This window comes from Moschus berezovskii, chromosome 15 (assembly GCF_049115385.1).
Source record: "Moschus berezovskii isolate FMDL1 chromosome 15, NW_MosBer_1.0, whole genome shotgun sequence".
Taxonomy (NCBI): Eukaryota; Metazoa; Chordata; class Mammalia; order Artiodactyla; family Moschidae; genus Moschus; species Moschus berezovskii.
This window is the reverse complement of record NC_142474.1, coordinates 33,596,482-33,740,660: the sequence shown is the minus strand read 5'-3', so window position 1 is coordinate 33,740,660 and position 144,179 is coordinate 33,596,482. Positions and strand designations below refer to the sequence as shown.

At 39.5% G+C, this 144,179-nt stretch overlaps 1 protein-coding gene and 1 long non-coding RNA gene across 2 annotated transcripts; one reads left to right on the top strand and one right to left on the bottom strand.

The window, feature by feature from the left end:
* Positions 1–64,913: 64,913 nt before the first annotated feature.
* HAO1 (hydroxyacid oxidase 1) lies at positions 64,914–125,244 on the bottom strand. The gene is made up of 8 exons (XM_055424985.1): positions 125,108–125,244; positions 116,218–116,369; positions 96,069–96,324; positions 84,228–84,403; positions 76,405–76,496; positions 68,320–68,478; positions 68,138–68,207; positions 64,914–65,024 (listed from the first exon to the last, which is right to left on the bottom strand). The coding sequence occupies exons 1-8, from the start codon at positions 125,242–125,244 to the stop codon at positions 64,954–64,956; spliced, it is 1,113 nt and encodes a 370-aa protein (XP_055280960.1). The 3' UTR covers positions 64,914–64,953.
* Positions 93,489–107,733, top strand: LOC148775412 (uncharacterized). Its single transcript, XR_016039230.1, has 4 exons — positions 93,489–93,680; positions 102,023–102,136; positions 105,969–106,111; positions 107,688–107,733. It is a non-coding gene; the product is annotated as an uncharacterized LOC148775412 (long non-coding RNA).
* Positions 125,245–144,179: the final 18,935 nt, after the last annotated feature.

Genomic DNA, 144,179 nt, shown 5'->3' with positions numbered 1-144,179 from the left:
AGCCCACAATGCTCCCCCGTCCCTGGGATTCTCCAGGCAAGAACACTGGAGTGGCTTGCCATTGTCTTCTCCGGGCTCATAGCTTAGGTAAACTTAATAAATAGTTTGATCTGAACATAATCGTTGATAGTCAGTAGTCATAATATTCATCATCATCATTCAGTTCAGTTCAGTTCAGTCACTCAGTGGTGTCAGACTCTCTGCGACCCCATTAATCACAGCACGCCAGGCCTCCCTGTCCATCACCAACTCCCGGAGTTCACTCAAACTCATGTCCACAGAGTCGGTGATGCCATCCAGCCATCTCATTCTCTGTCGTCCCGTCTCCTCCCACCCCCAATTCCTCGCAGCATCACACTCTTTTCCAGTGAGTCAACTCGTCGCATGAGGTGGCCAAAGTATTGGAGCTTCAGCTTTAGCAGCAGTCCTTCCAATGAACACACAGGACTAACCTCCTTTAGAATGGACTGGTTGGATCTCCTTGCAGTCCAAGGGACTCTCAAGAGTCTTCTCCAACACCACAGTTCAAAAGCATCAATTCTTCGGCGATCAGCTTTCTTCACAGTCCAACTCTCACATCCATACATGACCACAGGAAAAACCATAGCCTTGACTAGATGGACCTTGGTTGGCAAAGTAATGTCTCTGCTTTTTAATATGCTATCTAGGTTGGTCATAACTTCCCTTCCAAGGAGTAAGTGTCTCTTAATTTCTTGGCTGCAATCAGCATCTGCAGTGATTTTGGAGCCCAAAAGAAAAAGTCTGACACTGTTTCCCCATCTATTTCCCATGAAGTGATGGGACCAGATGCCATGATCTTCGTTTTCTGAATGTTGAGCTTCAAGCCAAACTCTTCACTCTCCTCTTTCACTTTCATCAAGAGGCCTTTGAGTTCCTCTTCACTTTCTGCGATAAGGGTGGTGTCATCTGTATATCTGTGGTTATTGATATTTCTCCCAGCAATCTTGATTCCAACTTGTGCTTCTTCCAGCCCAGCGTTCCTCATGATGTACTCTGCATATAAGTTAAATAAGCAGGGTGACAATATACAACCTTGGCGTACTCCTTTTCCTATTTGGAACCAGTCTGTTGTTCCATGTCCAGTTCTAACTGTTGCTTCCTGACTTGCATACAGGTTTCTCAAGAGACAGGTCAGGTGGTCTGGCATTCCCATCTCTTTCAGAATGTTCCACAGTTTATTGTGATCCCCACAGTCAAAGGCTTTGGCATAGTCAATGAAGCAGAAATAGATGGTTTTCTGGAACTCTCTTGCTTTCTCCATGATCCAGCGGATGTTGGCAATTTGATCTCTGGTGCCTCTGCCTTTTCTAAAACCTGCTTGAACATCTGGAAGTTCATGGTTCACATATCGCTGAAGCCTGGCTTGGAGAATTTTGAGCATGACTTTACTAGCTTGTGAGATGAGTGCAATTGTGCAGTACTTTGAGCACTCTTTGACATTGCCTTTCTTTGGGATTGGAATGAAGACTGACCTTTTCCAGTCCGGTGGCCACTGCTGAGTTTTCCAAATTTGCTGGCATATTGAGTGCAGCACTTTCACAGCATCATCTTTCAGGATTTGAAATATCTCAACTGGAATTCCATCACCTCCACTAGCTTTGTTCGGAGTGATGCTTTCTAAGGCCCACTTGACTTCACATTCCAAGATGTCTGGTTCCAGGTGAGTGATCATGCCATTGTGATTGTCTTCGTTGTGAAGATCTTTTTTGTACAATTCTTTTGTGTATTCTTGCCACCTCTTCTTAATATCTTCTGCTTCTGTTAGGTCCATACCATTTCTGTCTTTTATTGAGCCCATCTTTGCATGAAATGTTCCCTTGATATCTCTAATTTTCTTGAAAAGATCTCGTTTTTACTATTCTGTTGTTTTCCTCTATTTCTTTGCATTAATCGCTGCGGAAGGCTTTCTTATCTCTCCTTGCTATTCTTTGGAACTCTGCATTCAGATGCTTATATCTTTCCTTTGCTCCTTTGCTTTTCCCTTCTCTTCTTTTCCCACTATTTGTAAGGCCTCCTCAGAAAGCCATTTTGCTTTTTTGCATTTCTTTTCCATGGGGATGGTCTTGGTCCCTGTCTCCTCCACAATGTCACGAACCTCCGTCCAGAGTTCATCAGGCACTCTATCTATCAGATCTAGTCCCTTAAATCTATTTCTTACTTCCACTGTATAATCTGTGAGCAGGAATCCCTTAGAAAAAATGGAGTGGCCATCATGGTCAACAAAAGAGTCCGAAATGCAGTACTTGGATGCAATCTCAAAAATGACAAAATGATCTCTGTTTGTTTCCAAGGCAAACCATTCAATATTACAGTAATCCAAGTCTATGCCCCAACCAGTAAAGCTGAAGAAGCCAAAGTTGAACAGTTCTATGAAGACCTACAAGACCTTTTAGAACTAACACCCAAAAAAGATGTCCTTTTCATTATAGGGGACTGGAATGCAAAAGTAGGAAGTCAAGAAACACCTGGAGTAACAGGCAAATTTGGCCTTGGAGCACGGAATGAAGCAGGGCAAAGGCTAACAGAGTTTTGCCAAGAGAACGCACTGGTCATAGCAAACACCCTCTTCCAACAACACAAGAGAAGACTCTACACATGGACATCACCAGATGGTCAACACTGAAATCAGATTGATTACATTCTTTGCCAAAGATGGAGAAGCTGTATACAGTTAGCAAAAACAAGACCAGGAGCTGACTGTGGCTCAGAACATGAACTCCTTATTGCCAAATTCAGACTTAAATTGAAGAAAGTAGGGCAACCCACTAGACCATTCAGGTATGACGTAAATCAAATCCCTTATGATTAAATCATCATCATTACACTATCATAAATAAAGAAAAGCAAAATCTCTAGATATTAAAAACTATAAATAGAGTGCAAGGACTTACATTGCTTGGAAATCTTGAGCATGCAATGTAGTGTGCAGTCACCTAATAAGATTCAGCAAAAGAAATAAGACAGCTGTTGGTGGGGCCAGTACTTTTCTGGAAAGCAGTTCAGCAGACATGATGCAGAAAATTATCTTTGACAAATATAACAAAATCCCCTTCAAATTCCAATATAAACTCCTGCATTGTCACAGAGCCTGAAATCAATCACATCTTGAATGTAAACAGTCCCTTATGATCTGCTTCTTTGTGGTCTGTCATCATTTAATCCAAGAGACACATATTTAGGGGTTAATGGGTGAAGGAATCATATTAACCGAATATACCACAGATAAACTGTTTCCTCAGTCAGTCAGTCAGTTCAGTCACTCAGTCGTGTCCGACTCTTTGCAACCCCAGGAATGCCAGGCCTCCCTGTCCATCACCAACTCCCGGAGTTCACTCAAACTCATGTCCACAGAGTCGGTGATGCCATCCAGCCACCTCATTCTCTGTCGTCCTCTTCTCCTCCCACCCCCAATCCCTCCCAGCATCAGAGTCTTTTCCACTGAGTCAACTCGTCGCGTGAGGTGGCCAAAGTATTGCAGTTTCAGCTTTATTGCAGTTCCTTGCAATGAACACCCAGGATTGATCTCCTTTAGAATGGACTGGTTGGATCTCCTTGCAGTCCAAGGGACTCTCAAGAGTCTTTTCCAACACCACAGTTCAAAAGCATCAATTTTTCGGCACTAAGCTTTCTTCACAGTCCAACCCTTGCATTCATACATGACCACTGGAAAAACCATAGCCTTGACTAGACGGACCTTTGTTGGCAAAGTAATGTCCCTGCTTTTTAATATGCTGTCTAGGTTGGTCATAACTTTCCTTCCAAGGAGTAAGCTGGGAGAAATATCAGTAACCTCAGATATGCAGATGACATCACCCTTATGGCAGAAAGTGAAGAGGAACTAAAGAGCCTCTTGATGAAAGTGAAAGAGGAGAGTGAAATAGTTGGCTTAAAGCTCAACATTCAGAAAACTAAGATCATGGCATCTGGTCCCATCACTTCATGGCAAATAGATGGGGAAACAGTGGAAACAGTGTCAGACTTTATTTTTGGGGGCTCCAAAATCACTGCAGATGGTGATTGCAGCCATGAAATTAAAAGATGCTTACTCCTTGAAAGGAAAGTTATGACCAACTGTTTCCTACACGTTCTCAATTCACAACATACAAACTAAGGCACAAAACTTTTGCTGTCTCTATATTCTTCCCAGAAACTATATAGAGATCTCTGTCAATGTGCTAGCCACAATTTAAAATTAAATAAAACTTAAAATTCAGTCCCTCTGTTGCACAAGTCTGAAATCAAGTGCTCAGTAGCCCACTGTAGCATATTGAACAGTGCACGTCTAGAATATTTAGATAATTGCTGAATGTTCTATTCAACAATGCTGATCTGTATATCAAATGCTGTCTTGCTACTTGTTATGACCTAGTGAAAGCTAAGACTTTAATTATATCACTATTTTGCCACATACTTTGTACTTTTGCCACTTAAAAAGTAGTTTAATTAAGTAGAATCAAATGTAACTTGTTGCTAAAATATTTAACTCTATTTATCATCTGTAAATATGCCCTCAAACTGATTGCTTTACTGGGTAGCCAAGGTTTGGATGATCCCTGCTGTATTAATTATTTGTTGCTGTATAATAAATTATCCAAAATTAGCAGCCTAAGAACAATCATCAATAGTTATCTTTCATGGTTTCCATACACCAGGACTTGGGGTGCAAACAAACTGGTCAGTTCTGACTCAGGGTCTCCCATGACCATTGCAGTCAAATATCAGTGGGGCTGCAGTAATCTGAAGACTCATTGTGCTGAGTGATCCATTTCTAAGACAACTCACTCAAATACCTGGTAAGTTGGTTCATCTCCACTGGGACCTCTTTAGTATCCTCACAACATGGAAGCTGACTTTTGATAGAGCTCAGGGATTCAAGATACTGAAGCAAAGGCTGTAATATCTTTTATGACCCAATCTTGAATGTCTCACATCATCACTTCTACTATATTCTGTTGGTAACAGAAGTTAGCCTTGAGTGATTCAATGTGAGAAGGGACCACATAAGAGAATGAATATTAAGAGACAAAGATCAGTAGGGACCATCTTAGAGGATGACTACCACAATCAGATGTGAGAGTTGGACTGTGAAGAAAGCTGATCGCCGAAGAATCGATGCTTTTGAACTGTGGTGTTGGAGAAGACTCTTGAGAGTCCCTTATACTGCAAGGAGATCCAACCAGTCCATTCTAAAGGAGATCAATCCTGGATGTTCATTGGAGGGACTGATGCTAAAGCTGAAACTGCAATACTTTGGCCACCTCATGCGACGAGTTGACTCACTGGAAAAGACTCCGATGCTGGGAAAGGTTGGGGGCGGGAGGAGAAGGGGACGATGGAGAATGAGATGGCTGGATGGCATCACCGACTCTGTGGACATGAGTTTGAGTGTACTCTGGGAGTTGTTGATGGACAGGGAGGCCTGGCGTGCTGTGATTCATGAGGTCACGGAGAGTCGGACACTACTGAGCGACTGAACTGAACTGAACCACACTCAGCCAGTGTTTTTTCTTGCTAGATGCAACCGGTTTAGAAGAGAAAGCAGAGAACAGACTTTACCAAGAGGAATTTAGTCACACTGTTCCAGACCCTGAGCATAGATCGACCCAGAGTGGTCTCCAAAGGAAATTTCATGTCTCATTTGCTTCTTGAGCGTTCTTCCAGTATTCAAGATGGTGAAACTTTTCCTACCTACTAGCTTTCCCCACACAAAACGTATTTAACACAAGTGAAAGAAACTTTATAAACTTAGACCTTTAGTGGTTCTGAACCTTAGTCACAAAATAAAATGATGTGGAAATTTTTGAAGGAAAGAAAGAAAGGAGGAGAGGGGGTAAGGAAAGAAAGAGAAGAAAAAAATAAAGAAAGAAATTGATACCTAGGTCCCACCAGAGATTCTAATGTTATTGGTGTGGGTGCAGCCCAGAAAGCAGACATTTTAGCAAAAGTTGAAAACCACTAAATAGAGAAAGATCCTTCCGGATGTTTTCTCCCATGACCTCTTTCCTTCCTTAATCTCTCCATCCTGCTCTCACAACCATTATTTTAAAACTCTGGCTCCTTGTTTCTCAACCCAATCCCTGAAAAGAACCCATCACTTCTCACAAAAATTGAGGGAATGTCTTAGTCCCTTTCAGGGTTTGCTTAGTGCCACTGAACCCAAGATGTCAGCCATTACAAACCTCTAAAAGGTAGTAGGGAGCTCTAGTCTCAGGACCATGGGATAAAGAAGAATATGTGAATCCACTTCAAGCTCTTGACTGTAGAGGGCTGCCATTAATTTCCTCATTAATTACCAAAGATGCAAGCACACATTTTCAAAGGGAAAATTAATACCAGAAACAACACAGCCTAATCTAACATAAGAAAACAAGTTCCTCCTATGAACATGAGTTTAATCATATCATCAAACTCTGTAATGTTTACCTCCACAGGTATTTACAGAAAAAGGAGGGAAAAAAAGCAATTCTGTATGTCAGCAATTCTCAGAATTTAGCATGCATATGAATCACCTGGGGATCTTGTTATGCAAGATCTTGTTATGTAAATGCAATTCTGAATTTATGGTGGGGACTCAGATTTTGTACTTCTAACAAGCTCCTTGCAGATGTGACTGTTGCCAGTTTACAGCAACACATTGAGTATCAAGTATATAGATACTATTAAAAAATAAGAATAATAACTGCAAAGCATTTTTGTTCTCTTCACTTTGATCTCACATTTCTTTGAAGAACTGAAATAATTTTACCACACTCCTATTTTTATTGGCCTAGTCTATAATATTCTATTATTAATAATAGAATAACAAAAGTCTATGTTATATATATAATAATTTTATTATTCTTATACTTTCAATTCCATCTGCTTTTGTTATAGAAAAAAGTCTTCTAAACAACTTTGTGTAAGAAGAGTATAGATCATTTTATGAAGGAAAAACTGATAAGAAACAAATTTGTATCATACAAAACTTATTCTGTTTTCATATTCTATATTCATCACTATATTTACTGTTGCCATTGCTCATACCAACCCCAAGTACTTTCTCTGTACCCTTTTAAAAGGAGGAAAAGTCCCACAAAATATAATTAAATCTCCTTTACAACCCAGACTAAATATTGCACATATATGTGTTCTCTTAGAATTGTTATCATAAAACACTCAGGACATAAGACTTACAATACCAAAATGACTCATGCCCAGTGGTATTGTGGTTACATGTTAGTCAGAAGTACGTTGAGCTGAGAGGTTTTTTTTTTATTCTATTAGCCAATATATTATGCAGGTCTCATTATATTAATCAGTATATTCAGGGGGAAAATATACTTATTGAAGACATAGTATCTCTTAACGTTGGAGGAAAAAAAAATTTCTGTAGTCTAATTATCTATGGTCACTTACAGGAATTATATTCATTGTTCTTTTATCTCTTTGAAGTACCCTACGATAAATGAACCCTTGGCCATTCCAGTGTGTTATCTTCAATTATAAAAACTGATTAAAAGATCTTCACCTTCTATAAAATAATGCCAGTTCAAGGTAAAAATTACTAACACACTTTGAATAGTCATTTCCTGGTTAATAGCAAGAGAGCAAGTAAGATTATGATTTTCTTTCATCTTTAATAATTGTAGGCAAAATATCCATCATAAAAAGAAAGAATAAAATACTGAAAACAATTCAAAGACACAGAATATGTCCTTGTAATCCTGGCTGCACACTATAATCAAAATTAAGCTAAATTTTAAACATCATACTTTAATCACAAAACTCTTTTAACTGTGTAAAAAGCACTAACTAAACATGACTCAAGATCAAATGAATTTTGCATTGAATTCTGAATTAAAGCTGTATTATTTTAGCCTTATCCCAACTTATTTCCAGTGAATGTTTCTTTGATTGATTCATATTTGACCACTAAGCAAAAATTTACCCCCAAATTGCTATAGAAGTATTTTGTACACATTGTATCATTTTGGAACAAGAAAATGAAAGACTATTTCTTTGAATCCATGGTCTCAGCCAGTCTAATTATACAATATTTCTGACTTCTGCCCAGAATGAATAAATGTAGGAGATGACATTGCCACTTAGAAGCGTAGTATTCACAGGAGCCAACTCCTTCAGAGGAGTCATCCTCACCACAATCTTTACCTTGGAAACTACATCTGAAGTGGCTAGATCAATCCTTTCAAGCAGCATTTGTTCAAATCTTAGTCTAACTCCATAGTAACCACAGGAATGTTTATTTTGTTACTAACTTTCATAATGAACATAAAGAACTTTGGGCATAAACATTTGGCAGCAATAATAAAATTGCCTAACTCTGGTGAGTGTTGTTCCATCGGTTCCTGGGAGACCATGGTAAAATATAAAGACCAAGTAACTATGGCCTTGATTAGACGCCATCACTAAACTATGCTTTAATCGCATCATTTTCATTTGCTTAGAATAGGGAAGATGTGGTTTCCTGTCTTGCTTCATCATTTGATCAATTGTTTGAATAACCATCAGTCTATCAGTTTGTTTATTATAAAATAAGAAATGATGTATTAAGATATCTCTGAAGTACCTTTCATCAATAACAATATAAATTATTAGACTAATTCTACTTTGTAAGTAAAAGAAGTTGAATAAAAACACCAAAGATTCTTGGAAAATTTCAGCCACTAATTCTAAATCACTATTTGAGTGCCTGGCTACCCACACCAGACAAAGGAATATATTACAGCCTACAAAAATGGCAGACTAATAGTAAGTCATCAAATATTCACCCAAAAGTCACTAGAAATAAAGCGCTAAGTGAAGCTGTTTACTATTGGTGCCTCATTGAAAACTAACCTTGAGGCAAGTGAGTCTTCCCTGTAACTGGGAATATAATTAAAGTGAAGCCCTCAGGGAATGGTCAAAGCAGAGATATGCAGAGTCTTAAAGAGGTAGAATAGCCCTCCATCTGGATAGTAACCAGATAGACAGCGTTAGCATACTTGAAAAAGACTTATTGTGTGAACAGCATGAATGGGCCCTTAGAAGTTCAAAGATACAACCTTGAGAACCTAGAGAATTGTCTTTAGGACAGTTCAGATCTACAGCATCCTTTAAGAAAGGTCCTCAAGAGATAAACAAGGACCTACCGGATAGCACGGGGAACTATTCAATATCTTATAATAACCTATAATGGAAAAGAATCTGAAAAAGAATAAATATGTACATATACATGAACACATATGTACATATGTATAATATATATATACTGAATCACTTTCTTGTACCTCTGAAACTAACACAACATTGTAAATCAACTGTACTTCAACAAAAAAAGGCATACATATAAAACTAGTAGTGTTTGTTCTACTTTCTTTTTATTTATTTATGTTAATTGGAGGATAATTTATCAATATTGTGATGGTTTTTGCCATATATTAATATGAATCAGCCATGGCATATATCTGTTCCCTCCATCCTGTCCCCTGCTCCTTCTTCCCTCCCCAACCCATCCCTCCAGGTTGTCACAGAGCAACAGCTTTAGATTCTTTGCATCATACATCAAATTCCCACTGGCTATCTATTTTACATATGGTAATATATATGTTTCAATGTTATTTTCTCAAATCATCTCACCCTCACTTTCTCCCACTGAGTCCAAAAGCCTGCTCTTTATGTCTGTGTCCCCTTTGCTTCCCTGCATGTAGGGTTGTCAGTACTATCTTTATAGATTCCATATATATGTGTTAACATATGATAGTTGTCTTTTTCTTTCTGACTTTCACTCTGCATAATAGGCTCTAGGTTCATCTACCTCATTAGAACTGACTCAGATGTGCTCCTTTTTGTAGTTGAGTAATATTCCATTGTGAATATATACCACAACTGCTTTATCCACTCATCTGTCTATAGACATGTCCTAGCTATTGTAAATAGTGCTACAGTGAACACTGGGGTACATGTATCTTTTCACTTCTGGTTTTCTCAGGGTATATGCACAGTAGTGGGATTTCTGGGTCACATCATGGCATCTGGTCCCATCACTTCATGGGAAATAGATGGAAAAACTGTGGAAACAGTGTCAGACTTTATTTTGGCGGGCTCCAAAATCACTGCAGATCCTGATTGCAGCCATGAAATTAAAAGATGCTTACTCCTTGGAAGGAAAGTTATGACCAACCTTGAGAGTATATTAAAAAGCAGAGACATTACTTTGCCAACCAAAGTTCGTCTAGTCAAGGCTATGGTTTTTCCAGTGGTCATGTATGGATGTGAGAGTTGGACTGTGAAGAAAGCTGATCGCCGAAGAATTGATGCTTTTGAACTGTGGTGTTGGAGAAGACTCTTGAGAGTCCCTTGGACTGCAAGGAGATCCAACCAGTCCATTCTAAAGGAGATCAGTCCTGGGTGTTCATTGGAAGGACTGCTGCTAAAGGTGAAACTCCAATACTTTGGCCACCTCATGCGACGAGCTGACTCACTGGAAAAGACTCTGATGCTGGGAAGGATTGGGGGCAGGAGGAGAAGAGGACGACAGAGAATGAGATGGCTGGATGGCATCGCCGCTTGATGGACATGAGTTTGGGTGAACTCCAGATTTGGAGATGGACAGGGAGGCCTGGCGTGCTGTGATTCATGGGGTCGCAGAGAGTCGGACACGACTGAGCGACTGAACTGAACTGAACTGAACTTACTTGTTAAAAAAGAGAATTCTTCAAGAATAGAAGGGCTACAACTCTCAGGCTACCAGCATTTAGTTCTTTAAACTACTTCCTCTTTCACCATAGCCATTCCCACTAAACTACCTTTTGACTTCCCACATAACTGTCATTGTCAGACATGAAAAATTTGGCTTCACTCCAGAATAAAGGTAATATGTTTTTCTGACTGGGATTTAAATCTCCTGCTATATTGATAAATCTCACTTTCTGAGCTTTTCAGAACATTGGCAGGAGGAGGGGACACTTATAATACATTCCTTAGGTCAATGACAGACTCTCCCAAGAAACATCACATACCATAACCAGGTTTCTCTCCACTCAGACTTTAATATATTGATCCTTTCTCTCTGCCTTCTTATTCTTATCCTCTTCCTTCCTCTCCAATAAAGGTAATGGATGGACATGGGTCTGAGTTTTAAGAATGATTAGGATTAGACAGAGGTTAGAAGAAGGGATTTCAAAGAGAGAATTAAATCAGGCTGGAGGATTAAGTCGACCAGTCCAGCCAGTTTAAAGAGGAGCAGCAATGCCAGGTAAGATGAGACTAGAAACTGAAGCTGAATCCGAAAGCTTTCCAAAGGGCATTAAGGCATCTGGCCCTATGGAGTTGATTGTGAGAGTTTTCAGGGTTTCTTCAATGACAGTAACATAAATAAAAGTTGAATTGTGCACGCTATTGTGGAAGGTAGTGCATGCTATATACAATCATACACAAAGTAGTTACACTGTAAATTATGTTTAACAGAAAAGTGTATAGTTTGGTATAGTTTTAACTGCAAAGGTCACACATTTCTCTTTATTACATGGACGTGCGACACCTGGAGGGAAATGAGTAATGTTTACTCACAAAGAGACAGCTGGGGGAGGTGTGGTGGTGTAGACATGCCACAAGTAATGGAAAGAGGAGGGAAAAGAAAGAATGGAGATGTCTCTTAATCCATCCCCTATCTTTCCTCAGGATAGAGTTCATCTCCCAAATGACCAGCGAGCCAACCCTGGCAGCCATTCAGCCAGAGAATATTCAGGAAGCTACTGGAAACAAGCGTCTGGGTTCCATGTTATTCCCAAGGAATGTCTGTTGTCTTCCCCTGACACCTCCCTCTATGAGGAATGGAAACTAGGGTGACACACAGCAAGAAGAGACAACTGGAAACACCAGCTGAATCATACCTTCTGGTAGAGACTTTTCTGTTATCATGAAACCTGAGAGATGTTTAAAAATAATTCCAGCTTCCTAAAGTAGCTTTTTTTTTTTTTTTTAACAGGAAGATACAATAGCCTCAGAATTCCTGATCAGGGAGAAATGTGTCTGTGAGAGAGAAAGAGAGGAGGAAGCTTGTGTGAATGTGTGTGTGTGTGTGTGTGTGTGTATTCAAAGCAGAGAATGAACACACAGTCACCTCACTTTCCGGCATGATGGCTTCTCCTGAGTTGAATGTTCGGCAATGCAATTTGGCACTGGAGCCTTCTTCTGAGTTGAGGCTCCCTCCCTCTCTTTTTGCTTCAGCTCAGTGTTTTGCTTGAATCTGAATCATAAGCTCCTTAAGCTGGCAGGAAGCGGATAGTCGGGCTGGCAGCTTCTTCTCCCCCAAACAGAGGGAGTGTCTTGGCTGACACCTAAGCAACCTTTTCCATCCCAGACTCAGTAATAGAACCAATGAACATTAGCAGAACAGAAGGCTGGGCTACCCTCACAGAGAAATAGAAAAGAGGAAGTATTCTGGAGAAATCCATCAGCTCAAGCCATAGATTAAAACAGGAATAGTTTATGGAATTACCTCAGTCACTTACCAAACCTTTAGAATATTTTGTTTATCCCCTCAAGCTGGTCTATGGAGACTCTCTAACCAAGCCCTCACCCAACCCCACTGATCTTTCTCCATCAAGTCCCTCTGATTGACTCTTCTGCTAGCAATAGCCATCCTTTCTTCTGTTTTTCCTAAACGACATCTAAGCTCATGGAGTCAGGATTGGTCCTCACTGATGGAGAAGGCAGTAAGCTGAATCTGAAGGAATCAAGGAAAGGCCACTTTCCTGCCTAAATTACTGGAATTCCCTCTTTACTCTGTGAGGAAGAGTACAATGGGATCAGAGAAAGAAGAAACATGAAGACAGTACCAGTCATCATTGACACCTCTGGCTGCAATCTGTCATCAAATTAGCTCCAGGAGGGATCAAGGTCATGAGCAGAGGGAATCAGATTAGGGGAAAGCAGAAAAATCAGAAAGAAAAGTTTGGAGTAAGAAGGTTGCTACAATGTGGGTGACCCTGTGTTGGAGTTCAGAAGAAGAGAGGATGGGGGTCTGAACACCTGGATGGAAAGAACCTGCCAAAGAGCTCCAGGGTGTTGAAAAGTAATGGCAGAATGTTGGAAACAATGCTTCCCACCTTTACAGCTTTTCCTTCAATCATCCTGGTGACTTCAGTTTAGGACTGAGCCATGGCAGTTTCTCTACATGCAGACCCAACAGAAAGAGTCTGTCATGCCCCACAGAGTTCCAACATTCTATATGTCACTCTCCCAATTCCCTCCACGTCCCTCAGAACCTCCCACTATCACTTGTCTTTCTCTGGCTTCCATCCACCTCATCTTCAGCCTCCTCAAACCCCACTTCTGACATGTGGCAAGACTGCCAGACCCAGGCCCTTGGCCCTTCCCTACCCAATGTTCCTGTTCTTCCTGTCTGCACCATTGCCTGATGCCTTCTGATTGCTCATACCACAGCTCCAAGCGCAGCTGTCAATCATGTGCTTGACCTCCAGAAGGCAGTCTTCGACCATCCAATTTAAGGAGAGCAAAAACAAAACAGAACAAAAAAGAAAAAGTATCCCTAAAATATTTGAAATAGATTCTGCTTGCAAAGTTAGAACTGGTGAATGCTGAGTGTGTAAAATATCTCCCACTATCCTAGAGAGAACTTTGCAAAGCAGCTGTATTTCCTATATTAGAAATATATGCAATTTTGTTATGAATTGAGCTCTTTCTTTTCACAGACACTAGCTCTTTGTTTATTTCAGATATGAGTAGCTACACAGCTGCTCGTCAGCTCAATATTTGCAGCATATTAGTTATGAGAGATAACATTGAATTATTAATATAAATAATGTGCTAATACTGCCCCACCTGTATGTATAAAGGGTCTTGGAAAATAGCCTCCATACCTAGTAGAAAATGACTTTCAGGATCAAATTTTCCTAGAAGAGGGCACACTCATGACCACCAAACTCAAGTAAGTTCATTTTTCCCTCTCCAGGGGTTCTGATGAGATGTACCCTTCAGTATTTCTCTGTGTGTCCATTCTGAACATCTGAAAGTCAACCTTTCTGCAGACAGATCTTACCCTAGAGAAACACACCAAACAAAAGAATCCATGGTTCATTATTTGAGCATTACATACCTTAGCTGACAGCTTTGGTTTAGGAATCTAAAGGGGTGGAACCTATCCTTCATGCCGCAAACAATAAGAAAATCTGGTAGGAAATAGAAAATACTGCAAAAAAAACTCATTAGATCAAAGAGTTGAGGAAAGACCCACCTGATGAACTACGACTTAGAGATGAGATAGGTGAGATCCGCCTTGAGACTCTAAATTATAATTCTGCCTCTGAGAGGGGTCACCTAAAACAGAATGACATATTTTCTAAAGTCCCATAATTATGGGAACTGTAATATAGTTCCAATCAAACCATGAGGACTCAATGTCTGCTGAAGTCCTATTATACACTGTTCCATGTTATCTCTCTGAATTCAGACTGAGAGAACAGTGAAATGGACAGTTCATGCAAAAATAAGAACTCTCAAATAATCTGAATTCTTTATTTGCACTTTTAAAAATTCACTAAAGAGGACAGTCTCCAGAAATATTTTAGAAAAATAATTTGTTTTCTGCTCTCATCCATTGACTAAAGTAGAGACGACCACCAAAGCACTTTCTTCAAAAGAGCAAAAGTGTATTCCCCTCTAAACCTCCAGACATTCATTCCCTCTTTCCTACTTCACCACTTCATCACGTTAATATGATAGCTGATTGCCTTTTGCTAATCCTTTCCCTTCTCCTCTCCGCATTCAAGTCCTGGTCTTCTTGCCATGCACTGGTCCTCATCACAAATACCAGGACTCATCAGACCCTCCTCATTCAGCAGAACTGAAGGCACCAGAGGCCTGTTCAGCACACAGTGGCTGTAAGAGACTGAACATGACTTAGCTGCCAGTGAGTCTCTATCTAACCATCTCACTCCGCTGCTGCCTTCTTCTCCTTTTGCATTCAATCTTGACATAATGGCTTATTGTGTGCTCTTAGGTAGAAATTAGATGAAGCACATGTAGTACATGCCAAAGGATCTTCGGAGTAGAAATCCTAAATGCTGACGAATTACTGTGAAAAGTTGTACATTGAAGCAGACTATACAACATTTGATGAAAATTAATGCACTAGAGCTATATGCATCAGTGTGTGTGATTCTCATGCATATATATTCCTTTCCCCTCCAGCAGTCTGTCTTTTTAACACCTTGGTCTCCCCAGACTTTCTGCTCTGACTCCACTAGTCGTATCATCCACTGAGCTCTTCCTGGGTTCTGCCTCCATGCTTCTCTCGAGACAGTAAACTGGGTCAGTCACAGGTCTCCCCACACTCATTTTCTGTCTCTCAGGTATCACTGTCCTACACTGCCAGATGACTAATGTCTTAAAAATTCATCTTTTCATTTATTTCATCTGTTGTTCCTATTACTAAAGATCCACAGCTTCAAACTCATAATGCCCCTTCTGCCACTAAAACCAGATCTCAAAAAGGTCCAACACACTTCATTATGCTTTGTACTTTTACACTATACAACCCCTCCCTGGGTATTTTAGGTTCCCTAGGATGGCTATTGATACTGTTCATGGGGTTCTCAAGGCAAATATACTGAAGTGGTTGGCCATTCCCTTTTCCAGTGGACCACATTCGGCTGTGGTCCATGTGATCAGATCGACTAGTTTTCTGTGATTATGATTTCAGTGTGTCTGCACTCTGATGCCCCTTCACAATACCTACCGTCTTATTTGGGTTTCTCTTACCTTGGTCGTGGGATATCTCTTCACAGCTGCTCCAGCAAAGTGCAGCCGCAGCACCTTACCTTGGACAAGGGGTATCTCCTCAAGGCCACCCCTCCTGACCTTGAACGTGGAGTAGCTCCTCTCGGCCCTCCTGCGCCTGCGCAGCCACCGCCTCTTAGACATGGGGTAGCTCCTCTCGGCCGCCGCCCCTGGCCTCAGGCGTGGGGTAGCTCCTCTCGGCCACGCTTCTGCGAGGTTCCACCGCCGCCATAGCCGGCGGCTCTCGCGTCTGCGCTGCCAGAGGCGGCAGCAAGAGAGTTCCAGAAAACCATCTATTTCTGCTTCATTGACTATGCCAAAGCCTTTGACTGTGTGGATCACAATAATCTGTGGAAAATAATGAAAGAGATGGGAATATCAGACCACCTGACCTGCCTCTTGAGAAACCTGTATGCAGGTCAGGAAGCAACAGTCAGAACTGGACATAGAACAACAGACTGGTTCCAAATAGGAAAAGGAGTATGACAAGTTGTATATTGTCACCCTGCTTATTTAACTTATATGCAGAGTACATCATGAGGAACGCTGGGCTGGAAGAAGCACAAGCTGGAATCAAGATTGCTGGGAGAAATATCGATAACCTCAGATATGCAGATGACACCACCCTTATGGCAGAAAGTGAAGAGGAACTCAAAAGCCTCTTGATGAAAGTGAAAGAGGAGAGTGAAAAGGTTGGCTTGAAGCTCAACATTCAGAAAACAAAGATCATGGCATCTGGTCCCATCCCTTCATGGGAAATAGATGGAAAAACTGTGGAAACAGTGTCAGACTTTATTTTTGGGGGGCTCCAAAATCACTGCAGATGCTGATTGCAGCCAGGAAATTAAAAGAGGCTTACTCCTTGGAAGGAAAGTTATGACCAACCTAGATAGCATATTAAAAAGCAGAGACATTACTTTGCCAACCAAGGTCCGTCTAGTCAAGGCTATGGTTTTTCCTGTGGTCATGTATGGATGTGAGAGTTGGACTGTGAAGAAAGCTGTGAAGAATTGATGCTTTTGAACTGTGGTGCTGGAGAAGACTCTTGAGAGTCCCTTGGACTGCAAGGAGATCCAACCAGTCCATTCTAAAGGAGATCAATCCTGGGTGTTCATTGGAAGGACTGTTGCTAAAGCTGAAACTGCAATACTTTGGCCACCTCATGCGACGAGCTGACTCACTGGAAAAGACTCTGATGCTGGGAAGGATTGGAGGCAGGAGGAGACAGGGATGACAGAGAATGAGATGGCTGGATGGCATAACCGACTCAATGGACATGAGTTTGGGTGAACTCCGGGAGTTGGTGATGGACAGGGAGGCCTAGCGTGCTATTATTCATGGGGTCGCAAAGAGTCGGGCTCGACTGAGCAACTGAACTGAACTGAGGATGGCTATAACAAATGATCATTAACATGAAACCTTAAAAGAACAGAAATTTATTCCCTCACAGTTCTGGAAGCTAGAATTTCAAAATAAAGATGTCAATTTGTAATTATCTTGAGAGCAAAAATAGAGTCACATTTAACCCACAGTACCGAGCTTTGTACTTTTCTTCTAAAATAAACTCTATGGTGTTTACGTAAAGTTTAATTTAATTATAATGGCCAAGAGGATTCTCTACAAAGATAATTTTTGGTATTAGTTTTTAATGTAGGGATTCTCAAAAATAGTTCCAGGTATGCAGTGTATCCATAAGTGACACTAGGTTCAGAAACAAATATTTTTTCCACTGTGCATAAGTTACTAAAATGCCAAACTGGAAAGATTTCATTATTTTATATGACACAGAGAAACAAACAAAAGAAATGGTTTGTATTAAAACTATCCTCTAATGCTAACATAGTTATCAGTTATAAACTACACCTCTGACTTCATAGCGAACTAAAATGTGAATGATAGTTGTCTTAGAATCAAATACACACAGTGTGGGTTTGTGATTTATATGTGAGTAAATGTAAACATACTTATGTTCACATGATGTTTCAGAAATTCTTCATGGTTTTGGTCTTGCAAGTTACTATTTAACTAGTCCAGAAAATTTCCTCAACTACCTACACTTTGAGGTTTGCCCATTTCCTAATTTTTCTGCCCCCATGCATCCAGCCACATTACAGCTCACTTGCTTAATGTAGTTTGACCAATCAGATTTGAAATTTAAACAGTAGTATCAGAGGCTGAGAATCTCTGTAGCTAAGTCAAATTAGCAGGCAATCCTCTGACATATGGCACTGGGATGTCTTGTAACTTTCCTCTAGTATACTCCTTCCAAAAATTTAGGGGTTTAATCCTGCTTCAGTTCTGCAAAATACCCCAGCATCCTTCCAGTAAACTTTTTTTTTATGGCTTAAGTCAGCTATAGTTCATTTCTGTGGCCTGAAACCAAAAGAACATTAACTAATGAAATGCCCTAAGAACATTTTGGGAAAGATATACAAGAAATTAACACTAACTACCTCTGAGAAATGAATGGGAGCATGGATCCTGAAGGTGCAGAGGGGAACTTCCATCATCACATTGTGACACTGTACAATCGAATGTTGTGTCATTCTGCTTTGCTTTAGTTGGATTGGGGATATTAATTTTTGCACCATGAGCATGTGTTACTTGCAGACTTTTTTCCAGCTAGATTTCTTTTTCCTTTTCTTTTCTTTTCTCCTTTTGTAATTGTAATATGAAAATAAATGATACAAGAGCTTTCTCATTTTTCATGGCTTTATCCCTATCTTTTTTAAAAAATTTATTTATTTTAATTGGAGGCTAATTACTTTACAGTATTGTATTGGTTTTGCCATACGTTGACATGAATCTGCCCCGGGTGTACATGTGTTCCCCATCTTGAACCTCCCTCCCACATCCCTCCCCATCCTATCCCTCTGGTTCATCCCAGTACACCAGCCCCGAGCATCCTGTATCATGCATCGAATGTGGACTGGCGATTCATTTCACTTATGATAATATACATGTTTCAATGCCATTCTCCCAAATCATCCCACCATCACCCTCTCCCAGAGTCCAAAAGACTATTCTATACATCTGTATCTCTTTTGCTGTCTCGTATACAGGGTTATCATTACCCCTCACTTCAGGGATGTACAAACTCAGCCCAGGATGGTTATTACCCAGTCAATCACAGCAATCGGAACCAGGAGTTTAGGGAATTCCCTGGTGGTCCAGTGGCTAAGACTCTGAACTTTCACTGCAGGGGGCCCAGGTTTGATCACTGGTGGAGGAACTAAGATCCCACATGCCTTAGCCATAAATAAATAAAGAAATAAAAGAACCAAGAGCTTATTGTTTCAGACTTACCCAGAGTTATTCTTGTTATACAGTGAATAATGATTTTGTTTTTGGATGTGGTCAATATTAATTGATCAAGCATCTTTCTGTTAAGCTGCTTTAATTTCTTTCCTTCTACTTAGTACTCCAAACTGACTCAGTTTGAGATTCTTTCTGATTAATAATCTCTTTTGAAATGAACATCAAGATCAGCTGGGTTGGTTATTGATCATTTCACACTTGAATGTGAATTGTCTTAAACAGATTTAATTTATCCAGACATTTGGATAAAATCACCTTTACTGAATTCACTGGGAGTTCTGGTGGGACTGTGATGAATTTAGAATATTGGAGGCTACACAAGGTGCCTCTTCTCACTCCCTCCTCCATCTTTACCCACTACTATTGCTTTTTAAAAAATTAATATTGTCAGAGAAATCTCACCCCCTAGAGAGGAAATCAGCATGAGTCAAGGCAAATGGACCAAATTAGCCATCTGAGGAAATAAGCAGTCCTGGGAAATGATCTGTAAATGCCTGTCAATGGGAGCAAAGGGATTCTAGTCCTAAGAGGTGAGGAGAGGGGAACAGGTAGGAAGGCCAGAGGTCCCCAAGCAGCAGGAGGAAATAAATTGCAAGTGGCAGACTTTTTTTTTTCCCTTCTCTGTTGACAAAACCAGTTCTGCCTAAGTCTACCTTTTTTTTTTTCCTTTCTCAAAACTTGGGTTGATAATGACTCAATAAACCAGCATTCATGTCAATTGTTTTATGGCCAGGGATGACACACTTTGTGCCATCCTATCTCAAAAATGCATATTGTGAGAGAGCAGCCTGGTGAAACCCCTCAGCTTGAAGTGTTTCTTTTATCTGATGAGAAACTTGCTAACAGACATAAAATGTCTTGCTAAAAACTGGCAAGGGGGAACTCTTTCTGTCCCCTTTTGATGTTTATGTCAGAAACTTTCCCTATCTCTATTATACTTTAATAAAACGTTGCTACACAAAAAGCTCCAAGTAGTCAAGCCTTGTCTCTGACCCCAGATCAGAATCCTCTCCTCCGGAGGTCATGAATCCTGACATAACACATGGCTCGCAGCGGCAACCTTTCAGAGGGATCAGGAAACCTAGACTGGCATGTGATAATTACAAAGCAGAAAACAGCATCACATTTTCCCTTGCTTAGGGTGATGTCATGGTGTCAGGGTAGTTGATTGAAAAATAAGAATCAGAGAGTAGGAATGTGTCAGTGTTTGTCTAGAATTGCCTTGAAAATCAAACACTTCCCAACCTCACTGATTGTTCAGGAGCATCACAGTACATTTTACAGGGAGCAGGTGTTTCCTAGAGTGCTTACCTGCAGCACATGGGGCACAGAAAGAGAGAAGAAGGAGGGAGGAAAATGTGCAGCCAGAGGTAGGGAGATAGAAAGGATCAGAGGTAAATAGTGGCAGAAAAAAGTATGTCAGGCAACGGTCTTTTCCAAAACCAATGAGCCCAATTTGTCTGCCCAAATCCTTAAAATGTTTAGGGGCTGGGGGCCGGTGGTAGAGTTCTGATCCTCTGCCCCCAGGTCCTTGTCACAACATTTTTTTAAATTTATTTTTAATAAAATAAATTGCAGGATAATTACTCCATAATACTGTGTTGGCTTCTATCATACATCAACATGATGCAGGCATAAGTATACATATGCCCCCACCCTCTTGAACTTCCTCCCATCTCCAACACCATCCCACTCCTCTAGGTTGTCATGGAGCACTAGTTTTGAGCTCCCTGCATCATACAGCAAGTTCCCACTGTCTATCTGTTTTACATATGGTAATATATATGTTTTCTTGCTACTCTCTCAATTCATCCCACCCTCTCCTTCTCCCACTGTGTCCACAAGTCTGCTCATTATGTCTAAGTCTCCTTTGTTGCCCTGCAAAAAGGTTTGCCTGTACCATCTTTATAGATTCCATATGTATGTATTAATATGTGATATTTGTTTTTCTCTTTCCGCTTTCTTCACTCTGTATAATAGGCTCTAGGTTCATCCACCTTAATAGAACTGATTCAAATGTGTTCTTTATGGTTGAGTAGTACTTCATTGTATATATACACCACGTCTTCCTTATCCATTCATCTGGCAGTGGACATCTAAGTTGTTTCCATGTCCTAGTGACTGTAAATAGTGCTGCAATGAACACTGGGGTACCTGTGTTTTTTTCAATTATGGTTTATTAAGGGTATATGCCCAGTAGTGCAATTGTTGGGTCATATGTTAGTTCTAGTCCTAGTTTTTTAAAGAATCCCCAAAATGTTCTCCACAGTGGATGATTCAGTTTACATTCCCACCAACAGTACAAGAGGGTTCCTTTTTCTCTACACCTTCTCCAACATTTATTGTTTGTAGATTTTTTGATGATGGCCATTCTGACTGACGTGAAGTGTTACCTCATTGTAGTTTTGATTGGCATTTTTCTAATAATGAGAGATGTTGAGCATCTTTTCATGTGTTTGTTAACCATCTGTATGTCTTTGGAGAAATGTCTGTTTCAGTCTTCTGCCCATATTTTGTTTGGGCTATTTTTTTCCGTGATGTTGAGCTGTGTGAGCTGCTTATACATTCTGGAGAATAATCCTTTGCAGTTGTTTTGCTTGCAATTATTTTCTCCCATTCTGAGAGTTGCCTTTTCACCTTGTTTATTATTTCCTTTGCTGTGCAAAAGTTTTCAAGTTTAATTAAGTCCCATTTGTTTGTTTTTATTTCCAAAGCTCTAGGAGGTGGGTCAAAGAGGATCTTGCTGTCATTTATGTCTAAGTGTGTACTGCTTATGTTTTTCTCTAAGAGCTTTACAATTTCTGGCCTTATATTTAAGTCTTTAATCCATTTTGAGTTTATTTTTGTGTATGATGTTAGGAAGTGTTTTAATTTCATTCTTGTACGTGTGGCTGTCCAGTTTTCCCAGGACCACTTATTGAAGAGGCTGTCCTCTCTCCATTGTATATTCTTGCCTCTTTTGCTAAAGATAAACCCATAGGTATGTGATTATCTCTGGGATTTCTATCTTGTTCCATTGGTCTCTATTTTTGTTTTGTGCCAGTAACATACTATCTTAATGACTGTAGCTTTATAGTATAGTCTGTTGTCAGGAAAGTTGATTTGTCCTCCAGCTCCATTTTTCTTTCCTCAGACTGCATTCACTATTCTGGGTCTTTTGTGTTTCCATACAAATTGTGGATTTTTTTGTTCTAGTTCTGTAAAAAATACCATTGATAATTTGAGGGAGATTGCATAGAATCTGTAGATTACTTTGGGTAGTATAGTTAATTTTCACATTATTGATTCTTCCAATCCAAGAAGATGGTATATGTGTCCATCTGTTTATGTCATCTATGATTTCTTTCATCAGTGTCATAGTTTTCTGCATACAGGTCTCTTGTCTCAGTACATTTATTCCTAGATATTTTATTATTTTTGTTGCAGTGTTAAATGGGATTATTTCCTTGACTTCTCTTTCTGATTTTTCATTGTTAGTGTATAGAAATTTAAGTGATTAATTTTATATCCTTGACTACACTACATTCATTGATTAGCTTTAGTAACTTTCTGGTGGCATCTTTAGGGTTTTCTATGCAGAGTATTAAGTCATCTGCAAACAGAGAGAGTTTTACTTCTTCTTTTCCAATCTGGATTATTTTTTCTCTGTCATGGCTAGGACTACCAAAACTATATTGAATAATAGTGGCAGGAGTGGGCACCCTTGTCTTGCTCTAATCTTAAAGGAAATGCTTTCTGGTTTTTACCATTGAGAATAATATTTGCTCTGGGTTTGTCATATATGGCCTTTATTATGTTGAGGCATGTTCCTTCTATGCCTACTTTCTGGAGAGGTTTTATCATAAATGGATCCTGAATTTTGTTGAAAGATGATCATATGGTTTTTATCTTTCTGTTTGTTGATATAGTGGATCACATTGATTGATTTGCATATATTGATGAATTCTTGCATTCCTGGGATAAATCCCACTCTATCATGGTTCGGTTCAGTTCAGTTGCTCAGTCGTGTTCAACTCTTTGTGACCCCATGGACAGCAGCATGCCAGGCTTCCCTGTCCATCACCAACTCCCAGAGACTACTCAAACTCATGTCCATTGAGTTAGTGATGCCATCCAACTATCTCATCCTCTGTCGTCCCTTTCTTCTCCTGCCTTCCATCTTTCCCAGCATCAGGGTCAGGTGGCCAAAGTATTGGAATTTCAGTTTCAGCATCAGTCTTTCCAATGAATATTCAGGACTGATGTCCTTTAGGATGGACTGGTTGGATCTCCATGCTGTCCAAGGGATTCTCAAGAGTCTTCTTCAACACCACAGTTCAAAAGCATCATGGTACATGTCCCTTTTAATGTGTTGTTGGATCCTGTTTACTAAAATTTTGTTGAGAATTTTTGCATCTATGTTCATTGGTCTGTAATTTTCTTTTCTGTGGTATCTTTGTCTAGCTAGTATTAGTGGTATCTTTGTCTACTAAGGTTCTTTTGGAGAAGGGAAAGGCTGCCCACTCCAGTATTCTGGCCTGGAGAATTCCATGGACTATACAGTCCAAGGGGTCGCAAAGAGTCAGGCACGACTGAGTGACTTTCAATTCACTTCACTTCACTTCATTTGTCTACTATTAGGGTGATGGTGGCCTCATAGAATGAATTTGAGAATTTTCTTTTCTTAGCAATTTTCTGGGAGAGTTTAAGCAGGATAGGTTTTAGCTCTTCTCTAAACTTTGGTCGAAGTCACCTGGGAGGCCATCTGGCCCTCAACTTTTGTTTGTTGGAAGATTTGTTATCACAGTTTCAATTTCATTGCTTGTGATTGGTCTTTTCATGCTTTATATTTCTTCCTGGTTCAGAAAATATATGTTTTAAAGATTACACTCTATAGGAGTACTGTAAATTTGTAGAAAATGATAAGCAATATGAATAATCCCTGCCCATAGAAGCACAAATGGCTTATATAAGTCCCCTCATAATAGTTTATTTTGCTTATATAAGCAAAATTCTCATGTGGACATGTTTTAACATCTTACTTGTTCCCTCATTTATTGAGTAAAATAAAATCTTTCATGTGCACTCATTTTATATTTGTATGACTCGTGATTTTACCTTTTTGAAAGTATGCTTTGACACTATCACTGAATATTTTTAATATGTCTGCATATAAACTACCAAACAATGTCTGTTGTTTGTTTTGTTGCTAGTTGCTTTGTCGCTAAGTTGTATCTGACTCTTTTGCAACCCCATGCACTGTAGCCTAGCAGGCGCTTCCATCCATGGGATTTCCCATATAAGAATACTGGAGTGGGTTGCCATTTCCTTCTCCAGGGGATCTTCCTGACCAGAGATTGAGCCAGCATCTACTACACTGGCATGTGGACTCTCTACCACTGAGCTACCAGGGAAGACCAGTATAGGTTGAATGTTAACAGAATATAGACAATGTTTCTATTGAATTGCTTAATATAATAGTTGTGAGGCAATATGAAAGTGAAATGACTATATCTGGTAAAATAATAACACCAAATGAAAACATCTACAGAACAATATGATAGAGCCCTTTATTTTTTTTAATTTATTTATTTTAACTGGAGGTTAATTACTTTACAATATTGTATTGGTTTTGCCATACATTGACATGAATCCGCCCCAGTTGTACATGTGTTCCCCATCTTGAACCCCCCTCCCACCTCCCTCCCCATCCCATCCCTCTGGTTCATCCCAGTGCACCAGCCACGAACATCCTGTATCATGCATTGAACCTGGACTGGCAATTTGTTTCACGTATGATAATATACATGTTTCAATGCCATTCTCCCAAATCATCCTGCCCTCACGATAGAGCCCTTTAAACAGATGGTTGCCTGGTATACATACATATTAATATATACATGTGCATATACATATGTTAAAAGGTCATCAATTCATTGTAGCTAATATGCTTTCCATATGGTAATTCTCAGTTTTTAGGTTTCTGCATCAGAAGTATGTATCACACTCTATTAAACATGTGGTCATAAGGGCACAATGTTAACTGTGTTGCTTAATCATTATTATTCACCCTTGCCTGTTATTTGTTTTTCCATCTTTCTCTCTAACTAAAGCATATGTATCATTCCCCCCAGACAAGGGGCCACTTATTCAAGTGGAAATAAGAGCATTTCTCTATAAATGCAGCTGAGAAGATCACATTAAGCAAAATTCCAAAGCTAATGGCCCACTGTGCTTAGTAACTCAGTCATATCAGACTTTTGTGATCCCCATAGACTGTAGCCTGCCAGGCTCTTCTGTCCATGGGCTTCTCCAGGCAAAAATACTAGAGTGGTTTGCCATTTCCTTCTCCAGGGGATGTCTCCAACCCAGGAATTGAACGTGGATCTCGTGCATTGCAGGCAGATTCTTTACTGACTGAGCTACAAGGCCATTAGTCACAATGGCCCATTAGTCACAGTCAAGTGATGATCCACCAAAATGACTGACCAGGTAACTCGGTCAACTAGCTCAAGAGGATAGTTTACCAAACCAAGAAAATATTTTACTGGATCATCAAGGAGGCTTGACTCACCCCTTCCCAGAACACATATCCAGAAGATGTGTGCATTTGGTAGTGCTGACCACATCATTCCCTAAAATGAGAAGAGGTCTCGCTTTCCCAAAAGCAAGTACCCCAGCATCAGCCTCCATCTACAAGCATAAGATGTGGTACCAGGAGCCTTGCAGTGTGAATTTCTCATGGAAATATGCACACCTGAATGGAACACAAGGAGTACACCCTCTTCCTAGGATTGAAGTTCAGATTTCTTTTAAGAAAATGTTATTACAATGTCACCAGTCTACTTCTCATGTCTAAAAATAAAGCATCACATCACTTCTTAAGATACATATTACATATGATTAGAACTTTATTCTTTTTTTCCCATCTCTTAGCTGGCATTCCTCAGGAGCAGAAAAAAAGAAAAAAACAAAGGCATTTTCCACACAAAAGTCCACATTGAAGTATGTTTAAGTGTCAGATTAAAACTAACAAAAGACAGGAAACAGGGAGTGAAGACCTTACTCAGTCCTGAACTCACCCTATTGTGCCTAGGTCCCAGGGGTCAGGAAAGAGCGAGGAGGTTCAGAATTAGCTGCTTCTGTTTCCTTTCACTGCTGAGATATTAAACTTCAAAAAATATTAAGTGGACAAGAAATCCCCAAGTGCCCATAATCCGCTGTGTCTATCTCTAGCATTGAAAGGCCTGTTTCAACCTTATACCTTTTCAAAATTAGAAAAACATCTGTCCCCATTGGTAAATCCCCTTTCCTGCATATCTGTTTTCTGACTGTCCCAAGTACTTTCCCTTTCACTAAATAAATAAATAAGAAAAAGAAAAGATGCCAGGAGAAGGGATAGACAGCATTTCTTATCAGATAATGACCACAACTTATTTATTTTTAGTTTTCTTACATTGGAAATCAATTTTCTAATCTAGAATGACCTCCAATGCCAGGTATGGTTCTGATTTTTCCTGGTATACAACCTATAGTAGTGATTTTAAAATGTCTTCAGTTTAACTGTGGGCAATAGGGTTGTATCATCTCCTCCACAAAAATAGAACTGTCACATCTTTGCCTGAAGTTCTCTCAGTGCTGGAATAGACACTATTCATTTATTTAGAACTGGAAATGCATTTTATGTTTTGTATGATGATAAAGCATAATTAGCCTTCTATGGTTCCTAATTCTGCTGAAGAGATTGAGGAGATATTCATACATGCACAAGCACACATGTAACAACATCTCAGGGTACTGAGACTCTTCTTCTTGAGTGCTCATCATGCTTCTTAAAACAGATATTCCAGCAGATCTGTCTCTCCAGGGATGAGAAACAGGGCTCACATTGGTGCAAATTTCTCAGGAGAATTTGCAGAGCAAGTCTGCCCCTGCCACCCAAGAAGACCCAGGACCGATTTTCCTTTCCCACCACTTCTATCAATTGGTCTTTTTTTCAGTCCCCAGAATAAGTGAGCAAATTGCCAATCTTCCTTGACCCAAGGATCCCAAAGCCTTTCTTTACATCTTAGAATAGGAATGATGTAATATAGGGGTAAAATGGCTCACATCAGAGTAATCATAAAATTTACATAAGAAATATACTGGAGCCCTGCCTCCCTCTGTGGGGTCAGAGTTTAAAATTGTCCCTGCTTGCTGGTTAACACCTGCCACCTCTCTCTCCACACCTTTCATTTTCACTAAAATCTTACAAGTAGGAAGCACAAGCGTTGAGGAAGATGCCATGCATTTAGTCCCTCAAAGAAATAGATCGGGAATTTCAGATCAGGATAAAGGCCACAAAAAGAAAACAGTTAATGGTACAGAGTATTATCATGTAGTTTACCATCCAAGCTGGTTCATTTTTGAGAGTGAAAGGGGGCAGGACAAATGCTAAACTGAACTGAGCAGTGAGACATGAGGCAGAAAATGGGACAATCCATGGCAAAGGTGGATGGAGGTATCCTTAAAGGAAAAGTGACAAATGTGTCTGTAATTATTTTCAGACCTTCACACTCAGAGAAGCAGTGAGGAATCAGAGGGGCTTATGCTAGACAATGCCTGGCTGAGCTGAGCTTTATAAACACCTGCAGAGTTCTTAGGCAGGATGGATTCAAGGAGTCCCAAAGAAACAGGTAGATATTTATGTTACGGCTCTAAACTCTGAGAAGTAGTGGAAGCTTAAATTGGCTGATATCAATGGGGTAAATGTGAGACATGACTGATATAAAATGAAGAGACTTCTGCAACTTATTTGATGTGGGAAATCTCACATAGGGTAAATCAGAGGTGATTTTTCTGAGTAACAGAGTGATGCCATTAGCAGTATTTAGGAAAAACACTAAGGCCAAAAGGTTAAGCAACACTCTCAAGTTCATCAGCTAATAACAATATGGCCTCAGGTCCACCCTCCAGTAAAGAGATTACTGTAAAATGATAAGAACCAAAAGGAGATTGCAGTGAAAACCATGAGATCACAGAAACTGCCTGTTTTTGCAAGTTGTGGTAAGACCCTGGACTACAAATCTGAAGATGTGCCATTGAGTCCTGCTCAATCAATCTTTAGATTATTTCCTTGGCAAATTCCTTTTTTCTGGGCTGGACTCTTGGAAGCATCTGGAGGCACTGGCAGGCCAGCTGTTCTGAGAAGGCCTCAGCTAGGACAGCTGTCCTCTGCTTCATTTTATCTTCCACCCTCTACCTGGCTAGTCCAGACTGTTGCAGATGAGAGAAGCAGAGTTTTGAGAGACAGTGGAAACCCAGGTCTCTACCACATTCTGTTGACCAAAATGAGTCACCAGGTCAGATCTAATACAAAGAGGAAAACTGGAGCCATTACTGCACCAAATCTATCAACCAACCAAACACAGATGAGGTTTAAGGGTTGGGATTGTGAGATTGTTTACAACTCCTATATAAGAAGCCACCCCTGAATTTATTTTTAACTAAACATTTGCTCTGTTTAATTCACAGAGCTGTTGAAAGAACCTGTTTTTTCTGATTCAACAGTAAACTAAAGGTGAAGCTTCGGCAGGGGGCGGGGCACAAAGAAACAAATATTTTACTACAAACTGAATTGCTACTTGTATAATTAGATCTTTGGGTATACCCTTACAGGGCAAGATTTATATCCATCTCTGGGGACTTTGGAAGGAGAGAAGGAAGGAAATCAATTGACAGAGGGCTTCAGATCCCAATCAGTGTTTGTTTGAAAGTTAACACAGAGCAGCCTTTATCCTGGCCACCCAATAAAGTCTACTTATCATATCTTGGGAGCTTGTGCCACTTCAGGAATCTGGTTGGGAGAGAACATCTCTTTACCTGGGAAGGAAAGCTTCCCACCTGATCAATATGGGACCTGCTAGAACTTTCTTAAGCAAAGTATCCCCACCTAGAACTTGTGAGGTGATGTTTTATAAAGGAACATTCTTGATCTTGATCAAGTCAGAACTAGATAGCACTGTGTCTGCAGTCTCAAAAAAAAAAAAAAAAAACACAACACTCTAGCCCTGATATGTGATCTGTCAGAGACTGGCTAGTTGCTCATCAAAGAGTTTCCTCTTTCTGGGCACACAGCCAAACTACATCCCCTGACACCCTATATCTAGGTGGGGATGTGGGACTGCCTCTTGCCAGTGGAATGTGAAGGGAAGACATCCCTTTTGGTTGACTGTGGGGATCAGCAAACTGTAGCTTACTGGCCAAATTTGGCTGGCCACCTGTCTTTGGAACTCAGCCACCTCCATTCATTTACACATTGTCTGTAGCTGCTTTCGCATTGTAACAGCAAAACTGAGTAGAGTAACAGGGAATATGTATGGCTCAGCAGGTAAAGAATCTGCCTGCAATGCGGGAGACCTGGGTTCAATCCCTGGGTTGGGAAGATCCCCTGGAGAAGGGAAAGGCTACCCACTCCAGTATTCTGGCCTGGAGAATTCCATGGACTGTATAGCCCATGGGGTCTCAAAGAGTCGGACACGACTGAGTGACTTTCACTTTCACAGAACTTAAAATATGTACTGTATCAGTCCCTTTACAGAAAAAAGACGCCAACCTTGGTTTAAAGCATCTTAAAGTTGAGTACCTGTTCCATTCTCTTTTCTGCTTCTCTGCTATCTAGAAGATGTCTGTACAGTTTGAAGTCATGACTGTTCTTTGCAGAAACCATGAAAAAATGTGAGTCCTTGAATGACTGCATGGAACTGAGGCATATGTCCCGACAACCGGCCCACCCATACTCCTTTAAGACTCACATTGGACTTTGAGATGGATAAAAAATAAAATGTTGGTATGTGAAAGCTCTGTAACCTGGGACTTATTTGTCACAGAAGTAAACACAACTTACCTTAGATGATAAAAATGGGAAAAGCAGTACAATCAAAATATTATAAATGTGAGTAACTGCAGCACTTAAGAGTCAGTACATTGGTCCAAGGCCTATATCAAAGCTTGGAAGAGAAAGAAGTGGTTACCATTTCCCCTGAGACTAAGATGAGATGAATTGGCAGAAAACCCTTGGAGACCAATTCTAGCACCAATCTTAAGGTCTTCCTCATGTATATGACTTGAGGAAAATCAGAGGTTCAAGCCCCTATGACTAGCTCTCTGTTAGCTTATCGCTAATGCCTGCCTGATTTTTTAATTATTATTAAAGGGTGACTTATATTGCAATGCAAACATTCCAGACAAGAGTATATCCAACAACATAAGTTACTCCATAGTAAGAAGGACATTATTATACCCTTTTAAAAAGAAACTAGGTAAACAAGTCAGAAGTATATTTTTATGATCTCAGAGACAATTAGAATCCTGGACACCTAGAAAAGAGAGCTATAAAAAGAAACATAGGTGCTCCATGGAAAATGTAAGCTGAATAACTGTGCCCCCTTTGCTGAGTAAGGTGCAGTTCTGGACTCTGATATAATCTAAACAGGTATTCAGTTCAGTTCAGTTCAGTCCCTCAGTCATGTCCGACTCTTTGTGACCCCATGAACCGCAGCACGCCAGGCCTCCCTGTCTATCACTAACTCCCGGAGTGCACCCAAACCCATGTCCATTGTGTAGGTGATGCCATCCAACTATCTCATCCTCCCTCGTCCCCTTCTCCTCCTGCCCCCAATCTCTCCCAGCATCAAGATCTTTTCAAATGAGTCAGCTCTTCGTATCAGGTGGCCAAAGTATTGGAGTTTCATCTTCAACATTAGCCCTTCCGATGAACACCCAGGACTGATCTCCTTTAGGATGGACTGGTGGGATCTCCTTACAGTCCAAGGGACTCTCAAGAGTCTTCTCCAACACCACAGTTCAAAAGCATCAATTCTTCGGCAATCAGCTTTCTTCACAGTCCAACTCTCACATCCATACATGACCACTAGAAAAACCATACCCTTGACTAGATGGACCTTTGTTGACAAAGTAATGTCTCTGCTTTTTAACATGCTGTCCAGGCTGGTCATAACTTTCCTTCCAAGGAGTAAGCATCTTTTAATTTCATGGCTGCAATCATCATCTGCAATGATTTTGGAGCCCAGAAAAATAAAGTCAGCCATTGTTTCCACTGTTTACCCATCTATTTGCCATAAAGTGATGGAACTGGATGCCATGATCTTAGTTTTCTGAATGTTGAGTTTTAAGCCAACTTTTTCACTCCCCTCTTTCACTTTCATCAAGAAGCTCTTTAGTTCCTCTTCACTTTCTGCCATAAGGGTGGTGTCATCTGCATATCTGAGGTTATTGATATTTCTCCCAGTAATCTTGATTCCAGCTTGTGCTTCCTCCAGCCCAGCGTTTCTCCTGATGTACTCTGCATATAAGTTAAATAAGCAGGGTGACAATATACAGCCTTGATGTACTCCTTTTCCTTATAAATTACCTTGAATTCAGAGGCCAAGCTGTATTCTGTCCACAGCATCCCTGTCCTTCATCTGCCTTGTCACTTCTTTTTCACCAGAAGTCACTTCCTCTGGCAATTCTTCCCTGTACATGCCACACATGTCCTATTTTTTTTTTTTTTTGGTCTTCTTCAATCTCTGCAATTAATAGGTGCCTCAGGAAAGCATTAATTATACTACAAGTATCATTTTACACACCCATCTCTCCTACAAGATGTTGAACTGGGGCCACTCCCTGGTGTAATTTCTGAAACATAGAATGTGCTTAATTTATATTTCATTCTCTAGAATTGTGGGTTTCCAAATCTATTAAAGAATTAAAAATCACTTGGGGAATATATAAAAATATGGATTCTGAGACCTACTGAATCAAAGTATCCAGAAGTAAGACTATGAGACAGTATTTTTCACAAGATGATTGTAGGGCACTGATTTCCATGCTCCAGTCCTTCTAATCAGGAAATCTTCCAATCCTAGGAATCTAGTTGAGCTGTAGCACTTTCCTTTGGTGGTTCTGCCAGGTCCTCAGACCATGGAAGTGGTTTGGGGAACAGCATTCATTTCTTTAGTCAGTTATTGAGGGTCCCCTATGTGCCTAGGTTTTGAGGAAAACATAGAGAATAGAATGGATAAGAATCCTGCCCTCATGGAGTTTATATTCTAGGAAAATAAAGGGTGATGAAAAGCAGAATGAATATATACAGATTATAATATGTTTGTAATATGCTGGAAAAAATAAACCAGGGAAAGAATAGGAAGTGCTTATGAAACAGGTCTGGAACCTGCGACTCTTTGCTTAAGTGCTGTATTGCTTATATCTGGACACACCTCTCCTTGAGCAACAAAATACAAAGAAACTATATGGGATTAAAAATAACTATCTGCATGGACAGTTAGGGCAAAAGGACAAAAAGGTACAAAAGATCAAAATACACAATGGAATAGTACTCAGTCATAAAAAGGAACAGATTTGAGTCAGTTCTAATGAGGTGGATGAACCTAGAACCTATTATACAGAGTAAAGTGAGTCAGATAGAGAAAGATAAATACCATATTCTAACACATATATACGGAATCTAGAAAAATGGTACTGAAGAATTTATTTACAGGGCAACAATGGAGAAACAGACATAGAGAACAGACTTATGGACGTGGGAGAGGGGAGAAGAGGGTGAGATGTATGGAGAGAGTAACATGGAAACTTACATTACCATATGTAAAAGAGATAGCCAACGGGAATTTGCTGTATGTCTCAGGAAACTCAAACAGGGGCTCTGTATCAACATAGAGGGGTGGGATGGGGAGAGAGATGGGAGGGAGTTTCAAAAGGGAGGGGATATATGTACACCTATGACTGATTAACGTTGAGGTTTCCCAGAAAACAGCAAAACTCTGTAAAACAATTATCCATCTATAAAAAATTAATTAATTAAAAAAACAAAAACTCAATTGCCATTTCTGAAGAATCTGAAGTAAAAGCAGAGTACTGCACGTGCCCTCTGCACCACCTAAAGGGTGGGCAAACAACCTAAGCCACCCCTCTGACCTGACACCAGAACACACTTTTACCCTGACCCCATGTAAGCTTGCCCCCCACTCAGGGAGGGAGCAAGCAAGAGAAACTGTTGTTCATTTTCACTCATCCTTCATGTAGTAAGTGCCCCAATAAAGCCTTGTCTGGATTTCTTGTTTGGCCTCTGATCAAATTCTATTTATTAAGGAGGCCAAGAACCCTGGCTGGTAACAATTAGAGAGTGCTATTTTAAAGAACATTACCAGGGAAGCCCACAGTGAGAAGGTTACACTTAGTAAAGGTGTGAAGGATAAGAGATCAAGAATGACTCTTGGAGAGGAGGTTTCAAGGACAAGAGAAAGTGAACAGATACCAAGGCATGAACATTCCTGGCAAGTGTGAGAAACAAGGAGGAGGTAGTGAGCAAAAGGGTAAGTAAAACAAAACAGGGTCCCAGGGGTTAGAGGTTAGTGCCACATCTCTCTGCAGGTCATTGTAAGGTGTTTGCCCCTCCTCCATGGGTGATGGGAGCCATTGGGGAGTTCTGGGCAAAGGTCAAATTTGCTTTTTAACAGCCCAACTATGGCTGCTATGCTGAGATCACACTGAAGTGGGCACAAGGGTTGAAACAGGGAAACCTGTTAAAAACTGATGTCCTAATTCACACAAGAGATGATGGTGAGTCACACCAGGGTTTATGTAGCAAGGAAGGTGATGAGATGAAATCAGATGCTGAACATACTTTAAAGGTAGAATCAACAGGTTTTGTTTGCAGATCAGGTATAGAGTAACAAAGAGAGAATCAAGAGAAATCCCAATGTTTGAGAGCTGAGAACTGAAAAGATGACAAGCGAGTCACTAAAAGAGAAGGTAGAAAATTAAGCAGATGGGGGATGGATAGCAGATGCTCAGTTTTGGATCTGTTAAGATGAAACACCCAAATGGAGATGTAAATGAGGTTAAAGGTCATCATTAACCAATGCATTTCTTCCTCACCTATCTCTCTGGCTTGGACCTCCAATGCCCTAATCCAAATCTCTATTTTCTAAGAAAAGGGATAATTTCAGATGTTGGTAAAATTGTTTTGTGAAACCATAAAGTACTATAAAGTGTAAGTTATAAACTACAAGTACTATAAACCGTAAGTTTTATATGTGGAAGCCCTAGGAAAATGCCATCAATTCCAAAAAGGACCTTTTAATTGGCCTTTGGAAAAGTAGACTTTAGGAAACATGCAAGAGTCCATACCCCTCATGGTTTTGGGGTCAGAGAAGTACAAGTTGGGTTATTTGCAAGCAAATATAGTGCCTTTTCTGGAAACCTTCACAGTTTGCTAAACTTTTGGAAAATTAAACACCCACCATTAAATCATAACCAAAGGAGACATGAAGTAGTGACTGACCATGCACTCCCACCTATTGTGGCCTGAGAAGTAAAAGCATTATGTCCAGCTAGAGGAAATATGATTTCGATTGAGAATATCTGAAACCCATGGATTTCCTTTCTAAAGAAACCATAGTTCATTCTTTCAATCCATCTCCCACTTGCATTCCATCTTGCAACCACCAGCTCTGCCCCTGCTCCCACCCGTCAAATCTTGGTAGAAACAGCTGTCACCACAAAAGTCATAGCTGGGCCAAGGCAGCCAGCTGGCTCTGTGATTCACAAACAAATTAACCTTGGGATTTTATTTTGAGCAAAGGGGCTTCCTATCCTATGTTCTTAGTGGCCATCCATATTTTTGCTCTTGGATAAATAAACACCAACTCAAATGTCACACAGACTGAGCCATATTGTGGGTTTTCAGGGCCACTACTCACTACTGCTTTTTTAAAAATATTCTTAATCAAAGTTTTTATCTCCTGACTTTTCCAGTGACCACTTCAAATGATCTGACCCATACCTGGGGTTTCATTTCTCAAAGGGGAGGAGTGTGAACATCGTTGTTCCATTAACAATTTAACAAATCATTTCTCAAAGTGAAGGCACAGAGTTAACAGATGACATAATGTGATATTTACAAGTTTTGGGAAATCAGCAATTGTATATGTTGCAGCACAGCACCATCTACTGACCATTAAAGGGAAAGAACATAGGAGTGAGAAAGACAGGAAAAGGCAGGGCCCAGAAAGGAGGTGAGAAAGAAGAGAAGGCTAGAGAGGAAGAGGAAAAGAGAAAGAAAGGATGGAGGAGGGAAAGGAAGGGAAAAGAAGGGAAGTTAAATTTAAGAAAAGGGCTTTGGATTTTCACTCATGCAAATCTTCATGCCATACATACAGAAACTGACCACAGAGGTTTCGTTTCTATTCATCAAGGATGTAGAAGAATTTCAAGTTGTCTATTTACAAGAAAAATCACTTTAACATTTTCAAATTTTTAAAAATAGTTATTCTTGTGTGGTATTGTCAAATGAATACATATATAAGTCAAAGGAATAGAATAAAGAATCCAGAAGTAAACTCCTATATTGAGTCTTATTTTTCTACAAAGGTGCAAAGACAGTTCAATGGAGAAATGATAGTCTATTCAACAAATTGTGCTGAAATGATAATACAAAATATGTGCAACCTCAACCCATACCTTATAAAAAATTTAACTAAACGTGGACTACAAATGTAAATAAAACATTTTCAAATGTTAAACTGGCTTTCAATACCCAGAATTCATCCCAGGTATGAAAGGCTAGTCAAACATTTGAAAATCAATTAATGTAATACATCAACAGGCTTTAAAAGATAAGCTACACCATCGTATCAATAAATGTAGAAAAAATATTTACAAAAATCCAACACTCTTTCATGATGAAAAGAAAAAGAACTCTCAGTAAACTAGAAATAAAGTTGCTTCCATGTTCTGGCTATTGTAAACAGTGCTGCGGTGAACATTGGAGTACATGTGTCTCTTTCAATTCTGGTTTCCTCGGTGTGTATGCCCAGGAGTGGGATTGCTGGGTTGTATGGCAGTTCTATTTCCAGTTTTTTAAGGACTCTCCACACTGTTCTCCATAGTGGCTGTACTGGATTGCATTCCCACCAACAGTGTAAGAGGGTTCCCTTTTCTCCATGTCAATGTATGGCAAAACCAATACAATAATGTAAAGTAATTAGCCTCCAATTAAAATAAGTAAATTTAAAAAAAAAAAACTAGGAATAAAGGAGAACTTCCTCAACTTAATAAAGAGTATCTACAGAAGCCTACATTTAACATCATACTTGATGATAATAAAGTAGAAGTTTCTTGGCTAGGAACAAGTAAAGGATGTCCTCTCTCACCAGTCCTTTTTGACATCATCTTGGGAGTTCTAAACAGTATAATACCAGTTTCCCTGGTGGCTTACTCGGTAAAGAATCTACCTGCAATGCAGGAGACCTGGGTTCAATCCCTAAATTGGGAAGATCCCCTGAAAGGGGGCATGGCAACCCATTCCAGTATTCTGGCCTGGAGAATCCCCATGGATAGAGGAGCAAGGCGGGCTGTAATCGATGGGGTCACAAAAGAGTCAGAAACGACAGAGAGACTAAACACATACACGAGAAAACAAAGAAATTGTTTTGGGAAAAAAGAAATAGAACATTGTTTGCTGATGACACAATCATCTATATAGAAAATCTTAAAGGATTAACAAAAAACTTCTGTAGCTAATAAACAAATATGGCAAGACAGAAGGATATAAGGTTAATATACAAAAGTCAACTGCTTTTCTACATGCCAGCAATGAAAGAGTAGAATTTGAAATTAAAAACACAATGTCATTTACATTAGCATCCAAAAATGAAATACTTAGGTATAAATCTAACAATGTATGTATGAGTCAACATGAAGAAAATTATAAAACTCTGACGAACAAAATTAAAGAACTGAATAAACTGGGAGACACTCCATGTTCACGAATAGAAAGACTCAGTACTGTCATGATGTCAGATCTTCCAAACTTGATCTACAGATTTAATTCAATTCCAATCAAAATCCCAGCAAGATCATTTTGTAGATATTGACAAACTGATTTTAAAGTCTATATGGAGGGGCAAAAGACCCAGAATAGCCAACACAATATTGAAGGAAAAGAACAAATTTGGAGGATTGATAAGACCAGACTTCAAAACTACTATAAAGCTGCAATAATCAAGACAAGGTTGTGCTGGTGAAAAAACAGAGAAATAGATCAATTGAACAAAATAGACAGCACAGAAATAAACTCACAATACAGTCGACTGATCTTTGACAAAGGAGCAAATGTAATACAACCGACCAAATATAGTCCCTTCAAGAAATGATGCTAGGGCAATTGAACTTCTGTATTAAAATTTTTAAAAATATAAATTTACTCACAATGAACCACAGACAGAAATATAAAAAGCAGAACTATGAAATTCTGAAAAGACAATACAGAAGAACTAAATGACTTTGGGAATGGTGATGACTTTTTAGATAAACTATCAGTCATAATCCATGAAAGAAGTAATTACTATAAGTTAGACATCATTAAAATTAAAAACAGTCTGCTTTCCAAAAGACAGTGTTCAGAAAATAAGACAATATATGAATTGGGAAAATGTAGTTGTAAAAGACATATATGATAAAGGATTCTTACCCAAAATCCACACAGTCTTAGAATTCAACCAAAGAAAGAGAACAATCAAATAAAGATTATGAACAACCATATTTAAAAGTGGACCTTAAAAAACTAGGAATAAAACCACCATATGACCCAGCAATCCCACTCCTAGGCATATAACCTGAGGAAACCAAAACTGAAAGAGACATACATTGTTCACTGCAGCACTATTTACAATAGCTAGAACATGGAAGCAACCTAGATGTCCATCAACAGATGAACGGATAAGGAAGTTGTGGTATATATACACAATACTCCTCAGCCATAAAAAGGAAGGCATTTTAGTCAGTTCTAATGAGGTGGATGAACATAGAACCTATTATACAGAGAGAAGTGAGTCAGAAAGAGAAATATAAATATCGTAGTCTAACACATATATATGGAATCTAGAAAAATTGTATTGAAGAATTTATTTACAGAGCAACAGTGGAGAAACAGACATAGAGAATAGACTTATGGACATGGGGAGAGGGGCAGAGAGGGTGAGATGTATGGAAAAAATAACATGGAAACTTACATTACCATATGTAAAAGAGATACCATCGGGAATTTGCTGTATTTCTCAGGAAACTCAAACAGGGGCTCTATGTCAACCTAGAGGGGTGGGATGGGGAGAGAGTTTCAAATGGGAGGGGATATATGTATACCTATGGCTGATTCACATTGAGGTTTGACAGAAAACAGCAAAATTCTGTAAAGCAATTATCCTTAAATAAAAAATTAATTTAAAAAACAATGGGTCTTAACAGATGCCACCAAAGAAGAATGCATCACCAAAGAAGTCCATCACCAACTCCCAGAGCTTACTCAAACTCCTATCTATCAAGTCAGTGATACCATCCAACCATGTCATCCTGTGTCGTCCCCTTCTCAAAGGTATATGAAAAGACAGTCCATTCTATATGTCACCCCAGAAAAGCAAATTAAAACAACAGATTACCACTGCATACCTACTAGAATGCCAAAATCTGAACCTTGATGACACCATATGATGATAAAAATGTAAAACAACAGGAACCATCATTCATTGATGGTGGGAAAGGAAAATGGTACAGCTACTTTGGAAGATATATGGCAGATTTTTACAAAAGAAAATAAGCATTTTCACCACACGATACAGTCATCATTTCCTTGGTATTTACTCAAATAAGCTGAGAAAACATGTCCACTCAAAAAACTTGTATATGGCGATTTATAGCAGCTTTATTAAGTTTCAAACCTTGAAAGCAACCAAAATTTTGTTCAGTAGGTGATGAATACATAAACTGGGGTACATCCAGGCAGCTAGATATTACTCAGCCCTGAAAAGAAATGAGATAGTAAGCCATCAAAAGATATGCAAGAACTTTTAATGTACACTACTAAGTGAAAGAAGCCAATCTGAAAAGGCTACATACTGTACAATTTCAACTATATGGCATTCTGGAAAAGGAAAAAAAAACTATGGAAACAGTAAAAGATCAGTGGTTGCCAAGGGATTAGGTGGGAAAGATGAATAAGCAGGCTGAAAGGATTTTTAGGGCAGTAAAAATTCTCTGTATGATACCATACCATAATACATGTCATTATGCATGGATGCATGTCATTGTACATTTATAGAAGCCCACAGACTGCCAACACCAATGATGAACCATAATATAAACTATGAACTTTGAGTGATTATGATGTGTTGATGTAGGTTCATCAGTTATAACAAATGTACCATCCGGTGGGAATGTTGATAGTTGGGGAGGCTGTGCATGTGTTGGGAAAGGGGTATATGGGATATCTACATGCCTTCCTATTAATTTTGCTATGAGTCTTAAAACTTCTCTAAAAAATAGTCTTTTTTAAAAATACTAGAAGAAAGGACTTTCCTGATGGTCCAGTGGTTGAGAATCCACCTGCCAGTGGAGGGGACACAGATTTGATTCCTGGTCCAAGAAGATTCCACATGCCATGGAGACACTAAACTCATGTGCCAATTATTTAGCCCATGTTTTAGAATCCATGCTCTGCAACAAGAGAAGCCACCACAGTGAGAAGACTGCACACTACAGAGTGGTCACCAACCACTGCAATTAGCAAAAGTCTGCATGTATCAAGAACCAGTGCAACCCCCCAAAAAATGCGTAAATATTTTTTAAATATTAGAAGAAAAATCTTACACAATTATTCATGACAAGGAATGGGGCAGGGGAAACCATGATAGAACTACTGATTTATTTAATACCATATATGAATCTCAAATTCATTATGTTAAGTGAAGTAAGTCAGTCTCAAAGAATTACATATTGCATGATTTCATTTAATGATATTCTGGAATAGTGAAAAGTCTAGGGACAGAAAATACATCAGTGGTTGCTATAGTAGGAAGAGAGGGTAACATGAAGGGGTATAGAGGAATTTGGGAGGGGTGAAGAAATCATTTTATATCTTCACTGAGCTGATTATTACACTACATATTTGTCAAAACTCTCAACTCTAAAATAGAAATATGGATTTTACTATAGGTAAATGAGACCATAATAAAAATGTAAAAAGTAAATGACCTTACTCTATTATGTGACTTGTTGCAAAAAAAGATGGAATTATAAGTATTTTCTACTTTCACACACTATTTGTTGAAATTCATCAATTTATTCTTAAAAGAAAGTCCTTGCTAAACAAAGCTAATCTTGGCTCCTGTTTAAAATAGCCTGCATTTGAAAATAGAAGAATCTGAATTGGTACGTTTTTAGTGTAACATGAACAGTTATATAACCTACATCTTAATGATCAAAATGTATTACAGAGAGAGGATTATACTGGTATTTAATGCAATCTTTGACTTTTAACCTGAATGTTTATCCATGTGAAACATCTTCAGAAATTTTTTCTGGTAGCTTACATTATACAAAGAAATGACTATATGGTTCTGAATGCTTTCCCTTTCTTTTCAAGCTCCAGATTACATCGTATCAGCCTTTCCAGAGTTATACTTTTGTTTTTTCAACCAAGGTTACGTCTCTGTCCCAAAGAGAATAGAAGAGTTCAAAGGTAGCAACCTATATGGGCAGAGCATTTATTTATTGGATGTATGATGCAAAGAATAAAGGTTAACCAAAAAAGGAAGAGGAGGATGGAGAAAAAATGTTAAAATTCTCACATCAAAGGCCATTTTGCCAAACTAGCATTTACTACATCAGTGGTTTGATCCCTGCTCTTTGGATCCTTCATCCACTAACATGATTTGGGGGCTATATAAGATTCATTTATTTAACAATTATTTCTCCTGGGTCTGCTATGTAAGCTATGGTGCCAAAAACAAACTTGGGATATAGTGACCCACAAAAAGACAATGGGCCTGTCCTAAGACAGCTCATCATCTTTGGGAGGAAGTCGATGCATTAAGTCAGAAATGATGGCACAGTAGGATCGCACTTGTCATGGTATCTGAGGAGTACAGGAGAGGAAGGCAGATGCATCAAAGCATCTGAACCCAAGTGGTGTATTTAGTAACAAAAAATGTATGAGGGCAGGGACATTAACTATTCAATGACCATTAACCAGATGGATTGGAGAGTATAGGCAGTAAGAGAAGACAACAGCAGCAAAGATCTAAAGCCTTACAAGTCTGTAACTATATAATAATGTAATTAAAGCTTTACCACATGAAAAAAAATACTCCTGGAAAATATAAAGACTCAATAAAATTGTAAAAAAAAAAAAATCAAACTTCTCCTTAATTGATCTGTAGCTATCTAATTGAAGTTTGGCCTTGGAGTTCAAAATGAAGCAGGCAAAGGCTAACAGACTTTTGCCAAGAGAATGCAGTAATCATAGCAAACACCCTCTTCTGATAACACAAGAGATAACTCTCCGCATGAACATCGCCAGATGGTCAGTATCAAAATCAGATTGATTATATTCTTTGCAGCTGAAGATGGAGAAGCTCTATTCAGCCAGCAAAAACAAGACCTGGAGCTGACTGTGGTTCAGATCATCGGATCCTTATTGCAAAATCTAGGCTCAAATTGAAGAAAGTAGGTAGGGAAAAACATCAGGCCATTCAATTATGACCTAAATCAAATCCCTTATAATTATACTGTGGAGGTTATGAATGGATTCAGGGATTCAATCTGGTAGACAGAGTGCCTGAGGAACTATGGACAGGTTTGTAACACTGTACAGGAAGTGATGACCAAAACCATCCCCAAGAAAAAGAAATGCAAAAACATAAATGGTTGTCTGAGCAGGCCTTGAAATAGCTGAGAAAAGAAGAGAAGTGAAAGGCAAAGAAGAAAGGGAAAGATACACCCAACTGAGTGAAGAGTTCCAGAGGATAGCAAGGAGAGATAGGAAAGCCTTCTTAAGTGACCAATGTAAAGAAACAGAGGAAAATAATAAAATGGGAAATACTAGAGAGCTCTTTAAGATAATTGGAGTTACCAAGGGAACATTTCATATAGTGATATAGGTACAATAAAGAACAAAAATAGCAAGGAGCTAACGGAAGCAGAAAAGTTCAAAAAGAGGTGGTAAGAATACGCAGACAGACATCCTGGAGTGTGAAGTCAAGTGGGCCTTAGGAATCATTACTACAAGCAAAGCTAGTAGGGGTGATGCAGTTCCAGCTGAGCTATTTAAAAATCTTAAAAGATCATACCATTAAAGTGTGGCACTCATCACTTCTCGGCCTTTTGGCTAAGATCAAGTGTAAAGTGCTGCACTCATTGTTCCAGCAAAGTTGGAAAACTCAGTAGTGGCCACAAGAATGGAAAAGGTCAGTTTTTAATTCTAATCCCAAAGAAAAGCAATGTCAAAGAATTTTCAAATTACCACACAATTACATTCATTTCACAAGATTATGCTCAAAATCCTTCACGCTAGTCTTCAACAGTATGTGAACTGAGAAATTCCAGATGTACAAGCAGGATTTACAAAAGGCAGAGGAACCAGAGATCAAATTGCCAACATACGCTGGATCATGTTAAAAGCAAGAGAATTCCAAAAAAAATCCGCTTCATTGTCTGTGCTAAGGCCTTTTACTGAGTGGATCACAATAAACTGTGGAATATTATTAAAGAGATGGGAATACCAGGCCACCTTACCTGCCTCCTGAGAAACCTATATGCATGTCAAGAAGCAACACTTAGAACCATACATGGAACAATGGACTGGTTCGAAATTTGGAAAGAAGTATGTCAAGGCTGTATACTGTCACCCTGCTTATTTAACTTATATGCAGATCACATCATGCAAAATGTCAGACTCGATGAATCACCAGCTAGAATCAAGATTGCAGGGAGAAATAGCAACAACCTCAGATATGCAGATGATACCACTTTAATGGCAGAAAATGAACAGGAACTAAAGAGCCTCTTGATGAAGGTGGAAGAGTAGAATGAAAACACTGGCTTACAACTCAACATTCAAAAAACTAAGATCATGACTTTGGGTCCTATCACTTCATGGCAAATAGATTGGGGAAATGTGGAAACAGTGTCAGATTTCATTTTCTTGGGCTCCAAAATCATTGCAGACAGTGACTGCAGCCACAAAATTAAAAGACACTTGCTCCTTGAAAGAATAGCTATGTCAAACCTAGACAGTGGTTTAAAAAATGAAGACATCACTTTGCCTAGAAAGATTCATATAATCAAAGCTATGGTTTTTCCAATAGTTATGTATGGATGTGAGAGTCAGACCATAATAAAGGCTGAGCACTGAAGAACTGACACTTTCAAACTGTGGGTCTGGAGAAGACTCCTGAGAGTCCCTTGGACAGCAAGGAGGTCAAACAAGTCCTTCCTAAAAGGAATCAACCTTGAATATCCATTGGTAGGATTGATGCTGAAGCTGAAGCTGCAATCCTTTGGCCACCTGATGTGTAGAGCCAAGTCATTGGAAAAGATCCTGATGCTGAGTAAAATGGAAGGCAAGGGGAGAAGGGGGCGACAGAAGATGAGATGGTTGAATGGCATCACTACCTCAATGAACATGAGTTTGAGCAAACTCTGGGAGATAGTGAAGGACAGAGATGCCTGGCGTGCTGCAGTTCATGAGGTCACAAAGAGCTGGACATGATTTAGTGACTGAACAACAGCAACAACAATGGAAGTGACCCAGCTGATGCTAAGTGGAAACAGAGAGAACAAAACTAATCTAGAGAAGATGCTGTCCCCAAATACTATTATTAATTTGTTTTTATTTGGGGAAAACATTTTGTCATTAGGGTTGTTTTTCAGTAGCTCAGTCGTGTCCAATTCTTTGCAACCCACTGGACAGCAGAACATCAGGCTTCCTTGTCCTTCACCGTCTCCTTGAGCATGCTCAAACTTATGTCATTTGAGTTAGTGATGCCATCCAACCAATCTTGTCCTGTGTCATCCCCTTCTCCTCCTGCCTTCAATCTTTCCCAGCATCAGGGTATTTTCTGAGGAGTCGGCTCTTTAGGGTCATTAAGGTGGCTTATCCAAATTTTCACAGACTATTGTCAAATTGTGTAAAAAAGCAAACTGCATTAGTCAGCCTTACCTCTTCTAGTTTTGAAACTCTGTGCACTTGTAGTTAGAATCTGACTAGACTGATTTCTAATAGATTTCATTTCAGAAAGAGATAGTAATCTCTTACTTTTTACGCATTTCCTTCAATACAAATAGCGCATGTTTAATCTTGGTATTTCTTTGTATAGAAGCTTATCATTCATAGAAAAAACATCCACTCATCCAACAAATCTTTATCTAGGCTCCACTATATGCCATGTCCAAGAATCTTCATTTGTGTTATGCATTTTAGTAATTGGTCACATCATTAGTATAGAAGTCTGCAGGTACACATAAAATTACTTAACCAAAAGCTTAACTGCTTAGGTAAGCTCTCCCTTAAACCTCAAAACCAATAGAAAAATGAGGGCTAACATGGCACAAACCTAGCCATATTTTTGATCTGTACTATTTTTTTGGTATAGAGTTTCAATAAATATTTTTCTTTTAGCAATGCCATATATTCACTTCTCTATAGCTTCAAAAGCTTGATCATAGTTTTATGGTTCTCAATTTTAGTGAATTTGTTCATACTCAATCATCAGTCTTTGCCCTTCCAAAATATTCATAATAAATAATTCACAAAGAATATGCCCATAGTTTTTTGCCTGGATAACATTTTTTTTATTCTTTACCTCATTTTTATTTTAGGTCTCATTCTGTCTCCATTCTGATGTTTAATTGTGGTGGTAATTTAGTAAAGGTACTGATTTTGAAGGGGTCTGTGATCATTGAAATTTAAGCCCAAATAGCAACCTGGCTGACATTTTTTAAATTTTATATTGGAACATAGTTGATTAACAATGTTGTGTTTATTTCCAGTGTACAACAAAGTGATTCAGTTTTACATATATATATATATATATGTATGTATGTATTCTTTTCCAAATTATTTTCCATTTAGGTTACTACAGAATACTGAGCAGAGTTCCCTGTGCTATACAGTAGGTCCTTGTTGATTAGTTATTTTAAATATGGTAGTGTGTACATATCAATTTAGGAAGTGTTAATAATTACAAAGAAGCCAGCACCTTGATGATTTTCTCAATGAACTAAGCAATGGTAGAAAGATTTCTCTTCTTCACATATTTTTATAATATTCTGCTGTATACTTTTCAGCTATTTCTCTGGAAACTATTTCAATCCATGATTCTCCTAAGCAGTGACACAAGGTGGGCTGGCTAAGACATGCTTTCATGTGGATATGGTATTGCTGCAGGCAAAAGGAAGCACTCCTATAATAAATCCTCTGGGTGGGCTTGCTTTATAAGTGTCTTGAAAAGCTGAGAAAGACAAGCAAAGAACCAAGTGTGAAACTTAAGGCCCTTGTCACCAACACACTGAATTAAAAGCACACACCATTTACCAAGCATACCTGCCCAAGCTAGTAAATTGACCGATCTCTCACCCACCATTTTTGTTTTTATAAACCAAGGGAGGAACACAAGAAAAAAAGTCTCACTTTTATTTTTTAACTCAAGAAAGGAAAAAAAGGTAAATTTTGCATAGTATTCGCCATTACATTTCAGTTCAGTTCAGTTCAGTTCAGTCGCTCAGTACCATTACCTTTAGGCAGTTACTATTAACTCTTAGAGGTTAAATCAAAAGAAATACAGGATTCCATCAGTCTTGGGCAGTGCTGGAGAATATACACTCTGTCTTCACCTTGTACATACAACGTACTTTCAGAATTAGATGTCACAACATCATGAGAAACAGTATGTTGAAAGAGTCAATCTGACAGAGTACAATGGTATCTATACAGATTTTGTTCAAATTCTCTCTGTTAACGTCTAGTTCATGGGCTGGTACCTGATTTCATATAAGTGTTAGTACTTTCTTCATAAAATCTACTTGTAACTCTTGACTAATGCTGAATCTACATACCACAGCCTGGAATTCTGACTACAACTAAGAGCTACATGTGGAGGGATGAAATAAATATCTTACTCCAGTCTTCAATCTCACATCTAAAATTATCTCTACCAGTACCTAGTTGTTCCTTAGAGAAGTGATGGTAGGAACTGATTGCTGTAGGGTATATGTCTGAGTTCCATCCAGAGGACTTTGAATTCCCTATACCATGTCTCTGTGCTCATCCACAGGCTGTGTGTGGTCTGAACCAGTGATTTCCTTTAGAAGGCTGACCTTGGACTATTGGAACCAACTTTGCTGCCCAGAGAGCCAGAAGTACCTGGGAATTTGTATCTTCCAAGGTTGACCAACCAGCTGTTTGTTGAAGACTGAATGGTGTCCCAAAATGTGGGGTTTTCAGCACTAAAAGCAGGACAGTCCCAGGTAAACTAAGAAAGTTGCTTACCCAAAGTACCCTCATCACCACAAGTGGGCGGTCCTTAGTCATATCTGATTAGTGCAGCAATATGAAAGCCCAAATATATGATGCTAAAGCTGAAACTCCGATACTTTGGCCACCTGATGTGAAGAACTGACTGCTTGGAAAAGAGAATGATGCTGGGAAAGATTGAAGGCAGGAGGAAAAGGGGCAACAGGCGATGAGATGGTTTGATGGCATCACCAACTCAATGGACATGACTTTGAGCAAACTCCTGGAGACGGTGAAGGACAGTGAAGCCTGGTGTGCTGCAGTCCATGAGGTTGCAAAGTGTCAGACATGACTGAGCGACTGAACTGATGAAAGCCCAATTCCCTTGTCTTAAGTTGGGACAAACATCAGGTACAATTGTGTTACAGAGCACCTTGCAGGAACCGACTGAGGCTGGAGTTTCACGTACCTCCATCTTCCCTTCTGTATCTGGTCTCTCCTCTCACTTTCCCATGTCTCCTGGAAGCACTTCCTCAGTAAATCATTTGCACCCCATTCTCATCTCAGTGAAATATTGTGAACCCCTGACCCTTTCCAGAAGTGTGAGAAAATCACAGGACATGTCCGCCATTGAATTCATGTGGCAGTCACAAATTTCATTTTAGCCAGATGTTTAAGCTTATCCTGAACTAAAATCGATAACAGAGTTATGGTGGTGGTGGTTTAGTCGCTAAATCATGTCTGACTCTTGTGACCCCACCAACAATAGCCCACCAGGTACTCCCATCCATGGGATTCTCCAGGCAAGAATACTGAAATGGAATTTCCTTCTCCATGGAATCTTCCCAACCCAGGAATCAAACCCAGGTCTCCTGTGTTGCAGACAGATTCCTTACCAACTGAACTATGAGGGAAGCCCAGTTATAGGCAGGTGGGAAAATTCTTTCACCTTGGTGAATTTCCTTTTCTTGTTTCCATAACTTTGGTCAACTGGGAGATGGTAAAGATGGCAGAAATAGCAGCAGAGTATAAAGGTGGCTCTTGGGGCAGGGAGGTGGAGAGGGAGTGGTGCGGCAAACAAGACAGTTACAAGAGATAGAATTTAAATAATCAACCCCAAGTGATTAAGATTTGATTAGCTATTATTTAGTGCATCCCAAGGGGCATGTGTTTTTTGAAATAAAACTAAAAATTTTAGTACATTTTAAGAAAATAATTTTCTCTGCTAGGATATGTAATTCTATCATTTACATATACCTACAGAAAGCTGATCGCCAAAGAATTGATGCTTTTGAACTGTGGTGTTGGAGAAGACTCTTGAGAGTCCCTTGGACTGCAAGGAGATCCAACCAGTCCATTCTAAAAGAGATCAGTCCTGGGTGTTCACTGGAAGGACTGATGCTAAAGCTGAAACTCCAATACTTTGGCCAACTCATGCGAACAGTTGACTCACTGGAAAAGACTCTGATGCTGGGAGAGATTGGGGGCAGGAGGAGAAGGGGACAACAGAGAATGAGATGGCTGGATGGCATCACTGACTCGATGGAGGTGGGTTTGAGTGAACTCCAGGATGGACAGGTAGGCCTGGCATGCTGTGATTCATGGGGTCGCAAAGAGTCAGACACGACTGAGCGACTGAAATGAACTGAACTGAACAGATATTTTTCTGAAACCACAACTGAATAAAATATTAATTTGGCCTGGACTATCCTTTCTTGTGTCTAGAAACTCTACTTCTCTGACCTACTCTCTCTTTGAACCATTAAAGTTACTATACAATGAGGAGCAATTTGCAATAATTTACCAAAAAAAAAAAAAAACAATAATAAAGTAGCTCTATAACCTGTGTGTTTGATTTAAGGAAAAGGGTTTCCCTTTCAGGACCCCATGAATGTACAAGGTTCAAACAAAGTGTGAGGCGCTAATGAACAGCCTCTGTTTTCCTGTGCCGGGCCCTGAACAGAATGACTTCATTCAGGGCTACTGTTCGTGCATGGAAAGTGCTGGTAAAAAATCCCACAGAGTTCAGACGACCTTTTCCTAACTTTCTTTTTTTCCCCTATTTGTCTTTCGGGTCTAAGCCAGGGATAACATAAATATTCATCAGCTGATATTTGCAGTAGCTGTAAAGTTATGAATGAGGCCATGCGGCTTGACTCTTGTCCCATCTACAGAACGGCAGCTTCTCCACTCAGCTTCCAGCCAAAGGACACTTTCCAAAATCCCCAAAGTGTACTAGCAGGCTTTTCAAATTCAGACTTTTCTTTTCTTTAATGCTCAGAGCATAAATGCTGTCTGCTTAATGTTTACCCTGGGATTATAGAAGAAAAAGAAAAACATTACTTTGCCAAGCTTTAAACTTTCAGATGCCTTGACATAACAGGCAAATGTGTTAGTAGCTCACAACATTGGTGGCATATATCAATGGTTATGATGGTTGCAGGTTTTCTTTTTATATTAAATACCAGACAGATACCTGAGGCATGTATTGTGTGAAGGACAGGGAAAAGAATCACGGTTTTGATCTGTTTTTATTGCTTTATTAGTCACCTGGGCAGGTGTTGGACAGAGATGCTGGAAAACACTTTTGAATAAGACAGCTTCAAATAGGTCCTCGATGTTGAGACATAAAAACATAAAAATTGTGCCTGTCATAAAGCCCAGAATGGGCTGGTCTCCTTGTAATCCAGATTTTCCACAAATCAGAACTTTTGAATCTGTAATTTTTTAAAAATTTTCCAGAGCCTCTTACTCAAAAAATAAAAAAAGGTAGAAAGAACGCCACAAGTGGAAATAAGAGACTATGTGGTGGCAAAAAATCAAGTGATGAATCAATTCCCAGTAGCTAATAAACATAAATAGAACACATTTTTAATAGATACAGTATAAATCATGTCAATGTACAATACTGTCTTTTTAACTTTGCTTATCAGTGTGTTTTATTCAAAACCCAACATGTCATCTTTGTCTCTGTAGAAGTGTTCCCTATGTATATGAGTTATCTGGATAATCCTAGGACATGAGGATAATTTTTAAGAAGTATTAACCCAAGACCCATACTTGGAAGAATCTATTTGGAAACATACTGTATTTCTGAATTTTATATAACAATTGCAGATCAAAATCTCCTATGGTCACTGTTCTGTAGGTTTTCAGGTACAGCTATCTTGGATAAGATGACATACCTGACAGTGGAAATAACTGTCTAAACCACCAAACCATAGAGATGAAAGATAGAAGAGCAGTAACTCAGGTGTTCCAATAAGGACCAAATCCCAGCCTGGCAAAAAATCTGACTGGAACAGATATTCATGGCTGGATTCCCGTCTCCTTCTTCATCCTGGAATCCAGCCTTCCCATGGCTAGAATGGGAGCCAGAGGCAAGTGCTCAACTGTATTCTCTTTGGCTCCAGCTCTCACCAGAATAAGATCTGATGAAGAACTGTTGGAGAGAGTTACAGGCAATGACCTTCTGCAGGAAAAACTAGTCAGTAGACAGGATGATGGATTGTCATACATGCACAGAGACACTGGGGAGGCCATATGAGATAGAGCATGTAGGAAAGATTTCTTCTCCCTCTGATCCTTTCCCAGTACTGTAAATTCTAATCTGGAAGTAGCAGAGAGAAGAATTAGATGTTGATGTCCTCTCTGTGAAACTCTTTTTCAAAGCACATTGCAATGTCAGAAATAATTTCAATCAGAAACTTTTCACTCTTACGTTATTGCAGAACAAAATACTCTTATTCAACAATAGCCTATAAAATTTCATGTACAAATGACTCTATATTTTGATCTTGGGCACAAGCAACCAAAGATATTTGCTTACTTGATTAGTTTTCTTTGTTTTTAAAGGACTATTTACATATTAAAGACCACTTTCTGTGTTCTAGCCTTTCTTCCTTTCTTTCATCTTTCTATCCTCTCCAGGAACACTGCATTTCCCCAAACAATACCTCATCTGTTTAAGTACACAGAATTTTGAACAGTACAAGACAATTTGTGATCTGTCAAGTCAGACCACAAGTCATACTTTTTCATCAAAGTGGTCCATGTAATTTATAATCCAAATTTGGAGAGTTTGGAAGTAATTGGAGCATGAACACTGGAAGAATGAGTATTATGCTGGGAGAATGAATATAAAACTGGGACTGTTGTGGACAAACAGGAGCATGTAATCACCCTACACATGAAGTCCTCTGGTTGATTCTCTATTTTTATCTTCAGTTTCCACTTCAGTTCTCTAGATAATAATTTGCTTTCCCATTAGGTGATTTAACGCCACTTTATTTGGCTGTTATACCAAATTATCATCAATGCACATTACTCAAGCTATATCCTCATAAAGTTGCTTTGGGTGATATCATCTCCCTTCGGTCTTTCCATTGAGGATTTTAAAGTTTTTTAAAGCATATCCCATAAACTGTGCACTCTGCCTATGTATAGGGCCAGTGCTATCTCAAGAAAAATAAGATTAGATTGCTTATTTCCCTTGCTTCTGAGAGATTACTTGGTGGATATCGGATAGCCAGCTGTTGGTTCTCTCTATATACTGAAGTACACTCAGCTCCCTAATCACAGAATAGAGATAATTCATGCACAAAGGGGCATCAGACTACTTCCATGGGTTCAGTGTCCACAGATGTTAAAGAGCACCTTGGAGGAACAGCAGCTTCAACACACTGGTTTTGGCCTAATAACTTTGTCATACCTGCTGATTCCAAGCTCCTCTATGTGAATTCTTCTTACTTTCGGGTCATCTTTTTTTTTAAAAATATTTATTTCTTTCTCTATTGGTCTTAGTTGCAGCATGTGGGATCTTTCGTTGCAGAGCATGGACTTCTCTCTAGTTGTGGCACATGAGCTCAGGAGACCTGGCCCGGTAGCTGTGGCATGTGGGATCAGGAGCCCTGGCCCGGCAGCTATGGCATGTGGGATCAGGAGCCCTGGCCTGGCAGCTGTGGCACGTGAGCTCAGGAGCCCTGGCTTGGTAGCCGTGTTACGTGGACTCTGTACTCAGGTGATCTTGATGAGCCACCTTAGCTGTCTTGCTTTGCAAAGTTCCTTTAGAATTGCAATGTGGAAAATTGCACCATTTCACTGTTCATAATTTTTTGACATAATAAATACCTGAAGTCTACAGATGCTATTTAAACTGATGAGTATTCTGAGAAGAATTTTCACTAAACACATTTTTTTTTTAATTTCTTGCCATTAAAATTTGATTTATTTTGTTATTCAAACTTTGTCAGCTATCTCCATCTCTGCCACTAATAGTTGACTGGACCTTGGTAAGTTATAATCCTTCTGGTCAGTTTCCTAAGCTAGATATCAAAGGGTTGAATTTTCAGTATTTCTCACATTGCAGTCCATAGAATTTTATATCCATATTATATTAATCACTTTAATTATAATCCATATTATATTAATTAGTCTTCCCTGGTGGCTCAGACAGTAAGAATCCACTTTGCAATGCAAGAGACCCAGGTTTGATTCCTTGGTCAAGAAGATCCCCTGGAGAAGGGAATGGTTACCCACTCCAGTATTCTTGCCTGGAGAATTCCACAGACAGAGGAGCCTGGTCGGCTACAATCCATGGGGTCTCAAAGAGTTGGCCATGACTGAGCAACTAACACTATATTAATTGTATATATACATGAAGCATTTACAGAAAATACCTGATTAATAAAGGTAAATAGATTTCTTTAATATAAGACTTGAGATACATTAATAAGCATATGTGTCTAATCAAACCACAAGACAATTTTAAATTACCACGACTAATTTATGCACTTCAAAAATAAAGCAATCAAAAAGTTAAATTTGCAAGAATGAACACACTAGCCTTGGAATATCATGTTAAACTTCCATCAAACATTCTGTGGTCTGAAACTGACAGGATATTTCTGGATTACTGATACATGGTCAAGCAAAGAAAGACTACTCACAGTGGGATTGAAGGCATTTCCCTAACCAGTTTCAAATTTCCCATTTGCCAAGTGATGCCATACCTTTTAGGTGTTACAATATTAAGGTCAAAGAACGCATATCATTTCTAAGTTTCTTTTTTAGTGAAAATATCACCAGAAAAAATTTAGTTAATTTGTAAGGAGATCAACAAAGTTAGCACACATCCACACACCTCCAAAAACATGGAGTGCCAAATTAAATTTGAATATCAGCCAAACAGCAAAATTGTTCTAGCATAAGTATGTCTCAAATGTTGTATGGGATACACTTATACTAAAAATTTTTTTTGTTGTTTCTACAGAGGACACCTCTTGTTTGATAATCAACCAAATTTCCTTACTCTAGAAATAGCAGTGCCCTTTCCCGGCCCTTAGGATTCACAGTAGTCCCATATTCATATTGTACCTTTTCTCCCTTACCATGTTTAATGGATCAAGGGGTTTATAAGTTAGCATTCTAGTCTCTAGTAATCTCAAACTGAAGCTGGAGTATAATTCTTGGTGGCAGAGCCAGGTGTTGGGGATCTAGGGAGACTTGTAGCCAAGTGACCTACCGAGTTGAAGTTGCCCATCTGCAGTGAGAAAGCAATAAAGCCAACATTCTGGGAGAACCAAAGTGGGGAAAAAAGCAAAACACATTCTTGGTACTTTGAAATCCCTGGAACCAAGTTTCATAAGCCCCAACTGCATTTATGTTCTTCCTGAGGTTTGGCAGTTCAACACTTCCTATGATTTAATGAGACACTAAAAACCTCTCTGACTGCTTGAGCTAATTCAACTTGTGTTTGTTCTTTCCAATAAAACACCATGAGTTACAAAATTTCAATTAAACATTGTTTAGGGTGCTTAAGCAAAAATTAATTATCTCAGAAAGACTAAAGAAATATTAATTGCTCACCATTTTTAGGGACAAACTTGCATAATGGAGATATGCCATACCCACATTAGCCAACTGTGTGGCCAAGACCCATTATGCAGGGAGTAGACCATAGGGCTTGCCCATAGAATATATGTGAGTAGCATTTGGCCACATGATCTGACATATTCCAAGCAACTCTAAAATTCTATGACTTTGTAACATTTCAACAATTTCTCAGTCTCAACTTGGTTATATTTGCTACAAAAATATAATCAAAGAAATAATGCTGTGTACAGTAGCCAAGACATGGGAGCAACCTAAATGTCCATCATCAGATGAATGGATAAAGAAGATGCGGTACATAACACCAAGGAATATTACTCAGCCATTAAAAAGAATGAAATAACACCATTTGCAGCAATACGGAGGGACCTGGAGATTATCATACTAATCAAAGTAAGTGAGATGAAGACAAATCTCATATAATATCAAAATATGCAGAACTATTTTAAAATGATGCAAAATAACTTATCTACAAAACAGAAACACATTCACAGACTTAAAGAACAAACTTACTGTAACAGAGGGGAAGGGTGGAGGGAAAGGATGGACTGGGAGTTTGGGACTGACATGTAAACGCTGCTATATTTAAAATAGACAACTTCCAAGTCTTTGTGACCTCATGGACTGCAGCTTGCCAGTTTCCCTTGTCCATGGAGATTTCCAGGCAAGAATACTGGAGTGGGTTTTCATTTCCTACTCCCAAGGATCTTCCCAACCCAAGGATGGAACTTGCATCTCTTGCATCTCCTGTGTTTGCAGGCAGATTCTTTACCACTGAGCCACCAGGGAAGCCCCTAATCAACTATACTCCAATATAAAATAAAAATTTAAAAATACTTATAATCAAGGCCTATTTCAGTTTCTTTAATTGATTATATTAAAATAAACTTTGTAACTCACAAAAAAGAAACTTTTAAATGACAAAATCCACCCTCAAGAAAATTACACTTCTTAATATTTTAATAATATCCCCCTTTTCATTTCTGTTTTGCAAATCAAACAGTTTCAAAATAGCAATTTTTGATCATAAAATGCTCATGTATAAATTCATGTTCTTAGAATTTTACATCAAATACTATGATTTTAAATTTTCTTAATGGAATGCTTTAAGTTTTCGCTGTATTTTGATGCCACACATAGAATGCTAGAGTTGATTCTTTAAAAATTTCTATAATATCCCTTAAAAATTGTTGTCAATTAACTTAACAAATATTTATTGAATCACTACAATTTTTCATGGAAAGTGCTGGTAATACAACAAAAAGCAAGACAAATTCTCTGCCTTCATGGACATGACAATCCAGCTTCTAGCTCTCTATCCTCATAATTTTTCCTTAGTGGTATTTGTTTCACTCTTAGGACAACATGGCATAAATTTATCCATATATTTACTCAACAGCAAAAGTAAGAAAGAAAAAATTATCACATGTCAACTTTAAGATGGTGGTACATTCTAGAAGCATGACTGGATTTCCAGGCATCTTCACCATATTGTGTGCTCTTCTGTGAGTATACTCAGTCTGGCCAGGGCTGGAAGCAATGCTCCATGAGTAGACAGAACACTGCTGAGGATGACTTTCTGCTGTTCTTGACACTACATGTCTGTTAACATACTAAAGGACTAATAAGTATTACGGTTGGTGATAATAGAACTCTGCACTTTCTGAGATATTCAAAATACCAAAAAGCAGTTGCAAGAAGCAGTGTGCCATGACAGAAAGATGTCTCAGTCCAGAGCCTGAAGATCTGGATGACAGATCTTATTATAATATTCATCTTGGCATGACCTCAATGTACAGAGAAATATCTAATGGCACTGAGGCATTCTTTGTGAAATTAGAAGCTATCTCCACAAAAATTCCACTCCCCTACTCCTTCACACTCTCCAATGAAACGGGTAAAAAAAATTTAAGGACTAGTATAATGGTTTAACTGATATGTTATTAAATGACAGCTGGTGACAAACACAATTATTCATCACTGAGCTGGTTCAATAGGGTAGATATTATCAGCTGATTATGAGCATTTTCCAAGAATTCTTGGATCTTTTCAACAATGCTCTAACAAGGTATGATATTTTTCAGTTTCATTCTTATCCCTTAGTTTGATGGAAGCAAACTATAACTGAATCTAGACTAGGAAATCATCTTGGCTTTTAACTGAATTGGAATACTTAGAACACTTATATTTTATTTCTGAATGAGTGTCAAAAACTCCAAAAGATCAGCAGTCCCTGAAACAAACTGAAATGGATACTAAAAGATAGATTCTTGCACAATGTCTTTCTGTTATTCTAGTGCTATCATCCTTATTTCCTTCTACTGAGCAAAGTTAAAAAAAAAATGGAGGACCATGTGAAACTTCATCGTTAGGAAGTTTAGGATAAGCAACAAAAATGGAAATTTTTCTAAAAATTATTACAGTGAAAAATTTTAATTCACGTATGTTTTCAAATTAACTTTTTAAAAATATATGTTGCTACTTTTTACTTGCCTGAAGTCTTTGAGGAACTTTGGAAGTACAAATGTTAACAGAGACGATATCAAATAGCAGGAGAAGTTCTCGTTCTTGAACTCCTGGAAGGAGGCATCTCAGATGCAGAGGCAGTTTGGGTATTAACTTCCCATGCCCTCTTAAGTACTCCCTTCCTAAGAAAGGGCCAACAACTGTGGGGAGTGTCTTGCTTTCCAAAGACCTTTCTGTGTTTATTTGCTTGCCTATGCATCATTTTCTCCATCATTTACCTGCCCAATAAAGGATGGACAAGAAATGGCAAAACATTTGAAAGCCAATCAAATCATTCTGGAAAAATTGTTAACAGACCTGGAATAAGATTAGCCAAGAAACATTTAGCTAAAATAAGGTTTTGGGGGAAATCTGTGGATCTAATTTAGATTGTGTTTATGTGACAACAAAGCATCTGGTCAATTTAGTAGAAAGTGGGCAAATTGCTTATGCAGTTGTGTTGACAAAATCACCAGTCGATCCAATGACTGCATTTTCAAATTTATGGATTCTAGCTTTTGTACATACTGCCCGACCCATAATCATGAATATTTAATAGTTGCATAAATTAATTTTTGGTAGATTAACAGTTTATGTCTGAATCTTCAGATATTTTTGTTGGCTTGTTGCATTGTTGCATACTTTTTGGAGCAATATGATTGGTAGCACTGGAAACAGTGAATTTTAACTTTATTTAGTTAGGTTTATTAAAGAATTATTTAAAAGAGTTTCTTCCTAACTACTTTTTAGTGCACTTTTTAAAAGCACTACTTAAGACAAAATGTTCATGTCATAGTACAAATTTTATTAAATTACTGTTATTCATAAGTTCTTCCTCAAAGTTGGAGTAGTATTGTTCATTCATATTTCAACTTGATAGGATGGTTATAACAACTAAAATATTCAAACCAAAAGTATATTCTAGACTAAGGCAAAACTATTGTCTTCTATTATTCAGTAACTTTAAAAATCTGAGACGTTTGTTCATTAATATTAAAACCAGATAACATGGTATCAACAATAAAGGAAAATCTGAGCCAAAAATGTGTTCTTGACTTGGGCAATGCTCCATGTTATATGGTAAAGAAATCTGCTCCTGGATCAAAGAGATACCAAAGTTCCTTAAAGAAAGCTCTTTGTTGGTGCCACTTGGCGATTGAGAATACAGGATTTTGTCTACTCAAAAGGACATATTTCACTCTAACATACTTTGCTCACTCTTTTCAGAGTTCCAGGATGTCAGCCATTACACTACATACTCTACATGCCATATATTTTTATTTTAATTATTTACATAATAACTTACACACATCATTTCCTAGTTTAAAAAGGGGTCACTATTCTTTAGTACATAGTATTGATAAGTAATATGACTATTCCACCTAAAGAATGAAAATTAATGTTCAAGATTATTTTCTCAAGATGATGTGTTTATTCCATGGCTAGTCTGAGTCACAAAATCAAGACTTTAGACAAAATTTCTGGAATCTTCCTGCTGCTGCTGCTAAGTCGCTTCAGTCGTGGCCGACTCTGTGTGATCCCATAGACAGAAGCCCATCAGGCTCCCCCGTTCCTGGGATTCTCCAGGCAAGAACACTGGAGTGGGTTGCCATTGCCTTCTCCAATGCATGAAAGTGAAAAGTGAAAGTGAAGTCGCTTAGTCGTGTCCGACTCTTAGCGACCCCATGGATTGCAGCCTACCAGGCTCCTCCATCCATGGGATTTTCCAGGCAAGAGTACTGGAGTGGGGTGCCATTGCCTTCTCCAGAATCTTCCTGCTGCTGCTGCTGCTGCTGCTAAGTCACTTCAGTCATGTCCGACTCTGTGCGACCTACAATAAATATAATAATGTTTACAATTATTTGGAAGAAAAATGCTATATTGGTCTAAAAAAGTATTGTTTTTGTTTATTTTTCTTGTTAATCTTTTATCAAGAAAAATAAAAACAATACTGTTTTAGACCAATATAGCATTTTTCTTCCAAATAATTGTAAACATTATTATATTTATTGTAAGAGCTGCTATAACATATAATTTTTTTAAATTGGAAAGTTACTTTGAAAAGACTTCATGTGACTTGCCCAGGGTAACCATGTAGCAAAGCTGGTCTTGAGTCTAGTAAATAAAGTTTCTTCTCTGCCTAAGATTGTTTTGCATATCTACATCTGGACTACCCAGGACTATACCAACTGGCCACATGTTACTACTTAAATTTAGAATAATTAGAATTAAAGTGAAGCATTCAATACTGGGCACATTTCAAGTACCCAATAGCCATATGTAGATAATGGCTACTATATCAGACAGCACATATATTCAATGCTTCCATCATCACAAAACATTTATGGGGCAGAACTAGTCCAGATAATAAGAATCTTTCTTTTCTTTCTTTCTTTTTTAGGCCACACCACACAGCGTGTGGGATCTTAGTTCCCTGACCAGGGATCGAACCCTTGCTCCCCAAAGTAGAAGGGTTGAGTCTTAACCACTGGATTGCCAGGGATGTCCCTGGATAATAAGAATCTTAAAATGTTTGTTTTAACAAAATAAATGTCCCCAAATGTATAATAACCACTGATTTTACTATTGCTATAACATTGTTAGTAAGGCTAATGTAGAAATATAGAGGGCAATATTAATAATATATTAATTCATATGAGACATATGCTAGTTATGTTGGGCTTTTTTCATATTTAAACTAAAATTAAATGGGATGGGGAGGGAGGTGGGAGGGGGGTTCAAGATGGGGAACACATGTACACCCAGGGCAGATTCATGTCAATGTATGGCAAAACCAATACAATAATGTAATTAGCCTCCAATTAATATAAATAAATTTTAAAAAATAAAAATAAATTAAAAAAAGAAAACAATGTACTAAGCATAGTTCCGTTTTTAAACTGTGTCATGTGATATTTATCATTGCCTCAGCTGAAGATATTGAAATTTAAAGATAAAGAAATCATTTTTTCAGGCATCAGGTTTTTGGTTTGGTTTTTTGGTGTGTGGTGCTAAGTTAACAGCAAAGAGAAGAGAGCAGACCAGTCTGGATTTCATCAGATGCCAGATGGCAATGCAAAAAGTCCACCAGAGGCAAGTGTGACCCCAAAATATTATAACCATCTCAGCTACTATTCAAATATAAAAGCGTCAGGCCAATTTTTAAACATGCACAAACTCAAAGAATACTGTTATTTTTTAAAATACGAGTTACCAATGAAATCCAGGGAATGAAGAAGAGGTAAATCAAGATGAAGAACCAGGGAACGAGAAGCTATGAAGATTATAGTAAGTACGAAACCCTTTCCAATGAAAACTAATATTAAACAATTTTGGAAGAGGTATAATTAAATAATTTCAGAAGAGGTATAGTAGAAAAATTATAATACATTAACAATATTTAGAGAGAAGGAGAGAAATATAGAAAAGAGAATAGATGTAAGAGGCTAATTTCTTCATTTTTTATAGTGATTAGTTAACTGATACCATACAAAATGTATATGCCAGAAATAACAATTCACTCAAATTCTTAAATTTTAAATAATTTTCAAAATGTCATAAGCAGGTACTTACATGCTATATTTCTTTTTCGAAGAACTATTTACCTTAATTTTAAGAATTCATGCAATTTCACTTTCCCTCCTACTAAATTCAAGTAAAACTAAATTGAATATTTTACTTAAATGTAACATTTACTGTGTAATTCTATTTTAACAAAGTCATTTTTATCTATGTATCCAGATGCTATTTATTATATGCATATAGCAGTGTCTGAAAGAGTATTCACCTAATATAAATAAGTTATATTTAGGTGATAAAATATGTGATTTTTATTTTACTTTGTTGAATTGCTTGAAATCCTTAACCATTTTTCACAAAAAATCAAATTTTAAAGTAAATAATATAAAAAATAATTATTACAAATAGGACTTTGATGTTCAACTTATAATTCACAATACATTCTCACATATATCACCATGCTGTGTCTTCACTTCACAGTTGAGATTCTGATCGTCCTAAGGTTAAATAATATTTCACATGGCTAGTTACTCAGATCTTCAGGATTCTAGTCCAGTACTTTGGGGTGGGTTGGCTTTGACCTTCAACTAGTGAGGTTAGTAATAAAACTTTAATTCATAATGTGAAGCATATTACTATAAACTACTCCATCAATAAGAAGATCCCCACACTGTTAGACTTAGGATTTTGACTATAATGAAAAATGAATCAACTTGAAAGGTAAATGATCTAACCAGAGAACACAAGTAGGAAACTGAGCCAGAATCTTTTCCCCAATGAGGCTGAACAAGTGAACAAATAAATATACTGTACACTTGAATTTCACCCATTGTATTGGCATCATTCAGGGTAACACAGTTCTTGGTTTTCAGAAGATCCTGGAAAATTTTCAGTTGAACCTATGTGCATTATCTGAAATGATATTCCGAAAAATATCAATAGAAATAGAAACAGATAGCTGGCTAAAAATAAACTCTCCCAAACAATTCTTAGGGAAGAAAGAAGATACTGACTACTCAAGTAAGCATTGGATAAAGACAGGAAATTGCATCTTTTTAAATAGATAAGATTTCCCATCACATAAACATAAAATAATACCCTCTATCATTTGTGTTAACATTTGTATCATCTAAAATAAACTCTCATCCTGATGTTCTTCTATAATTGGCATGTGACAAAGCACACATTGAAGCAAATAAGAGTTCAGAAAGCATTCTTTATCTTTATGTTATAAGAAGGCTTCAGATTTTCCCAAACAGACAAACTTTATTTTGTTGCTATGCAACAGATGTGCAATACAGTCCTTCGGACAATAAATAAATTATGAATTTTACAATGAAAGGTCTTTTCTCCCTGTTTGAGAGCAAGCCACCACTTCCTTTCATGCTATACTAATCCACCACAGCTCTCTAAAGCTGTTTCACAAACGCTAATGTTTTGGCAAGATAAACAAATGAATGAATAGCACAGCAATGACACAGATGCAGCTTGCAGACAGCACGCTAAGAAGCATCAATACTACTTGATTCATTCTTACAGGCCTGGGATCCTGGGCTCCCCAAGCGTGGTAGAGAGAAGGAAGTTTATTTCACACCCACGTTCTTCTAAATAGCAGAATATAAGCGAGTTTAACGAAAAAAGATTCTGATGAGTTCTGTTAGCAGGCACCCATCACTGCTACGTGTATCAAGCATGTTCTGTGTGGGGACATGAGAGTGACTTTAGCCATGAGGGGAACATCTGTGAGGCCAAGATGTCACAGGTGTTGAGAACCCATGACTCATGCACCAGACTGGCCACACCATGTTTAACATGACCTGCTCCATGTTTAAACTGTTAAATATTTACCAACTCTGAAAAATCTTCACATAATAATGTGGATGTCCAGCTTTCCTTGAAAAATAAGAAAACAACACTGAACTTGCATTTTCACTTAAATTGGTGGGAATCAGCTTCCAGCAGAAAAAAACTGCAAACAACCCAGTGAATCAATAAACTGTGGTACATACATGCATTGGGTTACTATAGAGCAATAAACAGAAAGCATGACTGATATACTCAACAACACGAATGGACAAAACCAAAAACAGTAGCACATACTATTTGGTCCCCGTTATATGAAGTTCAAGAACAGCTGGAACTAACCAGTGGTGATAGAAGTAGCATAAGTTTACTGCTGGTAGAGGGAGTGGTTTGGGGACAGTGGAAAACTTCCAAATCGTGACCTGGGTGGTGGTGGTCACGTGGGTATGTTTATAAAATGTGTCCACCTATGACAAATTTGGGCACTTAACACAGAGCACTGCAAGTACTTTGTGCCTCCATCTGAAATAAATTTTAACAAGAAGAATCAATTGGCTGAAGAAATGGTGGCATTTTTAGATGGGCTGTCATCCACCCATATCCAACAGTTGGGTCATTACATGATCTGCTTGGCAAATTGGACTTGATGCTTCTTGCTCTAGACAACACCAGTGATGCCTTGAAGAGCAGTAACCGCCTCACCTAGGAGCACGTTAGAAATACAGAACCTACCCCAGACCTCCTGAATCAGAATCTATAGACATGATCCCAGCAATCTGTTTTAACAAGCCTGCCTGGCATGCTACAGTTCATGGGGTGGCAAAGAATCAGACATGACTAAGTGACTAACACACACACACACACACACACAAATACACACACACGCACACACACACCAGGTGATTATAATACACCCTCCAGCTTGAGAAGCACTTCTCTAGGGTACCATATACATTAAACACACAAGAAAAGCAGATTGGCCTATATTAAACTATTCATTCCCTATTATCCCTTCTCCGAACATATTTTAAGAAACTCAAGAACAGAAAGATCAAGTGTCTTCCTTAAAGAACTTCTTTCAAGCTCAAGTGAGAAAATCCCTAGAAGTGGATATGCAACAAACACCCCCTCTTCCTGTGTCAGACATCACACACCTTTGGTTTTAGCACTGTTCAAACAGGATTGGAGACACTCAAGACAATGTAAAAACAACTTTGTATCTTTCTGATTATGGAAACAACACACATCATAAAACATTCAGTCCTATCACAACTCTGAAGAAAAAAATGGGGATCTATGTTCAAGGAGGTAGTGTGGCTTTGGGGGTCATAAAAGTGTCTAGAAATTCACAAATTAAGATCATTCATCCCCATTCTCATAAGACTTACTTAAAGCACCATGTGTAGATCTTCATTTGCTGAGATAGTTATCAAGTTTTTAGCAACCTGCAGTATCAAGCCTAATATGATGTAGGTTTCCCAGGTGGGTCAGTAGCAAAGAGTTCCCCTGCAATGCAGGAGATGTAAGTTCAATCCCTGGGTCAGGAAGATGGCAACCCACTCCAGTATTCTTGCCTGGAAATCCCATGGACAGAGGAATTTTGTGGGCTACAAAAAGTGGTCGCAAAAAGTCGGACACGACTAGGCAACTAAATAACAACAACAACAAACCATAATGAAGCCAAAGTGGACATTCTTTGTCAACAGCAAAGACACTTCCAAATCAGTTGGTGGGATCAAAGAGGTGCTTAATATAGATCTATCAGTTTATTAACACCAACTGGAAACACAAAACAGTTACGTGATGTGACAGTCAAATTTTTTCTTGATATATGGAGAATAACTTAAGGCACAATTTTCATCACATTAAATGACTCATTTTTTACCTTGTAATATTTATTTACTTGACTGCATCATGTGGCATGGGGGAATCTTAGTTCCCTGACCAGAGTCTAACCTGGGCCTCCTGCAGTGGAAGCACAGAGTCATAACCACTGGGCCTCCAGGGAAGTCCTTAAATGTTTCTTTTTTATCAGACCCAGATATAATTTCAAAAAGAAAGATCTATGTTTGTGTCCATCAGAGTATTTACAAACACTCTAGCATTTAAAGGGAAAGAGAGGAGGAAGGAAGAAGAGAGAAAGACAGAATGACAGAGAGGGGGGTAGAAAGAAAGAGACAGAGAGATCTGAGAATAATAAAACACAATAAAACAACAAATAGAGCATCACCATCATATATTAAGGTAGTGATTCTTTCAATTGTTCTATTCAATACTTCACAGTAAATGAAAAACCAGGGAGATGGTGAAAAGAAATTTCAAACTCGCTTTGGTCACCAACTTTACCTACAAGCTGTCAAAAATCTGGCTAGGGAATAAATGTGAAGCTCATGTGACCAGGGCTTCATGGACAGGCAACCAGTGCAGTCACACAGGACTCCATGCTCCAAAGGGGACTTCATGTTTGAGTTTAATGTTCTTACTGACTTAAAATTCTTAATAATCTTATCTTTGAGTTTGTGTAAAGGATGAGGGGATCATGGACCTCGTGCTGCAGCCTGGGAGCCTAGAATGATACACTGTCCCTCCTCCAACCCATCCAACCCCTGCTACCTCCCCAAGTCCCTTGAGTGAGTCCTTGGCTGCTGGCTCATCCAGTTCCAATGACAGCATCACCGTCAGCCCCCTTCACGGTCCTGGGCACAGAGGAGTCAGGATAGATCACAGGGCAGTGTTAAGGCACCCATGAGGATTCCCCTACCCAAGGAAGCATGACATTAAATAGAAAAAAAAAAAAGATTCCATGACAGGTTCAGAGAAAATCCTTGGAAGAAAGGCTTTTTCCTGCTTTTCTGAACAGGGGGCCCACATCTTCACTTGGCATGGCCTTCATAAACCATGAAGCTGGCCTCGCATGTGACTGTGAGCGGGGAAGAAGCAAACTAACGCAGGAGCATGAGGTGTAAGAGAATGCACGAGTATGCACAGAGGAACAGAGAGGTATTTGGGCTCTGAGATTAAAACAGCTGAATTCCATATTGTTACCCATGGGCCAGATAGTTTCTTTTCAGAAAACGCTTTATTTCTGATTAAGAAAATAAAAAAGAAGCAATCTGTATTATAAAATACTCAGATATATTCAGATACTGAAGATGTGAATGGAAATCTAGATTCAAAGAAGTCACATAGCCCAGAGTGTTAAAAAGTATCTAGAAAATCACTTTTATCCCAGTTCTATCAAGTGCTATCTCCTTAGTGTTATGAATCCAAATCTCCTGTTTCTCCAGGCATATCTAGCCTTCTAAAGTTGCCCTTAGACTTTAGGAACACAGTTTTAGGGATATCCAAATATTGGACATGACTGAGCAACTGAACTGAACTGAACTGAACTGAAATATGGTAAAGGTTTATAAACAGGGAGATCATTATCTTTTGACCTCGGCACTAGCTACCTCCAATTTTACCCAGGAATATCTTTTGTTTGTAGCACGTGAGGCTGCCAGGGGATGACGTTGTCTAAAACCATTTTCAATGTTTTCTTTTTAACAGTTAATATATTTCCAGGATGCAAGTCCATTTCTTTCTAAAAGGTTCCTAGGACACTCATTGAAAAGTCAAAAGCAATGAACTTAAAATAGCAAGGGATTGCTATTTTGCTGGAGAAGAATGACACCCTTTGTATCGAAGTGGGGAATTACAGGCTGTGGTCACTCTCTGCACAGTGTCTCTTTGTCAAGTAACACATGCCAAAAAAAAAAAAAATACAGATGGGAAAATATTGTGCACTGTCAGATCTTGGAAACAGCCAAAGGATTTTTCCTCACCAATGTCTTGTCGATGACTTTCACATTCTGGCACCCTGAAAAATAATGCATACATTTAATATGAAATGAATGCAATAATAATCAGGCAGGTAATCGTTTTCCCAAGGAATGTAAAACTTGACAAATGTAAGGTTTATGATTCAAGGTAAGCTTGCCAAATCTTATGTGGCATGAGACCATTTTTATTACCTAAACAGTCCTTAACACAAAATGACTGGCACATATTTTTATTAACACAAAGAGTATATTCTTTTCTGCCACATTTAATACAGAGTCAGTGGCTAAAAGTTCTCTTTTAGGATATGTCTGTAGCAAATTAAAAGGCAGAGTGAGGATTCAAAGAATGGCATTCTTCTCACGGATGCTGTGTCTACCCAGCCTCAGCTCAGAAGTGCATAGACCACTCAGCTCTGGAATTCTATCTGTGCGGATGGTCTGGGTGATACAGATCACAGAAAAGGAAGCCCTTGCTACCTTCAAAAGTAGGGGAGGGGATGATTGACTCAAGATGATTCATTGCATCTAGAGGTCCATTCTGAGTCAAATTCAAAACAGTCACTAGGAATAATGATTATTTATTTGTTCATTCTTTCAGCAAATATTTATTATTTGCATGTTATGTTCTAGTTCAGACACTAGAGATACTGCAGTGAAGACAACAAAGATCCCTGCCTCATGTTTCTTAACATTCCAGAGAGGAAAGAGATAATACACAATGTGTGTCATTTAAGAAAAATAATGTGGTAGATAATCTACAGAAGGTGTTAGGTGCCTAGGAAAATAATGAAATTAGAAGGTGTTAGCTGCTATGGAAAAAAATGAAACAGTAATAGAAAAAAACTGGAAGTTGGGTGAGCAGAAGACAAATTGCCATTTTAAATATGGTGATCAACATGGGATCCTATGAAACAATAAGATGTAAAAGTGTGACTTGAAGGACACAGGGGAGTTTGCCACATAGATTTTTGGGGAAAGAGCAGCCAGCCAGCAGGAAGAGCAAGGTTAAAGCCTTTAGGCTGACATCAGGGATCAGCAAGAAGGCAAATAAGGCCTCAGTGGACATATTAGTCACTCAAATATGGCCTGAGTAACAGTGGGAGGAGCTGAAGTCAGAGAGATGACAGAGGTCAAACCACATGGAACCTCATAGACCATCATGAGGACTTTGGTATTTATTCTGAATAAATTGGGAACAATTGAAATGTGCTGATAGAAGAGTGATATGATCTAAGTTAATGTCTAAAAGGATAGTTCTGATGCTGTGATCAGAATAAACTGGAACATAGAAGGAAGACAGGATAGACAGCCTGACTCAAAATACCCAAGGAAAGAGACAATGACGGGAAGGATACACGAGCAAACCGTTACAATATGCAAGAAGGGAGATGATGCAGGTTCCAATCAGGCTTTTCTTACAGAAAGCACCTCTGTGGATGGATGTGAGGCTATGAGAGAGAAAAGGAGTCAAGAGTGACTTAAGACTTAAGATCTGAGCAAGTGAGACAAAGGTATTAACATGAACTGAGACTGAAAAATCTGCAGGTAGAGCAGAATTAATGTAGAAATGGAGCAGCTTAGTTTTGGACAGGTAGACTTTGAGATACCACATAGACATCTAGGTGGAGCTGGTGGCTAGCCCATTAGATCTATTGTTCATGTGTTAAGAGAGGAGAAAGAATATGATGTAGCATTACCTTTAAGGTACTAATAAGACTTGCCAAAGCATCCCAGAAAAGACTGTCCAAGCAAAGGCTAAGGGACTGCTACAGGCAGACATGCTGTGGAGTTCCTCCCTTCAAGAGAAATAAAAGCAAAAATAAACAAATGGGACCTAATTAAAATCAAAAGCTTCTGCACAGCAAAGGAAACTATAAGTAAGGTGAAAAGACAGCCTTCAGAATGGGAGAAAATAATAACAAATGAAGCAACTGATAAAGGATTAATCTCCAAAATATACAAGCAGCTCCTGCAGCTCAATTCCAGAAAAATAAATGACCCAATCAAAAAATGGGCCAAAGAACTAAACAGACATTTCTCCAAAGAAGACATAAAGATGGCTAACAAACACATGAAAAAATGCTCAACATCCCTCATAATCAGAGAGATGCAAATCAAAACCACAATGAGATACCATTTCACACCAGTCAGAATGGCTGCTATCCAAAAGTCTACATGCAATAAATGCTGGAGAGGATGTGGAGAGAAAGGAACCCTCTTACACTGTTGGTGGGAATGCAAACTAGTACAGCCACTATGGAGAACAGTGTGGAGACTCCTCAAAAAACTGGAAATAGAACTGCCATATGATCCAGCAATCGCACTCCTGGGCATACACACCGAGGAAACCAGAATTGAAAGAGACACATGTACTCCAATGTTCACTGCAGCACTGTTTATAATAGCCAGGACATGGAAGCAACCTAGATGTCCATCTGCAGACGAATGGATAAGAGAGCTTTGGTACATATACACAATGGAGTATTATTCAGCCATTAAAAAGAATACATTTGAATCAGTTCTAATGAGGTGGATGAAACTGGAGCCTATTATACAGAGTGAAGTAAGCCAGAAAGAAAAACACCAATACAGTATACTAACGCATATATATGGAATTTAGAAAGATGCAAATGATAACCCTGTATACAAGACAGCAAAAGAGACACAGATGTATAGAACAGTCTTTGGGACTCTATGGGAGAGGGTGAGGGTGGGATGATTTGGAAGAATGGCATTGAAACACGTATGTTGTCATATGTGAAACGAATCACTAGTTCAGGGTCAATGCATGTTATAGGATGCTCGGGGCTGGCATGTGGGGATGACCCAGAGGGAGGATAAAGGGAGGAGGGAGGTGGGAGGGGGGTTCAGGAGGGGGAACTTATGTAAACCCGGGGCGAATTCATGTCAATGTATGGCAAAACCAACCAATATAATATTGTAAAATAATTTGCCTCCAATAAAAAAATAAATTAAAAAAAATAAATAAAATAAAAAAAAAGAGCTCTCTGCACTATAGCCAACTTTAAATTTAATTACACTCCAAATGGTTCCATCCTCTTCCCCCTCAAATTCACTTTTTTCCACAAAAGAGCCTGGCCTAAAGACACCCAGAAGAAATGAAATAGTAAGTGATAACACCAAGTCTTACCACTCAGAGCCATGGCCAACCAGAATTCCTCCTTCAGTATCTCAAGGACATCCTGAACACCTTTCTCTCCCTAAGCAAGAAGACACAGATCTTTTGAGTAAGTCTGTATGACTGGTTTCATGAATTTATTTCACAGTTCAGTCAGTCTGTTTTATATATTTATTGCTTTGTCCTCCAATTACCTGGGAAGCCAAGCCCCAAATGATCGGTCTCCCCACAAACACAGCCTTGGCTCCCAGGGCCAGAGCTTTCAGAACGTCAGTACCCTTCCGCACACCACCATCCAGGAAGACCTCCACTTTCCCTTCCACAGCCTCCACTATGTCTGGCAGAGCATCAATCTGTGGAGAGAAGAGGTCAGTGAAGTGATACTATGCATGTTGAATTGTTCCCCAACTCAGCTTCCACAGGCCACCAACCATCCAGCTAGCACTGAGAGGAGGAAAGGCTAGGCTTAGAATCAACGGTAAGATCATTCTCTCCTAAAATAAAAGAAGTGCAAATGCTAGCAACCAAAGACCAGCTAAATTTGGAACTGAGTGGATTATTTTTTTATCCCTGATGTGTGTACATGCATGCTAAGTCGTTTCAGTCCTGTCCAACTCTGCAGTCCTATGGACTGTAGCCTGCCAGGCTCCTCTGTCCCTAGGATTCTCCAGGCAAGAATATGGGAGTGGGTTGCCATGCCCTTCCCCTGGGGATCTTGCCAACTCAGGAATCTAACCCGTGTCTCTTAAGTCTCCTGCAATGGTAGGCAGGAGACATAATGGTAGGTAGGTGGCACTAATACCACCTGGGAAGCCCTTATTCCTGATATTCGGATTCAAATATCATGATCCAAGTATATATATATACACACAATTAAAAATACATAATCAGCTTAAAAGACACAGAGCTACTCTTTATTAAATAATATTTATAAATGAAGTATCTTCCTCATATAAATTATTCTGAACATTAATTTACTCATTGAAAATCAATTGTTAAAATTCATACTCAGATTGTGGTAGAAGCAATGGTATATAAAAATGCAAACACTATCAGTCACAAAAAAACAAGTCTCTGATTCTCCCACCCAAAATATGAGAATATATATAATATAGCAAATATATATAACAATATAGCAAACATCAGTTATACATTAGAGAATTATCCCTGAAAATATTTTTCTTGCTTTTAAGGAAAATGGCCATATGCATTTTGAAGATCCTCGTCTTGATTAGCAGTTGATGATGGACTTATTATCTCAGCTCTAGAGAATATGAGAGCCTCATTGAGGTCCATCTGCTAGACTGTATTATTGTTCATAATTCTTCACACCACTCTGAACCCACTCTTTTTCCAAGGTCACTTGGCAGTGTTTCCTAGTTTAAAAAAAAAAAAAAACAGTGCATTTATCACTCCTTGACAGTGGCCTTGGCCTTGCAACCTACTTTGCCTAGTGACATGTGAACAGAGGTGGAAGAGTGCCATTTCTGGGCATGGACCTTGGAAGACCTCATACATTTCAACTGTCTCTTGGAGCTGTGCCATTTGCCATGCGAGGAAACTTGCCCTACCCCACCACAGAGCTGAGACCCCAGAGAAGAAGGAGAGTTGTCCCATCCAAGCCCAGTTGGACCTGAAACTTGGAGAACAGCCACCCAGCCAGTACCAAATCTAGGTCAGCAGCCTCCCAGTTGACAAAAAGTTTCATGGGAACAATGATTTAAATCACTGAGTTTGGAATCTTTTGTTTTTTAGCATCATGTGGTAATAGCTCGTAAAGTTGGTTAATATTCAATATACTTATAGATAGTAACTGACACAGTTGGCTGCTTTGGTGTAAATCTTTGCATCTGAGGGTGGAAACAATTCTCATAGTGACCTACTATAGTGTCCACAGTAGGTCAAAATCTGAAGAAATTATCCACACTTATCCCCAAGTACTTAAATACAAAATGAAATCCATACATTCAAGTGCAGTTTTTCTAGAAATAATTGTGCTGAAATCATTCAAAAACTTTCCTGCTTCTCCCCCAAAATTTGAGAGGCTCAATGTAAAAAGAGTTTTATGTAAAAGACTGAAGACCAAACCCAACTACAGATTTGAAGGAAGTGAAGGCAACAGTTGGAGCACAGCCCCCTAAATGTTTGGCAAGTAATGTGATTTTCCTCTTTTCCTTTTGGCTTTTCTGCCTGGCCAAACATGCTTTGGATCCATTTACATATGTCCCTTTACCTATACATAGTCCTCCTTTTAGAGTCAGGCAAGTTACATCAACATATAAATGCTACAATTTCCAAGTGATGATGCAAGCTATAATTAAGTATATTTCCCCATCTGAAACCAAAACCAAAGAAAAATATTAGCTAGTTTCAGTTCAATACACGTTTTCAAAGTCACGCAAATCAAGTCTTTTAGGATATTTCCAATGCCCAATCTGGCCTAAAAAATAAATAAGGATACTTAAAGTGTGAATCCTGGGTTATAAAATGAAGCCTAGATTTGTGTTTTCCTGTCTGTAGACAAGGAAGCTCTATCCATCACAGAGCATTTCTATCCTCCCTTTCTTCTTCCTGGAGCTGCAGTTTTACTGGGTATATATTATGCAGAATAATTCTGACCAGAGAAGATAAAATAAGTACATATAGTGACCAAGTCCACTATTTTATGACTTTTCTGTTTCTTTTCAGCTTGCTACACATCTAAAAGACCATTCATTTCAGCCTTTCTTTTCTTAGTGGTTCCTTAGACAACTAATTGCAGGCTTAGCTCCAGTAGAGTTAATCTACAGGAAAATATGGTAAGATTCCAATGTACTACTGTTCACTCATCCATCCATTCACTGATTTATCAAACATTTTATTGATGATTTGGCAGATTCCAGGCATCATGCCAGGCAGTTTATGGAATCCAAAAAGAATCCCACAGGGACCTGATTCTGGAAGAGCCCCCCTCTTTCCTGTTCCTGCTCAAGGTCTTCCCTGTCCACAAAATTCCACTCACAAGGTGCTTTCATCCTTCTGCCTTAAAGCATCCAGTCCTCACACTGGTGATTTCTGACATTTTAGGCATAAAACACTTTAAAGGTTCCAAACCAGATCTGTTGAGCACAAACAAACAGATAAAGCCAGAGGTGCTTTAGTTAACAATGAAGAAGATCGATTCCAGGCCACTGCCCACAAGTCCTCCTCCGACTCTCTACCCACCATGCTTCAGGCAGCCGGGGCTGGAGGTGGTGGTGTGAGTTCTAATAAGTAGTGTGAGTTCTACTAAGCACATTTAGAAAACCCCTGGTCCAGATAGGTCTGGCTGACAGTTTGCTATTGCAGAAATGGCTGCAGCCATCTGCCACCCTATCTTCATTTCCTCCCAGTGCAACATTTCTGCTCCTCCCATCATGAGGGAGAAATGAAGTCAGAAAAGTCTGTTTCCTCACCCCTTGAATCTGAAGTGGCCGTGTGACTAGCTTCTACCAACAGAAAAAAGAAGGAAGTAACAGTGTGCCTGTTCTAAGCATAGAACTCAAGAGGCTTAGATATTTCCACTTGCTCCCTGGGAAACCTGGTGCCTTGTGAGACCCAGCCCACCTAACGTTCTAGATATGAGAGATAATGCAGAGCCATCCCTGCTGAGATCGTCCTACACCAGCCTGCCCTAGTAGACCCAGCAGCTGACCACAGACATGTATGAGTGAGCCCAGCCAGGAACACAAAACCTCTCTGTGGATCTCAGGTCAAATGGACAATTCACAAAGTTATGACATGAATCAATGGCTACTGAATTTTAGCCAGTAGATTTCAGAGTGGTTTGTTACACAGCAAAAGCTAACTGATAAATCAAATGGTTCTTAAATGAAGATTATAATGAATCCTTTTCAGAAGGAAAAAATGAAATTTCTGATGTTATATACTCAAGGACTCAATTTTAGTATCACTGATATAACAACCCAAAGTTTATTTTTTGAAATGTTTTACAGTTGAAAATTTTCACTAGAAGAGAATGTCATATTTTTAAGTTTAAGGGCTTCCCTGGTGGCTCAGTTGGTAAAGAATCCCGCTGCATGTGGGAGACCTGGGTTTGATCCCTGGGTTGGGAAGATCCCCTGGAGGAGGGCATGGTAACCCACTCCAGTATTCTTGCCTGGAGAATCCCCATGGATAGAGGAGCCTTTGTGGGCTACAGTCCATGGGGTCACAAAGAGTCAGACACGACTGAGTGACCAAGCACAAGTCTGGATCCAGTTAGCATCAAAAAAAAATTTTTTTTCCTAAAAAAAAAAAAAAGCTCCTAGAATTCAAAGACTCCACATAATCTGTCTTTAGACCCCAGTTTGAGATGATCTAGTACTGTGGATTTTGGAAATATACTGATTCTGTCATATCATTCTCTAATTACCTCAGGACTAGTCTTTGCCACATTATTACCTTCAGAGTAAGGATCTTAATGTGAACTTATTTTTTTAAGCAAATGTTAAACTATTTATAAAAGCATACACTACTGAATTATCAAAATTCTTAGAAGGAAATATGTTATTCTTTTCTTTTATTGGAGTATAGTTGTTTTACAATGTTGTGTTAGTTTCTGCTATACGGCAAAGTGAATCAGCTATGTGTTTACATATATCCCCTCTTTTTTGGATTTCCTTCCCATTTAGGTGACCACAGAGCATTGAGTAGAGTTTCCTGTGCTATACAGTCAGTTCTAATTAGTTATCTATATTATATATAGTAGTGTATATATGTGGAGAAGGCAATGGCATCCCACTCCAGTACTCTTGCCTAGAAAATCCCATGGATGGAGGAACCTGGTAGGCTGTGGTCCATGGGGTCACTAAGAGTCGGACATGATTGAGCGACTTCACTTTCACTTTTCACTTTCACACATTGGAGAAGGAAATGGCAACCCACTCCAGTGTTCTTGCCTGGAGGATCTCAGGGGCGGGGGAGCCTGGTGGGCTGACTTCTATGGGGTCACACAGAGTCAGACACGACTAAAGTGACTTAGCAGCAGCAACAGTGTATATATGTCAATCCCAATCTCCCAATATATCCTACCCTCCCTCCCACCTTGGTATCAATATGTTTGTTCTCTATGTCTGTGTCTCTACTTCTGCTTTGCAAATAATGTGAACTTATTTTTAAACTCTTTGCTGAAACGGGCCATGGTTCTCAATGGCACTGTATTACTATGGACTGCAAACTCCTGATCTGGGACTCATAGTGATAAGTATTTCTCCATACAAGAAAACTATGTGATTTATAGAGATGCAGAAATCATACAATCCAGACATTTAATTTTTGCAACCAACACAACATTATGCAGAGACTCAGGCTGAAAAGTCTGAGCAACTTGCTCACCCAGATCTCACCCCTCTAGAGGCAAGAAAAGGACTTGAACCCAAGACTCTGGGTTCATTCCAATGCTCTTGCAGTAAAATCACACTGCCTCTTTGGTTCTGAGTTATGATGTCACAGAATGTGCAGGAGAGTAAGTCCTTCTGTGTATCTACTGAGAAGTTCTATATCACAGCCTCCTCCAAGTCTTTTGCCAAATGCCTGAAAACCAACACATTGAGAGGAAAACACCTTCACTATAAACTTAATCCTGCTTCTCATTTCTCTCATCATCATGCACCTTAAATTTGCTCTAAAGTAGGAGCAAACTCAAGCAAGTATCTCCTCTCAGGCACACATCATGCAAAGGGGAGGGTCATTGTTTATCTTAAAACAGTCTCTGAGACCACAACTCAAAAAGCCCTTTTAGATAAGTTTCCATATCCCCTCAGCCAGAAGGAAATAAACCACACCATTCAGATATTTTTCCCTTAAAATCTAGTTATATTTGATTTCAGTAGATTTAGATTTTATTTTTAGAAAACAAATTTAATTTGGCCTGCCCACTAAGTCCACGTCTTCATACACAAGAGAGGCATAAATCAGTGGAAAAGCCTTGAACTGTGACCAACTTCTCCTGCCTGCCCAGAGGAGCTCTTCACTCTCCACTAGAGGCAATGTTTAATATCACCTAAAAAGATGGGTCTTTATAAGTAATGCTGAATTGGAAAGGGCTGACAGCTTCCAGTTTTATGATTTTAATTACTGATTCTGTGCAAAGACTTGATTTGTTCCTACCATTAGCCCATTAGTGCTTCAAGAAAAACTCTTGAGTGCAAATGCATGTGCCCAGTAGACCCCTGCCTCATTCAATCTGCCCTAAGATCTGCACAACATCCATGGATTTGGCTAAATCAACCTGCTATCTTAATGAAACAGTAATCCACTACTTGACTAAATTATTTGAATAAATTCAAATGTTTGCCCCAACTAAAACCGTTCCATAATAACTATGACTAAATTGTTCTGACAAAGGGGGAAATGGATATGATGATCCAGCTCAGAAATGATGAACTAAAGAGTCTATCCACATTATTTCATAGATACAGATTTATTTAAGTTTTGTTACATGATGTTAGCTTACTTTGCCTATGATTAATGAGATTATAGAATACTAAAGCTTAAAGGCACCAAAGAAACAATCTAATCAATTTTTTTAACTTTAAAAGATGAAAAAGCTGAGATTTGGAGGGGCTATCCCTCTGCCCCATAGCAGGTCAGACCCTTCTCTCTTTCCTTGGCTTTCATAATTATCCAGGCCACCTCACTGGTCTTCCTGCTCCCTGTCATGCCACAGTCCAATTTGTGGTACTTGTTGCTAAATCAAGGTTTTTCTATTGCATATCTAATGACTCATAATATTTAATATTCAAAGACCCCCTTCCTGACCTGTCCAAGCAGGCATACTTCTCAGGCTCCCAACACCCACCAGATACTGCAAACAAAATGGATTCCTTGACATTCCCCAAGAATATCTCAGTCTTTCCCATTCTACTTTTACACTCACACTAGTGAAAGCAGGGGTCCATATGGGAACAAAGCAGAGGTGAAAGACAGCTGCAATCCCACTGCTTCATCTAAAGAAATCCCGGATATATTCTCACAGTGGACAGCATATAAGTGACTCCCATGTCACCCCACCTACAGCTTCTGGCCTTCATTCTAGATCAGAGATCCATGAAGTACACCCCTAGATATATGTCTTTCTCCATGACTTTTGATCCATTTCTGGGCTCCCCAATCCTTTATCTGAAAGTCAACCCACGGCTGGGCCCTTCGCTCTTGGCCTTGGGAGCCAATTGCTCACTTTTACCATTTTACCTCTATCCCACACCATTCCAGCCAGTTAGTTTAATTTTATATCTGGATTCTGTCTCTGATTTGTCTGGCACAGGGTATATAGTACATATAAATTCACATTGGATCTCCTCAGTAGCTGTCAAAAATACTAGTACTTCAGTTTCCCTGGTCCCACAGGATTTTGATGGATGGACTCAGGGTGCAGACTGGGAATTAGGATTCTTTAAAGTTCCCAAGAGATTCCAATGTGCAGCCAAGGTAGTTCAAGCTCCAACAGAGATGGCTATTTGCAGGAAACCTCTTCCAGGCCACAGGATTTCTACCTCCTTTCCCCACCTGCCCTCACTCTGCAGTTCTTCAACCCCCACCTCCAAGAAACTCATGGCATAATCTTTTTTCCCTACTCCAATTTACAATATTCCTCTCAGTATATCTATAAATATAGGACTAATCCCTGCCTACAAATGGCTACTTACTTAACACAGATGACTTTTATAAGTTTACAAACAAATAGTATAATAAACTAATTTAGGTAGATGCCCATGTGCTCGTGCACATGCTGAGTCACTAAGTCGTGTTCAACTCTTTGCGATCCCATGGACTGAAGCCCACCAGCCTCCTCTGTCCATGGGGTTTTCCAGGCAAGAATACTGGAGTGGGTTGTCATTTCCTTCTCCAGGGGGTCTTCCAAACCCAAGGATTGAACCCACATCTACTGCATTGGCAGACAGATTCTTTACAACTGAACCACCAGGGAAGCCCAATTTTAGGTAGTTGTGTGTGTGTGTGTGTGTGCTGAGTTGTGTCTGACTTTTTGCAACCCCATGGACTTTGGCCTGCCAGGCTCTTCTGTCCACAGGATTTTCCAGGCAAGAATACTGGAGTGGGTTGCCATTTCCTAGTTCAGGGGATCTTCCAGACTCAGGGATCGAACACCTAAACTTAAAATCTGAGATCTTACATATATTCCTACATATTCTATCTTGAGTATTCATACAAAAATATATACACAAAGAGGGGAAGTCACAAAGATGGCCAAAACTGAGATAGAAACGGGAATTCCAATGGAGGCATTTGCCAAAACTCACAGTGGCTGGCACCCCGTCAAGTTGTCGAGCCCCATGATTTGACACCAAGATCCCATCCAAACCGTGTTCAACTGCAGCCTTGGCATCATCACCTAGAAAGAGTAATACAACCGCAGTATGGAAAAGGCAACTTAATAAAAGGCTTGAATTTTGAGGCCAAAGGACCCCATCAAAGGGGGCCCAGCCTGATACATATGTATCTTGCTCAGAAACTTTAGCACAGACATACACCCAAGGGTTAAATCTAGAATTATATTGATGATTTCTTTGGCCAAAAAAGGTTAACATTTGAAACGGCTTAATGATGAAATAAAATGATCAACAGATGGTAAATTGACATGCAGTTAAAATGTATTTATCCTCATAAGGAAATACCCTTGCTAAGTTTTTTTTTATTATTAACAAGATTAAATTATTTAGCATTCAACATAATTACTCCTCCAAAATTTGGATAACATAAAAAAACATATAAGTAGCAAGCAGTTTATGTGTAACAGGTGATGAACAAGTCTATTTCAAAAATATTCTTTAATACAAAGCTTTAACTTCAGTAATTATTTTAAGTAGTGTTCTATAATTAAATGTATTTTGTCCATTGAAGCATATAAAAATACAATATTCAAATGATATGCTACATCTTTAACCATTCTTCAAAATATATTGATTTTTGAAAATGTGGTTTTAAATTTGACTAAGATACTCTGAAATCAATTTCAAATCTTTTAAAAATATTTTACATCTTTAAACTATTATTTTCAGCATTCTCCCAATAAAAACTATTTGCTAACAGAATCATGAAAAGAACACTTCTTCTCAAGTTTAACACTCAAAAATAGCCCAAGGTTGTAGTGAAACCAGATTGTGGAAACTTAAGCAGATAGATACAGAACATTGCATATATTTATAAATTCATCAATGGAGACCAAGGGCAGACCTGACTAAGGATATTAAAAATGAGATTCATAGGAGAGTTTGTAATTTGAATTATTTGAAAATTTTATTCTTTAAACCACCATTTTCCAAACTGTGTTTCATGGAATTTTTAAATATCCCCACTTTTCAAAATAAAGCTAGAAATATTTTTCTTCTAAAATTGTAGGCATATGAAAATGTTAAATCCATGTGGCATAGACAATGTTTATATCAAAAATTCATAGGTTGAAGTTTTAACCCTCAATGTGATCGAATGTGGAGATGAATACTTTGAGAAGTAATAAGGGTTAGATGAGGTCCCAGGTAGTGCTAGTGATGAAGGTCATGAGGGTAAGGCCCTCATCATGGTATTAGTGCCCTTACAAGATTATGCCAGGGAGCTTGCTCCTCGCCCTCTCCACGCACACAAGGGAGAGGTCATGTAGGCACACAGCGTCAAGGTGACCTCTGCAACTCAAGGGAAGAGACTTCACAAAAACCAACCATGCTGGCAACCTTATCTCAGACTTCCAGCCTCCAGAAGAATGAGAAAATAAATTTCTGCTTTAAAACACTCCCTCTCTCAGGCTATTACATTTTGTTATGGCAATTTGAGCCAACTAAGACATTGTGTCATCATGATATTATTATTCAGTTCAGTTCAGTTCAGTCACTCAGTTGTATCCAGCTCTTTGCGATCCCATGAATCACAGCACGCCAGGCCTCCCTGTCCATCACCAACTCCCGGAGTTCACTCAAACTCACCTCCATTGAATCGGTGATGCCATCCCGCCATCTCATTCTCTGTCGTCCCCTTCTACTCCCGCCCCCAATCCCTCCCAGCATCAGTCTTTTCCAGTGAGTCAACTCTTCACATGAGGTGGCCAAAGTATTGGAGTTTCAGCTTTAGCATCAGTCCTTCCAACGAACACCCAGGACTGATCTCCTTTAGGATGGACTGGTTGGATCTCCTTGCAGTCCAAGGGACTCTCAAGAGTCTTCTCCAGCACCACATTTCAAAAGCATCAATTCTTCACCGCTCAGCTTTCTTCACAGTCCAACTCTCACATCCATACACGACCACTGGAAAAACCATAGCCTTGACTCGATGGACCTTGGTTGGCAAAGTAATGTCTCTGCTTTTTAATATGCTATCTAGGTTGGTCATAACTTTCCTTCCAAGGAGTAAGCGTCTTTTAATTTCATGGCTGCAATCAGCATCCGCAGTGATTGTGGAGACCAAAAAAATAAAGTCTGTCACTGTTTCCCCATCTATTGCCCATGAGGTGATGGGACCAGATGCCATGATCTTCGTTTTCTGAATGTTGAACTTCAAGCCAACCTTTTCACTCTCCTCTTTCACTTTCATCAAGAGGCTTTTTAGTTCCTCTTCACTTTCTGCCACAAGAGTGGTGACATCTGCATATCTGAGGTTATTGATATTTGTCCCGGCAATCTTGATTCCAGTTTGTGCTTCTTCCAGCCCAGCGTTTCTCATGATGTACTCTACATATAAGTTAAATAAGCAGGGTGACAATATACAACCTTGACGTACTCCTTTTCCTATTTGGAACCAGTCTGTTTTTCCATGTCCAGTTCTAACTATCGTTTCCTGACCTGCATACAGGTTTCTCAAGAGGCAGGTCAGGTGGTCTGGTATTTCCGTCTCTTTCAGAATGTTCCACAGTTTATTGTGATCCACACAGTCAAAGGCTTTTTTCCTTGATCCAGCAGATGTTGGCAATTTGAGCTCTGGTTCCTTTGCCTTTTCTAAAACTAGCTTGAACATCTGCAAGTTCACGGTTCACCTATTGCTGAAGCCTGGCTTGGGGAATTTTGAGCATGACTTTACTAGCTTGTGAGATGAGTGCAATTGTGCGGTAGTTTGATCATTCTTTGGCATTGCCTTTCTTTGGGACTGGGATGAAGACTGACCTTTTCCAGTCCTGTGGCCACTGCTGAGTTTACCCACTCTAATAAAGAGATGTACCATGGTATTTTTTTATGTCTAGATATATCAATATCTGTAAATAACCTTAACAAACAATGTAAAATGTAATTGGAATTGCTCTGATTATCTAACTGCATGTGTGATACCAAATATAAAAATCAACAGTTAAAAATTTTAAATATTTGAAATATATTTTATGAACCTCATGAATGAAGATATATGTAATCCTCTGATTTATAATGCAAATACTTGCCACCAGGTAGCTATAACCTGTATTTTAAGATATTGAATATTGTCAATAAACTGATCCTACACAGTATGAAAAAGAGATTAACCCCTTAGACTTGGTAGTAAGACCACCTAGATTTGAATCCCATATCTGCTACTTGTTTGATGCATCAGTGTACTAAGCCACAAAATAGGGATAAAAATTCAAATATGATTGGTTTGTAGATTAAATGAGTTGAATGAGCTCTTAGAAAGTACCTGACACATGTTAAGCACTCAGATAAATATGATTATTATTATTTTCAGCTGATGGTGAAGGGAATATTAACTAAGAATATGAGTAGGTAGAGGAAGATTTATACTTTTGGCAAGTCTATTTAAGTTTTGTTTATAACAATAAATTTTCATCCTAGTGAGGATTATGATTATTATGAGCTTTTCATTTTGAAGGAAGTGCTATTTAAGTCTTAGTTTGTTGTCTTCTATCATCTCAAATGGTTTTCTGTGTTCTACCAGGCAGTGCTGGGAATGTAGGGAGAAATCACTGAATGGTTTTCTCAGGAGACGGGATCATGAGTATGTAGAGAAAAAATGAAAGTAATCATTTACGACCATTTATGTATCCCTTTCCTTAGTTGTTTATGTAATCTTGTTCACATTTTATTTTAACCCAGAGAGAAAAACAATGTTTTCTTAACAAGAAAGTCAAAGTGATCAGAGCAAATGTTCATGAATCTTGGATATTTTCATTAACCTTTAGAGTTTACTGGTACGACATTCCAAATTTGTTGATTTGCCAAATCAACTGATTCACAAACACAGCAGTCAGTAGTGAATAGCACTGTTTGCTATCTTATTAATACATTATTTCCATATGTAATCTTAAATACCAAAGTAAGTACTCAAGATTTAGAGTAGTATTATCTTCTATCTATTGTCAAGGCCTTGAACAATAGACATACAGCAGAACTCTATGCTATTTCAGCAGGAGCTTAGTAACTAAATCTTAGCTTCATGGCAGCACTTTTGAAAACAATTCAGGAACACTGAGTGAATATTCTCTGAGAATGTCTTTAAAAACTACAGATAGGATAATGAGTTAAAGAAGTTTCTGAGAAGCCAAAAACCACTAGAGAAGTGAGATAGCCTAGTTTTAAATTTTTTAATTAGAAAAAAATTCTAAAAAGCACATGCCTTTGTTTATAATGCCATTTGTTAGCGTGAGTTCTGAAGAAAACCTAACCCTGTCTCGAGTACATATTTGGAGTTTGTGTTGAGATTTCCAAAGACAGAGTTTAACCACAGCAAGAGATTGCATCTTGCTGTTTTACTTGCATTCATTAGAATGCAATCCTTAAAACGGCAGTAAGGGGGGATGTTTCATTGAGATCTTCTCCGTTGCCTGTGATTTCATGTTCCTACAAACATAATCTGGACTTTCTGGTAAAAGGAAAATGAAAAAAGATAGATGACTCTTAGTCAATTCATATAACTTCTGGATGAAGATCTGTGAAATAATGAGACCTGGATTTCCCAGAATTGGCCTTACCACTTCCACCTCCCCTCCACCCAGACTGAACCTATGCACCGCTTAATGTAGTTGTTGTCATAGTGATGATTCTTGTTTGTTAAATAAATGAAGTAAATAGTTACAGAGAAGCTAGGCAATGTAAACTGCACATGTACAAATAAGTTCTTTCCTTTCAAATTCCAAATGCCCAGTCTCTCCTTCTCTTGCTTTTGACCTCTCTCTAATTACAGATATTCATGCAGTTTTCCCTAAGTATTTTATCAATAAACATTCAGGCTGTCTACTGAGTGAAAAACACATAACATATGGATAAGAAAGAAAAAAGAGAAGTAATGGTGGTGGTAGTGCTCCTTGGTTTAACAACCACACAATGATGTTCTTGAAGTCAAAACATTTTTCAACATAACATGTGATAGTAAAGTCTCATTCAATAGATTCACATCATATCCTAGAGGACAAAGTGGTAGAAAATTAGGTATATTGGGAATCCAAAATGGAAAAGTTGGTTAAAAATTAAATTGGTGATTTTACCCCAACTGCTGTGAGCCTTCTGTGATGAGAGTGATTAAATACTTGAAACAGCATTTTAAAAATAATTTTTAATTATTTTAAATAATTTTTAAATAATTTTCTAAATGGATTACACCCTTTCAGTTTCCTCATTGACACTACTGTGAAATGAAAGTGAAAGTAGCTCAATCATGTCCAACTCTTTGCGACCCCATGGACAATACAGCCCAAGGCATTCTCCAGGCCAGAATACTGGAGTGGGTAGCTATTCCCTTCTCCAGGGGATCTTTCCAACGCAAGGATTGAACCGAGGTCTCCCACAATGCAGGTTGATTCTTTACCAGCTGAGCCACAAGGGAAGTCCAAGAATACTTTGAAGTGGGTAGCCTTTTCCAGTGGATCTTCCCAACCTAGGAATCAAACTGGGGTCTCCTGCATTGCAGGTGGATTCTTTACCAGCTGAGCTACCAGGTACTAGTCACAATTCTTGCCCAGATTACAGCAGTTTCCTAAATTGCTTCCCTGACCACAGTTAGGCCACCTCCATTGAGTCAATCCATTATACAAAGCTTGATTTTACTACATTGCTAATCTGATGAGGTTGTTTCCCTCATCAAGGTTCTTAGTGATTCTTGACCATCTTAAAGTCTACTTACTCTAGTATGGCTTATATGGTTTAACATTGTTACTTGTGACTGCTGTATTTCGTCATGACCTAAGTCTGAAAAAGAGTCTTTTGATCTGATGTCATGACAAAAGTCAAGGATCATCTTCCATTCTGGAATGAAACCTTCCCTAAATCACTTTTATAACTGTCCAAACACTATTTAAGCCATACCTTTATAGTGCATAGATTTCAATCTCAGCACCTACAACATCTTGCTGCTAAGTCACTTCAGTCGTGTCCAACTCTGTGCGACCCCATAGACGGCAGCCCACCAGGCTTCACCATCCCTGGGATTCTCCAGGCAAAAACACTGGAGTGGGTTGCCATTTCCTTCTCCGATGTGTGAAAGTGAAAAGTGAAAGTGAAGTCGCTCAGTTATGTCTGACTCATAGCGACCCCATGGACTGCAGCCTACCAGGCTCCTCCATCCATGGGATTTTCTAGGCAAGAGTACTGGAGTGGTTTGCCATTGCCTTCTCCAAATCTCACCCAAATTCTTGTTTTTATGTCTGTCCCCTCCAAGAATGAGATATCCTTTGGCCAAGGATCTCAAATTATTGTCTTTTATTTTAGCACACAGTAAGCATAATAAATGTTTATGAAATGAGTGAGTGAATAAGTGAATGAATGAGCAAATAAATGGGACAGATGCTTTGAGTTAATATTTCAGTACCCACAGTGGAATATAGCTACAGGAAGTAGCACTAACAATCATGGACTACAGTATGAATGCAAGCAAGGTCAGCGAAACTGTGTTAAAGGTGTCTGTGGTATCAGTATATACTCAAAAAAGTATAATCCACAGAAATTTTGAACTAACAAGTCTGTAGAAAAGAATATAACAATATCTTTTAAAAGCACAGATTAAGACAGATCAGGATTTAAACGTATCTCCACTACTTAAAAGCTTCGTTGTGAAAAGTGAAAGTTGTCAGTCATGTCCGACTCTTCGCGCCCCATGGACTATACAGTCCATGGAATTCTCCAGGACAGAATACTGGAGTGAGTAGCCATTCCCTTCTGCAGAGGATCTTCTCAACCCAGGAATCAAACCCAGGACTCCCACCCTGCAGGTGGATTTTCACCATGTAAGCTACCAGGAAAGCCCAAGAATACTGGCGTGGGTAGCCAAGCTTCATTAGGCCCATTCTTTTACTCACATTAGCTTATTTTTGTGTCCATACAATTAAATAAAGTCAGGGGCATTCCCAGAGCTTTATAAATAAGGGCCTCATACATATTCAAGCAAAACCAATGAAAAAGTTTTGATTCTAAGTCATAGTTAACCCTGAGATAAATTAATAAAATCTCTCATCACAGAGCCACTTACTTAAACATTTCCATTTGAAATAATATGTTTGGGGTGGTTATCTACATAACAGAATTAAATGTTTTCAAAGGCAAGAAAATATTTTTTGGGTGAACACATTTACATTCCAAATTATTATATTCATTGGTCCCTCCCTGTGGGATTTGCATACATGTGGATACTGGGGAATCTGTCCAGTTTCTTAACAACCATGGCTTGATATTTGAAGATTTTAACATTCTAGTCCACTATTCTTTAAAGAGAGGTGATATAGGATTCCACACTCAAAAAATCAGTTCTAGTCATTGGTACTGGGAGGGAATAGGAGAAAAATACAAAGGGCTCTTAAACATATCTGGCTGTCATATCTTCCTTGGGATTTCGTATTGATCTGAGAGCAGTTGTTGGCAGCTTTCAGCCAAAGTGACAAACTCAAGACCTTCTACCTAGGTTTTGCCAAGCTCTGTGATTCAATGGCATCCAAAATAAGGCGATCCCACTACTTTAGAAAAAGTAACTTTTTACTTCATAAGAGCCCTGTTCTCCTTCAGAAGGAAGAAACATTTAGTCATTAATGTCAAATGGGAGAACTGAGAGATTTATATTTCCATATTAATTATTTGGAAATAATTGATTATTTTCCCTTAAAATATCATGGTCATATCCATAAAGAATCATAAAATCAGAATGAACTCAAGTAGAGAAATAAACAAACCTCTCAAAATGCCTTTTGCAACAATGGGCAGAGATGTCAGTCTTCTCAGCCATTTAATATCCTCCCAGCTGATGGATGGGTCTATTGCTTTAGCCACATATGCAGCAAGTCCACTTTTGTCTCCAAAATTTTCCTTAGGAGAAAATGCTAAATCGCTGGTTTCAAAATTTTTCATTCTGAAATAAGGAGATACATAAAATGAGAAACTTCCCAACTAGAAGTATCTTTACAATGACTCATTCAATGAAAAAAAAATAAGGGTACCCTTTTCAAGTCAATTGACGGTTCACTCTCCAGGTTGATCACGTTTATGTTTTTGTGTTTTGATGAAAGAGTATAGGCTAAATATGACAACTTAGTAGACTTAATTGGTCACTTGAAGTTTATTTTACATCTTATAAAGTAAGATTTTTATATAAATTTATATAACTTTTTATATAAATAAGTCAGATTAAAGGATAAAACTGTGGCCAAGTTCAAATATCTCTACCTTTTTAAGCCAGTCTGTGAATATAAACAATCAATTTGATGCTATTTTCAAATGCAATGCATACTAATAATAAGATGAACATCTGCATGGTGCATCACAGTTTACAATGGGCATTCATATACCGACAATATTTAAAAAACTTTTGAAAAATAAAATTCACACTCTATAATTCCTATTTTATACAGAAAATAAAACCAGAATTGTAGAACAAGATGCCCCCATGTATTAACTAACAGTTAGTTTTGGATTTCAAACTGGTTTCAACTCTTTTTTTTTTTAAGAACTTTTTTTCTGTGTGGATCATTTTAAAGCCTTTCTATTTCATGCTTTGGTTTCATGGCTGTGAGGCATGTGGGATCTTAGCTCCCCTACTAAGGACCGAACCTGTGCCCCCTGCATTGGAAGTGACATCTTAACCACTGGACCGCCCGGAAAGCCTCAGCGTCTCTGACTCCTAATTACGCTCTCTTCACTCAGTTCTCAACTGCACTCTGTCAATTACATTAGACTCCAGGAGATTAGAAATGCAGTATTAACCCCTTCTGTCTGTGGTCACTGTAAACTCTTTTCCTTGTCTTTTTCTTTCTTCTTTCAGCTCTTTTCCTGCTACCGTGGTGGTGGCGGTGGTGCTGGTGCTGGTGGGCACAGGGAGAAGTGGAAAGTGGTTCCCAGCAGATGAGCTGTCAGCTCTTCCTTTCTTCCTCCTCTGTTTCCTTGCTTTTTCTGTCTTCTGACTCAGAACCCCCAATCTTCTAGACAATCCTGACCAGGATATGAGTTTTCCAACTATCAAGACCTTCCTTACTTTGCCTGAGGTGTGATGGCTAGTTTTGTCAGCTTGACTGGGCTAAGGGATGCTTCAGTTAGTTCAGTTCAGTTGCTCAGTCGTGTCAGACTCTTCACGACTCCATGAATCACAGCACGCCAGGCCTCCCTGTCCATCACCAATTCCCGGAGTCTATCCAAACCCACGTCCATCGAGTCGGTGATGCTATCCAGCCATCTCATCCTCTGTCGTCCCCTTCTCCTCCTGCCCCCAATCCCTCCCAGCATCAGAGTCTTTTCCAGTGAGTCAACTCTTCGCATGAGTGGCCAAAGTATTAGAGTTTCAGCTACAGCATCAGTCCTTCCAATGAACACCCAGGACTGATCTCTTTTAGAACGGACTGGTTGGATCTCCTTGCAGTCCAAGGGACTCTCAAGAGTCTTCTCCAGCACCACAGTTCAAAAGCATCAATTCTTCGGCGATCAGCTTTTTCACAGTCCAAATCTCACATCCATACATGACCACTGGAAAAACCATAGTCTTGACTAGACAGACCTTTGTTGGCAAAGTAATGTCTCTGCTTTTTAATATGTTATCTAGGTTGGTCATAACTTTCCTGCCAAGGAGTAGACGTCTTTTAATTTCATGGCTGCAATCACCATCTGCAGTGATTTTGGAGCCCAGAAAAATAAAGTCTGACACTGTTTCCACTGTTTCCCCATCTATTTCCCATGAGGTGATGAGACCAGATGCCATGATCTTTGTTTTCTGAATGTTGAGCTTCAAGCCAACTTTTTCACTCTCCTCTTTCACTTTCATCAAGAGGCTTCTTAGTTCCTCTTCTTTTCCTATTTGGAATCAGTCTGTTGTTCCATGTCCAGTTCTAACTGTTGCTTCCTGACCTGCATACAAGTTTCTCAAGAGGTAAGTCAGGTGGTCTGGTATTCCCATCTCTTTCAGAATTTTCCACAGTTTATTGTGATCCACACAGTCAAAGGCTTTGGCATAGTCAATAAAGCAGAAAGATGTTTTTCTGGAACTCTCTTGCTTTTTCAATGATCCAGCAGATGTTGGCAATTTGATCTCTAGTTTCTCTGCCTTTTCTAAAACCAGCTTGAACATCTGGAAGTTCACAGTTCACATATTGCTTGCTGCTGCTGTTGCTAAGTCACTTCAGTCGTGTCCAACTCTGTGTGACCCCATAGATGGAAGCCCACCAGGCTCCCCCGTCCCTGGGATTCTCCAGGCAAGAACACTGGAGTGGGTTGCCATTTCCTTCTCCAATGTGTGAAAGTGAAAAGAGAAAGTGAAGTTGCTCAGTCGTGTCCGACCCCCAGCGACCCCATGGACTGCAGCCTACCAGGCTCCTCCATCCATGGGATTCTCCAGGCAAGAGTACTGGAGTGGCTTGCCATTGACTTCTCTGTCACATATTGCTTAGGTAGCTGGTAAAACATTACTTCTGGGTATGTCCATAAGGACGTTTCTAGGTGAGATTAGCATTTATATCAGTAGATTGAGAAGAGATTGGGCAGGCATCTTCTAATCTGTGCAGGTCCCAAATAGGACAAAAAGGTGGAAGAAGAATAAGCTCATTTTCTCTGTTTGAGCAGGGACATCTGTTGTCTCCTACCCTTCACATTGGCGCTATTGGTTGTCAAACCTTCAGGTTTTGACCAGGACTTACACTATGGGCTCCCAGTTTGGGGGCCCTTCAGACTCAGACTGGGACTTATACCATTAGCTCCCCCCATTCTAAGACCTTCAGGTTTGGGTTGAAACTATTCTGGCTTTCCTGGACCTACTCCTACAACCTGGGCCTCCAGCTTATAGATAAAAGATTGTGGGATTTCTCAGCCTCCTTAATTGTGTGAGCAAATCCCTTAGAGTAAATATCTCTATAGATATAGATATTTATATACATACAGATATTTAGATATAGACAAACTATTTGTTCTGTTTCTCTGGAGAATCTGACTAATACATATGACTTTTTCTTGCTCCTGGGGCCTGAGTCACTCTCAACACAGCAGACTCAACTTGTCAAGGATGTTGGTGTACACATACCCCAGCTCCTTCACCCCTGGGAAGATTTAACTCTGAGATAGATTCTACAAGATCTCTCAGAGTTTCCCAGCAGGATTAAGCTTAAGTTGCCATAGCTGTGACTGTCTTTGTCACACGCCAATTGTTGACCACCTCCCCTCCCTTATTCCTCTTCCCTACTCCTCTACCAATATTCCTACCATCTTCTAAAGAACTACTTTTACTTAAATCAGTGGTTCACACTCTTCTCTTAAAGAAACACAAATTGAGACACAACCCCACTGAGCTGCTCCCTTCTCCTATGTCTAATTTTGTTAACTCAGCTTAGAACAGTATTTCTCTAACCCATCTAGAAGCCACTGCAGCTGGCTTACTCTACACCTGAAGTCTTTTCTCTTTGTCTAATATCCCGATATGTTGACTAGATTTTGGAAGTTCTCCAAGTTATGGACAAAGTCTTTTCTGCCTGCACCTCTGACCACTGATTGGATGGATGGCCTTCTAAATACACACTGGCACCACCCATGTGACTCAGCTGCCTGAAATCAGCCTAGCAGCCCCAAATCCAACTGCCAACTTCATTTCTCTAAAAGGCTGACTTTGAATGATAACAGTGACCTAGACTCATATTGCTCTTCTACACATTATTAATTACTCTGCTAGCAAGTCTCTTCTTTGTATTAAAGTGAAAGCTATATATGGATCTCTGGCTTAGTCATCATTTATTCCTTTCCACTGGCTCTGACATTGAACACAGAAAGTATCTTGGAGCCAAGGCTATAACAATTTTTATATAAACTTAGAAGTACAGTGGTACACAATTTTTACAAAACTAGTTTGAGTGAACTCCGGGAGTTGGTGATAGACAGGGAGGCCTGGCATGCTGTGATTCATGGGGTCACAAAGAGTCGGACACGACTGAGCGACTGAACTGAACTGAACTGAGGACCTCCTTGGTAGCTCAGTGGTAAAGAATCTGCCTGCCAGTGTAGGAAACACAGAAGACTTGGGTTCAATCCCTGAGTCAAGAAGATCCCCTGGAGGAGGAAATGGAAACCTGGAAAATTCCATGAACAGAGGAGCCTGATGGGCTATAGTCCGTGGGATCACAAAGAGTCAGATATAACTGAGCAACTGAGCACTGAGGTTTAATGTACCTTTAACGTGCTTGTAAATAGCTGGTTGTATAGCTTCAGTTCAGTTCAGTTCAGTTCAGTCGCTCAGTCGTGTCCGACTCTCCGCGACCCCATGAATCACAGCACGCCAGGCCTCCCTGTCCATCACCAACTCCCGGAGTACACTCAAACCCATGTCCACAGAGTCGGTGATGCCATCCAGCCATCTCATTCTCCGTCGTCCCCTTCTCCTCCCGCCCCCAACCTTTCCCAGCATCAGAGTCTTTTCCAGTGAGTCAACTCGTCGCATGAGGTGGCCAAAGTATTGGAGTTTCAACTTTAGCATCAGTCCCTCCAATGAACATCCAGGATTGATCTCCTTTAGAATGGACTGGTTGGATCTCCTTGCAGTATAAGGGACTCTCAAGAGTCTTCTCCAACACCACAGTTCAAAAGCATCGATTCTTCGGCGATCAGCTTTCTTCACAGTCCAACTCTCACATCCATACATGACCACGGGAAAAACCATTGCCTTGACTAGACGGACCTTGGTCGGCAAAGTAATGTCTCTGCTTTTTAATATACTATCAACGTTGGTCATAACTTTCCTTCCAAGGAGCAAGCGTCTTTTAATTTCATGGCTGCAATCAGCATCTGCAGTGATTTTGGAGCCCAAAAAAACAAAGTCTGACACTGTTTCCACTGTTTTTCCATCTATTTCCCATGAAGTGATGGGACCAGATGCCATGATCTTTGTTTTCTGAATGTTGAGCTTCAAGCCAACCTTTTCACTCTCCTCTTTCACTTTCATCAAGAGGCTTTTGAGTTCCTCTTCACTTTCTGCCATAAGGGTAGTGTCATCTGCATATCTGAGGTTATTGATATTTCTCCCAGCAATCTTGATTCCAGCTTGTGCTTCTTCCAGCCCAGCGTTCCTCATGATGTACTCTGCATATAAGTTAAATAAGCAAGGTGACAATATACAACCTTGACGCACTCCTTTTCCTATTTGGAACCAGTCTGTTGTTCCATGACCGGTTCTAACTGTTGCTTCCTGACCTGCATACAGGTTTCTCAAGAGGCTGGTCTGGGATTCCCATCTCTTTCAGAATGTTCCACAGTTTATTGTGATCCACACAGTCAAAGGCTTTGGCATAGTCAATGAAGCAGAAATAGATGTTTTTCTGAAACTCTCTTGCTTTCTCCATGATCCAGCGGATGTTGGCAATTTGATCTCTGGTGCCTCTGCCTTTTCTAAAACCTGCTTGAACATCTGGGAGTTCACGGTTTACATACTGCTGAAGCCTGGCTTGGAGAATTTTGAGCATGACTTTACTAGCGTGTGAGATGAGGTTGTATAGCTTAGGCAGCATCTATTATCATAAGGCCATGGACATTCACATCCCATGTAAATGTCTTTAACCACTGGTAAAGTTTTCTAAATAAGGATTGACTATGACTCAGGTGGCCACTAAACGCCACAGAAAATCACAAATCCATGAAAGTCATATCTGTATCCATTATTTGCTGAGGTTTGGTTTAGATTATAGCTAAAATACTCTGAGCTTCTTTTTTTAATCAAACCACTTAAGGTTGTACATTTCATCACAGATTTTAGCCTTCTGTGGTCATCCTAACTTGAATTAAGCTAACCTAGTCAATAAACATACCCTTATTATTGGAGGCCTATTCCATTACTTAGAAATGATACTAAGTGACATTAAATTTCAAACTTTTAAATAATATTGTTCATAAGAAAAAGGTCCTGTCTGTCCATGCCATAGCAAAACCAAAGGGGAAAAAAGAATAATATCTGTACGTGTATATTCTCTGCATAGCACCCCACCCCCATCCCAAACAAGCTACAGTGTTTCAGCAGGGGTGGGGTGAAAGGGTGAAAGGGATAGGAAAAAACAGAAACATGGATAAAATTATATAAATAACTGTTGTTATTCTTGGATGGCTAAATGCAGATCAACACTTGAATGAATGTTGCCTTACAGAAATTTCAGGGTACAATGAAGCCTTGTTGTTACTCTTAAACTTGTTCAAAGCCAGAAGCCAAGAAAAAGTTTTCAGATATCTTGACAGAGACCCACGATGGAGTGTTTTAACCATGGCTCCAAAGGAAACCTCCATGAATGCTATTTTTATTAGAATTATGACATATACACAAAAAACACTTAAAGCAGCTTCTGATAACCAAAGTATTTCATTTCGTAAGGAAGGAAAAGGGCAACATCAAAATAATAACAAGATTACTTGGGACTTAATTCTCTGAATCCCAATCTGTTTAATGACCCACAGGCAAGGGATAGGATTTCTTTTTTGTAAAGGATTCATTGTGCCTTGAAAGGCCCCTAAATATACTTTTTAACCTAATATAAAAATAATTTTAGTTTTTAGTAAGTTAGCATCATAAAAATGTAACAACTACTATAGAAAGTTAACATTATTAAATAATAAATAGTAATGTCAGTAATGATGACTATTATTGAGCTATCATACGACATTAAACATAATGTCGTGTGTCTCCACTGTGGGAAACACATTACAAAATAACAACCAGTAGAACACATAATATCAGTATAACATGAGAGACATTCAAAATACATAATGGATATTGGTACATAGAACAGCAACCTTTAATACTGTCATTAGGAAAACATTTCTATTTCTTGCATAGCCCTGCTAACTTTTTCTTCCATGTGGCTGGGTATTTGGAAGAAAGGTTCAGGGCAAGGATTTTAAGTATGAGCTCAAACCCTTATTTAAATTCTTATTAGTATTGTTTTATTGGGTAAATCTGTTATGATCTAGTACATTTTTATTCAACATTACTTACTGAGCACCTACTATGTGCCAGTGTTTTAGTAAAATGATCAAAAATACTGGCTACCTAGGTTGACATTCTAGCTAGGGAGTCAGAAAATAAACAAGAAACATAATCAATAGGTAATTTATGGAGCCTGTTAGAACATAAGTACTATACAAAATAAAGAAAAAAGAAGAGCAGAATAAGAGGGATGTGAGCTGGTAGAGGCTTTACTTGAAAGTTTAAATATGATAATTGGATGTGGCCCCAGTGAGAAGCTATCTTGTAGAGGAAATTGGCAGAGCTGTGTCATTGTATCCGTTTCCTGTTGCTGCTATAACAAGCACAACCCTAGAGGCTTTCAATTCAGTTCAGTTACTCAGTCATGTCTGACTCTGCGACCCCATGAATCGCAGCACACCAGGCCTCCCTGTCCATCACCAACTCCTGGAGTTTAACCAAACTCATGTCCATCGAGTCCATGATGCCATCCAGCCATCTCATCCTCTGCCGTCCCCTTCTACTCCTGCCCCCAATCCCTCCCAGCATCAGGGTCTTTTCCAATGAGACAAATCTTCGCATGAGGTGGCCAAAGTATTGGAGTTTCAGCTTTAGCATCAGTCCTTCCAATGAACACCCAGAATTGGTGTTGATCTCCTTTAGAATGGACTGGTTGGATCTCCTTGCAGTATAAGGGACTCTCAAGAGTCTTCTCCAACACCACAGTTCAAAAGCATCAATTCTTCGGCGCTCAGCTTTCCTCACAGTCCAACTCTCAAAGTGACACAAATTTATTGTAGTCTAGAGGTCAGAAGTTCAAACTGTCTCATTGGACTAAACTCAAGGGGTCAATAGGGCTATTTCCTTTCCAGAGGCTCTAGGGGAGAATCTCTTTCCTTGACTTTTCCAGCTTCTAGAAACCATCTATATTTCCCTGTTTCCAGATACTATCACTCCAACTTCTGCTTCTCTCATCGCATCTCTTTCTCTGACTCTGACCATCCTGCATGCCTCTTATAAGGAGCCTTTTCATTACATTAAGCCTCCTATCATAATCCATGATAATCATCTCATCTCACTATCTTTAACTTAATCACACCTGCAAAGTTCATTTTGCCATGTAAAAAGTAACATATTCACAGGTTCCAAGGTTTAGAACATAGGCATCTTTGGAAGGTTATTATCCTGCTTAATATTATGTGACTTAACATTGTAACTGTTTTCCTAACCAAATAATTTAGAGGCTACCTGCCACCTACAAAGTAAGTCCTCCTTCACAAATCGTTTTCTCTCCTCTAGATCCCCAACCCAAGATCCCCACACTTATTGTATCTCTATTCTGTTCTGTACTGTTCATCTTTATTTTGGTTTACTAATATAAAGACAAGTAGGTTCATCCCTGATGTCAGAATGTAAAGGAAGTGAAGTTAGTTTGCATTGATTTGGAGGAAGAATGTTATAGGCAGAGGGAAGAGTCAGTTCTGAGGCTCTAAGGCACAGGTGTGGCTGGCGCCCTAAAAAAATAGGAGGAAGCAGGAGATTCTGGGAAAAATGAATGAAGATGAGAATGCTGGCAATGAGGTCAGAGAAGGGGGTGCCTCACCCGCCACTTTTATCTCCAGAAACCTGGGAAGACAGAGCGGTCTCATCTCTTTTGTGTGATGTTCTCTGGCTGCTGTGATGAACACTTCATTTCAGGGCCTAAGGAAGCACGTCCCAGGGCAAATCATCAAAAGGGTAGGTGTCATGATTTACCTTGACCTTAGTCAATGATTGGAAATTTCTTTTAACTGCCTTAGTGCTGCCCCAAAGAGCCAAATTTTAACCCAGGGTAAATAAGCCACCCTCGTGTGGTGTGGAGATGGACTCGGGTCCCTGACTCAGCGCCTCAGGAGTCAACCTGGTGAACTGGCTTCAATCCTCGCCTCTTCCGGGAGCGGATGAGAATTCATCTTACTCCCCCGCAGTCTCAGGGACCTCCGCGCTGCTCATCATGCGCACATCCGTATGTTTTGCATATGGGCAGAGATTACCAAACTCCTGAACTCTGGCTGGTCCCAGAAGCCAAGAGTCAGGACCCGCCCCCTTCTCTCCAGGCAGAGGAAGCCACGAGGGCTGGAAGGAGCCGCTGCTTTACAGACTCATTCTCCTCTGGATTTCCTGCCTCTCTCGCCTGCCAAACCTCATTCTGAACAGCCCGGCTTCACCTTCTATGAGTCAGGTCAGTTGCGGAAAGAAACCTGATTTCATATCAGGCTGTAACAGATGAGCTTTTGGGCAGCACGTGCCCTCCAGCGGAAGCCAGGGCCTCCCTCCGTGCGCTCTGCCTTCACTGCTGAATGTGGGCCCTGGGGCGCTGCATGCCCCCACCCCCGAAGCCCACAGGGACAAATAGCGTCAGTGTGCGCTCTGACGGCCAGGGCACCGGCAAAGGGTGTTTCCTGTGTTCCCCGTGGCCTAGATGTGTGGCTCATTATTTGATCATCTTCAGAAGGAAGATGTGACAAGCTGAGGAGCCGTGGCCACTCCTGTGCACATTGACAGCTGAAAAGGGCCTTTGTCTCCTGGTCCCTCACGTCATCTGGGCAGGAGCCCGGGAGGAAACAGGAGGGGGAAAGAACAGCAGCCTTCCCGCTCCTGGCTGAGTGGCCCTGGCACCCACGGAGTAAGAGATATGGGCCAGAATTAACACGGGTGCCATCCCCCATCTAAGTAGATACCACGTGAAACCTGTTTTGTTATCCAGAGCCAGAAACTGCTTCCTAAGTTAAAGAACAAACCCACTGTATTATTTATTGTTGTTGTCGCTAGTAATAGAAGTAGTAGTAGAACAGAAGAAGGAAAAGAAATAGCAAATTCTTATTCAAATGTTCAAAGGGAAACAAAGAGGAACATTTCCTCTCAGAAGGCTAAATACTGGGAAACAACATTTTAGAAAGTCTAAAAACTAAAGTAATCAAAAGAGAGAAATAATGTGAATTCATATCAAGAATTAATATAGATTAATAAGATTTCATATTTAGGACATTTGAAACCATCTACTTTCTGATGAATTTGGCAAGAAGTAGAAATATGTCAAGGATTTTTGTTTTTGTTCTCTTAGAAAGACAGGGTGTTTGGGTAACTCCATGACTGGGATGTGTGGAACAGGGTGATTGATGGCTGTCAGGGGAACACTTCATTCTGCCATTGGGCCATTGAGGATATTATATACAGAAATAAATACTAAACCTACCTGGAATTATCACAGAGATAACATCACACAGCTCATTTATATATGGTTTAACAGCAAGATTTTATGCACAGTAGCTTATATTTAAATAGGTATACACACAGAAGAGCTATATGACAGTTATGTGACACGTAAAACTATGAACTTACATGATGGTTAGAAGACATTCCATTCTCTAATACATTTGGAATCCTGGCTCTCAACAGTTTTCTTGTCCTTATATGGAATGCTGATTTGATTTCGAATCTTTTAGATTTTGGATCTTTTAGAAGGATTAACTTTATATGTAGACAGAATAAGCAATAGTCCAGTGAAGTAAGGTCTAGGATTCCAAAGAAGTCATCCCTCATTTCTTGTACTCTGGTGGATGCTTTGAAATCCCATCATCAAAATGTCCTCCATTAAAACTAAGATTTTGGTTCTGGTCAAATAGTTTTAACCCTAAAGTCTATCGGTCAAACACTGCTATGAAAAACATAAGGGCAGATGTTGGCAGGAACCAAGGGAAGGTAAAAACAAAAGGGAGGAGAGATTTGTATCTCTGTTTTTTTCGGTAAACTCCACTGAGTTTCTAGTTTTGACTCAAGATGATTCTAATCTTTTACAGGGAAAAGGACTATAATTCCCTGTTGATGGTTCGATTGAATGGCCTGATAAAACCATCACAGTTCAGTCTTAGATTCCTAGATATGTACATTGTTTTTGCTGAGATAAATGAGTGAGTGAATGGATGGAAGAATGAATGAACCAGTAAATAAACTAGTAAATCTTGAACCATGGGTGAACCACAGCAAAAGAGATATATTACTGAAAGAAGTAAGAGATGAGGCAGCAAATATGTGACTTCTTTTGTCTCCATTCTTTCAGCTTTCTTCAATCTTCCCTGTCAGAGTTGTTCCAAATACAATTAAAAATAAAATTAAAAGGGTGCTTTTTTTATTTCAACAAGCAAAGACATACGGTATTAGGATCACAATAACAAGCTGTTGCTTAAGCTAAATTAAGTATCTTCTATCTATATGGCAATTCATCCTACTCAAAACCCTTAATACATTCTGAGACATAGTTTTTATTTTTACAAGTATATGGCAAATCCTGTCTCTGTTGTTATAGCTTAAGTAGGCAACACTCACATAAGGTGTGTGATTTGCTGAGGATTATATGGATATTTGACAGTGAACCACCTCCAGAACCCAGACCTTATCATTCCTAGACACGATCTCATACAGCCATACTTTGGGACCAACATTTTGTGAAGATCTAATTCCCCGGAGCACCCAAATGGAAACTGGAGAGTCTTTGGATCTGGATCATGACAAGAGCAAACAGAAATAGAAAATAAGTTAAGGGGCCCAGTGATCAAAGAGCCATGGTTACCTGAGTTGGGGTGGCATCTTGAACCTGTTACGCACGTCATCAAAGCGGTTGCCCAGGTAAGGGGTGTCCACCGTCACAAATATGGCCTTGTAGCCCATTCGCTCAGCCCTCCGCACAAGCTGCTTGGTGACCTCACGGTCCTTGTAGATGTACAGCTGCAGCCAGCGAATTGCCTCGGGACCCGCTTCTGCCACTTCTTCAATTGAGGAGGTGGCCCAGGAACTCAGCATCATGCCAGTTCCCAGTGACCGACAGGCTGAGGAAGGAAAGAGAAGATCAAGACCAGCTTGGCATTTTCCCTACTCCAGTCTGCAAGTTGTGATTCATGGGATAAAGACAGCTACAAAGGCAATTTAGAAATAAAAAGTTGCATCTTTAGAAAGTTAGAAACATGCTTTCCTTTCCACACTATGTGAACAGATATGAAGACAAAATTGACCCAAATGACCAAAGATGTGCTATAGGTAAGGATGAAAAAATTAGAAGCAACTTGAATCTCTAACCTTAAGGAAAGAGATAAATGGTAGTTCATAAATGAAATATACACACCCATGAAAAGTAATTCTTGTAATAGTTAATTTTATGCATCAGCTTGGCTAGGCAATGGTTCCCAGATATCTGCTCAATGTGTCCAGATGTTGCTGTGAATATTTTTTTTGTTAAGAGGTTAGCATTTAAATCAGTAGATTTTACATACAGCAGATTACTCTCCATAATGTGAATGGACCTCATCCATTCAGTTGAAGGCCTTGAGAAAAAGACTGATATTTCTGGAGGAAGAGGGAATTCTGTCAGCCTTCACATTCAAATACCAACTCAGCTTTTCTGGGGTCTCCAGTGTGCCAGCTCTAGATTTTGGACTTACCAGTTTATACATTTGTGTGAGCCGATTCCTTGAATCTCTCTCTCTCTGCTTCTCTGTTTCTGTCTGTCTCTCTCTCACAGTACCTCTCTCACTGTTCCCTCCTTCTCTTTCAGTTACAAGGAATGACATTTGCAGACTCAGAAAGTTTATCAAGGTACATTAAGAAACCAGAGAATTCCCTGGTGGTTCAGGACTCTACCCTCTCATTGCAGAAGACGGGTTTCAGTTCCTGATCAGGGACCTAAGTTCCATGCAGCATGACCCACCCCCTCCTCTCCACTACCCCCCCAAAAAAAAAAAAATAGGAGAAGAAAGAAAAAAATCTCCAAAATAACACGTACACCGTGATTTGTACAAATGTGATTATTGGTGGATGAACCTAAACAAACTAATTGTTAATGATAGGTGAGGGTGGGAGACTTTGTTTTTTCTTTCTTTATAGCTTTATAAATTTTATCTCTTAAAATCTGTTAAAAATGCACTTGCCATTTACATTGTCATTTAAAATTTTATACAATTCATATGCTAGACACCTCAAACATACATCAGTCACCTCACAACCTTTTAAACAAGATATCAAATAATGCCCTGACAAGTAACGCTGAAGAAACCGAAGTTGAACGGTTCTATGAAGACCTACAAGACCTTTTAGAACGAACACCCAAAAAAGATGTCCGTTTCATTATAGGGGACTGAAATCCAAAAGTAGGAAGTCAAGAAACCCCTGGAGTAAAAGGCAAATTTGGCCTTGGAGTACAGAATGAAGCAGGGCAAAGGCTAATAGAGTTCTGCCAAAAGAACACACTGGTCATAGCAAACACCCTCTTCCAACAACACAAGAGAAGACTCTACACATGGACATCCCCAGATGGTCAACACCAAAATCAGATTGATTATATTCTTTGCAGCCAAAGATGGAGAAGTTCTATACAGTCAGCAAAAACAAGACCAGGAGCTGACTGTGGCTTGAATCATGAACTCCTTATTGCCAAATTCAGACTGAAATTGAAGAAAGTGGAGAAAACCACTAGACAATTCAGGTATGATCTAAATCAAATCCCTTATGACTATACAGTGGAAGTGAGAAGTAGATTTAAGGGACTAGATCTGATAGTGTGCCTAATAAACTATGGATGGAGGTTCGTGACATTGTACAGGAGACAGGAATCAAGACCATCCCCAAGAAAAAGAAATGCAAAAAAAGCAAAATGGGTGTCTGAGGAGGCCTTACAAATAGCTGTGAAAAGAAGAGAAGTGAAAAGCAGAGGAGAAAAGGAAAGATATACCCATTTGAATATAGAGTTCCAAAGAATAGCAAGGAAAGATAAGAAAGCCTTCCTCAGTGAACAATGCAAAGAAATAGAGGAAAACAACAGAATGTGAAAGACTAGAGATCTCTTCAAGAAAATTAGAGATACCAAAGGAATATTTCATGCAAAGATGGGCTCAATAAAGGACAGAAATGGTATGGACCTAACAGAAGCAGAAGATATTAAGAAGAGGTGGCAAGAAGAACTATACAAAAAAGATCTTCATGACCCAGATGATCACGATGGTATGATCACTCACCTAGAGCCAGACATCCTGGAATGTGAAGTAAAGTGGGCCATAGGAAGCATCACAATGAACAAAACTAGTGGAGGTGATGGAATACCAGTTGAGCTATTTCAAATCCTGAAAGATGATGCTGTGAAAGTGCTGCACTCAATATGCCAGCAAATTTGGAAAACTCAGCAGTGGCCACAGGACTGGAAAAGGTCAGTTTTCATTCCAATCCCAAAGAAAGGCAATGCCAAAGAATGCTCATACTACTGCACAATTGCACTTATCTCACACACTAGTAAAGTATTGCCACCCTGCTTATTTAACTTATATGCAGAGTACATCATGAGAAATGCAGGGCTGGAGGAAGCACAAGCTGGAATCAAGATTGCCAGGAGAAATATCAATAACCTCAGATATGCAGATGACACCACCCTTATGACAGAAAGTGAAGAGGAGAAAGAGCCTCTTGATGAAAGTGAAAGAGGAGAGTGAAGAGTTTGGCTTGAAGCTCAACATTCAGAAAACAAAGATCATGGCATCTGGTCCCATTACTTCATGGGAAATAGATGGAAAAACAGTGGAAACAGTGTCAGACTTTATTTTTTGGGGCTCCAAAATCACTGCAGATGCTGATTGCAGCCATGAAATTAAAAGATGCTTACTCCTTGGAAGGAAAGTTATGACCAACCTAGACAGCATATTAAAAATCAGAGACATTAGTTTGCCAACAAAGGTCCGTCTAGTCAAGGCTATGGTCTTTCCCGTGGTCATGTATGGATGTAATAGTTGGACTGTGAAGAAAACTTAGCGCCAAAGAATTGACGCTTTTGAACTGTGGTGTTAGAGAAGACTCTTGAGAGTCCCTTGGACTGCAAGGAGATCCAACCAGTCCATCCTAAAGGAGATCAGTCCTAGGTGTTCATTGGAGGGACTGATGTTGAAGCTGAAACTCCAGTACTTTGACCACCTGATGCGAAGAGCTGACTCATTTGAAAAGACCCTGATGCTGGGAAAGATTGAGGGCAGGAGGAAAAGGGGACGACAGAGGATGAGATTGTTGGATGGCATCATCGACTCAATGGACATGGGTTTGGGTGGACTCCGGGAGTTGGTGGTGGACAGGGAGGCCTGGCATGCTGAGGTTCATGGGGTCACAAAGAGTCAGACATGACTGAGCACCTGAACTGAATTGAACTGAAGTGAAAAATTAGAATCATCTAAACTATTGTCTTAGAGAACTTGAAAGAACATGAGTGACAGGCTTTTTTCCAAAAATAGGTAGCAAATTGGGTTCAGCTTTAGTGGAGGACAAACTGATACAATGTCTTTATGCCAAAAGATTAATAGTAAATGTATAAAATTGACTACTTGACCCTGGTTCATTTGACTTACCTTCGAGCTGCCATCCATCAAATGTTAGTGAAAGTCATCCAAGTGACACAGGGAGATGATAAGAATCAAGTGACGTGCTGTTTACAAAGCTGCTCTGAGAGGTTAAAATGCTTTCATGCTTTTCAAACTTTAGCAGGCAGAAAAATCCCCTGGAGTGTTTGTGAAAACACAAATTGTGAAAAACACCCCAGAGTTTCTGATTCATTTGGGCAGAGACGGGGCCCAAGAACTTGCCTTTCTAACCAGATCCCAGGTGGTGCCAATGCTGCCAGTCCCTGGACCACTCTTTGACATTCAAACAGCATCATCATGTAAGCTGGAAGGGTGCATCTTTACTCTCAGACTAAGGTGATATTTGAAATAGTTAGCAACCAGTAGAACAAAGATTGTGACCAATTACAAGAGATGCACGTGCAGTAAGTGGCAGGCATTAACCACTGGTTTCCAAATTTCCATTCCTTCCCAAGTATATAGATAACCTTTTCACTTGGTTGTCATGGCCCTAAGGATTGGGGGAGTACATTTGTTCATACTGATAACAAGGGAGTCTTCTGGGCATCTGGGAATTCTAGAAAAATCATTGCCTTGGGGTAGTAGTCAGACATGCTGGCTTCTCTGTGTGACCTTACTTACGCCACATCCTCTTTAAGTTAACCTGGTAGTAATGTGGATTTTGTTTTTGATAATTGTTACTTTTTTAGTAACAATTTTGAAGATGTTTTTCATCCCTGTTCTTCAGGTCACAGGTCAGATAAAGAAGACTTAAACTGAAGATTACATTATCTATGGATCATTTCTGTTTCCTCCAAGTGTTCCTTTGAGAATTTCTCTCTTAAGGACTCATAAGTAGAAAAATATTGTCCAACAAGCCACATTTTAAGTAAACAATTATAAGTAATGATATGTATAAATATCTTATTTTCATTAAGAGTTGTAAATGTGGAAAATAGATCCAGGTCATCCACTATTGTTTGGAACAAACACCAGATGACAACGATTGATCAGATCAGAATCCCCTAACCGTCAATTTCCCATAAAGAAATATGTCCTGAAGAGGATGTGGCCTAAGTAAGGTCACACAGAGAACCCAGCATGTCTGACCACTCCCCCAATTCCTGGAAAAATGGTGATGTTACTAAAAGGCAAGACCTGTTTCTTGCCCATGAGAACGTCCCCAGCATTGATCCAAGTCTGAACATCTTGGCTTTCATGATAGTCAACATTTCCTAGAGAAAGCGTACCCACGAAGCTACAGCATTAAGTAAACATTGATCCCATCTGACTCTATTTCCTATTTCCACCCACTCTTGTTTTATCATCCCTGAGATAGATCTTAAAGGATAGACATATAAACTCTTAATGTTCTAGGTATATTCAGGCTTTGTTTATATTTGATATCTCTTTCTCTTCTTTATTTAGAGGAAAGAGTCATCAAGTCACTGCTATTAAAAAATACATACCTCCCCAACACACACACTACTAAAGAGACACTAGTAAGGTTTTAGATATTGAAACATCAAAGATAAAACCCTATAAATGACCTAAGCAATAATGTCAATCTCTCCTATCTCTCAAGCAATGGTAAAGAATCTGCCTGCCAACGCAGGAGATGCAAGTGATGTGGGTTTGAGCCCTGGCTCAGGAAGATTCCCTAGAGTAGGAAAGGGCAGCCCATTTCAGTATTCTTGCTTGGAAAATTCCATGGATAGAGGAGTCTGGCAGGCTACAGTCCAAGGTGTCTCAAAGATTCGGACACACCTGAGCAACTGAGCGCACACACACACACACACACACACACACACACGAGTCAGAGGTCTGGGCTGCACTCTCAGACTTGCCATCTATGAGGCACATTTCAACTGTAAAGATTCTTCAACCACAGCTGCTGCCCCACCCACTTCATCACATCATAGTATTGCCAGATGGTCCATTGAGATGATATTTATGAATGTTTTCTGGTAAACTCTAAAGCTAAGCAACTGTAAAGGGTTTAGTGAGAGAAGGCCTAACATTATTTGGGAAAAGAAGTTCTAGATAGCTTTTTAAATGTTTAGAATTTTGTCAAAATGGAGTTCTCATTATTCAAAATCCTCTTAACATACCGCTTTCCTCTGCAATTTTTTTTAATTGTTTCATTTTGTTTTTTTGGCAGCACCTTCCAGCATGTGGGATCTTAGTTCCCCACAAGGGGTCAAACCAGTGCCCTCTACACTGTGAGTGCAAAGTCTTAACCACTGGACCTCCAGAGAAGGCCCTCTCTACAATGGTACTGATGCTCAAGACATTCATTCTTCCTCACAAATATAGTGTCAGATTCTCACTTCCTGAAGCAAGAGAGCACTTAAGGAAGAGAGGAACCTTCTCCAGGCCAAGAAACTCCAGGCTATGGCTGATACAGGGATAGCAAAGGAGGAAATTCCTACATTCCCAGGGTGTGATCTTTTTGTAAAGTCAGTGGCAAGACAAAAGCAAATAATCTAGGAGTTAACAAAAGTTTGTCGTTCTCCACTCCCCATGGCTGCCCTTCATCTGTCTACAGATTTCCATGAAGAGAACCATGGAGAAGATATTAGTGGCTATAGCATTCACTAAGCCCAGACATCAAGCAGTAATTTCTGAAAGCAAACATTTCAGATTTTCCCTACACTCTAGTTTCTCTCCTCTTTTACAACTGTAAGCATGATAATATGGAAATCATGAGATCAATACTATCAGCTCTAACGCCTCCTCCAACATCAAAGTGGGCTATGGGCTAGTGGAAAATGTTGGTGCATTGTGTTTAATAGAACAAAAATTATTCTTAGACCTATCCAAATGGTTCTTTACTAGAATTAAATCACATGCCCTAGAGTGGGGAAATGCTACATGGGTTACAATAATCTGGCATAAAATCAAGTTAATTCTGCCTCCCCAAATTCAATATGATTAACTCAGTGTCCTACACTATGAAATCTGTAAACAACTACTGAGGTTTATATCAGTTCATATTATATATGAATGCAGCCACCTCTGGGGTTGAAACAAAGGCTAAACCCAATGTTCAGTGATTTGGCTGGGCTAAAACAGGTATAGCTTTGCAAAACAGCACAAGTTGGCAAAATCCTCCCTATGGCTGAGAAATGCAATTGTATTTCTAGGTTTGGCCAGGGTTTCATTTTACATCAAGTCTTAAAGAAAACATTTATTTCTAATCCAAGTAATCTGAATGTGAAGGCAAACAGATAGGAGGTCTATTGTGACCTTAAATCTCAGGAGATGCTGAATCTGCCTATTTCAGTTCTTTAAATAAAGACTACTTTGTACACATCTCCCATGCATCTAGAGTCTGCTTCTCAGTTCCTGCTCATTGCAGGCAATCATCACGGAATCAGAGACTCTCAGAAGGTCTTGGAGGGCCTTCAGATGGAAACAATATTTGAGCTACACCCAACACTACTTCATCTTTGGGGATTTAAGCTATGCCTTTGGCTGGAAACCACCAGGAACTTTCATTCCGTCTCTGTCCAGTGCCTCTCAAGCTTCAACATGCACAGGAATTACATGCGGATGTTGATAAAATTCAGATTTTGACCCAAGTGGTCTGGGATATGACCTAAGATTCTGTGTTTCCAACAAGCTTCCTAGAAATGCTGACATTTGTTTTGTGGACTAAACTTAAATAATAATGAAATGGATATCTTGTTTCACTAGGACTCATGCAAGTTAAAAAACTTTACTCCTTGGAAGGAAAGTTATGACCAACCTAGATAGCATATTAAAAAACAGAGACATTACTTTGCCAAGAAAGGTCCATCTAGTCAAGGCTATGGTTTTTCCCGTGGTCATGTATGGATGTGAGAGTTGGACTGTGAAGAAAGCTGATCACCAAAGAATTGATGCTTTTGAACTGTGGTGTTGGAAAAGACTCTTGAGAGTCCCTTGGACTGCAAGGAGATCCAACCAGTCCATTCTAAAGGAGATCAATCACTGGAAGGACTGCTGCTAAAGCTGAAACTCCAATACTTTGGCCACCTCATGCGACGAGTGGACTCACTGGAAAAGACTCTGATGCTGGGAGTGATTGGGGGCGGGAGGAGAAAGGGACGACAGAGAATGAGATGGCTGGATGGCATCACCGACTTGATGGACAGGGAGTTTGAGTGAACTCCGGGAGTTGGTGATGGACAGGGAGGCCTGACGTGCTGTGATTCATGGGATCGCAAAGAGTCAGACACGACTGAGCAACTGAACTGAACTGAACTGAATGGCCTGAATACAGATAGAACCTTATAGGAAACAAGAGGGAGAAACTGACCAGGAGTTGCAGGGTGGGTAGGGGCTGGCTTGTGTCTTGTCAATTGCCAGCCATGTCCGGCTGAATGTGTTTCTCTTCTCCATTGTTATTACTCTGTAGAGGGACACATGTAACTTTGCAACATTTTCTTATTCATTCATCTCTTAGTAAGATTTAAAGTCAAGGAACTAAAGTGCACTACAGCAACAACCCCTTGGGTTTCCTTGGTGGCTCAGTGGTAAAGAATCTACCTGCCAATGCAGGAGACATGGGTTCAATCCCTGGGTCGGAAAGATCCCCTGGAGGAAGAAATGGCAACTCACTCCTGTATTCTTGCCTGGGAAATCCCATGGACAGAGGAGCCTGGAAGACTACAAACCATGGGGTCACAAAAAATTTGACATGACTTAGTGACTAAACAATAATAACCCCTCAGCACACTTAACCATTATCAGATGTATTTTATAACCTTGCTTATCCAGAATTTGCTAGCTTCCTTGATTTCCAATTCAAAGAAAAAGCAAGCAACAAAATAAAAATAAAGTAACAGAAGATGAAGAGGAAGAGAGGTTTCTCAAAGATAAGAAGCACAATTTACCAATTATAAAATAGTTCTCAATGTTTAATGTCAGGGCAAACAATTGTTCAGTCACTAAGTCTTGTCCGATTCTGAGACTCCATGGACTGCAGCACGCTAAACTTCCCTGTCCTTCACAATCTCCCAGACTTTGCCTAGACTCATATCCACTGAGTTGGTGAATTACACATATAAATAAGATGCCAAACCATCAAATGAAACTAAAGTTTATCATTCTAGGCTTAACAAAGAAAAGATTTATAATACATTTGATAATGATGTTTATTCACTACCACAAAAGCAACAGTGTAAACTATTAGTTATCAATGGGAATTGATGTCTGTTATTTGGGACATTAACTCATGTGGAATAAACCAGAGCAGAACAATTAAGCAATGTGCTACTCTGGGTACAAATTATTTCTTTGAAAATAACTCTCCTTTATGGGAAAAGTGAGTTAAGCTTCCAAAACTATGTGTTTAAGGAAAAGGGGTAATATTATGAAAGGGCAAAAAGGGGCTTTTTTAGGTGCATTTGATTAAAATGCTCCTGCAAAACTTAGTCACCAAAACAGCTGTGCTGAAAATTTTGTTGAGAAAACCCATTTTGTCCTCTGCACAGGAAGTCATTATGCAATGGGGAAAATATGCAATGATCATGTACCAAGCAGTTATGTGGTTCTAAACTCAGGGTCTGACACACTGAAGTGTTTGCATAAACACGCACCATACTAGCCATTGAGGGGGTCAGAGTTTCTTTGCCTAGGAAGCTATTATTACACAGATTTGTAAAGACACAATTAAAATTATTGTCTCAACTTCAAAAGCTATCATTTAGATTACTCAGAAAAAGAATGTTCTAAAGTTAGTCATCTAAGGGAAGAAAAAAAATTCTACTATAATTATGTGTGAAATACTTAGAAGTGTTCAAAAATATTCATTTACAATTTAGAAAATTTTAACCAATTTAAAGCTTGTCCCAAAAGGCCAAGAAGCCAGTGTTTTCATGACGTTCCATGGTCTGAATTTGGAACAATATAACACTGAGTGGTCATAATGTCGCTATACACCAAAAACTCTTTTTCACTATATGGAAATATTTTCGGAACAATTCTTCCCAATAACATCTTAGCCCACCATTCTTTGTTCCTACTTCATCTCTGGGGCAGCACTCTGCAATAGACAAAAACATTAGCTTTACTGTAATGATTCCCAGGTTATAATTCTTTCATTTTTATTGAGTCTCCAGGCCTTGTCATAGCTGGCAGCTGGCGTGAAGACTATACCACAGTGAGATGCCTTTTAATGATGGTTTCAAGGAGTATCAGATTTACACATGGTGACTTCAATCAACCTCCCTCAATTTAACACCCTGAGTGTTGGAATCTATAGGTGAGCCTTTGACTTCTAGCTGTCACACTTTGATATCTTCCAGAGCACTAATAGCTTGAGAAGAAGCAATCTCATGCTCTCAAGAAAGCTGCTCAGTTCTGGTGCAAAATACTAAAAATTGTTTCATTTGATGTTGGTCTTTAAGACAGCTGAAGTCTAATCTTTTAATAGCTGTTTTAGATGAATGAAGTTTCTCTCACTGCAAAGTAATTTCAACACTGAACCTACCACTTTTTGAATAATTTTATATATGAATTATATACTTATATATGTGCATCTTATATATAAGATGCCCATAATCATTATTATATATGTATGTAAAACTTCCCAGGTGACGCTAGTGGTAAAGAACCCACCTGCCAATGCAAGAGACTATAAGAGACATAAGAGACACATGTTCGATCCCTGAGTTGGGACGATCCCCTGTAGTAGGAAATGGCACCCCACTCCAGTATCTTTGCCTGGAGAATCCCATGGACAAAAGAGACTAGCAGGCTACAGTCCACGGGGTCGTACAGAATCGGACATGACAGAAGTGACTTAGCAATACAATATGTATATGTGTATGTATATGTAATGTGTATGAGTGTATGTACAAAAGAGCACGTTTACTGACTTTTGATCATTTTAAATAATCAGAATATCCAAAATACACAGTAGTCATTAAATAGGTTGAAAATAAGGGCAAGAAAAGGTATGAACTGATGTTTCATAGTACAATGATGCAAAGAGGTATTCCCTTCCAAATTTTTAACTGATGTAATTTGGACGAAGTTTTAGTGAACTATCCATTCTTCTTTATTCCTCCTTAGTTTTGTTTCTTCTCAGTAAAAGTGGATACAATAATGGCTGAAGACAAATCACTGGATCAGACTCTAGAGTAAAACAGATCTAGGTTCAATCCCCATCTTAACCACTGACCAATACTGGTCAAGGGTGTCCTTCACTACCGTCAAATGAGGAAAACGATAAATGATAATGATCGCACAGGTCTATTGTGAGGATTAATGATAGGGATGTGAAGTTCGAGTACCTGGTATATAAAAGGCACTCACTTCAGAAATAGTGAAAGTTTCATTTAAAGTAAATCTGGTGCTTTTCCTGGATTTAGTTAAAATTAAAACTTATGGTGATATTTTCCTCACGTATATACTTGGTCACCTAGTACAACACATAAATATATAAATCAGTAAAGCTTTCAAATATACATCGTTTGGGTCTGGAGCAAAGGAAATGACAATTTTTCTTGCTGAATGGTCTTTCACTCAGTGTTAAGGTTGATCACTTAATCTCGGAAAATCCAGAAAATTCAACAGCTAAATCTCTCACCTACACCCTAATTCAGCTCTTTGGGGCCTTTGTGTCACTCTTCAATCTGTTCCACCTGCACCTTAATAGGTGGTCAAGTCACAACTGAGTCCCAAAACTTCACTTTGGAATGTTTTACCCTTTTAGGCTCAAAAAGAAAGTGTTTAGATTTAATGGTTTTATGGTCCATCAAATCCTGTGTGGTAGCCTCTAATTGCATCCAGGGGTAAGAATTTCTTTTTAAAATCTTTTTTTTTTTTTTTGACAGTTTAATAAGAATTTACTAATATGCTTAGCATTCCTGGAACGCATTGGGTAGGTTTCATTTTTCTCTATTTGAGGTCCCAGCACTCCCTCATGTGGTATTTGTTCATATAACAAGTCAGATGCAAAAGCATAAGTAAATATTTAATCTCTTTTTTCCTTTCATTATTATTTCCCATGATTAAACAGAGCAAAAGAGCTAATGTACCTCCATGGGAAATAAAATAAAATTTTACTATAACCACTGTGCATAAAACCAGAAAGATTTTCACAGTGCTATAGTAAACATTTTATTAATTGGTTCTCTGAGAAATCAGATATACTCTACTTATTCTGCAAGATGGAAATTTAACCTAATGAGACCACTTTATGTGCTACGAGCACTTGTATTTATTATTTCTATTTGTTTCAATATATTAATATTTTGGAGAAAAGATTTTGTATTCATCCCTGAGGCTTATATGAAGAATAAAACTTAAAAATTAAAACCCAATCTAATAGAGTTTCAAACAGATATCCCACTATAAGTAGGGGCATTTATATGACTACTTAAATATTATCGCTTGCTTGCTTGCTTAGTTGTTCAGTCATGTCTGACTTTTTGAAACCCTTTGGGCTGTAGGCCATCAGGCTTTTTCAGTCAAGAATACTGGAGTGGGCTGCTATTTCCTCTTCCAGGGGATCTTCTCCACCCAGGGATCTAACCTGCAACTCCTGTTTCTCCTGCTTTGCAGGCAGGTTCTTTACCCACTGAGCCACTGGGGAAACTCCTTAAATGTTATAATAATTATCAATTATTAAAATGTTGACATCCACTGCAATAACCTCTTATTCATAACACTGTGCATGGCAAACTGCTTTCCACTGAATGTTTCCTGGTTACTCCTTCCATCTTGTGTGCATGCGTGCTAAGTCGCTTCAGTCATGTCTGACTCTGCAACCTTATGGACTGTAGCCAGTAGGGACTATAGCCTGCCAGGCTCCTCTGTCCATGGGATTCTCTAGGCAAGAATACTGGAGTCCTCCTCCAGGGGATCTTCCCAACCCAGGGATCGACCCCTCGTCTCTTATGTCTCCTGCCTTGACAGGCTGGTTCTTTACCACTAGCACTACCTGGGAAGCCCCCCTTCCATCTTAAAAGAATTTTAATTTTTGTTTGTTTAAAGTTTAAGCACCTTTATTCATGCTCCTGAATTTTGCACAAGGTTCCTATTTCCTAATAAGTTTCATATCCTGTGGCTTATTCCATACTCTCAAAACTAAAGGGATAAAACTGTAAAAACATAGAACATTTGCAGTTAATAATCCGAGACAATATAACATACAGCTTGCTGTAGGGGTCTTGCTGCAATTAGACTGATATGACATTTGGTAATATCAGTAACTGGCCAGAGTATTATAGACATTGTGTATTGTGATTAATAGTCTTGAACCAGGCATTTAATCTCTCCAAGCCTCAGTTTCCACATCCATGGGAGTTGGATAAAGGACTTTGGGCTCACACATTTTAAGACAGTACTACGGGACAGATGAGTTAAAAATTCAAATTGCCTGGCACATATTAATTGCTAAATAAATGTTGGCTATCATAATTTTCCACAAGACTTTGAAGTATCACTTTTTAAATTTATATAAGTGTTTTTTAAACACCTATTTGTTTTCAGCAAGATCCAGAGACAAATACTGATCAGTTCAGTTCAGTTCAGTTCACTTATCTGATCAGTCTCCTCCAAAGCAAGAAGGCAGCTTTAAGAAATAAAAATCCAGTGTAGGCAGATACTCACTCCACAGTCTCTATCCTTCAGAGCTGGCATAGAGTTGAAAGTAAGCGGGCTGGGAGGAAGTTTCAGAAATGTAAGGAAGGGCAAGTCTCTACTTTGGTCTCTCTTTTTGTATTTGATGACATTTTAAAAATGGAACAAAACAATTTATTTATATGCTGAAAAAATTGTAAAGATCATCTAATCCTATTGGGAGTTTTCTACTTTTGAACACTTTTTCTTTGTTTCTGTCTTAGCAACAGAACCCTTTCTTTGAAGGGCTACTGTTTTGAATCCCAGTAAGTAACAAAAGTAGCTGTGTGCTCAGTGACACACTTAACTTCCCTGAGATAACTTGGAAACAACTCCAGCTCCTTGGGACACCGGAAATAAACCACTGCTCTTGCATAAGCAGCTCACTTTATCAGTGCCGAAGCGTAATCATAGAGAGTGAAAATGACCTGCCTCAAGGAGCGAAACTAGTTAGTGGTGAATTTCCACATAAATCAGATGCCCCAGCCTGGCGGCCCAGGGGACAGTTGTAGCCCACAAAAGTATTTACTTTGGCCCACACATTGTTGCCCCAAACAGTGTTTTAAAGAATTTTGATTTATATGCCAACATTTAAAAACCAGGAGATTGCACATAAAAATCAAGGTTTCTGGCTTCTCTTTAAAAAATTGTTTGAAGATTTGGCAAACCCACATCCTCATTCCCATAGGGCATCAGTTAGCTGGAGGAAAGATGGGGCTACCCTCCTTCTATGGAATATGCAGTCTAGGCATGGTACCTTCTCTACCACTGAGTTTGCATTGTTGTTTTCTCAGCTTCATCTCTCCTTGCACATTTACATTACCAACCTGGCCCTAAAAGCCATCTTTTGAGGTTTCTGCATAAAACTTTAAAAAAAATTAAGCAAAGTAAAAAGAGCATTCTTTACTTCCACTAAGATATAAATGGGGTGTACTTTTCTGATGTGTGGAATGTATGGAAGAGAAATATTTTAGGGACTTGGAATCTCAGGGAAAAAGAAAAGTTGAGACCCACTCCAGGAAGCTTTTCCCAACATTTATCTCATGTGATTCTCACAAGAACCTCTAGAGGTAAGATCTCTTATTTAAGTAGGGTTGCCAGCTATAGCAAATAAACATAGGATACCCTGTTACAAATGAATTTTTATCTGAAATGCAACTACAACTAGCTCTCTGTATTTTATTTGGCAACCCTCTACTCATTGCCATTTTGAAAAGAAAGTGTAGCTCCATTGGTCACTCTACAATCACAGAGTCATGTAAAAACAGAGAGCTCTGTTCTTGGGTTTAGTTGGTACTGGGGACATGTCCCACAGTGGTAAGGAGAAAGACCAAAGGACCCCTGAAGCAGGGTTCCATGAAGAAGTCTGTAGAACCAAGTAGAACAGTGAGACCCTGGCACCATGACAACTTTCAGAACTTTCTAGCTGCTCATTCCAATTAGTCAGGCCAGACCATTCCCTGGGGATTTGAATATCCTTCACTTACTCTTACTGACCAAGCTAGGGGAAGCCCTTTCTTCAGAAAGGGCTGCTAACTAGCACCTATTCTCCAAGTGGTGTCAGTCACTCAGTCATGCCCGGCTCTTTGCGACCCCGTGGACTGCAGCCCACCAGGCTCCTCTGTCCATGAGATCGTCCAGGCAAGGATACTGGAGTGGGTTGCCATTTCCTTCTCCACCTATTCTCCAAACGTGGCTTCAATTTCTTCTGCTAGCTAGGGACCAAGACCCTGGAGACAAGAAAGCTACATTGAGGGCCAGATAATTAGTGAGAAACAAAGTCCTTCACAACAACATCCATAGATTTCATAATCTCCCCAAGGATCAAGCTAGCTTGAGAGAATTTCCATATTTGGAAACAATAGAGTAAATCAAATATTAGCTGCATAATTCCATGTTGATTTTCTCAGTTTTGAGAGAAAGAAACAATCTCTACCAAATACAAGCATCCCTCCACTTTTAAAGCGCCTGTGGTTGTATTCTTATTCAGTTAGCCACTGTCTTGGTTTGCATTCTTCCAGAAGCTGACAATGAGACAGTACTATGAGCTTGAGACTTTTGTTTGGGAATGATTACAAGCTGAGCTGAAGGAATGGGAAAGTGAAAGAGGAAAGGGAGGCAGCCAAGGAAGGGTGTGATATTGGGCAGGTGACTTCTGAAGGCAACTGGGGCCCAGTCTTACTGGGGAAACCCTGGGTGGTAGGATGACAAAAGGCTTTGGTGACCCTGATCAAAGAGAGCTGGAGTATTTTTCCACCAGCCTGAAGGATGCCCTTCCACTCACCAACTTCCAAACACCACCCCCATCAACTCCTGTTGCCAGAGAAAATATTAGGCAAAAAGTTGCATGTTCTGATAGAAATGGGAAGAAACAAAGGAATATATGTTGGGCACCAATAGAATCTGTTCCAGACACACATTCTTTCCTCCTGAATAATCTGTCCATCCCACAACCAACACATACCAACCAAGGAGCCCTTTTTTTAAGAGCTGATCCCTACCAGTTTGGAGGATTAAGAGCCATATTACATAGACCATCAATCCATAGACAGTGATAGGAGCATAGAAGAAAACCTTAAGAATGTTGAAATCCTTGAGGGATGATTCTACTACAAATATGGAATATGAACTGTCATGTCAGTAGCCTGACAAGAACCTGCTCAGGATCTTAGCTTCTTGAATCCAGTGTGTATAACCTTTTATTGCCAATTCCTCTGTGTGCTCAGTGTCACTACATCATCTTTGCTCTGCCTGTTCTGCCTTATCCTAATGTCTATCAAGTGTTTCACTCTCCTGCATTCTCCTGGGGTAGGCAAAGGCTGCTTTGCCTGCACCTTAAATGGCAAATTAATTCCATTTTACCTTTAGGGCTTCCCTGGTGGCTCAGCTGGTAAAGAATCCACCTGCAATGTAGGAGACCTGGGTTTCAGTCCCTAGATTGGGAAGATCCCCTGGAGAAGGGAACAGCTACTCACTCCAGTATTTTGGTCTGGAAAACTCCATGGACTATATAGTCTATGGGGTCACAAAGAATTGAACACAACTGGGCAACTTTCACTTTCACTTCACTTTCAGGGAATTGTGATTTACAGATAAATGGGCTTCCCCTTGTAACACTTACGGGATTTTCTGGAAATTAAAAGCAACACAAGGTGGCTAAGAGCCCAGACTGTGGAGCCAGACTGCCTAGGTCTGAATCCTACCTGTATCATTTATAAATTCACACAATTATGTGACCCTCAGCATCTGCTGTATGCTTCAATTTCTCATGTATAAAATGGGCCTAATAATAATACCTACCTCTTTGGGCTGTTTGGAGGATGTGATGCTTTAATACTTGTAATGTGTTTAGAAAAGTGCCTGGAGCATGGTAATAAGTGCTTGATAAATAAATCTAAAGGGGTGAGACTCCAATAGGCCTTTAATAATGCCTCAGAGTTAGTGCTGGCCAGGAAATAGTGTTAGATAAAACAGTCATGCCTAGGCTGTCAAAGTAGTTTCTAAGTAAGCTTTCTTCTCATTTTTCTTCCCACCTTACTCCCAGAAAAAAGGAGTAGTGACCTTGGAATCATCAGAAGTGAGTTGGGGAATAAGTCCTATTAATTACTAACTATGAAAACCTGCTCTGTATGGAACCAGCTCTTCACCTATCGGAGACAGTGACACCTGTCAAATAGCAAATATAGTAATTTATGTAAAAATAATTTGCAGCTTTAGGGTGTTTTATCAATTCAATAAGCTTTGCTTATTGCCTTCTTCGCTTCCTTCCATTCTCATCCATTCTCTCCATGGTACCTTCTCCAGTTTTCTCTCTTATTTTAAATTTAGCTTTTATTGCACTCTTCTAATTCAAAGAAAATTCTATACATATGGACCAAAAATAAGAAGGTTATAGAGTCACATCTGATTCTATAGTCAGAATATCCATAACCCACAAATAAAAATTTGTAAAATGTGGTCTACATTCTTGATCCTCAAAAATAAATATATTCTAGGACCTTACTATTGTTTATAGCTGCTTTTTAAAAATTCTTATATTGCAATGTATTTCTATGCCAGTCAACTCTTCCTTTCATATAATTTTTAAATGTTTACCCCATTTTTTATGCATCCTTTTTTTTTTGCAACCAATCTCTAATTCTGGGACATTTGAGTGATTTTCTTAACTTTTTTCTTATTAAAAATAACAGGAATGGGACTTCCCTTGTGGTCCAGTGGCCAAGATTCCACACTTCCAATGCAGGGGGCCTGGTTTTCATCCTTGCTAAGGGAATTAGATCCCACATTGCAATTGCATTGCAAATCTGCATTGCATCAAAAGATCCCTCATGCCTCAACTAAGACCTGACACAGCCAAATAGGCAAATACTTAAAAAATAATAATAACAGGCATAAAAAATCATGAAAAAATGTCATTCCTCAAAATCATAATTATTTCCTTGGAATTCCTAGAGGAAATTTATAGCATCACATGGAATTGGTATTTTTAAAGCTTTGATACACAGTGCCAAATTATTTTCTAGAAAGATTATTCCACTTTATACTCCTCCTACCAGTACTTAAAAATACACATTTTCAACATGCACATAACCTCATCCCACTGTCTAATCTTAAAATAATTTGATATTCATAAAACAAAGTATTATAATTTACATTTATTTGATAATTATGGGTATGGTAAAAAATTGTATATATTTAATATGTTTATTGGCCATTTTTGTGTCTCCATTTGTGAATGTCCTATTTGAATTTTTTCATTTATATCTTTTCCTCCATTTGGGGGTTCAGTTCAGTTCAGTTCAGTTGCTCAGTCGTGTCCGACTCTTTGCGACCCCATGAATCACAGCACGCCAGGCCTCCCTGTCCATCACCAACTCCCGGAGTTCACTCAAACTCATGTCCATTGAGTTGGCATCAGTGATGCCATCCAGCCATCTCATTCTCTGTCATCCCCGTCTCCTCCCACCCCCAATCCTTCCTAGCATCAGACTCTTTTCCAGTGAGTCAGCTCGTCACATGAGGTGGCCAAAGTATTGGGGGTTATATGTTATTTTATTATTCACACATAAAGCTCTTTACATGGGAAGGACATTAACCTTTTTCAGTCTCGTATTTTTTCAATTCATTTTGGTTAACCATTTGTATTAAGCTTTTATAGAAATTTGAGAGTGTGGAAATTTCCATTTTTGTGTATGCGTTGACTTGTTTGCTTTTGTTTTACTGTTTGTGGCCTACAATATGCTTGGGAAGTTCTCTCTTATCCAAACTTTAAGTAGACCAATACCAGTTCTCTTTTTTTTCCCTTCTCTCTCTCCATATTTCAGGATTACTGTAGACAAATGGTTGGGGCTCCAAGGGTCACTAGTCTGTAAAATTAAAGACCTAAATCTTCCCAGCACAATCTCACTGTGTCAGGCTGATATTCAAAGCAGTAGTTTGTGGAACATATTTCAAGGAGGAAAGTAAATTCACAAGATCCTTAATTCTTAGAATTAAAATGCTTTAAAAATAGTATTTAGTTCCTGCTCTTTGGTCCTGGATTTCCTGCCTTCCTTGGTTTAGTCACTAAGTCATGTCTGACCCTTGCGACCCCATGGACTGTAGCTTGCCAGGCCATGGGATTCTCTAGGCAAGAATATTGGAGTGGGTTGCCATTTCCTTCTCCTATCTGCTTTCCTTAGCATAAAAACAAAAATCAGATAAAATTTGTTACCAACTTTTTTTATATACATGCTTCTGAAGCAGAATGTGGGGAGATTTACCACTGCACATACCATTTCAAATATCCATAGTTGCTAGCAACTGGGAAGTTGACAAATTACCCCTAATTAGGAATTTCTGGATTTCATATTTGAATTTCTCATTATTCCCTCTTAAGGCAGTTGAAAACACTCTATTTTGGGGAATATAACCCATCCATAAACAAACTATGGCAGAAAACACAACCAACCAAGTCACAGTATTTGCTCTTTGACAGTGAGAATCATGTGGGTTTAGGGGAAGCAAAAAGAGCTTTGAAAATCAGGTAGATGTGAAGTTGAGTCCACCTCTGTACTGCCTAGTTGTGTCACCATGGGTGAGTCCCTTTCTCAGACCTCAATTTTTTGAGATGTTGATATTAATACTCACAATATGAATAAAAGTCAGTGAGCCACTACTCCATGCCAGGCACTGGTATTTTGTCTGTGAAAACTCAGTTAATCCTTACAGTAATCCAGGGAGGTAGGTATTATTTTTATCCCCATTTTACAGCTAATAAAACTGAAGCACAAAGAGTATCTTGCTAAAGTAATAAATACATCTAGAAGGTAGAAGAGCAGGACGTTCAAGAACAAGCATTTCTATGCCGGTAATGGCAAGCCACTCCAGTACTATTGCCTAGAAAATCCCATGGATGGAGGAGCCTGGTAGGCTGCAGTCCGTGGGGTCGCTAAGGGTCGGACACGACTGAGCGACTTCACTTTCACTTTTCCCTTTCACACATTGGAGAAGGAAATGGCAACCCACTCCAGTGTTCTTGCCTGGAGAATCCCAGGGACGGGGGAGCCTGGTGGGCTTCCGTCTATGGGGTCACACAGAGTCAGACACGACTGAAGTGACTTAGCAGCAGCAGCAGCAGCAATGAGCTTAACTATTGTGAGTATAAAAACATGCAGGGAAGTGTTTGCTTGATGCATACAGAGAAGACAGTCACTAAATGTTAGTTTGTTTCCGTCCTTTGAGTGAGAACCTTCTTCCTACCTCGCACCGTTGCAAGCTCCCCATCCACATGAGCCATGCACTGCATGGCAGTGGCTCCAACGCAAATTGGCATGCTGACTTTTTGCCCTAAAACAGAAGTCGACAAGTCTATTTCAGCAACATTCCGGAGCATCCTTGGATATAGCTTCCACCTAGAATTTGGGGGAGGGTGGAGAAAAGGTTTCAGAATTTCAAAAGCATTTGAGTTAGAAAAAGAAGACATTCTTGTACTTTTCCCAGCAAGCAAATTACTTCACAAAGCTCAAGGAAATTAGGCAATTTTAATGCTTGTTAAGATGGAACGTTATCAATAAGATTAATAATAAACTTCTCAAGTTATTGTTCTTAGTCAAGTACAATTCTTAGACGTCGCCCATTTGAGTTTACAGCCTTTTGCTCTTTGAGAAATGCATTTGAATATCCAGACAATCAAGATCTAGAAGAGTTCAACCATCCTGAAAAATTGCCCCATTTCCTTTTGCAGTGAAACTCTCCCTCAACAAATCCCCTAACATCCTCTGATCATTATTTTTGTTCCTATAGTTTTACTTTGCAAGAATATCATAAAAAATGGAATCATATATAGTTAGTCCTGAAATTATATATAATTGATCCTTGAACAAGGCAGGGGTAGTGGGGTGGGTCAATGCTTTGCACATGGAAAATCTGTTACAATTTACAGTTGTATCCTCCAGATCTCTGGTTTCACATCCACAGATTCAAGCAGGTCATGCACTACCTTTTCAGTGAAAAAAATCCATGTATATGTACAACTGCTAAGTTCAAATCCATATTCAAAGGTCAACTCTAGTATACGGCATTTTGAGTCAGGCTTGGGATGTGGCTCAGCTGGTTAAGAATCTACCTGCAAAATGGGAGCCCTGGGTTCAGTTCCTAGGTTTGGAAGATCCCCTGGAGAAGGGAACGGCTATCCATTCCAGTATTCTATCCTGGAGAATTCCATGGACCATATAGTCCATGGGGTGGCAAAGAGTCAGACATGACTGAATGACTTTCACTTTCACTTTTCTTTAACTTAGCCTAATACTTTTGGATTCATCCATATTGCTTCAAGCATCAATAATTGTCCTTTTCAGTTGATGATGAGTATTCCCTTGTAAAAATGTAGCACAGTTTATCCATTCTCAAGATAAGAGATATTTGGAATCTTTCAACCTGGGGTGATAATAAATAATGCCACCATAAGCATTCACTGAAAGGTTTCTGTATGAACATAGCCTTCATTTCACTTCTTCCAAGCCCTTTTGAAGGCAGTATAGAATGGCATGGGGATTAGATTAGAGTTTAAGAAGATATCCTATGTCTACATCAACTGTTCTTTTTTTTCTTACAGACAGTAGCTTCAGGCAATTGCTTATAAAATTATGATGTGGTTTCTTCAAAATCCTTGATCTGAATTCTTTATCCATTGAAGTATGACAGTAAGGGAAGGTGGGATTTTTTTAGTTTAATTGAGCATTTTCCCCAAAAATGTTATTTGGCAGAGACTGGGATTTTTGACTTAAGGAATTTTTGACCCCTAACCATTATCTTCGGAGAAGGCAATGGCAAGCCACTCCAGTACTATTGCCTAGAAAATCCCATGGATGGAGGAGCCTGGTAGGCTGCAGTCCGTGGGGTCGCTAAGGGTCGGACACGACTGAGCGACTTCACTTTCACTTTTCCCTTTCACACATTGGAGAAGGAAATGGCAACCCACTCCAGTGTTCTTGCCTGGAGAATCCCAGGGACGGGGGAGCCTGGTGGGCTTCCATCTATGGGGTCACACAGAGGCGGACACGACTGAAGTGACTTAGCAGCAGCAGCAACCATTATCTTAAATTACTTTTTCTGCAGTTCTTTTGTGTAGCAATGCAAGTTACCAACAAACCAAGAAACAAACTAGTAAAATTTACAGGAAAACTAGTTCTATTTTCTCTCTGCAAAATTTATATCTCCTATTTGTTCAGGATTATTTTCTCCTCATTAGTAATTGATTAAAACTGAAGAAAATATAGCTCCAATTTCTCATGAGCACTAAGGCAATAAACCTGTGAGTACACATGCATATATACCTAACTAGCACTCACCTTTCAGAGCGTAGATTTAATTCTGCTTCCAGATAGATCAAGATTTTCATTAATACAGTGAAGTGTGATTTAGTAACAGAGTCACCAAAATAAATGGAACCTCCCAAGACTTAATTGAAGCCTACTTCCTCCAGCGGAAGAAGAAATTCTGCCTTAATGTTGCTTTGAGGAATAGCTAAGGGTCTGTAATATAATCTTTCCTCACATAATAAAGTAAAAACATCCAACCCCTGCAAAACATAATAAAGAAGTGTAGTGGTGATTTCCCTGCAATTCCTTTGAACAACATAATTGTCTTGATTTTTTGTCACACCACATGCTCTGCTGCTGGAAGACTTTTCTTCTCAACTGACCCTCACAGCATGATTCTTTGATCTCCATTCTGAATGGGGAGATGCAGAAGCCTTGAAGAGAATTTTTACTACCAGTCATCTCTAAGTATATTATTAGAATGAGAGAAAAAGATTTAATAGCAGCCGTTGGCATGCTGGCCTTGGAAGGCATTAATATTTACTTAGAGCTGAGAAAACAATGGAGGCTTTTATGAATAGCACACACAGAGCTGCAGGGCATCAGCTGTGTGTGTGTTTGTGTGTCAGAAGGAACATTTTCGTGTTCCCCTTGAATCAGGCAAGGCTCAACCCTTTCCTCTACAGGCAGCAATTTTGTGCTTGTCCACGAGGTGGCAAAGTCACTTTAATAACTGTGTTCTTGTTTCCAACACATATAATTTCCTGCCCTGAGGATGACATTACAGAGGCATCAACCAACAGCACAAAAATGCAATTCCTAGACCAAATTAGATGAGATCAATGGCATGGGAAATGTATGCTTTCTAAAAAGTCCTTCACATTTTGAAATGTTCCAAAGAGCAATTACAACTAACCTTGTCAGGTAATTCCAATTGTTCTGCAAGCCCCACCTGATCTCATCCCCAATTTAAGTTATTTTTTCACAATCTTGCATAACACTAGCTTACTACAACCTTGGACTCTGCTTTTATGGGACTTCCACTTTGGAAAAAATATGAAGATTGACAAAACAATTGAACCAACTGAATAATAAAGATTTTTCAAAGGTTTCTTAAATGAAGTGGTGCAAAAGTGGAAATCATTTTAACATCCAACAAGGGCCTCAATTTTATGTTATCATAAATCAGGTCTCCAAAAGGAAGTACATTGATGAAGGAAGAAACCCACTCATCACCCAGCTTTGAAGTTTTGTGGTGTTACTGAATCCCACCAACTCAACACAGTGAATTAATGATTTACAAGTACTGTAAGATGATCGTGTCTTCCCAAATGGCTCAGTGGAAAAGAATTTGCCTGCCAATACAGGATACTCGGATTCAATCCTTGGGTCAGAAAGATTCCCTGGAGGAGGAAATGGCAATCGACTCCAATATTCTTCCCTGGAAAATTCCATGGACAGAGGCGCCTAGTGGGCTCAAGTCCATGGTGTCACAAAAGAGTCCAACACGACTTAGCAACTAAGCAATAAAAATGATGATCATGTTGCATCTTAATTTCTCCACATGAATTACTTATTCTAGACATTTAAAATGCATAACATATATATACATACATAAATTGTGTATATGTATATATAAAATACGCTACAAGTTTTAAAATCTTATTTGTTACCATTCATTTCTCAATATTGAGAGACCTTTAAAACATTTAACTGGAATATTCATACTTCTGAGGCACCTGGTAAAGGAAGAAGAAATTTAAGTCGGAAGAAAACACACCCTGGTAAATATATTTAAACAGTCAAGCCATTTTCGAAGTGCCTCCATGTGTAGATAAGTTTCAGAAGGCCTGTGAATCTCCTGAAATGCGTGAGTGTGTGTGTGTGTGAGCGCCCGCATGTGTGTGTAGTTTGCCACACATGTCAAGAAAAAAACCAGAGCCTTGAGGTCCAAAGTTGGGAGAGTGAAAGATTTCAAGGGGAGAGGGAGGGAGATGAAGAGAAGAGAAGAGGGAGAAGAAATGATGAGGAGGGAAAAGGATGAGAAGGTGACGGAGCTGATACGAGATCTCTTGCCATATGACTTTTCAAAAAATGAGACAATTAACCGCTTTTCATCAGCTTGCTTACCTGTGGTGCCAAGTAGCTGAATGATTCTGTGACATTTACACCTATGAGAACACTAATAATGCCCCTGGTGAATGTATATTGCTTTGAAAATTTAAGAGAGGGAATGATGTCACTTTTACCATCTCTTATTTGAAAAAATCCGTGCAATTTTCAGTGTCACTAAGTGCACTGGGGACAATGAGCTCCCTTTACTAATATCACATGACTGATAAACACCCAAATTGGAGAATCATATTCCCCCAGATAATTTCACAAGAAGCCACAAAATGTGTGCAGACCATGGTTGAGAAAGATAATGTGTTTCTAACACTATAACCCTGGTTAATGTGTAAGAGAATCTAAGAACTATCCTTTTGAAAATTAACTCCAATCAGGTCAGGTCACACGAAATCTAACAAGCTGACATTTTTCATTGTTCCTATCATAATTGCAATAGGAAACTCTGTTTTTGGGGTAGTTCTATTTGACTTTTTTTTTTTTAATGTGGGAAGTGGACACAATGGTATTACAGCCTCAAGTCTTACCCAAAAATATCTCCAAGCAACTGCTTTGTCACCTAACTAGTCTGTGTCCCCAGAACCCCAAAACATGGTTGTCAGAGCTGGGTGCAGAGATAAAAGGTGTCATTGTGCATTCACACCATTTGCTATACCCCTGGGATAGGGAGGCTATAAATCTCACAACTGTCTTTAAAATACTCTGTCCTGTGTCACAGCGGGTTATCTGAGGTTTGCTTGATTTGTCATCTTCATTTGAATTAGAATGAGAGCTTTCAGATTGATTGCCTTTATCCCATCAAGCCAAAGCCACCACCTGGCAGAACATCTATTTTACCTCCACGTGATCAGCTTTATGATACAGGATAGGAACAGAAAGTTACACAGCAAAAAAGGATTGGAGATGCTAGACAGGCAATGTGTGTTGTAATAAAATTTCCTTAGGTGGTTGATAATAATCCTCTATCCTCCAGAAGAAGAAAAAGAGTCTATTAGTACATTTTTCCCTCCTTTAAAGCTGAACAAAAGAGAATGATCAAGGTTCATAGAAAAGGTGGCATTTAAAACTCCTTCACGTTGCCTGTGTCCTGTCCCTAAATTACGCACTCAACACTTAGGCTGAGTAGGCTGGGAATACCCACTGCTGGGATTACCTGTGTAATTCACAGAAGTTGTGAGGTGCTTTTCCAGGCTGCACAGAAGTCACCACAGTCTTCTGTGTCTCACAAGGTTTCTAGAATTTCTGGGGTTGAAGAGGTGTCTGGTTTGCTACATCCCTTTGCTCCATCTTGAAGATGCCCATTGGGCCAATTGTTTTGGGTCCATTTTGAACCAGTTCAACCACCAGCATTATGGAGACCAAAGGTCAATGTGCATCCCTTGAAACGTAAGCTCCACTGGACAAGAACTTTCTTCACCTGGCTCACTCTATCCTCAACATGTAGTATCGAATCGAAACCACTGAGATAGTTAATGTGTGAGGTAATTAACCAACCAGCATGTGGTGAGGGGTGTTAAAGGGTGAGGAAGGCTGTGCAAAAATGGACTAGGCCGTCCCTTGAGCATTGTGCCCTGAGGAATGCTGATGGACGCCAACTCCATTATCCTCCCAAGGCCCTGAGATTTTCTTGGTTAAAATTACCTATTTGGGTTTAAGTGCTGCAAACTATGAATAGGCAAACCACATCAATTGTGAACAGAGTTGAGAAGAGCCCAAGTAGGGGCAACTTCTGAGAGCAGAAAACATTGAAGGACCTGAAATATCCCATAGCAGTTGGAGAAAATCGTTTAAGCAGCTCCACTCTTTGCCAATTTCCCTTGCCATAGCTATCTCAGTTCAGCTCAGTCGCTCAGTCGTGTCCAACTCTTCGTGACCCCATGAATCGCAGCACTCCAGGCCTCCCTGTCCATCACCAACTCCCAGAGTTTACTCAAACTCATGTACATCGAGTTGGTGATGCCATCCAGCCATCTCATCCTCTGTTGTCCCCTTCTTCTCCTGCCCCCAATCCCTCCCAGCATCAGAGTCTTTTCCAGTGAGTCAGCTCGTCGCATGAGGTGGCCAAAGTATTGGAATTTCAGCTTTAGCATCAGTCCTTCCAATGAACACCCAGGACTGATCTCCTTTAGAATGAACTGGTTGGATCTACTTGCAGTCCGAGAAACTCTCAAGAGTCTTCTCCAACACCACAGTTCAAAAGCATCAATTCTTCAGCGCTCAGCTTTCTTCACAGTCCAACTCTCACATCCATACATGACCACGGGGAAAACCATAGCCTTAACTAGACGGACCTTTGTTGGCAAAATAATGTCTCTGCTTTTTAATATGCTATCTAGGTTGGTCATAACTTTCCTTCCAAGGAGTAAGCGTCTTTTAATTTCATGGCTGCAATCATCATCTGCAGTGATTTTGGAGCTCCAAAAAATAAAGTCTGATACTGTTTCCACTGTATCCCCATATATTTCCCATGAAGTGACGGGACCAGATGCCATGATCTTAGTTTTCTGAATGTTGAGCTTCAAGCCAACATTTTTCACTCTCCTCTTTCACTTTCACCAAGAGGCTCTTTAGTTCCTCTTCACTTTCTGCCATAAGGGTGGTATCATCTGCATATCTGAGGTTATTGATATTTCTCCCAGCAATCTTGATTCCAGCTTGTGCTTCTTCCAGCCCAGCATTTCTCATGATGTACTCTGCATATAAGTTAAATAAGCAGGGTGACAATGTGTAGCCTGACGTACTCCTTTTCCTATTTGGAACCAGTCTGTTGTTCCATGTCCAGTTCTAACTGTTGCTTCCTGACCTGCATACAGGTTTCTCAAGAGGCAGGTCAGGTGGTCTGGTATTCCCATCTCTTTCAGAATTTTCCACAGTTTGTTGTTATCCACACAGTCAAAGGCTTTGGAGTAGTCAATGAAGCAAAAATAGATGTTTTTCTGGAACTCACTTGCTTTTGCCACGATCCAGGGAAGTTGACAATTTGATCTCTGGTTCCTCCGCCTTTTCTAAAATCAGCTGGAACATCTGGAAGTTCACGGTTCATGTATTGCTGAAGCCTGGCTTGGAGAATTTTAAGCATGACTTTACTAGTGTGTGAGATGAGTGCAATTGTGCAGTGGTTTGAGCATCCTTTGTCATTGCCTTTCTTTGGGATTAGAATGAAAACTGACCTTTTCCAGTCCTGTGGCCACTGCTGAGTTTTCCAAATTTGCTGCCATATTGAGTGCAGCATTTTCACAGCATTATCTTTCAGGATTTGAAAGAGCTCAACTGGAATTCCATCACCTCCACTGGCTTTGTTCATAGTGATGCTTTCTAAGGCCCCCTTGACTTCACATTCCAGGATGTCTGGCTCTAGGTGAGTGATCACACCATCGTGATTATCTTGGTTGTGAAGATCTTTTTTGTACAGTTCTTCTGTGTATTCTTGCCTAGCATTTATTAAATTTCATTTGTGTCCCAGGAAAGATCTGAGACAATGTGAAGGAGTTTGGGAAGCCTCCCCCTGCCTTTCATCCCACTCTCAGGCTCCTACACTGATTTGTAGGTGATTTGGTGCTGTTTGCTGGGAACCACCATGGTTAGAATGATTTCATTTCTCCTAATAAACACGCAAAAAAAATGAGCTTGAGTGATTTTGCTCTAGGCTAAAGCAGAAATCAGGAAGAAAGGCAGATTCTTTCACCTGGATATTTCTTGCCTTTTTTGTTTACCACCATCCATGAGTGCCCACAATATTTACTGGCTTCACTAAAGGTGCATGAGCCCCATAGACTATAGTGTATTGAGGGCTCCCCTCCCTGCTCCAGCAAATAAACCATTTCCTAACTGCATAAGCTGAGACATCCACCATCTTGGGCTTTGAAATATGAAACTAATTTGGGAAGAGAGATGAAGCCCTTTGGAGGAGAGATGAAACCACAAAGTGAAAGATTAATGCCATATAGACAAACTTGAATCTAAAGTGAAAATTTAGAAAACGTAATCAAAATGAATGATAATGGAAAACCAGCATGATGGGAACATTTGAGGAAACCACCTGATCTGGTTTGCCCAAATAAGACAGTTATCTCCTGTTTAATACTAACAGTTTCCTACACCATAAATTAGACTGTCAGAGAAAAAGAGAATGGAGTCATCAGAATTTATCAGCATTTTTATACACAGTTAAATGAATTATCCACATAATTCCAAGTGAGGAAATTTAGGGTTAGTTTTTTTCAAGCAAGTTTAAAGCCCAATATTTCTCACAGCCCCCTGAATTTCCCCTCTCCAAACATAATATCTAAACAAGTAAGTCCATACCATCATTATTATTTTATATTGTACTATATTTTATTTACAGTGTTGTGTTTGTTTCAGGTGTATAGCAAAGTGATACAGTCATATATATATATGAACTAACAAAAGCAGTTCCCGTCTTTTGATGGGGTGCTCATGGTTTGTAACATAAATGGTATTATTTTGAGAGAGGAATAACTTAGGTATGGCATTGGGTTTTTTTCTTTTTGCAGTTTGAGGCAGTTGTAAAATAACTTAATATAGCTTTTTACAACTGTGTATTCTATAGTATTTTTTCATTTGGTGAAATTTTTATTTAAAAAAATTAATAAATAAATAAAATAAAATAAAAAACTGAAAGATTGTACTTTGATAGAATATTTTTGTATAATTTTAAAACATGATTTTAAAAATATTCTTACCTGGAAAATGCGGCAATATTATCAGCCAAGGTTTCTTGATCATTTGCCCCAGATTTATAATAGTCATATATAGACTTTTGAAGTACAGATTTAGCATATTGTTCGTAATCACTGATGCAAACAAGCCGAGAGAACATTTTCCTGGGCTGTTGCAAACGCTGGGATGTTTTTCCCCTGTGTTGCTTTCTACATTCTGACAATTCTATTATTAGTCATTTATTAACAGACTTTTTCCAAAGTTCAGATTTAGTTCTCTGTTGCTTACATTAATTAAGTGAGCAAACACATGCTTAGACTTTGTATTTGTAGCTGTCTGCCAAAGAACAGGTAGTACATCTAAGCCTGGAGAAATTGGGTTGAGGGAGCAGCAAGAGGGGATTAGGTGTCTGTTACATTAAAAAGGCAGGAGAATGAGTAAAAATTAAAAACCTAGAGCAGTACTTGCCTAAAGCCACTCTTGGCTCAATTCTGCCAAAGGCTGTTTCTTCCCCACTGCATGTGTCTTTGCTATTTAACTGGTACCCAGAATTTGCTGCACACTCATTTTCATTCCATATTTGGATCATGCACATACACAAAAAAAGAGCTTATGAAATGAATGGGGCATATGTTACCAGAATGGGGACTTCTTCCAGGGCCCAAGAGTGGGCTCTTGTGTAACACTCAGAAATGAATTGTCTAAAGAGACATGTGTACTGACAAAGCAAAAGGCTTTATTGGTAAGGGGTGCCTGGGCAGAGAGCAGCAGGGTAAGGGAACAGGAGAACTGCTCTGCTACGTGGTTCACAGTCTCAGGTTTAATGGTGATGAAGTTAGCTTTCCAGATAGTCTCTGGCTTTTGCTTGTACCCATATTTGGTCTGACTCAGGATCCTTCCAGGCTTTCCCAGGTTGCTCAGCGATAAAGAATCTGCCTGCAATGCATGAGACTTGAAGGAGACACAGGTTTGATCTCTGGGTTGGGTAGGTCCCCTGGAGAAGGAAATGGCAACCCATTCCAAAATTCTTGCCTGGAGAACTCTTTGGACAGAAGAAGCAGGCAGGCTACACCTGTACAGGCTACAGACTACTCTTTGCAGTCACAAAGAGTCAGACACAACTAAGCAAATAAACAACAACAAGGGTACTTCCTTGTGTACTTGCAAGTCTGGATTCTAGCACAAGGTTTCTGGGAGTTTGGCAGGACATATTATGGATGGGCATCTCCTCCTTCTTTTTGGCCCCTTGTAGATTCTCCAGGTTAGTTTTCTGCAGCAGCACCATTTTCCTTATCAGGACCTCCTGCTGAGACAACTCATGCAAATCATTATTATTGTGCTTGGTCAAGGTGGTCAACAGTTCCCTAGCACATCCAGTAAATGTAGGGTGTCTACACAACAATAAACCTGGCTGATTATAAACTCTTGGCTTTAACAAGAAACATTAAGGCCAAATTTATAGCTGATTCTTAGAGTCTTATCTTCCTCTGGAGAAGATGCAGGGAAGTGCCAGTCCAAAAGACCTTGTGATTTCAATCTAAAATTTCATTCAGTCATGGAAAAAACACCTGAGGAATATTTGCAGTAGTAAGGCATGACTCAGAAAGCAATGGCTTTGACATGAGTCAGATCTGTTTTTCAATTTGGGAGGCCCCACTTAAAGTTGCTCACCTGTGCCCAGCAGCTGAATTTCAACTGCCAATACCTATAGGAGAATATTCTCTTGAACTTGGAATCTGCTGCTCCATCCACAAGGCATGCTAAAGCACTTTGGAATCAATGCCCCCTGGAGGGCTTAAATTGTGACTCCATGGACTGGAGTTGGTACATGAATGCCAAATCCCTCAATCCTCTGGCATTTAACTCATAGATGTGTGTTCTGTGAGTTGCATGCTCATAGTTCTATAAGGTGCATGCTTCAGTTACCCACATGTCTTAGTTGGTTGCTAACCCACCCTGTGTTACCTGCTTTCCCTTCCAATTTCCCCAACCCCTTAATTTAATCAAAGAGCTTTATGTTGTTAGAATTAGCATTGAATTATACATAGATTTATCCCCAAAGTTCACAAATGCTTACTTTTGGCTTCAGTTTGGTATTTATTATATTATATAGCACATAACCTTGACAGTCCCTTGGACTGCAAGAAGATCCAACCAGTCCATCCTAAAGGAGATCAGTCCTGGGTTTTCATTGGAAGGACTGATGCTGGAGCTGAAACTCCAATACTTTGGCCACCTCATGTGAAGAGTTGACTCATTGGAAAAGACCCTGATGCTGGGAGGGGTTGGGGGCAGGAGGAAGGGGACGACAGAGGATGAGATGGCTGGATGGCATCACTGACTCGATGGACATGAGTTTGGGTAAACTCCGGGAGTTGGTGATGGACAGGGTGGACTGGCGTGCTGCTATTCATGGGGTCACAAAGAGTCAGACACGACTGAGCGACTGAACTGAACTGAACATATAATTATATATAATCGAGCGACTAAACTGAACTGAACTGAAGGTAGGAATTAATTTATTTTTTAAATAAGAAGCCAATTATCTCACCATCATTTATTGACTAGCCCATCTCTCCATTCACTTAATAATATTCTTTAAGACAGAATTCATACTATGCGTATAACCACTAGCACCTAAAATTGTCCTTTTGATTAACAAAAACTAGCTTTATTCCACAATATTGCTACTGCTACATGTGAAGATAACCCAAGGCTAATGATGAAAGGAGATGGATAATAAGGGTTGGAAATTATGCTGTCTGTAAGCAGTGTGCTGAAGGATAAGCCAGCAAACTCCAGAAGGCACTATTCTTAAAATACAATTGTACTTGAAAACAGTGAGCCAGAGGAGACTGGCTAATAATGAGATGTCAGCTCTCTGATTTTAGAGATTAATAATCAGAACTGAAATGCCCTTGAACAGCATGAAAGTGAAAGTTAGTAGCACGGTCGTGTCTGACTCTGCAATACCATGAACTGCAGCCTGTCCTGCTCCTCTGTCCATGGAATTCTCCAGGCAAGAGTACTGGAGTGGCCTGCCATTTCCTTCTCCAGGGGATCTTCCCAGCCCAGACATCGAACCCAGGTCTCCTGAATTTAACAGGCAGATTCTTTACCAACTGAGCCACTAGGGAAGCCCCTTAAACAGTGTACTTTTATTTAAATTATAGTTTTATACTAGGAGGAAAAGCTGTGGATGTTTAAAACAAGACAGTTTCTTCAAGCAGATAATTTGAACCAAACAAGAATGATAGCTCAGTCTAAAATATGATGCTAAAAGAAAATTGCTGCACCTGAATGCACATCCTGGAATAGAGTCTTATTTTGCAGTACCTTGTCTTAGCAGGTGAGACAGAGATGCATATAGTCTTCCTACATGTGTTCCACTATTTATTTATCTTATGAATGTTATAGGCAATGGCAAGCCACTCCAGTACTCTTGCCTAGAAAATCGCATGGATGGAGGAGCCTGGTGGGCTGCAGTCTGTGGGGTCGCTAAGAGTCGGACACGACTGAGCGACTTCACTTTCACTTTTCACTTTCACACATTGGAGAAGGAAATGGCAACCCACTCCAGTGTTCTTGCCTGGAGAATCCCAGGGACGGCGGAGCCTGGTCGGCTGCCGTCTATGGGGTCGCACAGAGTCGGACACGACTGAAGCGACTTAGCAGCAGCAGCAGCAGCGCATTCCTTATAAATGAGTCCCAACAACTAAAAGCTGAAAGTCACATATCTATGTGCATGTCAAATGAAAAACTCCTATGAGCATATTTCAAAACTAGAAAGTTGTTGGTTGGTGCTGATGGCTTTTGGAAATTGCTAAAATAAGAGAACAGTTTTGCGAGAAATAAGTGTGGACATCATGCAAATTTATTTAAAGCAAATGAACTTGAGAAAGGAGTAGACTGAATGAATCCCCATCTCTCCTCTCTATTTTTGTGGATAGTCCTAATAGTGATAGATTTTTAAAAAAATAATAAAAAGAATAGTGGCTCATTTTTTTTAAGAACTGTAAAATGCTTTTTTATATTTTATTACTTCAACTCAAAAATGATACTCAACTCAATATTGCTGGAAATATTCGTTGTGACAAGTAAAGGTAGTTGCCCTTTCACAAAGGATAGAACAGGAAGGAAAAAAAATATTTAACTTCTATCTTATTACAAATGAGGGAATAGTTTGGCAGGAATGGCATTTCTTTCATCAGCTTAGGGACCAGTTGTAATGAATAGTTCAATGTGAGTTTTCAGGCCATCACCTGTTTTAGTTGTGAGATGATTGATTCTTGGTTTTTAAATTTTTTAATGGAAATCATGCGTTTATCCAACTTCAGGCTTTGCAAACTACAATAATATAGTCTCTGACTTTCACTGTAAATGCATCTGCTTAACATATCATATTGATATGTAATATAATCATATACTCATGCATAATATATTATCTTGTTATATACTATTATGTAAGACTGCTGATCAAAATTTATAAATATTTTAGGCTAAGGCAAAACTGGAAAACAATATTATTTATAAAAGATGATTTTTTTGTGGTGGTCCCTTCTTTAAAATATTGTTCCATCTCTCATTAGGAGAGATGGAAATAATAAATGAAGCCCCTTATTTTGTTTATCACCCAAACATTGTTACTGACTATATTCTCTACTCTACATGTCATCCCTGTGACTCATTTATTTTGTAAATGGAAGCTTGTACCTCTTGATTTCTTTCACCTGTTTTCCTCAGCTGCTTTACCCCTCTCACTTCTGGCAGTCAGTATTTGTTCTTGGTATCTATGACCCTTTTTGTTTTATGTTTGTTCCTTGTTTTGCATTTCAGTTTTCACATGTCCCAAGTTAAAGCATAGTTCTTTTTAGATCCATCCATGTTGTTGCAAATGGAAACATTTCACTATTTTTATGGCTGAGTAATTGTGTGCATATATCCCATCTTCTTTACCATTAGTCTATCCATTGGTAGTTAGATTGAGCCCATATCTTGCCTGTTGTAAATAATGCTGCAGTGAACATAGATATGCATGTATCTTTTCAAATTTGCATTTACTTTCTCTTCAGCTAAGTACCCAGCAGTGGCATTGCTGACTCTCATGGTAGTTTCATTTTTAATTTTTTGAGAAACTTCCATTTACTGTGCTGAGTTGCTTAAGTCATGTCCGACTCTTTGCAACCCTATGGACTGTAGCCTGCTAAACTCGTCTGTCCACGGGATTCTCCTGGCAAGGATACAGAAGTGGGTTGCTGTGCCCTCCTCCAGGGTATCTTCCTGACCCAGGAATCAAACTTGCATCTCTGAAGTCTCCTGCATTAGCAGGAAGGCCCTTTACCACTAGTGCCACCTGGGAAGCCCAAGAAACTTCCATACTGTTTTCCAATTTACATTCTCATCAGCAGTGCATGAGCGCTCCCTTTTCTTCACATTCTCACAAACAATTTTTATTTATTGTCTTTTTGACAAAAACCATCCTGACAAGTGTAAAGAGATATCTCATTTTGCTTTTGATTTGCATTTCCCTGATGATTAGTGATGTAGAGTATCTTTTCATGTGCCTGTTAGACATCTGTATATCATCTTTGAGAAAAAAATTTTTTTAGGTCTTCTGCCCCTTTTTTAGTAGAGTTGTTTGGGGAGATTTTTGTGTGTGTGTTTAAATGTAAGAGTTACTTGTGTATTTTGGAAATCAGGCTCCTTATCAGATATGTCATTTGCATATACCTTCTCCCATTCAATGAGTGATCTTTTTATTTAGTTGATATTTTTCCTTGCTGTACAAAAGTTTTTAGTTTTATGTACTTTCATTTGTTTATTTTTGCTTTTGTTCTCCTTGCTTGAGGAGACATAGCCAAAAAAACATTGCTAAAACTTATGTCCGGGAGTATACTGACTATATTTTCTTCTAGAAATTTTATGGTTTCAAGTATTACATTTAAGTCTTAAATCTATTTTGAGGATTTTTTTTTAATATGAGAAATTACTCCAGTTTGATTCTTTTGCATGAGGATATCCAGATTTCCCAAACACCATTTACTGAAGAGGCTGCTTTTCTCCTTTGTATATTCCTGCCTCTTCTGTTGTAGATTAATTGACCAAATAAATGTGGATTCATTTATGAGCTCTCTGTTCTCTTCCATGGACCCATGTGTCCATTTTTGTGCCAGAACTATACTGTTTTGATGACTCTAGCTTTGAGTGTCCTTAGTTGCTCAGTCATGTCTGACTCTTTGCGACCCCATGGATTGTACTGCACCAGGCGCTTCTGTCCATGGGGATTCTCCAGGCAAGAATACTAGAGTGGATTGCCATGCCCTCCTCCAAGGGATCTTCCCAACCCAGGGATTGAACCCAGGTCTCCCACATTGCAGGTAGATTCTTTACCATCTGAGGCACCAAGGAAGCCCAAGAATACTGGAATAGGTAGCTTATCCCTTCTCCAGGGAATCTTTCCAACCCAGGAATCAAACCAGGGTCTCCTGGATTGAAGCCAGATTCTTTACCAGCTGAGCTACCAGGGAAGTCCATCATACTGTTTTAATGTCTCTCACTTTGAAGTATGGTTTGAAATCAGGAAGCGTAATACCCCCAGATATGTTCTTATTTCTCAAAATTGTTTTGGCTATTTGCAGTCTTTCGTACTTTCATACACAAAGTTGGAATTATTTGTTCTAGCTCTGAGAAAAATGCCATTGGTATTTTGATAGGAACTGCACTGAATCTGTACATTACCTTGGCTAGTATAATCATTTTTAATAATATAAATTCTTCCAATCCATGAAAACAGCATAAATTTCAAATGCTTCTGTCATCTTCATTTTCTTTCATCAGAGTGTCATAGTTTTCTGAACACAGACCTTTTACCATCTTCAGTTCAGTTCAGTCACTCAGTCGCGTCCAACTCTTTGCAACCCCATGAATCACAGCATGCCACGCCTCCCTGTCCATCACCAACTCCCGGAATTCACTCAAACTCATGTCCATCGAGTTGGTGATGCCATCCAGCCATCTCATTTTCTGTTGTACCCTTCTCCTCCTCCCCCCAACCCCTCCCAGCATCAGAGTCTTTACCAATGAGTCAACTCTTCGCATGAGGTGGCCAAAGTATTGGAGTTTCAGCCTCAGCATCAATCCCTCCAATGAATACCCAGGACTGATCTCCTTTAGAATGGACTGGTTGGATCTTCTTGCAATCCAAGGGACTCTCAAGAGTCTTCTCCAACACCACAGTTTAAAAGCATCAATACTTTGGTGATCAGCCTTCTTCACAGTCCAACTCTCACATCCATACATGACCACGGGAAAAACCATAGCCTTGACTAGACGGACCTTGGTTGGCAAAGAAATGTCTCTCTTTTTAATATGCTATCTAGGTTGGTCATAACTTTTGTTCCAAGGAGTAAGCGTCTTTTAATTTCATGGCTGCAATCAGCATCCGCAGTGATTTAGGAGCCCAAAAAAATAAAGCCTGACACTGTTTCCACTGTTTCCCCATCTATTTCCCATGAAGTGATGGGACCAGATGCCATGATCTTAGTTAGATCTGAATGTTGAGCTTTAAGCCAACTTTTTCACTCTCCTCTTTCACTTTCATCAAGAGGCTTTTTGAGTTCCTCTTCACTTTCTGCCATAAGGGTGGTGTCATCTGCATATCTGAGGTTGTTATTTCTCCCGGCAATCTTAATTCCAGCTTGTGCTTCTTCCAGCCCAGCGTTCCTCATGACGTACTCTGCATAGAAGTTAAATATGCAGGGTGACAATATACAACCTTGACATACTCCTTTTCCTATTTGGAACCAGTCTGTTGTTGCATGTCCAGTTCTAACTGTTGCTTCCTGACCTGCATACAGGTTTCTCAAGAGGCAGGTCAGGTGGTCTGATATTCCCATCTCTTTCAGAATTTTCCACAGTTTATTGTGATCCACACAGTCAAATGGCAACCCACTCCAGTACTCTTGCCTGGAGAATCCCATGGACAGAGGTGCCTGGTGGGCTGCAGTCCCTGGGGTCGTGAAGAGTCGGACACAACTGAGCGACTTCACTTTCACTTTTCATTTTCATGCACTGGAGAAGGAAATGGCAACCCACTCCAGTGTTCTTGCCTGGAGAATCCCAGGGATGGGGGAGCCTGGTGGGCTGCCGTCTATGGGGTTGCACATAGTCGGACACGACTGAAGTGACTGAGCAGCAAGAGCAGCAGCAGCACAGTCAAAGGCTTTGGCATAGTCAATGAAGCAGAAGTAGATGTTTTTCTGGAACTCTCTTGGCTTTCTCCATGATCCAGCGGATGTTGGCAATTTGATCTCTGGTGTCTCTGCCTTTTCTAAAACCTGCTTGAACATCTGGAAGTTCACGGTTCACATATTGCTGAAGCCTGGCTTGGAGAATTTTAAGGATGACTTTACTAGCGTGTGAGATGAGTACAATTGTGTGGTAGTTTGAGCATTCTTTGGCATTGCCTTTCTTTGGGATTGGAATGAAGACTGACCTCTTCCAGTCCTGTGGCCACTGCTGAGTTTTCCAAATTTGCTGGCATATTGAGTGCAGCAATTTCACAGCATCATCTTTCAGAATTTGAAAGAGCTCAACTGGAATTCAATCACCTCCACTAGCTTTGTTTGTATGTACTGATGCTTTCTAAGGTCCACTTGACTTCACATTCCAAGATGTCTGGCTCTAGGTGAGTGAGCACACCATTTTGAATATCTTGGTCGTGAAGATCTTTTTTGTACAGTTCTTCTGTATATTCTTGCCACCTCTTCTTAATATCTTCTGCTTCTGTTAGGTCCATACCATTTCTGTCCTTTATTGAGCCCATCTTTGCATGAAATGTTCCCTTGGTATCCCTACCTTTCTTGAAGAGATCTCTAGTCTTTCCCATTCTGTTGTTTTCTCTATTTCTTTGCATTGATCTCTGAGGAAGCCTTTCTTATCTCTCATTCTTTGGAACTCTGCATTCATATGCTTATATCTTTCCTTTTCTCCTTTGCTTTTTACTTCTTTTCTTTTCACAGCTATTTGTAAGGCCTCCCCAGGCAGCCATTTTTGCTTTTTTGCATTTCTTTTCCATGGAGATGGTCTTGATCCCTGTCTCCTGTACAATGTCATGAACTTCCATCCATAGTTTATCAGGCACTCTATCTATCAGATCTAGTCCCTTAAATCTATTTCTCACTTCCACTGTATAATCATAAGGGATTTGATTTAGGTCATATCTGAATGGTCTAGTGGTTTTCCCTACTTTCTTCAATTTAAGTCTGAATTTGACAGAATCTGACAGAATGTGGTCCACTAGAGAAGGGAATGGTAAACCACTTCAGTATACTTGCCTTGAGAACCCCATGAACAGTATTAAAAGGCCAAATGATAGGATACTGAATGAGGAACTCCCCAGGTCTGTAGGTGCCCAGTATGCTACTGGAGATCAGTGGAGAAATAACTCCAGAAAGAATGAAGGGATGGAACCAAAGCAAAAACAATACCCAGTTGTGGATGTGACTGGTGATAGAAGCAAGGTCCAATTCTGTAAAGTGCAATATTGCATAGGAACCTGGAATGTTAGGTCCATGAATCAAGGCAAATTGGAAGTGATCAAACAGGAGATGGCAAGAGTGAACGTAGACATTCTAGGAATCAGTGAACTAAAATGGACTGGAATGGGTGAATTTAACTCAGATGACCATTATATCTACTACTGTGAGCAGGAATCCCTTAGAATAAATGGAGTAGCCATCATGGTCAACAAAAGAGTCCAAAATGCAGTACTTGGATGCAATCTCAAAAACGACAGAATGATGTCTGTTCGTTTCCAAGGCAAACCATTCAACATTACAGTAATCCAAGCCTATGCCCCAACCAGTAACACTGAAGAAGCCGAAGTTGAACGGTTCTATGAAGACCTACAAGACCTTTTAGAACTAACACCCAAAAAAGATGTCCTTTTCATTACAGGGGACTGGAATGCAAAAGTAGGAAGTCAAGAAACACCTGGAGTAACAGGCAAATTTGACCTTGGAGCACAAAATGAAGCAGGGCAAAGGCTAATGAGTTTTGCCAAAAGAACACACTGGTCATAGCAAATACCCTCTTCCAACAACACAAGAGAAAACTCTACATGTGGACATCACCAGATGGTCAACACCGAAATCAGATTGATTGTATTCTTTGCAGCCAAAGATGGAGAAGCTCTATACAGTTAGCAAAAACAAGACCAGGAGCTGACTGTGGCTCAGATCTTGAACTCCTTATTGCCAATTTCAGACTTTACATCTTAATTACATTTATTCTAGGTATTTTATTCTTTATTTTGATATGATTATAAATGAAATTGTCTTCTTAATTTCTTTTACTGATAGTTTGTTTCTAGTTTATAGCAACAGATTTCTCTATATACATTTTGTGTTGTGCAACTTTACCAAATTCACTGATGAGTTTTAGTAGCTTTTTGATGATATCTTTAGGATTTTCTATGTATAGTATTGTGTCATCTGCAAACAGTGACAGTTTTACTTCCTTCCCAACTTGGATTTCTTTTATTTCTTTTTCTTGTCTGATTGCTGTGGTTAGGACTTCCAATATCAGACTGAATAAAAGTGGTGAGTGTGGGCATCCTTGTTTTTTTCCTGATCTTAAAGGAAATACTTCCAGCTCTTATACTGAGTATGGCGTTAGCAGTGGGCTTGTCATATATGGGTTTTATTATGTTGAGATATGTTCCTTGGAGTTGGTGATGGACAGGGAGGCCTGGCGTGCTGTGATTCATGGGGTCGCAGAGAGTCAGACACGACTGAGCGACTGAACTGAACTGAACTGATGGGCTTCCCTGGTGGCTCAGTGGTAAAGAATCCACCTGCCAACACAGGAGATGTGGGTCTAATCCCTGGGTCTGGAAGATCCCCTGGAGAAGGAAATGGCAATCCACTCCAGTATTCTTGCCTGGAAAATCCCATGGACAGAGGAGCCTGGTGAGCTACAGTCCACGGGGTCTCAAAAGAGTCAATCAAGACTTAGCAACTAAACAACATGTTCACTCTATATCCATTTTGCTGAGAGTTTTTGTCATAACTGGATGTCAAATTTTGTCAAAAGTTTTTCCACATCTATTGAGATGATCATATGATTTTTGTTATTCAATTTGTTAATGTAATGTATCATGTTGATTGATGTTCAGATATTGAATCATTCTCACATCCCTAAGATAAATCCATGGTGTATGATCCTTTTTATGTACTGTTGAATTTGGCTTGCTAATATTTTGTTAAGGTTTTCTGCATGTACATTTATTAGTGATATTTGCCTGTAATTTTCTTTTTTGTGTGATATCTTTGGTTTAGGTATCAGGGTGATGTTGGCCTCAGAATTGTATTTCTAGGAATTTAGCCATTTCTTCAGGTTTCCATTTTATTGGTGTATAATTTTTAGTAGCAATCTCATGATTTTTTATTTCTGTGTTGTTTGTAACTTTTCCTTTTTCATTTCTGATTTTATTTTTTTGGTTCATCTGTCTTTTTTTTCTTGATGATTCTGGCTAAAGATGGCATGACAGAAAGCATCAAGGATTCTGAGTTCTTAGTCTGGCTTCTGAGGCTTGCAAAGCAACCTTACAAACTCCAAACAACCTGCCCACCCCCCAACTTCTTTCATCTAATTCAGCATAACCCTTTATTCTATCAATATTTAAGGGTTTTTTTTTAATATTTTGGATATGTTTAACTAGCATCCAAACACAGCTCCTGGATGAAGATAGGGTATGTTCTGTAATTCTGATACTGATGGTTGAAAAAAATCCCATAAGAAAATTCTGTTTTGGGTCTTACCAACTGAAATTTTCCAATCTATTCACACACTATCAATGAGGGCAGGACAGAAACTATTGAATATTGAATTTTGAGAATATTCAAAGTGCCTAACTATAGTTTCTGTTGTTCCATGTCCAGTTCTAACTGTTGCTTCCTGACCTGCATACAGGTTTCTCAAGAGGCAGGTCAGGTGGTCTGGGATTCCCATCTCTTTCAGAATGCTCCACAGTTTATTGTGATCGACACAGTCAAAGGCTTTGGCATAGTCAATGAAGCAGAAATAGATGTTTTTCTGAAACTCTCTTGCTTTCTCCATGATCCAGCGGATGTTGGCAATTTGATCTCTGGTGCCTCTGCCTTTTCTAAAACCTGCTTGAACATCTGGGAGTTCACGGTTTACATACTGCTGGAGCCTGGCTTGGAGAATTTTGAGCATGACTTTACTAGCGTGTGAGATGAGTGCAATTGTGCGGTAGTTTGAGCATTCTTTGGCATTGCCTTTCTTTGGGATTGGAATGAAGACTGACCTCTTCCAGTCCTGTGGCCACTGCTGAGTTTTCCAAATGTGCTGGCATATTGAGTGCAGCACTTTCACAGCATCATCTTTCAAGACTTGAAATAGCACAACAGACTGGTTCCAAATAGGAAAAGGTGTACGTCAAGGTTGTATATTGTCACCTTGCTTATTTAACTTATATGCAGAGTACATCATGAGGAACGCTGGGCTGGAAGAAGCACAAGCTGGAATCAAGATTGCTGGGAGAAATATCAATAACCTCAGATATGCAGATGACACTACCTTTATGGCAGAAAGTGAAGAGGAACTCAAAAGCCTCTTGATGAAAGTGAAAGAGGAGAGTGAAAAGGTTGGCTTGAAGCTCAACATTCAGAAAACAAAGATCATGGCATCTGGTCCCATCACTTCATGGGAAATAGATGGAAAAACAGTGGAAACAGTGTCAGACTTTATTTTGGGGGGCTCCAAAATCACTGCAGATGCTGATTGCAGCCATGAAATTAAAAGACACTTGCTCCTTGGAAGGAAAGTTATGACCAACCTTGATAGTATATTAAAAAGCAGAGACATTACTTTGCCAACCAAGGTCCGTCTAGTCAAGGCAATGGTTTTTCCTGTGGTCATGTATGGATGTGAGAGTTGGACTGTGAAGAAGGCTGATCACCGAAGAATTGATGCTTTTGAACTGTGGTGTTGGAGAAGACTCTTGAGAGTCCCTTATACTGCAAGGAGATCCAACCAGTCCATTCTAAAGGAGATCAACCCTGGATGTTCATTGGAGGGACTGATGCTAAAGCTGAAACTGCAATACTTTGGCCACCTCATGCGACGAGTTGACTCACTGGAAAAGACTGTGATACTGGGAAAGGTTGGGGGCAGGAGGAGAAGGGGACGACGGAGAATGAGATGGCTGGATGGCATCACCGACTCTGTGGACATGAGTTTGAGTGTACTCCGGGGGTTGGTGATGGACAGGGAGGCCTGGCGTGCTGTGATTCATGGGGTCGCGGAGAGTCGGACACGACTGAGCGACTCAACTGACTGAACTGAACTGAACTATAGTTTCTGATGCCACAGGAGTAGAATGATTGATTCCTCTCCAGTTTCCTTATAAACTACTATTTTAAACCTAGATGCCTCCAAACTGGAGAACTTCGTAGTTTCTTAGATTGAAAACAGAGAAAATATGTAATCAACCACTGAACCAGTCATTCTGCTTACTGAAATCTCATTAGAAGAAACCTTCTGCTCTGTACAAGAAAATAAACATACATTCTGATTCTGAACCCCAGCACCCAGGTGGACATTACCCCTCACTGCTGAGGCACAGTAGTACTGATACAATTTTTGGCCTGAGAGCTTTTGTCTCTTAATGAACCCTTCCGGCAATTGTCAGACTCAAAGAAAGTCTCTTTCAGCCTATTAAAGGAGACTTTTACTTTCCCAGCTCTCTCCTCAATAGTAAACAACAGAATGTTCTCCAGATTCTATGCATGCTATGTGCTCAGTTGCTCAGTTGTGTCTGACTCTTTGCGACATAGACTACAGCCTTCCAGGCTCCTGTCCATGGAATTCTCCAGGCAAGAATACTGGAGCGGGTTGCCGTTTCCTCCTCCAGGGGATTTTCCTGGCCCAGAGATTGAACCCCTGTCTCCTGTGTCTCCTGCTTTGGCAGGAAGATTATTTACCACTGCACCACCTGCGTTACCTCCTGCGAATAACCTCTTTACAATCAGAAAAAAAAGGCTGCTCTCAGTTCCTATGCAGCGCCTGTGTGAATTCATGAGCAGACTGATGGCATTCAGTCTGCTCATTACAGAAAATAAAAGCAGATGATTTTTTTAGGTGTTCAATTATTTACATCTCTGTCAAGCCGCCGTGATGGGCAGTGCTTTGAGTGAAAAGACAAATCACAATAGATTTTTAATGGCCAGCCTGCGCTCTATAAGTTAGAATGAGATAATGTAATGAAACCTTGAAGACCTTTTCTTTTCTAAGCCATGCTTTACCCACTTTGAACTAACTCCTAAAAGTTGAATGCATGCGTGTTTAAGAAGCCAATTGTTTGTAGGCCTTGTCTGACAGTGGAGAAGGCAATGGCAACCCAATCCAGTATTCTCGTCTGGAGAATCCCAGGGACAGAGGAGCCTGGTGCATTGCCATCTATGGGGCCGCACAGAGTCGGACATGACTGAAGTGACTTGGCAGCAGCAACAACTTGTCTGACAGAGAGAAAAATAGCAAAAAAAACAATAGGAATTGTTTAAATAATCATGATGCATTTGCATCAGAATGACAATTGGAGAAATCTATCTCAACCTTCACATCAATTGGCTTTCAAATACTGTCCCCTTCAAGTTTTCAGGTCACTTCTGAAAATAATAATAAATTAGCCTCTGATGTTTTTCCACAAGTCCTCAGCACATCTTCTCTACTTTTGTCTTCTCTTAGCACCCACATTCATCTCTTTATTTCAGTTAGAGAATATTGGGATCCTGGCCAGCTTCATAGTTCTCAGGTTTTTTAACTTAATAGGATTTTTCAGAAATCATGTGGATATGGGTCATACGAATTAGTCTGCCCCTTCAACTTTCATTACCAGGAAAGTGTCTGTTAAAGAGATTTCGGTATTGATAGACATCAACATTTTCCCCAAAGGAGATGGCATCATTTTCAATGTTCAGGAAACAATTTTTCAAAGGATAGCCAGATTCAAAAACTACAGGAAATATAAAATGATGCACCTAAAATTGTGGTGATGTGAGCATTGTGGCCAGTATTTCTTAGCAGAAATAGAATGTTTTTTGTTTGTTTGTTTTTTAATTTTCAGGTCTGGAGTCACTACCTACCACTCCAAAAATCAGTGTCTGATGATATTAAATAATTCCTGCTGACAAAGGATATGTAAGCTCTCAAAGTGTTTCAGTTCAGTTCAGTTCTGTCGCTCAGTCGTGTCCAACTCTTTGCGACCCCATGAATCACAGCACGCCAGGCCTCCCTGTCCATCACCAACTCCCGGAGTTCACTCAAACTCATGTCCATCGAGTCGGTGATGCCATCCAGCCATCTCATTCTCTGTCGTCCCCTTCTCCTCCCGCCCCCAATCCTTCCCAGCATCAGAGTCTCTTCCAGTGAGTCAACTCGTCGCATGAGGTAGACAAAGTATTGGAGTTTCAGCTCAAAGTGTTTGGACACATACAAAAAGAGCAGTACCTGGAACTCAAGTTCAACTAAAGAGACACAAAATCTATTTAGTAATCTGCCTTTTTACAGTTCCCATGATGGGCACACTCACAGAAAGGCAGCAGATTCTAAAGTCAATTCCCAAAGTGGGTTCCATGGATCACTAATAGATATACCTTGATAGAAATATATGTGGAAAAACTATGTGCTTCAGTGAAAAATTATGAATGTCTAGATGACAATTTTCCAGGTTATCTGATCATAGTCTCTCACTGTCCTTGAACTATTTTTCAACTACATAGGTTGTAAACAACTGAAGTGAAGTGAAGTGAAGATGCTCAGTCATGTCCAACTCTTTGCGACCCCGTGGACTGTAGCCCACCAGGCTCCTTTGTCCTTGGGATTTTCCAGGCAACAGTACTAGAGTGGGTTGCCATTTCCCTCTCCAGAGGATCTTCCCAAACCAGGGATCAAACCCAGGTCTCTCACATTGTAGGCAGACACTTTACTGTCTGAGCCACCAAGATAAACAAATTCAGTCCTGTCCATAGAAAATCAATAAACTTCCCTTTCCATCTTGTAGAAACACCAGTATTACTTCCATGACTTCCATTTGCACCTTCATCTCACACTCCTTACTCTTTTCTTTCCTCACATGAAAGAAAAAGAGAATGGAACTTATTCTGGTATCTCTTGATCTTATACAGACAACCTATCTACAGCACCATCTATCAGACTGGTGCTCCACCCTTATGACTTCATCTAATCTTATCACCTTAAAAGCTTTTTCTCCAAATTCATTAAGGGTTATGGCTTCAACATAAGAGTTTTCAGTTCAGTTCAGTTTAGTCGCTCAGTCGTGTCCGACTCTTTGCGACCCCATGAATCGCAGCACACCAGGCCTCACTGTCCATCACCAACTCCCGGAGCTCACTCAAACTCATGTCCATCGAGTCGGTGATGCCATCCAGCCATCTCATTCTCTGTCGTCCCCGTCTCCTCCCACCCCCAATCCCTCCTAGCATCAAACTCTTTTCCAGTGAGTCAACTCATCACATGAGGTGGCCAAAGTATTGGAGTTTCAGCTTTAGCATCAGTCCTTCCAATGAACACCCAGGATTGATCTCCTTTAGAATGGACTGGTTGGGTCTCCTTGCAGTCCAAGGGACTCTCAAGAGTCTTCTCCAACACCACAGTTCAAAAGCATCAATTCTTCGGCGATCAGCTTTCTTCACAGTCCAACTCTCACATCCATACGTGACCACGGGAAAAACCATAGACTAGACGGACCTTGGTTGGCAAAGTAATGTCTCTGCTTTTTAATATGCTATCTAGGTTGGTCATAACTTTCCTTCCAAGGAGTAAGCATCTTTTAATTTCATGGCTGCAATCAGCATCTGCCGTGATTTTGGAGCCCAAAAAAATAAAGTCTGACACTGTTTCCACTGTTTCCCCATCTATTTCCCATGAAGTGATGGGACCAGATGCCATGATCTTCGTTTTCTGAATGTTGAGCTTCAAGCCAACCTTTTCACTCTCCTCTTTCACTTTCATCAAGAGGCTTTTGAGTTCCTCTTCACTTTCTGCCATAAGGGTGGTGTCATCTGCATATCTGAGGTTATTGATATTTCTCCCAGCAATCTTGATTCCATCTGGTGCTTCTTCCAGCCCAGCGTTCTTCATGATGTACTCTGCATAGAAGTTAAATAAGCAGGGTGGGAATATACAACCTTGACGTACTCCTTTTCCTATTTGGAACCAGTCTGTTATTCCATGACTAGTTCTAACTGTTGCTTCCTGACCTGCGTACAGGTTTCTCAAGAGGCAGGTCAGGTGGTCTGGTATTCCCATCTCTTTCAGAATGTTCCACAGTTTATTGTGATCGACACAGTCAAAGGCTTTGGCATAGTCAATGAAGCAGAAATAGATGTTTTTCTGAAACTCTCTTGCTTTCTCCATGATCTAGGGATGTTGTCAATTTGATCTCTGGTGCCTCTGCCTTTTCTAAAACCTGCTTGAATATCTGGGAGTTCACGGTTCACATATTGCTGAAGCCTGGCTTGGAGAATTTTGAGCATGACTTTACTAGCGTGTGAGATGAGTGCAATTGTGCGGTAGTTTGAGCATTCTTTAGCATTGCCTTTCTTTGGGATTGGAATGAAGACTGACCTTTTCCAGTCCTGTGGCCACTGCTGAGTTTTCCAAATTTGCTGGCATATTGAGTGCAGCACTTTCACAGCCTCATCTTTCAGGATTTGAAATAGCTCAATTGGAATTCCATCACCTCCACTAGCTTTGTTCGTAGTGATGCTCTCTAAGGCCCACTTGACTTCACATTTCAGTCAACTTTTGTTGTTTAATCACTGCATTTGACTCTTTGTGACCCCATGGACTGCAGCATGCCAGGCTTCCCTGTCCTTCACTATCTCCCAGAGTTTATTCAAATTCATGTCCATTGAGTCAGTGATGCTATCTAACCATCTCATCCTCTGCCACCCTCCACTTCTAACAGCTCAGTTCAGTTCAGTTCAATTCAGTCACTCAGTCGTGTCCTATTCTTTGTGACCTGAAATTCATAGACTTCAGCACACCAGTTTTCCCTGTCCATCACCAACCCCCAGAGGTTGCTCAAACTCATGTCTGTGCTTGCTTGCTTGTTTGCTAAGTCACTTCAGTCGTGTCCGACTCTGTGTGACCCCATAGATGGCAGCCCACCAGGCTCCACCGTCCCTGGGATTCTCCAGGCAAGAACACTGGAGTGGGTTGCCATTTCCTTCTCCAATGCATGAAAGTGAAATTTGAAAGTGAAGTCGCTCAGTCGTGTCCGACCCTCAGTGACTCCATGGACTGCAGCCTTCCAGGCTCCTCCATCCATGGGATTTCCAGGCAAGAGTCCTGGAGTGGTTTGCCATTGCCTTCTCCACATGTCCTTCCTACCAGTAGCTTAATCTAGAAATTTCCTCTTTTATGTATCATTCACTCAGGTGCTCAGGCCAAAACCTAGGAAACATTACTAATTATTCTCTTTCCCTTTGACCTCCACATCCAATCCAGTAGCAATTCCTGTTGACTTATAAGTTATATCCCAATTCTCATCACTAGTCAACACCTGTATTTCAATTACCATGGTCAAAGTCACAATCCTCACTCACTTGAACTGTTGATCACAAGGTGAACTTTAAAACTCAAGTCAGATCATGTCTCACCTTTGTTTTCAACCATTCAATGACTTGTCATCACACTTTTAATAAAATCTTTACTTCTTACCAGGTGGCCTTTCAAGAGGTTACATAATAAGCCCTTCCCGTCACATACACTCTATGTTTGTCTACAACAGTTCTCCCCTTATTTTTGCTTGAAGGTATCAAACTTATTCTGGTTTCAAAGATCTTATAATTGTTCTTTCTTCTCCAAGAAACTCTTATCTTCTAGATTTTTCTATAGCTTGGTCCTTATTCAAAAAAAAAAAAAACAGTTCAAATTGCACTTTGTCAGAGAGGACTCCTTTGACAGCCCTACTGCATCCTCCTTCCCTAACCCTGCCTCTTATCCTACTTTATTTTCTTCATGTCACTCATGAAAATCAGAAAT

What these genes read in the sequence shown, in the direction of transcription:
- HAO1 (XM_055424985.1), bottom strand. Translation starts at nt 125,244, where the DNA reads ATGTTCTCTCGGCTTGTTTGCATCAGTGATTACGAACAATATGCTAAA. An exon ending in GGAGCTTGCAACGGTGCGAG is followed by an intron (nt 96,325 to 116,217) that starts GTAGGAAGAAGG and finishes TTCCTTCCTCAG; the next exon opens with CCTGTCGGTCACTGGGAACT. An exon ending in AAGATGCCACCCCAACTCAG is followed by an intron (nt 84,404 to 96,068) that starts GTAACCATGGCT and finishes TCCTTATTTCAG; the next exon opens with AATGAAAAATTTTGAAACCA.